The 104,595-nt window shown below is 47.0% G+C and overlaps 5 protein-coding genes and 1 non-coding gene across 7 annotated transcripts; 3 read left to right on the plus strand and 3 right to left on the minus strand.

Annotated features, from left to right (window-relative positions):
• Positions 1–9,635: 9,635 nt before the first annotated feature.
• Positions 9,636–11,053, plus strand: LOC139831848 (uncharacterized). Its single transcript, XM_071821196.1, has 2 exons — positions 9,636–9,697; positions 9,844–11,053. The coding sequence occupies exons 1-2, from the start codon at positions 9,636–9,638 to the stop codon at positions 11,051–11,053; spliced, it is 1,272 nt and encodes a 423-aa protein (XP_071677297.1).
• Positions 11,054–31,569: 20,516 nt separating this feature from the next.
• On the minus strand, positions 31,570–31,642 carry TRNAE-CUC (transfer RNA glutamic acid (anticodon CUC)). The gene has a single exon. It is a non-coding gene; the product is annotated as a tRNA-Glu (tRNA).
• A 455-nt stretch (positions 31,643–32,097) lies between these two features.
• LOC127302953 (protein STRUBBELIG-RECEPTOR FAMILY 5) lies at positions 32,098–36,362 on the plus strand. Of its 2 annotated transcripts, none has more exons than XM_051333686.2 (15): positions 32,098–32,260; positions 32,734–32,805; positions 32,898–32,963; positions 33,084–33,155; positions 33,246–33,317; positions 33,531–33,602; positions 33,701–33,766; positions 33,913–33,978; positions 34,060–34,280; positions 34,405–34,670; positions 34,991–35,256; positions 35,375–35,495; positions 35,591–35,727; positions 35,812–35,968; positions 36,063–36,362. In XM_051333686.2, the coding sequence occupies exons 1-15, from the start codon at positions 32,151–32,153 to the stop codon at positions 36,198–36,200; spliced, it is 1,902 nt and encodes a 633-aa protein (XP_051189646.2). In that variant the 5' UTR covers positions 32,098–32,150; the 3' UTR covers positions 36,201–36,362. The 2 variants fall into 2 exon arrangements, with proteins under 2 accessions (XP_051189646.2, XP_071676611.1); XM_071820510.1 differs by having other exon boundaries at positions 32,148–32,260; positions 32,729–32,805.
• A 30-nt stretch (positions 36,363–36,392) lies between these two features.
• Positions 36,393–40,890, minus strand: LOC127302952 (TORTIFOLIA1-like protein 2). Its single transcript, XM_051333685.1, has 7 exons — positions 40,246–40,890; positions 39,175–39,369; positions 38,996–39,098; positions 38,223–38,860; positions 37,131–37,829; positions 36,859–37,040; positions 36,393–36,759 (listed from the first exon to the last, which is right to left on the minus strand). Exons 1-7 carry the CDS (start codon positions 40,873–40,875, stop codon positions 36,702–36,704), a joined length of 2,505 nt encoding a protein of 834 aa, XP_051189645.1. The 5' UTR covers positions 40,876–40,890; the 3' UTR covers positions 36,393–36,701.
• Positions 40,891–70,752: 29,862 nt separating this feature from the next.
• On the plus strand, positions 70,753–82,275 carry LOC127302954 (B3 domain-containing protein LOC_Os12g40080-like). The gene is made up of 8 exons (XM_051333688.2): positions 70,753–70,881; positions 71,019–71,161; positions 72,820–73,141; positions 73,222–73,412; positions 73,546–74,032; positions 74,139–74,259; positions 81,448–81,562; positions 81,820–82,275. The coding sequence occupies exons 1-8, from the start codon at positions 70,863–70,865 to the stop codon at positions 82,087–82,089; spliced, it is 1,668 nt and encodes a 555-aa protein (XP_051189648.1). The 5' UTR covers positions 70,753–70,862; the 3' UTR covers positions 82,090–82,275.
• Positions 74,409–81,428, minus strand: LOC139831177 (uncharacterized). Its single transcript, XM_071820536.1, has 3 exons — positions 81,188–81,428; positions 78,603–81,149; positions 74,409–74,575 (listed from the first exon to the last, which is right to left on the minus strand). The coding sequence occupies exons 1-3, from the start codon at positions 81,426–81,428 to the stop codon at positions 74,550–74,552; spliced, it is 2,814 nt and encodes a 937-aa protein (XP_071676637.1). The 3' UTR covers positions 74,409–74,549.
• Positions 82,276–104,595: the final 22,320 nt, after the last annotated feature.

Raw genomic sequence — 104,595 nt, forward strand, 5'->3', positions numbered from 1 at the left:
CTACAAAGAAAAAACCAAATTACGGGAGTCGGGTAAATGATGAATTAACTCAAATAACTTTAGAGCCGCTGAAAAAATTAGCTCCAAAAAAATCATATTGGAGTCAGGGAATATTTGAAACAGACCCCAACAATTTTAGAGTCAGAAAGGAACATACCAGCTAATCCACAAAATCATATTGGAGCTCGATAAAATTAGAAAACAACTCCAAAAAGAAAGCCGAGTCGGTCCAAGAATACAATATTGGAATCTCGTAGAATATCCAATAAATTTGGAGTTTCCTTTTTCAAAAACCAACTAAAAACTTATGTTTCATTTACCATTTTCTTTTTTCAGTACCCGCAAAGCCAGGCTCAGAATTATGGACGAGGCTTGAAGCCGCAAACCTCGTCCATAATTTTGAGCCCGGCTTTGCGGGCAAGCCTCGTCCAAAATTCTGAGCCAAATCGGAAGAACATTGCATTGTTACCTTGTCCATGGTTCTTCTAGTTCATTGAAAGTAGCTTCATCTATTTTGTGTTCTATTAGAAATATATTGCTAGGGCATGAGTGCGTGGATCAGAGGTTGGAGAGTTCTCCTTTACGAAAAAGAAAAATATAAAGCTTGATGGTGACATGGGAGAAGGTACATCCTTGTGTTTTTCTTTATTGAACTGCCCTTGCGATGTTGTTGATTATCCCCACAAAAAATAGTGGAGAGGGGACGGGGCTAGCTTCGGACATGAGTTCTACAAGGACTCTGCCTCCGGACGGACCGACCTCGCAACAACATCATCACGGTCCATATTACCTTACCCTGTCTATCTACTAAACGCGAGACGAAAACAGGACCCAACCCCGCGCAACGCCACAGCCTCGCGGAAACATGGCGGAGCCGATCGTCGTAGGAACGCTGCTGCGCCGTTCCAAGCGCGCCCGCACCGCCCAACCTTGCCGGTACATACACTTAGTGTCTACTAGTAAAAGCTCATCTCGATCCATTCATCATCATTCTACTACATGGAAAACATTTCTACAATCGGCCGAGATTCATCGTGACTTTGCATGCAGGAGGGACTGGGCCAACCTGACGGCCGGGCCGGCGGGGCTGATCGCCCAGCAAGTCCTCGAGGACGATGTCGCCGGCTACCTCCGCTTCCGCGCGGTGTGCGGCGCGTGGCGGCGGTGCACGGAGCCTCCGTGTGTGCACGGTAGCCTAGATAGCCGCTTTCACCCCCGCCGCTGGATCATGCTCCCCGAGATCTTCGCCGCCAATGTGGACCGCCGCGACTTCCTCAACGTCTCGACGGGGGAGCGCATCCGCGTGGACCTCCCGGAGCTCCGGGACCGGCTCGTGATCGGTGCCACCTCCGGTGGCCTCCTCGTCCTGTTGTGTGGAAATGACACTCGCGATATGCACCTTCTCAACCCGCTCACCCGGCAGCTCACGGCCCTCCCAAATGCAGCCTCGCTGCTCAAGAGCCAAGAGAACATCACCTGGTTAAGCGAATTGGAGAAATTACAGGTGTCCAGTGCCGGCCTCGCTGACAGCTCGACGGTGGCGTTGTACTTCAACGACCATGAGATGGAGCTCGCCGTCGCCAAGCCCGGCGATGAGCGGTGGAGCTGCCGTGTGCAACTAGAGTCGGACTCCATCGTCTCAGCCTTATCGTTCGCGAACCGCTTCTACTGCGTCACTGGCACAACTAGAGTGGACAACGATGGTGAGTTGATCAGGGTGCAGCGAGCGTCGGTCGGAACCAAAACCCCGAGGTACCACGTGCACCGGGTTGACCTCGGCTTAGGCAAGAAGGTGCGCATCTATGACCTACAAGGGCGTGCCGTGTTCGTGGGTGATGATGGCCGCTTGGTATCGGTGCACGCTGGGCTGTCCTCATCCATCAAGGCCGACACAGTCTACTTGTGCAGGTGTAGCGGCGATGGGACGATGGGGATTGCGGCCTACCATGTGAAGAACGGGTGGATGGACCAGATGGGGCTTGCACGCCCACCAGGGCACCATCCTAGACTACTTGTCGCACTACGTCTATCGTTCGGAGGATACGGTGGTGTCGGCGCCGATACGTCATTGTCGTAGTGTTAAGGCAGCGGATGCTGGTGCTGGTCCACGGTAGCGGAAGGCCAACTAAAAGGTGAGTGGGAACGGAGAAATGCTACACCTACGGGATATTTTCTACGGGATGACGTGGCTGTTTTTGGTTTGTTGTAAATCAGTTAGCTCCCGTGATTTTAGGCCCATGATGGATCCACACAACTCCACCTCAACCCGTAAAAAATTTACGTAAGTGTAGCTTTATTGGTGGGAACGAGTGGATCAACTAGCTAGTAGTTGGCATCCACTCGGACTACGTCAACGGATGACTAACTCAGTCTTCTGCAGGTGCTCATAGCGGATAGTGTGTGCGTATGTGTGTTCGTAAATGCGTTATGTACGTTGTGTTAGTGTCTGTATTTGTATTGTGTTTCTAGAAAAAAAGTGGAGACATGTGACCGTGCACGTCTTTAACTTCCATATGTGTACTCGGTGGGCTGGGCTTCGATCGGATGTACAGGAGTTCTCCAAGGACTCGATTCCGGACGTAACCCGCGACACAATCGAAAATGCTACACTTACGGGCACAACTTACGGGAATAAATCTACGGGATTACGTGCATGGTTCTGGTTGGTTTAAATCTGTTTGGTCTCCTTATTTTTAGGATCGTGGGTTTGTCTCAGTTCTCCACGTCTGCGCGTAAGTGGTTTCCGTAGAAAATTTTACGTAAGTGTAGCATTGTTGCGACACAATCCATATAACTTGTGCCTAAACGCGCGGCGAAAACAGCAGTGCAACGCAACAACGAACCCAACCCGGCGCTCATTCGCTGTGGATTTGCATGCGCGCAGGAGGGACTGGGCCAACCTGACGGCCGGGCCGGCGGGCCTGATCGCCGAGATGGTCCTTGCGGACGGCGTCGCCGGCTACGTCCGCTTCCGCGCGGTGTGCGGCGCGTGGCGGCGGTGCGCTGATCCCCCACGCGCGCACGGCGGCCTGGACAGTCGCTTCCACCCCCGCCGCTGGATCATGCTCCCCGCGGTCTTCGCCGCCGATGTGGACCGCCGCGACTTCCTCAACGTCTCGACGGGGGAGCGCATCCGCGCGGACCTCCCGGAGCTCCGGGGCCAGCTGGTCATCGGGCACACCTCCGGTGGCCTCCTCGTCCTGCTGTGCCGAAATGGCACCGGCGACATGCGCCTCCTCAACCCGCTCACCCGGCAGCTCACGGCCCTCCCGAACGCGGCCCCATTGCTCAACAGCCAGGACAAACTGGAGGTGCTCAGCGCCGGCCTCGCTTACAGCTCGACGGTTGCGCTGCACTTGGACGACCGTGAGATGGAGCTCGCCGTCGCCAAGCCCGGCGACGAGCGGTGGAGCTACCGCGCGCGGCCAAAGCCGGCCTCATACTGGGAGACGGACTCAGACTCCATCTTCTCAGCCTTATCGTTCGCGCACCGCTTCTACTGCGTCACTAGGAACGGCGTCAAGGCGGTGGACGCCGCCGTCACCGCTGGCCGGCAGCCACAGCTCGTGGTCGTGGTCGAGGAGGGGAGAGGCGTGCACGAGAACTACCTAGTGGACAACGACGGTGAGCTGATCAGGGTGCGGACGATGCCGGGGCTGAAGATGCCCAGGTACGAGGCGCACCGCGTGGACGTGGACGCGGGCAGGATGGTGCTCGTCGACGACCTGCGCGGGCGCGCCGTGTTCGTCCGCAATGGTGGCCGCTCCGTTTCGGTGCGGGCCGGGCTGTCCCCGTCCGTCAAGGCCAACACGGTCTACAGGTGCACCTGTAACGATGACAACAGGCCGACGATTGGCGCCTACCATTTGAAGAAGGGATGGAAAACATTTGACATGCGCGTCCGCCGGGGCAGCACCATAGACTACTTGTCGCGCTACGTGTGTCGCTCGAAGGATGCCGTGGTGCCGGCGCCGCTAAGCCGTTGTCGAGGTGCTTGGGCAGCGGCGGAGGCAGCTGCTAGGGATCCACGGAAGCGGAAGCGGAAGGCCAACTCCATGGTGATTGGGGACGACTGGGTCAACTAACAGTGGGGCGTCCACCGGAACGGCTAGAACAAATTACAGGCGGCTCTCTTCTTATCCTGATGCATGATCGATCCAAGCTAGTAATAGGTACTACCTCAGGTCGGTTTTAATCCACGCACGCTCCCGTCTAGCTCCAGCGTTCCCGTACCAACTCTCGTGTCCATTAAAGTCGACCGAGGAAATAGTGGTCACACACAAGAGCGGGAAAAGAGACGAGGATAAATTTTCTTTCAGTATAGATAGAATACTGTACTCCTACTTATTTTCAGAACTATAACTTCGGAATACTGAACTTTTGAAGTTGTCAATATGATACACCAATCGAAGAATTTTTTGTTTGTTCATTGCAACCACACTTTCGAAGACCACCGTTCATTTGTTCGGTAGTGGCTCAGGCCAATAGGTGGAAAATCAACACTTAATTATATGCCTTTAGACGTTATTGATCACGGTTCCAAGAGGATCTCAACGAGTCTTAGACAAAGAACACGAAGCTTTGAGGAGATTCTACGGTTAGGATGGCTCAATGATAGCGGGTCCCCTCCTTCTTCAATCGTGTTCTTTGTCGCTAAATGTGAGACACAAAGTTCGGAACACGTATCTATGCCAACACCCTTGTGAAGATGCCACCATCCTTGTGAAGCACGACCATCACACCTAAGGCTAAGTCCACCGACCACATGAACACACACACACTATAACAATAGGAGACATGGCCCATGTGTGGATGAATAAGAACGAGGCACCCACACACCCACTGGCGGATCTACAGCTTGCTATGGGGCTGCACAGGATACCCCCTAGAAAAAGATTTCTTTGCAAAATTGTAGTTTTTCACCACATATGCACCCCCTAAAATAAAAGGCTGTGTGCATCACCACGATGCAGAAGCCGGGTTTTTCCCTTTTCAAAAAAAAAAACATATGCACCCCCTAAAAATATTGTTTATCTCCTGTGGCACCATTAATGCACCCTGGTTCCAAAAGCTGTAGCTCCGCCACTGCACACACCCCATCTTCACAGAAACATGACCCTCAGGTCCACCAATGGAGACCGGCTTGCAACCCAGCAGATCTGACCTGTTGTTCGCACACTTCACAACAGGTGTCGGCCACGCATGGCACCATGGGAACCCCACAATAGCCGGTAGCCCAAGGATGAACCCCACACGGAGTAGCCCACGACATTGCGGCAGTCGACGAACCAATCTAACGATAAGTGACGTGGGGATACCAAGCGGATGCCTCAAGGCGAAAAATGACCCAGGCGACAAGAAAGTCCCGTTGCATACTTACGATCGCTTGTAGATTGGGCTTGCACAAGAGGAGGACAGGTTCTAATTATGCAGCTTCGATCTAACATCACAAGTTTTAGACAAGAAGAACACCCGCGACTAGCCCTTGCATGGGAAAGAGTGGAGGAGTCTGTTAGAACCTGTCCCAATCACAGAATGGAAGAGTGGTTAATCCTTTATTTATTTTATAATGCTTTAAATCCAAATTGATGTTGACACGAGACTCTTGGATGGCAGCAAGATAACCATGCCTAATGACATGTGAAAATATTCTACACCCTCCGTCTCCGGCGCACAAGTAGTTTAAGAAATTGCTTTGGCCATAATTTTGAGCAATAAAATATGAACTATATGTAACAAAAATTATATCAAAGCTTTTTTGCATATGAATCTAATGATATAAATTTTGTAGACATAAAATTTGTATTTTGTTAACAAAATCAATGATCAAAGTTTATCTTAAACTGTGTGTGTGCCATGTTAAACCAAGACGGAGGTAGTATTCAAGGAAGCTAAACTCAATTAATGAGGTGAGGAGTGAAGGACTTACTGCAAAAGCGGGGCGAAAGCCTATTTCGAGAGGACTTACTGGAAAAGCGGGGCGAAAGCCTATTTCGAGAGGACTTACTGCAAAAGTAGATGAGCTTATTACTCTAATTAACGGCAAAGAACAAGCTCAAGTTAATTAATGACATCACTAATACGATGGTGGAGGATGTAGACTTTAGCGCTAGGCATCCTTATAGGATATTAATTATTTAGCCATATTATATGAATAATGCATATATTATTTGATAATAATAATAATAAGGAATAAAATCATAATTATTTCATATTCAAATTCCTCATATTTTTCTAATAATAAAGCATATATTATTTGTCCAATTGCGGTTTACAGATTTGAAGATATTAATTATTTGGCCATATTATATGAATAATACATATATTATTTTATAGTAATAAAGAATAAATTCATAATTATTTCATATTCAAATTTCTCACATTTTTCTAATAATAAAGCATATATTATTTGTCCAATTGCGATTTACAGATTTGAAGATATTAATTATTTGGCCATATTGTATGAATAATGCATATATTATTTGAGAATAATAATAAAAAGGAATAAAATCATAATTATTTCATATTCAAATTCTTCACATTTTTCTAATAATAAAGCATATATTATTTGTCCAATTACGATTTACGGATTGTTTTTTGGTTTCAAAAAATACAGATATGTGACACATCGGTATAAGAGTAAGTATAAGAGTAAATATGATTGATATGTTAGTATTTAGAACAAGGTACAATCACATTCGCGGAAGCACAGCAGAAAAGAACCGATGAGTTAAGCGTGTTGAGGGTGGAGTAGTATGCGGATGGGTGACCGACCGAGAAGTGATGACCAAGTCTATAATTTAACTACAAATTAAGTGTAATTAGTATTAAAAATGGTGCAAGGGAGAGAGTAACAAGTCAAACAATTAGGAAAAAAGAAAATAAAAATAGAAAATAGAAAAACATAATTATTGAAAATAATAGTTAGTCTCGGTAGGGATTACGAGTTGGGACTAAAGGTTCTTCAAACCAAACCGTCTATCGCGACCACGTGGAGGGTCATTTATCCCGGCTGGTAATAGGGCCTTTCGCCTTTAGTCCTGCATGTATAGTCCCGGTTGGTCAACCGAGACTAGACTGAAGGCACTATCACAACTAGTGGATCTAAAACATGTTTATTTGATCGGTAGGGGCTCAGACCAATAGGTGGAGAATCAACAAGTATATGCCTTGAGAGTGTATTGATCATGGTTACAAGAGGATCTCAGCCACTCTTAGACAAAGAAGTCGTTGAGACGAGTAGAGTCTACGGGTTTAGCGATCTAGAGGAGAAGGCTGGAGGATGATGGGTCTCCTTTCTTCCGTCATGTCCTTCGTCGATGATGACGAGACACAAACCGAAGAGCGTGCCTCCATGCCACAATCCTGTGAAGCACGACTTTTATGACGGTAATCCCTATTCGACGTCCTTTGCGTCCATTAGCCAGCAAACGCATATGCCTCCCACCGTTAAAAACTTTAAATGGGCCGGTGCAGCAGGAATATTGTGTCCTGGTTCGTTCCAGTTTTAGGAAAGTTCCAGAACCTTCCGGTCAGGTTTTGGGGTGGTTTTCTGTTTTGTTTGTTTGAGCCGGTTTTCTCCAGTTTTTTTTCGATTTTCCGGTTTTCTATTTACTTTTTTTTATTTTGCTCTTTTTTTCATGATATGAACATAATTTAAAATGTGAGCAGTTTTCGAATTTCAATAACATTTTAAAATATGAACATTTTAAAAACTGAACACTTTTCTAATTCAAACAGTTTTTCAAAAAAAATTAATGTTTTTTTTCAAATTTGACCATTTTTCAAAATACGAAAAATATACAAATCTGAACAATTTCTCAAAATATATACTTCTTAAATTGAACTTCTTTTAATCTGGACAAATTTTCAAAATCTGAATGTTTTTCATAGTTGAACATTTTTCGAAATACAAACAATTTACAAATCTGAACAATTTCTAAAAATATGAACTTTTTAAAATTGATTTTCGTAGTCCAAACACATTTTCAAACTGAATGTTTCTCAAACATGAACGTTTTTTAAAATTAGAATGATTTTCAAAATCTATATGTTTTTTTGAATTTCAAACATTTTTCAAAATCTAAACATTTTTTTAATTAGACATTTCGAAATCTGAATATTTCAGTTTTGCCAAATATTTCAAAATTGAACAAAAAAATGGGAAAGAGAACTACTTCATAGATGTTTTGCAAGATCAACAGAAAATGATGTACTATCGAAAAGGGGTCAACTGAAACAGGGGCACTGGACGGAGCGAGCTAGTGCTAATGGGCCAACCCATGGAGAACGAACGCCGAATAGGAGCTCCCTATCATGACCACATGAGCCATGCCCCATATCTGGAGGAACCAGAGCAATAAGAGCAACTCTAACAGAGCCCGTAAATCCCGCCGGAACCGAACTTTTCCGGCGGATTTACAGGTTCGGGCCGAATCTGGCACAGAACAGCGCCCGAAAAAGTGGGCCGGCCCGAATACGGAGTTCAGGGGCCCGAACTTTTCCCCGCACGGCCCCTATAAAAGGGATCGCAGAGGGGAGTTCGGTTCGCAAACCCTACTCCCCTCCGCCGTCTCCTCTCCCTCCGCCGCCGCCCGGTCCCCGCTCCGACGAGCGATTCCGGCCGCTCCGAGGCCGCGCCGCCGCTTCGGCCAGCTCCCCTCCGTCCGGAATGACGCGTGCTAGACGCGTGGGTAGGGGAGGTGGCCAATCCGGCGCCGGAAGGTGCACTCGGCGTCCGCCGGGTGCACGGACGTCGCCGGAGCTCGGCAGGCGTCGGCGCTCCATCGGCGCATGGAGGAGGGCCAGCCGGAAGTGGCCGGAGATGATGGTGTACCTCGCTGCGCGCGCGGAGGAGGCGGCGGAAGCAAAACCCGAGGCGCCCCCCGTTGCCGCGGCATGCAACCCTCCTCTGCCGGCGCTGCCCCCGCACGGTGACGACGACGACGACGACGCCGCCGGGACGCCTCAAGCGTGCGGGAGCACCTCCGAGGCGCCGGTCGTCGAAGTGGCGGCGGTCGTCCTCGCCTAGGAAGACCGGTGAGCAAAAACCCTCCGCCGGCGACATTAGCTCCCCGGTGACAGTATAGTCACTCCGGGGACTAATTCTAGTTGAATTTAGGTGCCTAGATCGTAATGTAGGTGCAATATGCATGTATTTTGCCTAGTATTGTACAAATTATGAAGGAATTTAGCTTCAATCGATGAAATCGTGTGCGATCGCAAATTTTGGTTTCCCACGACGTTTGATTTCTTCGAGTTCGGTTCTCCTTTTCGGTTTCTGTTCTGCGCGATCACTAAATCCGCAGCCAAAATGTTTTTCGGGAGACTGAACTCGATTTTTTCAGTTCCGATAAATAGGGGCTCTGTTAGAGTTGCTCTAACACCCACATGTCGCCTTCACAGAACCACGGCCCATATAGAGGTGTGCGGCAACGGGTATACACCGACCAGGTCGATCTGCCGACTGTGCACGTCTATAGTTTTGGATAGATGTACTCGGTCTCGGTGGCCTGGGCTTGGATCGGACAGGAGTTCTCTTCGCTTCCGGACCTGACCCCGCAGCAAGATCCATATATATTAACTCGGCCTAAACGCGCGGCGGAAACAACAGTGCAACGCAACGAAGCCAAACAATGGCACCTCACCACAGCAGCACAGCCGTCGGAACGCGTGCACGCACCGCCCGCGCTAACCGGTACGTACGCACCTAGTCGATCTGTCTACTACTCCATCTCGATCCATCGTGGAAAACATATTCGATCAGCATATTTCATCGTCATTTCTGTGTAATCGGCCCTGATCGATCGATCATACATTTGCTGTGGCTTAATTTGCATGCAGGAGGGATTGGGCAAACCTGACGGCCGGGCCGGCGGGCCTGATCGCCGAGGCGGTCCTGGCGGACGATGTCGCGGGCTACCTCCGCTTCCGCTCGGTGTGCGGCATGTGGCGGCGGTGCACGGAGCCCCCACACGCGCATGGCAGCCTGGACAGCCGCTTCCATCCCCGCCGCTGGATCATGCTCCCCGAGGTCTTCGCCGCCAATGTGGACCGCCGCGACTTCCTCAACGTCTCGACGGGGGAGCGCATCCGCGTGGACCTCCCGGAGCTCCGGGACCAGCTCGTGATCGGTGCCACCTCCGGTGGCCTTCTCGTCCTGTTGTGTGGAAATAACACTCGCGATATGCACCTTCTCAACCCGCTCACCCGGCAGCTCACGGCCCTCCCAAATGCAGCCTCGCTGCTCAGGGGCCAAGAGAACATCACCTGGTTAAGCGAATTGGAGAAATTACAGGTGTCCAGCGCCGGCCTCGCTGACAGCTCGACGGTGGCGCTGTACTTTGACGACCGTAAGATGGAACTAGCCGTCGCCAAGCCTGGCGATGAGCGGTGGAGCTGCCGCCCGCGGCCAGAGCCGGGCTTCATCATCTCAGCCTTATCATTCGCGAACCGCTTCTACTGCGCCAGCAAGAAGGGAATCAACGTGGTGGATGCCATCGCCGCTGTCAAGCAGCCGCAGCTTGCCGTGGTGGTCGAGGAGGGGGAACCCACGCATGAGAGTTACTTAGTGGACAACGACGATGAGCTGATCAGGGTGCAGCAGGCGCCGGTCGGAACCAAAACCCCAAGGTACCATGCGCACCGAGTCGACCTGGCCGTGGGGCAGATGGTGCGCATCTACGACCTACGAGGGCGCGCCGTGTTCGTGGGCGATGACGGCCGCTCAGTGTCGGTGCACGCTGGGCTGTCCTCGTCCATCAAGGCCGACACAGTCTACTGGTGCAAGTGTAGCGGCGATGGGACGCTGGGGATTGCCGCCTACCATGTCAAGAATGGGTGGACCACATGGAACTTGCACGCCTGGCCGGGCAGCATGGTAGACTACTTATCGCGCTACGTCTGTCGTTCAGAGGATACGGTGGTGCCGGCGCCGACACACCGTTGTCGCATTTTTAAGGTGGCGGCTACTGTTGCTGGTCCACGGAAGCGGAAGGGGAAGCGGAAGCGGAAGGCCAACTCGAAGGTGATTGGAAACGACTGGGTCAACTAGTTACCGGGACTACGTCGACGGACGGCTAACTTATTCTCCTTGTTCTCAATGAAACTGTTTGAGGCTAATTAGCATAATATTGCCTGCTAAGGTTCTGCTGCCTTCTTTTTTATGTTTTGTTTTCCATTTCACGGTGTGTCCCATGTCTTTTCAGTAATGTGTAATTAAGAATGTGACGCATGATTATGATTTTGTGAACAGAGAAATGAGATGCATGATGCCATGATTGATACTAGTAGGCTGCGGGAACATTTAGGATTTTTATATTGTGATTTAAATTTGTAAAAGGAAACTGCTGGGTGTCCCCCGGGAACTGATTTTCCAACACCCGGGTTGCCAGCCGTCGGATCGGCCATCTTAGACGGCTAGATCCGCTCTTACTGAATGTAGTAAAAAAAATACCTACCGGCAGCAAAAACATAACCCGCTTTTACTACATTGTAGCAAAAAACAGTTCAGTCGCGAAATCAAATAAAAAGGCCGAGCTCGCCGGAGATCTCACTGGAAAGCTCGTAGAAAAAAAAAATGCTATTGTAGCAGAAAAGTGCTAATGTAGCAAAACCCAATATCATCAGAAAAAATTGACGAAGACCTCGCCGCCTCGCCGGAGACCTCATAGCAAAATTTCTATATTAAAGTAGCAAAACAACAAAACAATTATATCAAAAAAAATAGCATCACAACATTTTTTACAAAGGTCTATATTGTATCAAAAATGTATAACGTTGGTAGCAAACTAGTAGTTTCACCCTGCAGAGCGCCAAAAGTTGCAGCAACTCCGTGTACCTAAGGAAGCAACACCCCGAACCATCGGCGAGCACCTAAGGTAGCAAATCCACCCTCCGCTGGTAGCACTGCTAGACGCCAAAGGTAGCAACGCCGGTCACCGACGGCAGCAACAATAGGCACCCAAGGTAGCACTCTCGACTGTGGTTGGTAGCATCGCCAGATGCCGCCGGAGATAGCACCCCTTTACCAGCAGCAGCTTCCTAGCGGAGCCCCGCCTTGGTGCCCCTGCGCTCCTCAACGGAAAATGTCTAGAGGAGGAGGAGAGCACGGCGGCGCGGTCATCTCCTCTACGTGCGTGCGTGAGAACGAAAGTAACAGAGAAGATTAGAGCACCCCACGGGGCATAGTATCATTTTCCTTTGTAAAAAGGCTAAATTTTCAATTTCTCAGAGATTTAAGGAAGAATGGGACATTTCGAGGGAAGAGATCAGGGAATCCAATCATGGTTTCACAAGGAAACCCCGTTTAAGGAAAAATCTTTCTAACCGTGGTTTCGTAAAACTGGTCGCTAACTCACTTAGCCCGACATCCAATCCGATGATGGGGATAGAATCTACCTAATTTTTAATTGATGAATAAGGTTTTGCCATAGGATAATTTTTTCCAGATTTCATCATCGATCATCAGCTTAACCCAATACTATGGTGCTAGATAATATCCCATGGATTTTCTCAAATGCGAGTGCTCTTGTTTTTTGCTGGTAAAATAACATCGTCGTGTTCAAACTCCTGAAAAATAACATCAGGATCAGAACCCAACCAAGTATTGATACAGCGTGCTACTCTCACGAAGTTTGCGAGGCAATGACTAACCCGATAGTACTAACACACAAAAGTGTGAAAAGAGAGTTGCGCGCCGCGGCTGACAACATCATTTAGCGGAACATTCTGTTGAATGTAGATGGACTGCAGTCCAGTAAGGCGGTCAATGTAGTCTATAATTTCTGAAATCTCAAGACTCATCATGTTGACAGCTTGGGATGGCCCTGAGGGACAAAATTTAGTCATACATTGCTAGTTGAGAGAGAGTTGGAGTGATATATAAGGGCTGATGTTCTAGTCCTTCCAAGTGAGTGAGAATAGAATGAGCCATCGCGCACTCCTCCTCCCCCGCCGCCCCGCCTCGTCGTGTCGCATTGCATTGCATCGCGTGACTCGAGTTCGAGTTCGAGACACACTCAAGGAAGCCTAAATTTTTGCTTGGTGCACCAACTGAGTTGGGTACGTGTCGACCTGCATGTGCCTTCCTGCCACGCGGTCGGGTCGGCTCTCCTCCCAGGCTATACAAGGAGACAGATCAGATCTGGAGTCAATAGCTCTCAGAACTCTCTAGTATGTCTCTCTTACGAAGTTCCTTTTGCTGCGCTACTCTCTAGTTGATATGGGGTGGCCCGATCTTCTCAGTAAGCAACGGTGGTGATGATGATCACGGGGTGATGGCAGCGGAGAAACACGACGATATAGTGGATGATAACTTGTATGACTCAACGAGATCTCTCGATTGGTCCCTGTCGCCAATGCAACAGCTCTCAACCCTGCAAGATATTCGCAACTCCACACACTTGCGCACGTAGCCGCCGACCACGAAGCGGTAAGTTGCAACCGTCTAATTCCCAATGGAACAGCAGATCACACAAGACTTTTTCAGGATCTACACAATATCAAGCAATATGGTGTAGGGATTCAATAGTTTTGCTAGAGCAAACAACTAAGAACTAGGGTTTATCTTAAACGTGGTCTAAACCAGCTAGGGGGCGTCATGGGGACTTATATAGGCGTCCAGGACGACTTCTGGTCGAAAAGATACAAGAATAACCGACCCAGAATAGATCTGGTCGAGACAGACTCGGACGGATCCGGTCTGGAATCCGGTCAACCGGGCCAGGGACCGGGCCGGCCGGTCTGGCATCCGGTCAACCGGGCGGCAACCGGAAAGTTCGCAAAACTTCGTCCGGTTTGGCTCCGGTACGATGCGTCCGGTTGGCGCCCGGTCAACCGGCCCAGGGACCGGGCTGGCCGGTCTGGAGGCCGGTCTAACCGGGTGCTGGACCGGCCTGGACGTCGACTTCTCCTCTCGCGCATGCCTCCCGCTCCTTCCTCGCGCGTCCATGAGATATCTTCATGTCCAGCTCCATGTCCAGCTTCACATCCTTCTTGACGTCCGTCTTCATGTCCAGCTGCTCCTCTACTCCTCGTGCGATGCTCGTCTCCTCTTGATACCTGATGATACATAAGTAATAGGATTTAGGCAGTATAAAATTCTCATCAATCAAAGTACCGTTTAGAAACAAGTTCACCTGTTGTTTAAGTAGCTTCGCACGAGCCCTTGTAATTGGTCCAATCCGAACTTCATTGGACTTGAGCTTCACAGCAGGTTCATCTTCATTTATCAGTGACGGAGGTAGTGGTGTATTAGGGATGTCCTCATCATCTCCCCCCCCCCCCTTCAAAAGGCGTCGAACTCGACGCTCCAAGGTCTTCTCCGTCATATGGTGTTAAATCAGCAACATTGAAAGAATTACTGACACCAAACTCATCAACTGGAAGATCTATCGAGTATGCATTATCATTGATCTTGGCAAGCACTTTGTAAGGACCAGCACCACGAGGCTTCAACTTAGACTTCCGCAGCTTCGGAAACCTATCCTTGCGAAAATGTACCCAGACCATATCACCAGGCTTGAACAACATCTCTTTGCGCTTCTTGTTCATCCTTGCAGCATTGCTCTTGCCTTTCTTCTCTATCAACTCTTTAGTCTTCACATGAATTTTTCGCACAAAATCTGCCCTCTTGGATGCCTCCATATTACCTCTCTCATGTATGGGCAAAGGCAACAAGTCAAGTGGAGTAATGGGTTTAAATCCATACACCACCTCAAAAGGACATAGCTCCGTTGTAGAATGTACCGCCCTGTTGTAGGCAAACTCTACATGCGGCAAACACTCTTCCCACTCCTTCAGGTTCTTCTTGATCATGGATCTCAACAATTGTGACAAGGTTCGATTCACCACCTCAGTTTGTCCATCAGTTTGGGGATGACAAGTAGTACTGAACAGTAGCTTTGTCCCTAGCTTTCCCCAAAGTGTCTTCCAGAAGTAGCTCATGAACTTCACATCACGAACAGAAACAATAGTCTTCGGGACTCCATGTAGTCGAACAATCTCCCTGAAAAACAGGTTAGCAATATGCGACGCATCGTCGCTTTTGTGGCAGGCAATAAAGTGTGACATTTTAGAAAATCTGTCCGCTACCACAAATATAGAATCATGGCCTCTTTTAGTACGCGGCAAACCCAACACAAAATCCATACTAATATCTTCCCAAGGTGTAGTAGGTGCCGGTAATGGAGTATACAAACCGCGAGGCTTCAGCTTGGACTTGGACTTGCTGCAAGTAATGCACCTCTTCACATACCTGTCCACATCCCGCCTCATCTTTGGCCAATAAAAATGATCAGCGAGCATGAGTAGCGTCTTCTCACGCCCAAAGTGACCCATCAAACCTCCAGCATGTGATTCCTGCAATAAGAGCAAACGCACAGACGATTCCGGAACACATAGTTTGTTAGCTCGAAACAAGAACCCATCATGTATGTGATATTTTTCCCATGCTTTACCAAGAGCACATAAGCGATATGGTTCAGCAAAATCATGATCAGTCGCATATAAATCACATAACACCTCTAATCCAAGAATTTTAACATCAAGTTGAGTTAATAACATATTCTTCCTAGATAGAGCATCAGCAACAATATTATCTTTTCCCTTCTTATGCTTAATAATTTATGGAAAAGACTCAATGAACTCAACCCACTTAGCAAGACGCCTATGCAAAGTAGATTGGGCTTTCAAATATTTTAAAGCTTCATGATCAGAATGTATGATAAATTCCTTTGGCCACAAATAATGTTGCCAAACCTCAAGAACTCTAATTAAAGCATACAATTCTTTATCATATATTGGATAGTTCAACTTAGCACCAGAAAGTTTCTCAGAAAAATATGCAATTGGGCGACCCTCTTGCATCAACACACCACCAATTCCAATACCACTAGCATGACATTCAATCTCAAATTGCTTATTGAAATCAGGAAGTGCAAGCAACGGTGCAGAAGTTAACAATCGTTTCAGTTCATCAAAAGCATGATCTTGGGCAACGCCCCACTCAAATGCAACACCCTTTTTAGTCAATTCATTCAAAGGTGCATCAATAGTAGACAAATTGGGCACAAAACGGCAATAAAACCTAGCTAGACCATGAAAACTTCTAACTTGACTCACATTCATGGGAGTAGGCCAATTTTGAATAGCTTCAATTTTAGACACATCTACTTCTACTCCATGCTTAGAGACAACATAACCCAGAAATATGACCTTATCTTTGCAAAATGTGCACTTCTCAAGATTACCATAGAGTTTACTATCACGCAACACTTGCAAAACATGTCGAATATGTATAATATGATCAGATTCATTGCGGCTGTAAATTAATATGTCATCAAAATACACAACCACAAATTTGCCAATAAAAGCACGCAAAACATGGTTCATCAGTCTCATGAAAGTGCTAGGTGCATTAGTCAAACCAAAAGGCATTACTAACCACTCATATAAACCAAATTTTGTTTTAAAGGCGGTTTTCCTCTCATCCCCTTCTTTCATCCTAATTTGATGATAACCACTACGCAAATCAATTTTAGAGAACACAGCAGCACCACTCAATTCATCTAGCATATCCTCTAAACGGGGAATAGGGTGACGATATCGAATAGTGATATTGTTTATAGCTCTACAATCTACGCACATACGCCATGTACCATCTTTCTTAGGAACTAGAATAACAGGAACATGACAAGGACTAAGGCTTATGCGGATATAACCTTTGTCGAGTAGCGCTTGTACTTGCCTCTGTATCTCCTTCGTTTCTTCGGGGTTCGTTCTATATGGTGCCCGATTGGGTAGCGAAGCTCCGGGAATCAAGTCGATTTGATGCTCAATACCTCACAATGGTGGAAGTCCTGCGAGTACCTCATCCGGAAACACGTCACCAAATTCCTGCAAAACATTAGAAACACCAGGAGGAAGAGGGGTCATGTCATTAGAAACCAAAACCGTACCCCTGTACAAGAGCACAAGAGGCATGGCTGTAGGATCCTCACTAAATTCTCTCATGTCTTCTTTGGTGGCTAATGAGACTAAGTAATTCACTCGCTCACTTTTCGTTATATCACTCACAACATTACAATTCTCTCGCCTATCTAAAGAAGCATCCTCCAAGTTAACTTCAACTTTCTGACGAGACTCATTGACAATTTGTTGTGGTGTCATAGGCTGTAAATTAATTTTCTTGCCCTTGAACTCCAAGTGATATGTATTGGCACGGCCATTGTGTTGCACAGAACGGTCATAGAGCCAAGGCCGACCCAATAGAAGGTGACACACCGTCATAGGAACGACATCAAAATCAATGCAATCCTTATACGGTCCAATAACAAACTCAACACGCACCATGTGGTTTACCTTCATCTCACCATTGTCGCTCAACCACTGAATATAGTATGGATGCGGGTGCGGTAGATACTTCAACTTCAGCTTGGTACACAACTCCTTGCTTGCTAAATTGTGGCAACTCCCGCCATCAATAATTACCTTGCAAGCCTTGTCAGGACCAACTAAAGCCTTTGTTTGGAAAAAATTGCAGCGCTGAGTAGATGCACTAGGCAACACATTAAGAGCACGCTGCGACACAACAATGGTGCGAGCATCAGACGGATATGCATCTTCACCATCAGTGTCATAGTCATCATCTTCTGGAGCATTAGGATCAACATCATCTCCAGTCTCGTATTCATTGTCCTCATTGATAATCATGACTTTGCGGTTAGGACAATCTCTCTTGAAGTGACCCTTGCCACCACATGTATGACAAACCATATCACGGTTACGCGCAGTAGACACATTAGAGCCACTCGTACTTGCAGCAGATTCGGACGTCTTTGTGTTAGACACATTGGAGACCGGCTTACTAGGCGGAGTAGAGTAAGGGGCGGAGCGCGTCGAAGGCGCCGGCGCCATAGATGGGGCCGCGCGGGGTGTGAAACGCCCAGCTCTCGTAGCTCGACCTTTGATCTTTGCTTCGTCAGCCAACTTTGATTCAGCTTCTCTTGCATGATGTAACAATTGATTCATATTGGTGTAGCTGTAATGACGAACAATGCCTTTGATATCATACTTCAAACCGTTGAGGAAACGCTGCATTGTCATCTCAAGAGACTCACAGACACGGCCACGCTTCATAAGCATCTCCATCTCCATGTAGTATTCATCCACTGTCTTCACACCTTGTCTCAATAGAGTCAGCTTATCATATATATTCCGCAAGTAATTTGTAGGCACAAAGCGAGAAGTCATCGCTTCCTTCATAGCACGCCATGTGCGTATAGGTTGCTCATGATCCTCTTCGCGGTTACGAACAAAAGCATCCCACAAACGCAAAGCATAACCATCAAATTCGGAAGAAGCAAGCTTGATCTTCCGATCTTCAGTATAATATGGATGTAAGCTCCACAACTTCTCAATCTTGAGCTTCCAAGTGAGGTATTCTTCAACATCAGCTCCTCCTTCAAACTTGGGTATAGAAAACTTGGGCTTACCCAAACCATCTTCCTCATCTTGTCCACGACCATTGCGGCCAAGTGGAGCCCAACCGCGAGGACGATTACCACGTGGCGCATCACGAGCATTGTGTGCGTCATCTTGAAGCTCAGGATCATCATCATCTTCTTGTTGTTGTTGCGCGGTCAAATTCTCAACAGCTAAGCACAAATCAGCAAGACTGCGTTGTACATCCGTCATTTGATCTTGCATGGTAGTGACGGTCACATGAGTAGCATCCAGCTTTTGGGAGATCTCGTCAATCTTCTCATTAAGCACATCGTCCTGAGCGCGGAATTCACGTCGCATCTCATTACGAAGAGCCTCATACTCCCTCCATGTGATGATATCGGCAGCACTCTTGTTTTCCTGATTAACAATTTTATGATCACTAGCAGACATCGTTAGTAGATTAGTGCACTAAATCAAAAATATATGGTGGTACTCTCACAACTCACTCAAAACTGATAAGAAAAGGAGATCTTACCGTTCCAAAGTAAATTAGTGTTGCGTACCACTTGTAGTAACAACTAGTGCACGGATGTAGCGAAGCGAATATCAAGGGTATAAGAACAAATCACACGACAAAGCAGGGTGTATGTGGGGCTGTAGGTAGGCTACCTATTTGCACCAATAACAAGCTCTAGCGCTGACCGTAGACAACCAATGATACTCACACAAGGCGATATAATGGGGCAATGCAGCTATATGTGGGAAATGTTGCAATGCACAAGAGAGACGCTAGCAAAGCTCAACGAGACAGGCACAAGATTGCTCAACTACGGGTGCAGTAAAGTAAACTTAGGCCTTCACTTGATTCAACTAGCACTTCACTTTTCTTTTTGGATTTTTCTTTTTGTATAACACACGCAGATATTCGCAACTCCACACACTTGCGCACGTAGCCGCCGACCACGAAGCGGTAAGTTGCAACCGTCTAATTCCCAATGGAACAGCAGATCACACAAGACTTTTTCAGGATCTACATAATATCAAGCAATATGGTGTAGGGATTCAATAGTTTTGCTAGAGCAAACAACTAAGAACTAGGGTTTATCTTAAACGTGGTCTAAAGCAGCTAGGGGGCGTCCTGGGGACTTATATAGGTGTCCAGGACGACTTCTGGTCGAAAAGATACAAGAATAACCGACCCAGAATAGATCTGGTCGAGACAGACTCGGACGGATCCGGTCTGGAATCCGGTCAACCGGGCCGGCCGGTCTGGCATCCGGTCAACCGGGCGGCAACAGGAAAGTTCGCAAAACTTCATCCGGTTTGGCTCCGGTACGATGCGTCCGGTTGGCGCCCGGTCAACCGGCCCAGGGACCGGGCTGGCCGGTCTGGAGGCCGGTCTAACCGGGTGCTGGACCGGCCTGGACGTCGACTTCTCCTCTCGCGCATGCCTCCTGCTCCTCCCTCGCGCGTACATGAGATATCTTCATGTCCAGCTCCATGTCCAGCTTCACGTCCATCTTGACGTCCGTCTTCATGTCCAGCTGCTCCTCTACTCCTCGTGCGATGCTCGTCTCCTCTTGATACCTGATGATACATAAGTAATAAGATTTAGGCAGTATAAAATTCTCATCAATCAAAGTACCGTTTAGAAACAAGTTCACCTGTTGTTTAAGTAGCTTCGCACGAGCCCTTGTAATTGGTCCAATCCGAACTTCATTGGACTTGAGCTTCACAGCAGGTTCATCTTCATTTATCAGTGACGGAGGTAGTGGTGTATTAGGGATGTCCTCATTACTAGTCTTCCCCATCCAGGCGACTACGTGCACAACCGTTCGGGAGAGCAGGCCTCTGAAACCCCGTCCGTTGAGATCCTGCACCGGGAGAAGGGTGATACGTCTCCGACGTATCGATAATTTCTTGTGTTCCATGCCACATTATTGATGTTATCTACATGTTTTATGCACACTTTATGTCATATTCGTGCATTTTCTGGAACTAACCTATTAACAAGATGCCGAAGTGCCAGTTGCTGTTTTCTGCTGTTTTTGGTTTCAGAAATCCTAGTAACGAAATATTCTCGGAATTGGACGAAATCAACGCCCAGGGTCCTATTTTGCCACGAAGCTTTCAGAAGACCGAAGAGGAGACGAAGTGGGGCCACGAGGCGCGCAAACCCTAGGGCGGCGCGGCCTGCCCCTTGGCCGCGCCGACCTGTGGTGTGGGGCCCTCGTGTGGCCCCCTGACCTGCCCTTCCAACTACTTAAAGCCTCCGTCGTGAAACCCCCAGTACCGAGAGCCACGATACGGAAAACCTTCCAGAGACGCCGCCGCCGCCAATCCCATCTCGGGGGATTCAGGAGATCGCCTCCGGCACCCTGCCGGAGAGGGGAATCATCTCCCGGAGGACTCTACGCCGCCATGGTCGCCTCCGGAGTGATGTGTGAGTAGTCTACCCCTGGACTATGGGTCCATAGCAGTAGCTAGATGGTTGTCTTCTCCCTATTGTGCTTAATTGTCGGATCTTGTGAGCTGCCTAACATGATCAAGATCATCTATCTGTAATTCTATATGTTGCGTTTGTTGGGATCCGATGAATAGAGAATACTTGTTATGTTGATTATCAAAGTTATGTCTATGTGTTGTTTATGATCTTGCATGCTCTCCGTTACTAGTAGATGCTCTGGCCAAGTAGATGCTTGTAACTCCAAGAGGGAGTATTTAAGCTCGATAGTGGGTTCATGTCTCCGTGAATGCAGGAAGTGACAGAAATCTCTAAGATTATGGATGTGCTGTTGCCACTAGGGATAAAACATTGGTGCTATGTTCAAGGATGTAGTTACTGATTACATTACGTGCAATACTTAATGCAATTGTCTGTTGTTAGCAACTTAATACTGGAGGGGGTTCGGATGATAACCTAAAGGTGGACTTTTTAGGCATAGATGCATGCTGGATAGCGGTCTATGTACTTTGTCGTAATGCCCAATTAAATCTCACTATACTCATCATAATATGTATGTGCATGGTCATGCCCTCTTTATTTGTCAATTGCCCAACTGTAATTTGTTCACCCAACATGCTGTTTATCTTATGGGAGAGACACCTCTAGTGAACTGTGGACCCCGGTCCAATTCTCTATACTGAAATACAATCTACTGCAATACTGTTCTACTGTTCTCTGCAAACAATCATCATCCACACTATACATCTAATCCTTTGTTACAGCAAGCCGGTGAGATTGACAACCTCGCTGTTTCGTTGGGGCAAAGTACTTTGGTTGTGTTGTGCAGGTTCCACGTTGGCGCCGGAATCTCTGGTGTTGCGCCGCACTACATCCCGCCGCCATCAACCTTCAACGTGCTTCTTGGCTCCTACTGGTTCGATAAACCTTGGTTTCATACTGAGGAAAAACTTGCCGCTGTACGCATCACACCTTCCTCTTGGGGTTCCCAACGGACGCGTGCTGTACGCGTATCAAGCTCTTTTTCTGGCGCCGTTGCCGGGGAGATCAAGACACGCTGCAAGGGGAGTCTCCACATCGCAATCTCTTTACTTTGTTTTTGTCTTGCTTAGTTTTATTTACTACTTTGTTTGCTGCACTAAATCAAAATACAAAAAAATTAGTTGCTAGTTTTACTTTATTTGCTATCTTGTTTACTATATCAAAAACACAAAAAAATTAGTTACTTGCATTTACTTTATCTAGTTTTCTTTATTTACTACTGCTAAAATGGCCACCCCTGAAAATACTAAGTTGTGTGACTTCACAACCACAAATAATAATGATTTCTTATGCACACCTATTGCTCCACCTGCTACTACAGCAGAATTCTTTGAAATTAAACCTGCTTTACTGAATCTTGTTATGCGAGAGCAATTTTCTGGTGTTAGTTCTGATGATGCTGCTGCCCATCTTAATAATTTTGTTGAACTATGTAAAATGCAAAAATATAAAGATGTAGATGGTGACATTATAAAATTAAAATTGTTCTCTTTCTCATTAAGAGGAAGAGCTAAAGATTGGTTGCTATCTCTGCCTAAGAATAGTATTGATTCATGGACTAAATGCAAGGATGCTTTTATTGGTAGATATTATCCCCCTGCTAAAATTATATCTTTGAGGAGTAACATAATGAATTTTAAACAATTAGATACTGAGCATGTTGCACAAGCATGGGAAAGAATGAAATCTCTGGTTAAAAATTGCCCAACCCATGGACTGACTACTTGGATGATCATCCAAACCTTCTATGCAGGACTAAATTTTTCTTCGCGGAATTTATTGGATTCAGCTGCTGGAGGTACCTTTATGTCCATCACTCTTGGTGAAGCAACAAAGCTTCTTGATAATATGATGATCAATTACTCTGAATGGCACACGGAAAGAGCTCCACAAGGTAAGAAGGTAAATTCTGTCGAAGAAACCTCTTCCTTGAGTGATAAGATTGATGCTATTATGTCTATGCTTGTGAATGATAGGACTAATGTTGATCCTAATAATGTTCCGTTAGCTTCATTGGTTGCCCAAGAAGAACATGTTGATGTAAACTTCATTAAAAATAATAATTTCAACAACAATGCTTATCGGAACAATTCTAGTAACAACTATAGGCCATATCCTTATAATAATGGCAACGGCTATAGTAATTCTTATGGAAATTCTTACAACAATAATAGGAACACACCCCCTGGACTTGAAGCCATGCTTAAAGAATTTATTAGTACACAAACTTCCTTTAACAAATCTGTTGAAGAAAAGCTTGGGAAAATTGATATACTTGCTTCTAAAGTTGATAGTCTTGCCTCTGATGTTGATCTTTTGAAATCGAAAGTTATGCCTAATAGGGATATTGAAAATAAAATTGTTACTACAGCAAATGCCATCCAAGTTAGAATTAATGAGAATATAAGATTGATGGCCGAACTGCGTGCTAGGTGGGATAGAGAAGAAAATGAAAAACTAGCTAAAGAGAAGAATGTAGCTAAAGTTTGGACTATTACCACGACTAATAATGCTAATGCTACACATGTTGCTGCACCTCCTACTATTAATAATAAAAGAATTGGTGTTAGCAATGTTTCCACTTCTAATGCAAAGCGCGAGAAACTGCCTGAAATTGCTAAAACTGCTGAAACTGCCTGTGATAAAACTGCTGAAATTTTTTCCAACATTGGAGATGATGATCCCATTGCTTTAGATTATAATGGTTTGAATTTTGATGATTGCCACATCTCTGAAGTTATAAAGTTCTTGCAAAAACTTGCTAAAAGTCCTAATGCTAGTGCTATAAATTTGGCTTTCACGCAACATATTACAAATGCTCTCATAAAAGCTAGAGAAGAGAAAGTAGAGCGCGAAGCCTCTATTCCTAGAAAGCTAGAGGATGGTTGGGAGCCCATCATTAAGATGAAGGTTAAAGATTTTGATTGTAATGCTTTATGTGATCTTGGTGCAAGTATTTCCGTTATGCCTAAGAAAATTTATAATATGCTTGACTTGCCACCGCTGAAAAATTGTTATTTGGATGTTAATCTTGCTGATCATTCTACAAAGAAACCTTTGGGGAAAATTGATAATGTTCGCATTACCGTTAACAATAACCTTGTCCCCGTTGATTTTGTTGTCTTGGATATTGAATGCAATGCATCTTGTCCCATTATATTGGGAAGACCTTTTCTTCGAACTGTTGGTGCTATCATTGATATGAAGGAAGGTAATATTAAATATCAATTTCCTCTCAAGAAAGGTATGGAACACTTACCTAGAAAGAGAATGAAGTTACCTTTTGATTCTATTATTAGAACAAATTATGATGTTGACACTTCGTCTCTTGATAATACTTGATACACACTTTCTGCGCCTAGCTGAAAGGCGTTAAAGAAAAGCGCTTATGGGAGCCAACCCATGATTTTTACTACAGTACTTTGTTTTTATTTTGTGTCTTGGAAGTTGTTTACTACTGTAGCAACCTCTCCTTATCTTAGTTTAGTGTTTTGTTGTGCCAAGTAAAGTCGTTGATAGTAAAGTTCATACTAGATTTGGATTACTGCACAGAAACAGATTTCTTTGCTGTCACGAATCTGGGCTGTTTTCTCTGTAGGTAACTCAGAAAATTATGCCAATTTACGTGAGTGGTCCCCAGATATGTACGCAACTTTCATTCAATTTGAGCATTTTTATTTGAGCAAGTCTGGTGCCTCGATAAAATTCGTCAATACGAACTGTTCTGTTTTGACAGATTCTGCCTTTTATTTCGCATTGCCTCTTTTGCTATGTTGGATGAATTTCTTTGATCCATTAATGTCCAGTAGCTTTATGCAATGTCCAGAAGTGTTAAGAATGATTATGTCACCTCTGAACATGTTAATTTTTATTGTCCACTAACCCTCTAATGAGTTGTTCTAAGTTTGGTGTGGAGGAAGTTTTCAAGGATCAAGAGAGGAGTATGATGCAACATGATCAAGGAGAGTGAAAGCTCTAAGCTTGGGGATGCCCCGGTGGTTCACCCCTGCATATTCTAAGAAGAATCAAGCGTCTAAGCTTGGGGATACCCAAGGCATCCCCTTCTTCATCGACAACATTATCAGGTTCCTCCCCTGAAACTATATTTTTATTCCATCACATCTTATGTGCTTTTCTTGGAGCGTCGGTTTGTTTTTGTTTTTTGTTTTGTTTGAATAAAATGGATCCTAGCATTCACTGTATGGGAGAGAGACACGCTCCGCTGTAGCATATGGACAAGTATGTCCTTAGGCTCTACTCATAATATTCATGGCGAAGTTTCTTCTTCGTTAATTTGTTATATGGTTGGAATTGGAAAATGATACATGTAGTAAATTGCTAAAATGTCTTGGGTAATGTGATACTTGGCAATTGTTGTGCTCATGTTTAAGCTCTTGCATCATATACTTTGCACCCATTAATGAAGAAATACATAGAGCATGCTAAAATTTGGTTTGCATATTTGGTCTCTCTAAGGTCTAGATAATTTCTAGTATTGAGTTTGAACAACAAGGAAGACGGTGTAGAGTCTTATAATGTTTACAATATGTCTTTTATATGAGTTTTGCTGCACCGGTTCATCCTTGTGTTTGTTTCAAATAGCCTTGCTAGCCTAAACCTTGTATCGAGAGGGATTACTTCTCATGCATCCAAAATCCTTGAGCCAACCACTATGCCATTTGTGTCCACCATACCTACCTACTACATGGTATTTCTCCGCCATTCCAAAGTAAATTGCTTGAGTGCTACCTTTAAAATTCCATCATTCACCTTTGCAATATATAGCTCATGGGACAAATAGCTTAAAAACTATTGTGGTATTGAATATGTACTTATGCACTTTATCTCTTATTAAGTTGCTTGTTGTGCGATAACCATGTTCACTGGGGACGCCATCAACTATTCTTTGTTGAATTTCATGTGAGTTGCTATGCATGTTAGTCTTGTCTGAAGTAAGAGAGATCTACCACCTTATGGTTAAGCATGCATATTGTTAGAGAAGAACATTGGGCCGCTAACTAAAGCCATGATCCATGGTGGAAGTTTCAGTTTTGGACATATATCCTCAATCTCATATGAGAAAATTATTAATTGTTGCCACATGCTTATGCATAAAAGAGGAGTCCATTATCTGTTGTCTATGTTGTCCCGGTATGGATGTCTAAGTTGAGAATAATCAATAGCGAGAAATCCAATGCGAGCTTTCTCCTTAGACCTTTGTACAGGCGGCATAGAGATACCCCTTTGTGACACTTGGTTAAAACATGTGCATTGCGATGATCCGGTAGTCCAAGCTAATTAGGACAAGGTGCGGGCACTATTAGTATACTATGCATGAGGCTTGCAACTTGTAAGATATAATTTACATGATACATATGCTTTATTACTACCGTTGAAAAAATTGTTTCATGTTTTCAAAATCAAAGCTCTAGCACAAATATAGCAATCGATGCTTTTCCTCTATGGAGGACCATTCTTTTACTTTCATTGTTGAGTCAGTTCACCTATTTCTCTCCACCTCAAGAAGCAAACACTTGTGTGAACTGCATTGATTCCTACATACTTGCATATTGCACTTATTATATTACTCTATGTTGACAATATCCATGAGATATACATGTTACAAGTTGAAAGCAACCGCTGAAACTTAATCTTCCTTTGTGTTGCTTCAATACCTTTACTTTGAATTATTGCTTTATGAGTTAACTCTTATGCAAGACTTATTGATGCTTGTCTTGATGTACTATTCATGAAAAGTCTTTGCTTTATGATTCACTTGTTTACTCATGTCATATACGTTGTTTTGATCGCTGCATTCACTACATATGCTTTACAAATAGTATGATCAAGGTTATGATGGCATGTCACTCCAGAAATTATCTTTGTTATCGTTTTACCTGCTCGGGACGAGCAGAACTAAGCTTGGGGATGCTGATACGTCTCCGACGTATCGATAATTTCTTGTGTTCCATGCCACATTATTGATGTTATCTACATGTTTTATGCATACTTTATGTCATATTCGTGCATTTTCTGGAACTAACCTATTAACAAGATGCCGAAGTGCCGATTCTTTGTTTTCTGCTGTTTTTGGTTTCAGAAATCCTAGTAACGAAATATTCTCGGAATTGGACGAAATCAACGCCCAGGGTCCTATTTTGCCACGAAGCTTCCAGAAGACCGAAGAGGAGACGAAGTGGGGCCACGAGGCGCCCAAACCCTAGGGCGGCGCGGCCTGCCCCTTGGCCGCGCCGACCTGTGGTGTGGGGCCCTCGTGTGGCCCCCTGACCTGCCCTTCCGCCTACTTAAAGCCTCCGTCGCGAAACCCCCAGTACCGAGAGCCACGATACGGAAAACCTTCCAGAGACGCCGCCGCCGCCAATCCCATCTCGGGGGATTCAGGAGATCGCCTCCGGCACCCTGCCGGAGAGGGGAATCATCTCCCGGAGGACTCTACGCCGCCATGATCGCCTCCGGAGTGATGTGTGAGTAGTCTACCCCTGGACTATGGGTCCATAGCAGTAGCTAGATGGTTGTTTTCTCCCCATTGTGCTTAATTGTCGGATCTTGTGAGCTGCCTAACATGATCAAGATCATCTATCTGTAATTCTATATGTTGCGTTTGTTGGGATCCGATGAATAGAGAATACTTGTTATGTTGATTATCAAAGTTATGTCTATGTGTTGTTTATGATCTTGCATGCTCTCCGTTACTAGTAGATGCTCTGGCCAAGTAGATGCTTGTAACTCCAAGAGGGAGTATTTATGCTCGATAGTGGGTTCATGTCTCCGTGAATCTGGGGAAGTGACAGAAATCTCTAAGATTATGGATGTGCTGTTGCCACTGGGGATAAAACATTGGTGCTATGTTCAAGGATGTAGTTACTGATTACATTACGCGCAATACTTAATGCAATTGTCTGTTGTTAGCAACTTAATACTGGAGGGGGTTCGGATGATAACCTGAAGGTGGACTTTTTAGGCATAGATGCATGCTGGATAGCGGTCTATATACTTTGTCGTAATGCCCAATTAAATCTCACTATACTCATCATAATATGTATGTGCATGGTCATACCCTCTTTATTTGTCAATTGCCCAACTGTAATTTGTTCACCCAACATGCTGTTTATCTTATGGGAGAGACACCTCTAGTGAACTGTGGACCCCGGTCCAATTCTCTATACTGAAATACAATCTCTTAATCTTTGTTCTACTGTTCTCTGCAAACAATCATCATCCACACTATACATCTAATCTTTTGTTACAGCAAGCCGGTGAGATTGACAACCTCGCTGTTTCGTTGGGGCAAAGTACTTTGGTTGTGTTGTGCAGGTTCCACGTTGGCGCCGGAATCTCTGGTGTTGCGCCGCACTACATCCCGCCGCCATCAACCTTCAACGTGCTTCTTGGCTCCTACTGGTTCGATAAACCTTGGTTTCATACTGAGGAAAAACTTGCCGCTGTACGCATCACACCTTCCTCTTGGGGTTCCCAACGGACGCGTGCTGTACGCGTATCAAAGGGCGATAAGGTTTTTGGGGAGCGTCTCGGCGCGACTGCTCACTGTTGTTCGTGCTCTTCTTCCCCGGTTCGACTGCTTCATCGACGACCCCGACTACACCATGGGCGACATCAACAATTCCCATGGTGGTACTGTTGCTGCTGGTGCGACCTTCCCAGTTGCGATGTACGTACGTTTTCTCTCCTACCTGCTACTTGTTCCATGTTCAGATCTGATGCACGTGCTTAGTCTGATGTGTGTGGTTAAGTATGCTTGTAATGTTGCTTTCGGTAATTAAACTCACACGGAAATATCCCAATAATCTAACACATTTAGGATGTACGTAAACTTCTCCATCTCAATAAGGGCATCTCCAGCGGCGCGACCGAGCGACCGTTTGTGTCCACCGTGACCGGAAATGCGTCTGGGCCCTCCTCCAGCGGGGCGACGCAAAGTGACTAAGTCGTCCGCGGCGATGCAAACCTGGCCCAAATATGTGCCAGGTTTGCGTCTCCAGACGTTGCGCGGTCGCGCCGAGTGTCCACCGAAAAAGACGTAGGACCCGTGTCAATGGCAGGCAGGCCGATATTATTCCTGCCAGTGACCATTCCCCGCGCGAAAAATCAAAGTAGACCGGCGCGAGCAGTCCAGAAGCGATGGACGTCCTCGCCGCCGCAACCACCACCATGGATGCCGAGAAAACCGTCGCACCCGCCGCCGCCCCACACTCCCCCGTAGCCACGACCATAGCCAGCATGGAGGCTGCAGCTCCGGCGGAAGCAAAGCGGGCCGCCACCAGCGGCCGGGACGCAAAGCCGAAGCCGACAAAGAAGGTGCTCTCCAAGGAGGAGAAAAGCGCCGAGGCCGCGAAGCGTCGCGGCCAGCGCAAGAACCTAAAGGAGAGGAATGCAGCAGTCGCCGGCCAGCAGGCGTGGCAGATGCAGGTGAAAGCCGTCATCACGCAAGTAGCCCTCCATCCGAGCTTAGCGGAGGGCTACATGCTCGCCAAGCGAGAGGGGATCGCCGGAGTCTCTCCTCCGGCCTCGTTGGTGACCTCGGTAAGTTCCCAGCTGCGTCCTGGAACTCCCGCTCCCTTGCAGGGCCACCCAGCGTCGAGGTTCGCCTCCGGCGTGGCGCCGCTGCAGTTGAACGGGGTGCCGGTTCCCGACCTCAACCGGACGCCTAGAAGCGGCGTCTCATGCCCGGGCGCGACACACAAGACGCGCTAGCTGCCGGAGGAGAGGATGCCGGAGCCCCGCAACCCGTTCGACGAAATGACAGCGCCTGCCCCGACGATAGACGACCTGGTACGTGAGCTCTCTCAATGTGTGCGATTGCCGTGTATCATGCCTCTGGTGTGCGTTCATTCGTAGGCCTATTGGAAGGACCGCCATGAGACAGACATCTAGGCCATGATTTTCAGCGGCGGCTTCGTTGGCGACGACCGAGCCGGGACAGGCCCGCAGCATGAGTGGGCACCGACGCAAGATGCGAAGGACATCACAAACGCACGGCTGTTCTCCTCCTAGGCCACTGAAACACAGCCAACACCCGTGTGCGTCGACGACTTTGACGACGCGCCAAAAGAGCCTGTCCTCGCCACGGACAATGCTACCAAGAAGAAGGGGAGAGCTACAGGACACAAGGATTCATCGCGATGAGGACAAGTGTTTGTGCGACGCGTGGCTGGCAACTAGCCATGACTGCATCAATGGCCCACAACAAAAGGGCAAGGTGTACTGGGCTAAGGTCATGCATGAGTACAACGAGACAAAGATGCACCCACCCTACCACATCCCAAGCCCTCGCACGGAAGAGTCCCTCAGAAAATATGGAACTACATCAAACAAGAGACAAGCAAGTTCTGCTCGGCCGTCGAACATTGCATCAACAACCCCGTTAGCGGCGCTGGCGTCATATTAGTGGTAAACAAGAGACAACCATGATCATTCTATCGTATGTGCATCATTCTATGTGCATCATTGGCGGCTTTGGCGTGATTGTAGGTATCCTGGGCCTTGGAGAGGTTTAAGGTAGTGCATAAAAAGGGCTACCATATGGTCCATTGCTGGGACAGGCTCAAGGACGCGCAAAAGTGGAGGATAAGCTTTGCGGCCTACGATGAAGCTGTGAAAAATGGGATAGCGGTCAACCTCGGCGAAGATGACGATCATGGCCATCAAGCCCTTCCACCTCGTCCCCGCGGCCATAAGGCTACCAAGGCCAATCTAGCCCGGGAGGCACGGGCCTTTGCGTTCACCCAGAGCCTGGAGAAGATGATGGCCGACAATCAAGCCGCCTTGGCTGCTAGGGACGAGAAGAGGTGTCTGGAAAAAGAGACCGCAGCTGCCATCTTCCTCAACCTCACGAAAGAGGTCATTGAGGTCCAAAGGATGGACGTCGAGGCCAAAAAGCAGACGCCGAGGCTAAATTGTGTGACGCCGAGACCAGGAGGATGGACGCCGAGGCCAAGAACCGTGCAGAAGACACAAGGATCATGCTAGCCGACTTGAGCGGCGTCGACGACGACACCAGGGCCTGGTTCATGAAGAGGCGCGCTGAAATCCCCGCGCGAGACGCTTGATCGCCGGCGCCATGTGCCCAACACCTTAGCCTTCTTTTGGACTTTTTAAATTGCCGTTCAGGCCTTGTTGTGTCCCTTTTGGACTCCACTTTGCGCCGTACCATGTGCAAAGTGGGATGAACTTATTTCAGACCTCAATTTGAGGCTATAATTTCGTCCAAATTTGAGGCTGCAACCTCTTTTTTGAATTCTGGCTCGCGCCGAAAATGCGTCACCCTGCTGGAGCGACCCCTAAACGCAAACGGACGCACGACCATTTTCGTGTCCGCCAGACGACATAAACGGAGGCTCGCGGACAATTTAGGTGTCCGAAATGGTTGTGTAGCTGGAGATGCCCAAAGAAAAAGTCTTAGCCTTCTGCATTTTGCGCATCGAATTATATAATACATCATTTTGTTTTCCTCTCTGCAATCAATTACACACAATATGTTGTCAACTCCTACCTAGCAGTATTTAATTCATAGTAGATTGAAGTAGACAAAAATTCCTAATAAATGTTTGCATCGCCACAAATGCAAAAAAAGCAAATTCCGTCGCCGGGACTTGAACCCGGGTCTCTCGGGTGAGAGCCGAGTATCCTAACCACCTAGACTACGACGGAGTTCGTTTATTGGACGTAGGCTTCTTTTTTTGAAAGAGCTGGCAAGTCTGCCATGTTGCTGAAACATGGCCGGCTACCAACGAGCCTTTAAAAGGAGGGGCATCCCGCCATTCTCGCTGCTCAGCCGGTGAGGATATATGCTGCGCCTCTCTCCCGCCTCCCAATTTTAGAAATCCAATCCTCCACCCACCATTAGCCATGAGCGACAGGAGGAGAGGTGACGTCCTCCTGCATGCTCCCTGAGACGGCACAACGACGAAGCCGCGCCTCCCTCGACCACGCGCCATGGCTCGTCGACGGCCGACGCCGCCGCCGCCGCTGGCCTGTGTGGCTCTTCTCTTTTTTGTCGCCGCAACGGCCGTGATAGCCAAGACAGACAGGGCTGATGGTGAGTGAGAGATGGGATTTTTTTTGTATTGTTTATGATCTACCTGGGTTCTGAAGATTGTGTGCATTATGTTGTTCTTCTCTTCTTTCAGTTGAGGCGCTCAATGTGCTGTTCACTAGCATGAACAAGCCGTCCAAATTGGATGGCTGGAAGGCGGACGGCGGTGACCCGTGCGACGACGACGACGAGTGGAAGGGGATCGAATGCAGCGGCTCGTCCGTCACAGAAATGTAATTGCCTGCCTGATGAAACTGCTTTACTGAAGATGGGGACATTTTTGAAATGACCTCTTTCCCTTGTGTTAAGCTTCATGCACTAGCCACTTGAACCAAAAGTCCGAACTTATGGAAAGGGCTAGGCAATCCACATATACACTTCACAACACCCCCACTCGCGTGTGACGGGAGAAGAGAAAGTCAACACGTAAAAGAAGAAGAGCACACCGAAACAGCGGTGGCTAAAGAGGGGGGCAACAACAATTTTTAGGCTTAATTGCGAAAACCACATGAAAGCTAGGATTTGAACTCAAGACCTGGGGCTCTGATACCATGTTAAGCTTCATGCACTAGCCACTTGAACCAAAAGTCCGAACTTATGGAAAGGGCTAGGCAATCCACATATACACTTCACAACACCTTGCTGTATTTTAACCACGATATATTTAACCCCTAGTTTGGTTTGATCATGTTGCATCATAGAGCAGTGACCTTTCGGGGCTCGATTTGACCGGCAGCCTGGGATACCAGCTCTCGAGCCTGAAATCAGTAACTAAATTGTGAGTTGTGTGCCACTGTGAAATTCATTTCCAGTTACCATTTGTCGTAGTTGTGCAACTTAGTTGAATTTTGCTTCTTTTGCGTAGCACAGTGACGTGAGCGACAACAAGCTCAGCGGCGAAATCCCCTACGCGCTTCCACCGAACCTGGTTAAGCTGTAAGTTTTCCTGGTTTTTCTTTCCTGTTTACTGGTAACATTCTGGTTTGCAGTTTCGAAGTTACTGTTAGCATAGGTAATGGGAAAATCCAATGTATTTTCTGATGTTTTGTGTTGCAGAAATCTTCAAGGGAATGCCTTTACCGGTGGGGTTCCTTACTCGATATCTCAGATGTCTGATCTGGAAACGCTGTAGGAATCTATTCATACCGCTCTTTGTTACCTTTTTTATGATTCTTTTTCTTGAATAGTCACCTAAACTTCCTTTTCAACGAATTGCAGAAATGTCGCTAATAATCACTTAAGCGGGCAGTTGACGGATATGTTTTCCCACCTCCCAAAACTCTCAAAAGTGTAAGTTAAGCAAATCAAATTCAGAGTTCCCTGTAGTATCTCTTAACAAGTATACAGTACTTTTACTAGTAGTTTTTTTTTCGAAAAGGGGATATGACCCTAGCCTCTGCATCGTGATGATGCACACGGCCTTTATTAAAACTTCAACATCCAGTATATTAAACCATAACAATGATTTTATTATGAGAATCTCTATACTATATGTGTCCTCAGGGATCTCTCTTCCAATCGCTTCTCTGGTAACCTGCCACAGAGTTTCCAATACCTCTCAGGCCTCAAGACACTGTAAGGAAACCGAATTGCATGGACTGTACTAGCTATATTCCTTGATTGGCTCTTTGGACCTAGAAATGACTAGCGAATCTTTTGAAAAATATATCCAGGAATTTGGAGGGAAACCAATTCAGTGGCCATATTGACATCCTGGCCAAACTCGATCTCGATGATCTGTAAGTATTCCTCAAGTAAACACCGCATCTCACGCTACTAAAAAACTACATGTTTGACATAAATAACTGGAAAAAATAGATGAATTCGCTTCACTTATGAAGATTCAGAACTAAGCCAGAATTGTTTTCCTCCCTTTGTGATCAAGGAATCTGCAGAATAACAAGTTCACTGGGTGGATTCCAAGTAAATTGAAAGACATTGACAGTCTCAAGTAAGTGGAGCTTCCACCTGATATTACTCCTTTTTTTACTGCCCCTTCATGAGTTATGACAGTTTTAGCTGCATTCTCAAGGACTGGCGGGAACCAGTGGTCATCCGGGTCAGCTCCTCCTGGCATGATGAAGGGATCTTCAGCAGGAAGCTCGTCGAGCGGAGGGAGTGACAGCGGGATCAACGGTTTTGCTATCGGAGCACTGGTGATAGCGGTGCTCCTTGTAGCTGTTATTCTCCTGTCGGTGTTAGCGCGGAAAAGATCCTCTCCTGTCTCATCACACTACTACATGGACGAGTCAGGTCTGAACCGACAATTTAATTCCCCGTTGCTGGTAAAGGAAATATATTTTTGTATCATGTTGGTGGTGTTTCAGGTACTGCTACATTTGGACTATGGATGAGGACTTCTGTTTTCCTTTGTCAGGTCGTGCGTCATCAGTCGAGATGCAGTCGCTGGAGAAATCGACATCGATGGACTGTAAAACACCACCTGCTGTGCCTCGCAAGTCGATGAATGATAATGAGTTTGAGAATAAATTGAATAATTCGAGGCGAATCCTGGATCCAATAAGCATGGTATCTTACTCATCATCAGACCTGCAAGCAGCCACTAGCAGCTGGCACAGTAGTAGGCTAATAGGCCAGGGAACGGTCGGTCGTGTTTACAAGGCAAAATATGCCGGTGGACAGGTATGCTCTCAGGACGTCCCTCCAAATAGATAGATAATGAACTATCTCATAACATCATCTAAAGAAATCAACCGTCTCTGAAAATTAGAATTTCATCTACAAGATGATGTCGAAGATGCACATAATAACATATTGCAGCAACATAAAGTTGAATTTCAGCACATTTTTGTGGTGAATGACACTTAAGAAAATCTCAGTCAACTGAGACATAGCAAATCCGTTATTTACATGAAGTAACCTGAAAGAAGAATGGTCATATACCCTAAAGGCATAAACCACAGTTCAGGTAAATTTTATCATCTGCCATGATGAATATTCAGGTGCTGGCTGTCAAGAAGTATGATCCACTGAGCTTCTCGGGGAGCAGCGACTTCATGGAAATCGTCAACGGCATCTCCATGCTGCGTCATCCGAGCATCTGCGAGATTGTCGGTTACTGCTCCGAGCCTGGGCACTACATGATGGTGTATGAATACCAGATGAACGGGTCCCTCTATGAGTTTCTGCACTTATCAGATGACTACAGCAGGCCTCTGACCTGGGACACCCGGGTTCGGATTGCTCTCGGTATAGCTCAGGCTCTGGAGTAAGTTCACAAGTAACATTCAAGCCCAGCATCCATAGTGTGTATTTGCATCAGCATGAAGATAAAGACCTGATCGTGAGTTCATAGGGTAAGATGCTACAGTTTCTTTCCTTTTCAGGTACCTGCATGAAACCTGCTCACCTCCAGTCATCCACAAGAACGTAAAGTCATCTAATGTCTTGCTCGACGCTGATCTCAACCCTCACCTTGGCGATTGCGGCCTAGCATTCTTTTACGAGGTTTGTGTAGGGAGAACTCTTACCAAAATCTTTTGAGACACTGATTTTGACTGCTCATAAAGGCCATGTTTTGACATGGAAAAAATTCTCTTTAGGATCCAAATGAGAGCTTGGGGCCAGGGTATAGCGCCCCAGAGTGTGCAAGGCCATCAGGTTACACGATGAAGAGCGACGTGTACAGCTTGGGCGTAGTCATGCTTGAGCTATTAACCGGACGAAAGTCCTATGATAGGTAAGAATGCCTTCTTCTCGATTGTTTCCTGTAAAATTCCTTCGAGTTAAAATGCTAATCCGCGAGCGGTTGTTCGATATCCAGCTCAAAGCCAAGAACAGAACAATCCTTGGTCAAGTTTGTGACGCCGAAGCTTCACGACATGGATGCCCTGGGAGAACTGGCGGACCCAGGTTTGCACGGTCTGTACCCGCCCAAATCACTGTCCCGCTACGCTGATGTCATCGCTCGCTGTGTTCAGGTTCAAACTCTAACTGAAATCCTCAGAAAATAAATAATCCTCACATGAAAAACCCTCTCTGAAAACTGGTTTGTGGTGGTGGATGCAAACGCAGGCTGACCCAGAGTTCCGGCCGTCCATGTCAGAGGTGTCACAAGAGCTCACCGGCTGCGTCCAGCGTAGTGACAGCGACAGGAGGATGGGCGGTGGCCTTTATAGCGCCTCACAACGCAGCGACATGTCCGATTGGTGATGCTGAAGGCCATCTGATACTCACTAGAACAGTATGAGGATAAACAAGATTGATTAATCTAGAGAATGTAAAAAGTGAGTGTATGATTGAAACGGTAGTGAGTATGTAACTGCAGTGAATTCTTCATTCCCCATGTTTTTACAGAACAAGTCTGATACTTCACTGAAAGTCTTTTGGCCAAGCACAACCTAGTAATATCAAAGATCAACAAATACATTGCTGGTCAAACATAAACTCCAAAGCTCGTCGATTATCTTTTGCAAAAGAGAAAACTCCACACAATGCTAAAACAACAACTAGTGCTTTCTTGGTGTTGTTCTAATACACAATAAAACACACATTTTCTTAGCTAATAAACTACTACTAAACTTGCACACAGTAGTCGTAACTAGTATACATCATCACAGCAAGAACAGAAAACAATCTCCCTAAAGCACCACTGCAGGCCCATGTTTGAAGTCTGGACATAGGCTAGGGTTATATCACAAGGGGCGAAATGTTTCACATCGCAGCAGCCATGATGGATTCAGTTCCTCTGGACACCCTAGTTGAGATTTTCCTACAATATCAGAAAATCGATGCATCAGTAAAACAGGAAACCAAAATTATGTGGCAGAAATGGTGGACCGCTTGTTAGTCAATGGACAATGTGGGCTACCTGCATGGGACAGCCTCACAAACTTTGGTCAGTTTAAATGTAAGCTGCACGATGGCAATTCTGATGGCTGGTTCTGTGGATCCACTGGATGCTGCTTCCTCCAATGCAGAAAGGAACTCCCTCTGAGCTCTCACAGACACAAAGACTTGGCTTGGCTTGTAAACTGTGCTCAAATCCAGTACCTGGAACAATACGCACAAATCAGTGAAATCACAATTTGAAGTAATTCAGACATGGAGAATATTGCAAAGAACAGCCAGATTGTTGCTTACCTGTTGAATCCAAGGCAGAGCCAATTCAAATAACTTTGTATTGAGGAATTGGCCAGCAATAACCCTTAGAAGGTCACTTGCTGTTTCACGTGATAACTTGTCAAGAACAGGTCCGGTTCTATCCATCAGGTCAATGAGATCATCATAATCACCATAGCTAAGGGCTTCTGCATATGCAGGCTCCATGCTGTCAGCACCATGAAACTCGCCAACCTGATTAGCAGCACACGGTGCATTTTGCAGATCAATCTGATCACATGAACTTGTAAATGGAACCTGAAAGTTCCCCTTAATCCCCGATGCTCGATTCCTCACTGAACATGGAATGTGTCTTTCCTCCAAGCTCCCAGCCCCAGACTTCACAATTCTGTTACGTGGGTGGCCCTTTAGAAATTCAGGTCCCTCTTTTGGGCATGCGCTTGTGCCCCTAGATGGTACATCATGAGCCCACTTCTTTTCATGTTTCAAACGAGGAATTGCTGGTGGCTTAAAGTTAGTATCAACAGATGGTCTAGGTGTCAAATTAGAAAGCCTGGGTGAAGAAGAGACGATCTGGTTGTTAAACACCTTGGAACCAGGAAGTCGGTAGCGGCTTTCACTCTGGGTAACTGTATACACAGTGTTGTCTACAGCATTCTCCAAATTGTGTACTTTTGAGTTCAGCACTGACATGTTCTCCACAGAGTTTGACATGAATTCCTACAAGAAACCGGTGAAAGAAAGTAAGTGCTTGGGAAGGCAATTCATACATTATTTGTGCAGAAGTACTTCTCTGCATATCCATATGAAGATTCTGCATTATTTTTCTATATATGATTAGATAAGGACAGTAATCATTAATGTCAGGACAAGACTATGGTTTTTATTGCTATCATAAATTTCCATTTCTTTAACTGGCAAACAGCCTGTGCAATACAGCAAGTAGTTGAAACTTGAAAGGGTATAATCTTATCAGGTAACTAAGGCATTCATGTAAGTGCTGTTAACTTCTGAACTAAATCATTGCCGTGCTTTGCAATCAGATCAAATTAGACAAATAAGGGGAGGAATTAATTCAACAAGATGATTCACAAATTAGAAAATGGGAACTACCTGCAGAAGATCAAAAAGATTTGCTTGCTTCCTTTCCATTTCTTGTAGTTGCTTCCTAATAAGGGCTAATTCTTTCGTCGCACTCAGACAGCAAGTATGTGTGCCATGTGATGTGACAGCTGTAACACTGGAATCAATGCTCTTACTCTCTCGAACCCTAGGGCACAGCTCAGTAACTTGTGCGGAATCATAGTCTTCAGTGACTTCCAGAGCAGAGGTGACATGCTTTGTCTCACAGCTCCTGCTGGCCACTTCTGATAAAGAGGAGCATTCTTGCTTATCATCCATGGGGTCATAGTCAGACTTGCCATCTTCATCTACGATTTCATAAGCACCTCCTTTTGCATATTTCAACTTGCAGTCGATACCGTATCCCTTCTTCCCAAGATCTGGCATTGTATTCTGCTTAGGGACTGATATCTCCACATGCCAGTCACTTGACTGCAAACGCTGCTGATTTGAGGCATTGTTTTGGGGCATTTTGTTGACGGACAATGGGGATCTCTTCTTCACTGAAGTGATAGAACTGCCACTGATAACAGATGCTGAAGGTGTAGGATCAACTCTTCTAAAAGAAGTCTCTCTTGATTCCCCATCATGTACACTTCTGGCATCATGACGGTCACTAAAGAAGTTTTCTGCAAGTGAAGACAGAAGATTTGAGTACACATAATAGAAACAAATCTAATTATGTTAATTGAGTTAATGCTTCATAACAAGGTATTGCATCTTCTTTCCTCCACACTACAATGAGTTATTTAAGGAATATATACCTTTTGTGGATGATCCAGCTTCTGATGGTTCTGGAGTATCAGACCCTGGAATAGCTTTCCACAACTGAATGGCATGGGTAACTGCATCACGCACCGGTTTTACCTATCATACGAAGCACAAATATAAGTGTAGGATATGAAAGATGTCACTGCATCAAATTGACAGTGTATGTACCTACCTTGTCAAATTTGCAACGCTCAAGGGAGCGCAGGCAGGAAGTTCTGAAAGAGGCAACCAAATATCCTGAGCTGACAGCGATACTAGAAAGGGCTAGAGAAGCTGCTTTCCTTGTAGTCCAGTCACTACTCTTCAGGGAATCCATAATACTTGTTAGTGCTGATGATAAAGCCTGCTCTGTAGTAGCACCTTCAGCCTACAAAATTGGGACGACAGCAAAATAAGAACAGCAACAAAAAATTAATAGTCAATCTCTTAAGTTACAGCTTGTGACATAAAACTGAAGATGAAGATAAATACTCTACTTCTGGAAAATGATTTTGACAATGTTACTGGATATCCAGCAGAGAAAGACGCAATCACAGAATCATACTGGCAGTGTCAAGCATACTAGGAATGAACAAGCAACAACAACACCTGAATTATAGTACGGCTTAGTATTTTGTGTGACAGTACGCTGAGAATCCATTAAATAACAGGCAATTATACTGCAGGTTACTACTACTATACAGCAATTAATGATGCATGGTATGACCACTTAATCATTCATCTAGCTAGAACTGTAGACCATAAAAGCAGAGTACTTATTCCACTGTATAAGGAAGGCAATCATGTCAAAAGCTAACGGCCAATATCTTACTCAAGTTACAGGTTGAAACATAAAACTGAAGATGAAGATAACACTCTGCTTCTGGGAAATTATTATGAAAATGTTGGTGAAATCATACTAGCAGTGTGAAGCATACTAGGAATGAACAAGCAACAACATGTGAATTTTAGGAAGGTTTAGTATCTTGTGAGATAATATGCTGAGTACCCATTAAATAATACTAGATACATATACTTATTAGTTATTACAAAGAAACATGATAGTACTATTTCGCAGCAATTAATGATGCATGTTATGACCACTTAACCATTCAATTCAATCATCAATAACTGCAGATCATAAAAGCAAAGTAATTATCTCACTATATAAGCAATAATCATGTCAAAATACAGTGCTACTACTAGAGAATGAAGAGTCTCTACTGAAATGCCACTAATTAATGATAAGAGAGCAGGAGAGGACCTGAACAATGCTTCTGATGAGCTCGATCACCGCAGGCTTGGCCGTGAAATGAGGGTTCCTGAGGATCTTCACGACACGGCCAAGCATCTGGGGAAGAACAGGGCCAGGGAAGTAGCTGCTCTCATCAATAACCTTGGCCAGGCACAGCGCCGCCCCAGCCTGCACATACCGGTTCTGCTCACCCAGCGACTCAAACAGCGGCCTGACCAGCGCCACCATCCCCGCCCCGCCGTCCCCGTACTCCCCGGCGCACACCGAGAGCGCGCCGCAGGCGCCCACGCACGCGTCCCTGACGGCCGAGTCGGCGTCCCTGAGCCGCCTCACGACGCTGGCCACCACCTTGGGCATGTGCGGCGCGAGCAGGCTCCCGTGGGACCGCGCGAGCGCGCCGATGGCCCTGACGCACTCCCTGCGCACGGCGCTCTTCTGGTCCGCGCCGGTGTCGGTCACGCAGGCGAGGAAGGGGCCGACGGTGTCGGGGGACAGCGCGGCGGCGGCGCTCTGCAGCTCGCCCAGCCCGACCTGGTACGTGTCCCGGTCGCCGATCTTGTCGAGGGCCTGCGCCAGCCTGTGCTTCAGCTCGAACGCCGCCTTGCCCTTGGACGGCGGCGCCGCCGCGCTGGGCTTCATCGATCTCCGGGGGTGTTGTGCCGCTGGAGCGGGCGGAGTGCAGGGGGTATCGATCAGTGGTGGGTCGAGGAGGGCGGTGAAGCCATCTTCTTCTTCGGCTGGGGGGTGGTGGCCGTGCTTGCGGTAGCTTCGCCAGCCATCACCGGACGGACACCTGCGGATCATTTTTGAATTTGAGCACAGTGAGATCCTGACAGACAGCAACGCAGCATAGCACCAGTATTCAGACAATGTACTGCGGTGGCAACGAAACAGATTTGAAACTACTAGTAACAGAACAGATCCCGGTGATCTGTGGAGGAGCAAGTAGAAGATATAGGCAATAGGATTAGAATGGACCGGAGAAATTGCATCTTCGTATCCGGCGCCACGGGTTCTCTGGCGCATTAGAACAAACAGGGCAGCGGCAGCGGCAGCGGCAGCAGCAGCAGGTAGCAGGCGAGAGAGGAGGCAGAGCACTTACAGCGGGAGCAGCCGGCGTCCCTCCCTCCGTATCCTCCTCCTCCGGCCTTCCGCGACCAGGGCCTCACTGGAGAGTGGAGAGAAGTCTCCCTCCCTCCCTCCCTTGCCTTGCCTTGCCTTGCCTTGCTGCTTGTGCGAGAGGAGAGAGACGGACTGGTCCTATACCGGAGAGTAGCAGTAGCAGAGTAGCAGTAGCGGAGTGGGGATTTGAATTCGAAACCTGGATCCATTGGCAACCTACTACCGGAGCCAGTGAAAAATGGGAGATTTTTATTCACTTTTACTACTCCGTACTGTACTACAGTACTTACTTTTTCCCTTTTTCAGCCAGCGAGCCGGACCGGAGGAGGGCGCCAACTCCGTCAGCACGCCTACCCACGACGAGCGATGAACGACGGGGCCACACGTCATTGACCTGTAGCCAGGATTTCGAATTCGGCCGCCCTGTAGCCAGTAGTACTCGGAGAGACGCTCCACTTTCAGACGCACAAGACGCCAAGCGTTTGGTAGGTGGGCTCCCCCTTTTGTTTCGTCTTGGACAAGATGTGCGCTTTGTGAGAACAACATTCTCTATTGGGGGGATGTTGTTCCCACACCCGACACCCCTAAACCGGCGGCCCCGATAAGATTTCTTAGACAAACTAAATATTTTCTTCTAGTTTCATTTTCATGTCATTCAGGTTCGAGGAATGAATAATGTTGATTCGCTCTGCTAAAACATTATTCATTCCTCGATCCCGGATGACATGTGAAATCGGCTTCGGCTCTAGGGTAATGGCCGCCCGACTCTATGGAGAGGTGGACGAACGGCCGTTGCGGCGCCTGCTCTCTTCGCTGCTCCCCTATCGTCAATCCCCCGCTGCTCTCTCCGCAACGAACGTCAAGTAGGCCTCTTTATCCGCGGCCGCCTCCTGACGCAGCAGCTGCTCCAGCTCCTCCCGTCGCGGACGGTGCTCCACCTCCTGCCTCCGTAGCCGCGGCTGCATCTCCTCCAAGCGTCGCCGCTCGTAGACTTCATCCTGACGCTGCTGCGAATCTCGCACCTCTCGCCGCCACGCAAGCTCCTCCCACCGCTGCTGCCACAACTCGACAGTCCGCTGCCACCGCACTGCCTCCCGGTGTCGCCGCTCCGCCTCCTGCATTTGCCGCTCGTCCGCGACAAATGCATCTACGGTCGCCGCTAGCGCCGCCTCCTCCCACGCCTCGTTCTCTGCGAGCTGCGGGTCCTCCTCCACGGCTTCCACGGTCGCCTCTAGCGCCGCCTCCTCCCACGCATCATACATTTTGGGTTTAGATTTTTGCACTACTGAAGTGAGAGACGGAGAAGGAGGGGGTTAATATAGACCGGCGGCGAGGCGGGAAACCTCCCGCGCTGCGTCGTGGGGAGAGAGTTTCCCGTGCGGTGCCCTGGCGTCACTGATAGCGTGGCCCCATCGCAAAACGCGAGGCGCCGGCGCGGGGTTTCCGGCGCTTATATTGTGCTCGAAATAGCGTCAGCGCTTTTTGGGGCGTGCCGGTGTGAGCCCATTTTCGATGCCGTCCTTGAAAATATTATCGAGGCCGCTATCGGGGGCGCTCTTAGGGAGCGAAGACATCAAGAAAGGAGGCACGGACCTGTAAGAGCATCTCCAGCAGTAGCGTTATATCTGTGCGTTGTAAAACGCCGAACCAGCGCGCCGTATCCGCATGCAGCGCGTGTAGCCCGCGAGTCCTTCGCCGGAAGCTCCAAAACGGCGCTGGCCAATGCAGCGCGCAAGCAGCACTTCACCAGGCGCTGCATACTAGCGTGCGCTCGACCAGCGCAAACAACAATCCAACATATGCATACATCCAACTAGATCAAACAAACACCAAAAATTGAACAAAAAATGTCTAAAAAAAATTATTACACAAAGTTTTACATCAACAATAACATAGATAGTTTTACAACACACCAATAAATAGTTTTACAATAATACAATAAAACCGTTCACCAACAAATACAACAAATAGTTTCACAATAATACAACAAGCGTAAATATGACACTAGCGGCTTCCAAACTAAAAACTGAGCCACCTATCTTGAGCTTCTTGTTTGCTCGCCAAGCCAATACCATGGCAATAGCCTCATCTTCCTCCATATCAAACTCATCATCGGAATCATCATAGGATGAGGATGAACTAATCTACATATGTACAAAAATAATTAAAACATCTTCTAAATAACAAGAAATGGGCGCGGGCGCGGTGGAGCAAACCTTTTGGGGATTTTGACGAACACCTTGTGTGCGCCAAGTTCGCTCCCGACAAGAAGACATCGGCGCCGGCGAGGGTGAGCGCTGCGCCGCGGAGGCACGCCTTCAACGAATCGACCGAGCGCGGCGCCGCGGCGGCACGACTTCAACGAATCGACCGAGCGCGGCGGGCGCGGCAGCCAAGGGGGGCGTGGGCGGGGCGGAGACGGGGTAGGTGAGCGCGGCGTCGATGGGCGCTGAGCGGGGGCGGCCGCCGGTGAAGCAGAGCGCGGCGCCGACGATTTGTTTGGTGGCGGCGGCGGAAGGAGCACGGAAGGGGAAAAGAGGTGCGGGAGAGCTGTCGGCGCGGGAGGGAAATTTTACGTCGGTTGCGCGTCTCCAGCGAAAGCGCGCGCGCGAGAAGAAGCACCAAAACTCCCGCGCCGGATTGCGCAGAATGCAGCGCTGCTGCGGTATTTGTTTCCAGCGCGCGGAACTATACAGCCTCTGCTGGAGGAGGATACAGCGCGTGCGCGGGGCAAAAAATCAGTTATTTTAGCGCTGCGCTATTTTAGCGTCACTGCTGGAGATGCTCTAAGGATGTAAAACGAAAGGAACCGAGAGGGAAAAATGAGCGAGCACGCACACACCGAGGAGGCCGACGGGAGGGCGTTACCTGGAGGCTGGAGCGCTCTGCCTGATTTGGTTCCTTCGTGCCACAGTGTCTATCTCGCAAGTGGGAGAAGACGCCGAACTCCTCTTCTGCGCCGCTAGCAGCATGGAGGGAAAGAAAGGCCACCATCTGCAACTGGAGCGGTAGAAAAATGGGAGATTCTTCTCACTTTTACTGTACGGAGTACCTTTGTCCCCTGTCTCATTTCCGGGGTAGGCTCCTAGGCGGCCGCGTGACCGGCGGTCATCGTGCGCCTACCCACGACCGCGGGGGCCACTCGTCATCGACCTGGGGCCGGTGCGGCGTGCCAGGATTTCGAATTCGGAGCTCGGCCCAGCTCTCTCCTCCGTGGCCACAAGTCAGAATGTGGGCTCCACCGCTCTGTAGTGTATGGCCAGTGGCGAATTTAGCATTTTACGGGAGGGTGAGGCAACTAGATACAAAAAAATTTCCGATACCGCAAAAATAACCTACAATAGTAGCGGACTTTTGGCTCTCGGGTGCGTGCACCCTATAGACCAAAAAAAGTTATAGTAATTTAAAAACGGATGAAGCCTGGTGATCAGGGGGTACGTGAGCACCCCTGACTACTCGACACGTGTCTAACGGCATCCAATAATCCGTTAGCTGTCTCCAAAATGATTGAAAGACAGGTCGTGCTGAGCGTGTCCACCTGGGTCCACCACGCATACGTAAAAAAAAGGAAAATGCCTGCCCAGGAATCTGCTTTTGTTTGTTGTCCTCTCTTTGTCGACCATTGTAGCTTCTGAGCTAATTATTGGTGCTAGTTATTCTGATCGAGTACATCCACGGTAGGCCGGTTGCTAGCACAAGACCTGGCCAACGCACACTTTCAGCTAACTGACTACCTGAACACTACTACTGATTCACTCGAGTGACACCTGAACTTGGTTGTCCTCAGCACATGTGCAGCAGCTTCACGCCCAAATCAAGATTAGGCCTAGCATCTAGCGCTGCCCACCGGCGACCACCAGCAAAGAAGCGGAGCTTGCACATCTCGCGCTCCAGTATTCCAGAAGACCGGAATCCAGAGCAGCGCCCGGCCATGAAGAGTAGAATCAGATCCTCCAGCGTGGGGCGGACCACCTCCTTGCACGCTCCAATCCGTTCGCCATCACGGGCGAGGACAGACGCATTGGCCCCCGTGCTGCCCCCTCGGCGGGAGACGCCTAGCATGCCGGCGAACACCTCCACCAAGGCCAGGGCCCGAGGTGACTAGGCCATGGAGATGGAGGCGGCGCTGCGCGACAGCGGGGACGCCGTGTTGCGGCAGCTTGCGGCGTCGTCCAAGGCATTGACGGCGGCCGCCATGCTCGAGGCGTCTGGGGAGGCGCGGCCGAGGGCCGAGGCACCCTGCTGCCCTACCGCACGCAGGGGAGAAGCGGCGGCGCTTGCGGGAGAGGCGGGGGTGCCAGTCGAGGAGGTGGAAGAGCACCCCGCCCGCGCACCCCCCGGCGTTGAGCAGCGGCGGCGTTGTGCGCGCCCCAGCCGTTGGGCACGAGGCTGAAGTCCGCGAAGCGGGGCTTCCCCTTGGGCACGAGGCGTAGCAGTTGGCGATGAAGAGCTCGCGGCGCGTCTGCGCCTCAGCGGCATACCAGGAGCGGCAGACGAGCGAGGCCGCGTTGCGGTCGCGCGCCGCCGTGAGGAACTCGAGCACGCTCTCCAGGACGTTCTCCAGTACCTGGTCCGGCGGCGCCCACCTCCCGCCACCGCCGCAGCCGCCGTTGCCGCCCCTCAGATCCGGCGCCCAGCTGTCGCCCCCAACCCCGGTGCCGGAGTCGTCGTCGTCCTCTGAGAAGCGAGCGAGGTGGTACTGGACTACTGGTACTGGTAGTGGGACTGAGCGAAGCAAAGCTCCACCTTTTTATTCCCCCCGCTCTCTCTCTCCACTCGCTTCATTTGGAAATGGATGCTTCCGTTTGATCTCCCTTAGCATGTACTCGCGGAGAGCGAATCTAAAAGCAAATCCAATGGTGTCTAGGGGGTGCTCACGTACCCCCCTCATCATCAAATTTAAAAAAGTCAATTTTTTTTTGAATCTTCCTGGAAATTAATGATGATCAAGTTTGTACTCGTAAAAAAATGTTTGGAAACGAAATGATTCCCATGGTCTCCGGGGCAAAAAAGACAAAATTATGATGAATATAAAGTGAATAGTACCTGGTCATGGGGTGTTACAAGTTTGTTTCTTTACCCAGGATACAATAAAAGTAATTTCCTAGGGAAATATTTTGTTTCAAGTACAATACCTGATCATGTTTGATTCCCAAAAAAGTTTGAATTTTTTTTAATTTTTTTAAATATTTTTTCAAGTATAGGGGTGCGTTGCACCCGAGAGCCAATCTATATTTCTCACAATAGTATGGGTATAAAATTTGCTATAAGAACAACCAGGGACGGAGCCAGCAATGAAAGATGGGTGGGGGGGGGGGGCAGAAAGTATAAGCACAAAAATTGGTCTCACAACACAGTAAAATTTAATAGGTCTACATAATAAAAATATGCGTTTTTCCTGAAATATAAATAAAGTTACATATCTATCAATTTGAACTCGGCTTTGCGAGCACAAAGATCAAAAGTCCCAATAATTTCTTGAACACTAAACTTTTCTGCTATTTCCCTCTCTATATAGACTATGAGACAATAGCGAAGAAAATCATCTTCCAACTTAGTGCGAAGACGTGTCTTGACTAGTTTCATAGCAGAAAAGGCTCGCTCTGCTGTTGCAGTTGACACCGGAAGAGTGATCACTAACCGTAACAATCTCTCAACCATTGGATAATCAGATGATTTGCCAGTCTTAATTATTTCTTTTGTCAATTCAGCAAGTGATTTGCAATTTTTGATCTCTGGATGGTTGCATGTATCAAGCTGGAAATGTGGAAACTCGCACTCCAACCTATCCCTCTCTTGACTAGAAAAATCGGCAGGATAGAATTTTTCTACTAGTCTGCATATCTTGAACTTGTCAAAATTATCATATCTAGGATCCAAGGATGTACAGAGATCTAGAAGCTCAGTTACTTGAGAACTAATCGATGATTCAACTCTGTCAGTTGTTGATCTATTGCAGCATTAAGCACATCTACTTTGTAGTGATGGAATACTGTGGTGTTGTCATGCTTATTTCGAGATTTCTTCACATCAACATACCTAAAGTTGTAACAAATATCAAAGAAATGTAAATCAGTTTCACTATTTAGACACTAATGAGTACGTTTATAAATGGGTAAGTGACTATTGGAAAAGATACTTTTAATTCATATCCGGTATATTAATCTCATGCTTCAAACAAAAGGCGCCCACCTCTTCTATAAGACTATCCCATCCACCTTCTCTCAATTCAGCAAGCAATAGCTTTGTGTTAGAAACAATATCCAGTGCATTTGCAATATCCAAAGTTTTATTTTGGAGTTTGACACACAAGACATCAGTGATCTTCACGTACGTAACCACTAACCACGTTTTCCTCTAATGGGCCTGTTTGTTGGGCTTCAGATTTTGGCTAATTTAACTAGTGTTGCGAGGATGGGGGGGGGGCGAACTAACCTATGTCAGCTAAAAACTAGTGATCTGGCTACCGATTTCCAACGTACGAGCCCCCCCTCGCCCCCCCTCTCCCTCCGTCCCTGAGAACAATAGAAATATATTTATAATGTCTCACAAGCATCATAGAATTAAATGGTTACATATAAATATCTGAAATATTTGTATAGTAGTATTAGATGAGTGCAATAATTTAAAAAACTTCTTCCTCTTTTCGGGATAACGTTTTTTCGTAGCCATGAGAGTCTCAATTATATCAACATCTTTTACCTTGAAAAAAATATCTCGCTCAATCAGCCAGATTGTACGACTACAATGAATCCATTTCTTTGATCATGAATCAATGTTCTAGTTTTGCGGTGCAATAAGAATAAGCTAATCAAATTTCCAACTTGAGACTTGATAATTGAGAGACGTAAAGAGCAAGACCTGATTAGAGAATCACCAATCAAATACTTGCGTAAGCGGCCGGCGACTCTGGTGATCGCTTGCTCTCCTCTGCTCTCTGCTAATTTGCCGCGCTGCATGCTCGCTCGCCGCTTCCGATTGCGTTCCCTTGCTTGATACAATCAAAACATAAACTACCTGCGATCAGAAGTTTGGAACTGCGGTATCGGGGCTAGGGCAGGTTTGGGGATCGCTAAAACGGCCGCCCCGATTATTGAGAGAAGATAGAACCATATATGAACGAGCTAAATACACCACGAGTCCCAATAGTTGTACTCAATGTGCAATTTAGTCCCAATAGTTGTAAAATGGGGTAAGGTAGTCCTAAAAGTTGTTCATTTGTGCAAAACTAGTCCCAAATGATTGTGGTGGTGACATGTGGCATTTGGTCTTTTCGCGAAAGGCCCACTACCTTTTTCCTATACCATATCTAGCCCAGCAGATGCCTAACGCAGGTGGGTCCCACCTGTCAGCTTGGAGCAAAGAAATAAAACAAAAGGCCCCTACCTTTTTCCTATACCATATCTGGCCCAGCAGATGCCTAACGCAGGTGGGTCCCACCTGTCAGCTTGGAGCAAAGAAATAAAACAAAAGGCCCCTACCTTTTTCCTATACCATATCTGGCCCAGCAGATGCCTAACGCATGTGGGTCCTACCTGTCAGCTTGGAGCAAAGAAATAAAACAAAAGGCCCCTACCTTTTTCCTATACCATACCTGGTCCAGCAGATGCCTAACGCAGGTGGGTCCCACCTGTCAGCTTGGAGCAAAAAAATAAAACAAAAGCGCGCTCCTAAAAGTTGTTCATTTGTGCAAAACTAGTCCCAAATGATTGTGGTGGTGACATGTGGCATTTGGTCTTTTCGCGAAAGGCCCACTACCTTTTTCCTATACCATATCTGGCCCAGCAGATGCCTAACGCAGGTGGGTCCCACCTGTCAGCTTGGAGCAAAGAAATAAAACAAAAGGCCCCTACCTTTTTCCTATACCATATCCGCCCAAATAGATGCCTAACGCAGTGGGTCCCACCTGTCGACTTGGAGCAAAGAAATAAAACAAAAGGCCCCTACCTTTTTCCTATACCATATCCGGCCCAACAGATGCCTAACGCAGTGGGTCCCACTGTCGACTTGGAGCAAAGAAATAAAACAAAAGGCCCCTACCTTTTTCCTATACCATATCTCGGTCCAAATAGATGCCTAACGCAGTGGGTCCCACTGTCACCTTGGAGCAAAGAAATAAAACAAAAGCGCGCTGTGGGCTGGGATTCGAACGCACTACCAACAAAGTTGTAACCCGCACCTGCATAACCGACAAACTCTCAAGATTCCTTCCGAAAATCACTGACCTTTTCCTATACCATATCCTGCCCAAATAGATGCCTAACGCAGTGGGTCCCACCCGTCACCTTGGAGCAAAGAAATAAAACAAAAGGCCCCTACCTTTTTCCTATACCATATCCGGCCCACAGATGCCTAACGCAGTGGGTCCCACTGTCAGCTTGGAGCAAAGAAATAAAACAAAAGGCCCCTACCTTTTTCCTATACCATATCTGGCCCAGCAGATGCCTAACGCAGGTGGGTCCCACCTGTCAGCTTGGAGCAAAGAAATAAAACAAAAGGCCCCTACCTTTTTCCTATACCATATCTGGTCCAGCAGATGCCTAACGCAGGTGGGTCCCACCTGTCAGCTTGGAGCAAAGAAATAAAACAAAAGCGCGCTGTGGCTGGGATTCGAACGCACTACCAACAGGTTGTAACCCGCACCAGACAACCGACAGCTCTCAGCATTCCTTCTGAAAATCTGCAGACCATTTAGTTATTTATATTCGATTTTTTCTGTTGGAGCTGGACAACCTAGGTCTTTGCATGCTCCAGCCGCCGGGACGAAGTTGGCTTGCGAGCGTAACATGGAAAACCTTCATTAACTAGCACCAATGGTTGTTTAACTACAGAATTACCACACTAAAATATAAATAAACCTACAGCTACCCAGTGAAAAATATTTCTAGCTTTAACCCATTTAATATTCGCGCGCTCCACAAAAATGTCATATGATGTTGTAAATTTCGTCGCTCGCTGCACATGGTTGGCGGCTGGGTGGTCCGGGCACCGAGCGGCACGTTCGCTCAAGCTCACGCTGTCATGGCCCGGAATCGCTAGAGCTCGAATACCTGGGGAAGGTGCTCCTGCATATGAATACCCAGTGCCAGACCTAGGATTTTGCCAAAGGGTATGCCGCACTAAATTTTTGGCGCACTAATTGATAATACTTTTTGTAGAATATAACATAATTATTAAATAAAAGGAATTTTGGAATATAATTAAAAAATTAAATTTTGGACACATCCACGACTGACGAGGCATCCTACTATTGAACTAAATTCTCACGGTTGCATCCGATCCTAAATTTCCGAAGTGTTTGGCCGGTGCTGGACAATTATTTTGGCAGCACTAGAAGATACAATACAATTAAATTGTATTATTAAAATAAACTACAAAATATACATAAATAATGTTATAGAAAGTTACAATGAAATGTAAAAAGTAATCATATACTTGACTACCCCGAACTAATTATCAACTCATGTTCCTTGCATGATCCATGGCCATTAGAGCATCTCCAACCGCGTCCCCCAAAGCGGCATCCAAAGGGATTTGGGACGCGCCGTACAAAATTTGCCAGCCACCCACCCCTCCGATGCCGCTCGATTTACCGGCCATTTCAACGGTAGATCTCTTCTGAGTCTGGCACCATCGTCGCGGCTGGCTCTTTCGCCAACCTTTTCGCGGCGAAACAAAACACGTCCCCCAAACGCGGCACGAACAAAACACGTACCCTAAACGCTCGATCTAGCGCCGTTTGGGGGACACTTTAGATGATGCGGTTGGAGATGCTCTTAGGCCATAGGTAGACTGCAGGCGAGTGAAGTAATTTGCCAGACGGTCTAAGTTTGATGCTCAAGGATACATGGTCGCCAACGCTAATGCTCCTGCTCCTGAACCATGCATGGTGGCAGGCGACCTGCATTAGCTCGCCTTAATCAAATCGGCCAGCTGAGAGCATCTCCAGTCGCGTCCCCCAAACCGTCCCCCAAACCGCGTCGGATCGAGCGTTTGGAGGACGTGTTTTGTTCGTGCCGCGTTTGGGGGACGTCGCTCCCCAGTCGCGTCCCTCAAAGGCCGTCCCCAATGAGGAATTCAGATAGTTTGCATTCAAAAGAGATCGTTCCCGCCGAAGTCATCGCGATCATAGTAGCGGCGATCAAAGTACTGGGCGCGCGATCATATTACAGGCCGACGGATGAATTAAAAGAAGGGGTTGGGGTAGGGCGATGCCAACGCCGACGCCGACGGCGCATCCTGAGTCGACGTAGGCCCGTCGATCATGATGAACTCGTCATGATCTACCCGGTGTGCATACTCCGTCGCCGACGTCGAGGCAGAGGCCGACGCAGGTGTAGTAGCGGATGCGTTTGCCGGCTCTTGCTCCGGGGTTGGGGCCGCTGCCGCTGCCGCTGCAGCTGCCTGGGCCGCCGCCTCGGACTCCGCCTCGGCCGCCGCCATTTTGGCTTCGATGTCGTCGAGGATCTGGCCTTTGAAGAAGTTGTGCGTCGCCCGCGTCCGGGGAGACATTCCTTCTGTCGACGCTCTCAGCAGGGACATGTCGTCCCTGCGTTTCTTCAGCTCCATCTTCTCCTCTTGCCTCTTGAGCAGTGTCTTTCGTCCCATTGCCCGGCGGCTTCTTGGTCCCTTTCTTGGCCATTTTTTTGGGGGCAGTCGGTGGCGCCATGGATGGGGAGAGGGTGGCGGCGGGAGGAACAACGTAGCGACGGCGGGAGGGAGAAATGAATCGGCAGGCGGGATAGGTCAAATGTGTTGGGATGGCAAAAATGCGCGACGGGAGAGGAGCGATGTGGCGGGAGAGTGCTGGCGTGCGACAGGGATTGCAACGGCGCCAGAAAGTAGCTCCTTGTGACGGTAAAGCACACGTCCGTTGGGAACCCCAAGAGGAAGGTGTGATGCGTACAGCAGCAAGTTTTCCCTCAGTAAGAAACCAAGGTTTATCGAAGCAGTAGGAGATGAAGGCCACGTGAAGGTTGTTGGTGAAGGAGTGTAGTGCGGCGCAACACCAGGGATTCCGGCGCCAACGTGGAACCTGCACAACACAATCAAGATACTTTGCCCCAACTTAACAGTGAGGTTGTCAATCTCACCGGCTTGCTGTAAACAAAGGATTAAACGTATGGTGTGGAGAATAATGTCTGCTTGCAAAGAACAACAGAGAACAATGATTGCAGTAGGTTGTATTTCAGATGTAAAAGAATGGACCGGAGTCCACAGTTCACTAGTGGTGTCTCTCCAATAAGATAAATAACATGTTGGGTGAACAAATTACAGTTGGGCAATTGACAAATAGAGAGGGCATAACAATGCACATACATATCATGATGACTACTATGAGATTTACTTAGGGCATTACGACAAATAACATAGACCGCTATCTAGCATGCATCTATGCCTAAAAAGTCCACCTTCGGGTTAGCATCCGCACCCCTTCCAGTATTAAGTTGCAAACAACAGACAATTGCATTAAGTACTGTGCGTAATGTAAACAATACAAATATCCTTAGACAAAGCATTGATGTTTTATCCCTAGTGGCAACAGCACATCCACAACCTTAGAACTTTCTGTCACTGTCCTAGATTCAATGGAGGCATGAACCCACTATCTAGCATAAATACTCCCTCTTGGAGTTACAAGTATCAACTTGGCCAGAGCCTCTACTAGCAACGGAGAGCATGCAAGATCATAAACAACACATATATGATAGATCGATAATCAACTTGACATAGTATTCCATATTCATCGGATCCCAACAAACACAACATGTAGCATTACAAATAGATGATCTTGATCATGATAGGCAGCTCACAAGATCTAAACATGATGGCATAATAGGAGAGGACAACCATCTAGCTACTGCTATGGACCCATAGTCCAAGGATGAACTACTCACGCATCAGTCCGGAGGCGGGCATGGTGATGTAGAGCCCTCCGGTGATGATTCCCCTCTCCGGCAGTGTGCCGGAGGCGATCTTCGGAATCCCCCGAGATGGGATTGACGGCGGCGGCGTCTCTGGAACTTTTCTCGTATTGTGGCTCTCGGTAATAGGGTTTTCGCGACGGGAGGATTATATAGGCGAAGGGGCAGAGTCGGGGGACGCCCGAGGGGCCCACCCCATATGGCGGCGCGGCCAGGGGTGGGGCCGCGCCCCCCTATGGTGTGGCCGCCTCGTGGTCCCTCTTCGTCTCCTCTTCGGTGTTCTGGAAGACTCCGTGGAAAATAAGACCGTGGGCTTTTGTTTCGTCCAATTCCGAGAATATTTCCTGTGTATGATTTCTGAAACAAAAAACAGCAAAACAGAATCGGCGCTTCGGGCATCTTGTTAATAGGTTAGTGCCGGAAAATGCATAAAAATGATATAAAGTGTATATAAAACATGTGAGTATTGTCATAAAACTAGCATGGAACATAAGAAATTATAGATACGTTTGAGACGTATCAAGCATCCCTGCTTAGTTCCTACTCGCCCTCGAGTAGGTAAACGATAAAAAGGATAATTTCTGAAGTGACATGCTACCATCATAATCTTGATCAATACTATTGTAAAGCATATGAGATGAATGAAGTGATTCAAAGCAATGGTCTATAGTTTGTTAACAAATAGATAATGACTAAACAACTGAATCATATAGCAAAGACTTTTCATGAATAGTACTTTCAAGACGAGCATCAACAAGTTTTGCATAAGAGTTAACTCATAAAGCAATAGATTCTTAATAGAAGGTTTTGAAGCAACACAAAGGAAGATTTAAGTTTCAGCAGTTGCTTTCAACTTTCAACATGTATATCTCATGGATAATTGTCAACACAAAGTAATATGATGAGTGCAAATAAGCAAGTATGTAAGAATCAATGCACACAGTTGACACAAGTGTTTGCTTCTAAGATAGAAAGAAGTAGGTAAACTGACTCAACATAAAGTAAAAGAAAGGCCCTTCGCAGAGGGAAGCAGGGATTACTCATGTGCTAGAGCTTTTTATTTTGAAAACATGGAAATAATTTTGTCAACGGTAGTAATAATTCATATGTGTTATGCATAAAATCTCCTATAAGTTGCAAGCCTCATGCATCGAATACTAATAGTGCCCGCTCCTTGTCCTAATTAGCTCGGATTTCCATGGATTATCATTGCATTACATATGTTTCAACCAAGTGTCACAAAGGGGTACCTCTATGCCACCTGTACAAAGGTCTAAGGAGATAGATCGCATTTGATCTCTCAATTTTGATAGATCTCAACTTGAGGACATCCATACCGGACAAAGATAGAAAACAGATAATGGACTCCTCTTTTATGCTTTAAGCATTCAACAACAGATAATATTCTCATAAGAGATTTGAAGATTAATGTCCAAGCTGAAACTTCCACCATGATACATGGCTTTGGTTGGCGGCCCAAAGTTCTTCTCTAACAATATGCATACTCAAACCATTTAACTCATGGCAAATCTCCCTTACTTCAGACAAGACGAACATGCATAGCAACTCACATGATATTCAACAAAGGTGTGACAGGTTGATGGCGTCCCCAGAAACATGGTTACCGCTCAACAAGCAACTTATAAGAACTAAGATACATAAGCGACATATTCTTTACTACAATAGTTTTTTAGGCTACTTTCCCATGAGCTATTTATTGCAAAGACAATGAATGAATTTTTAAAGGTAGCACGCAAGCAATTTACTTGAAATGGCAGAAAAATACCACATAGTAGGTAGTTATGGTGGACACAAATGGCATAGGTTTTGGCTCAAGGTTTTGGATGCACGAGAAGCATTCCCTCTCAGTACAAGGCTTTGGCTAGCAAGGTTGTTTAAAGCAAACACAAGTATGAACCGGTACAGCAAAACTTACATAAGAACATATTGCAAGCATTATAAGACTCTACACTGTCTTCCTTGTTGCTCAAACACTTTTACCAGAAAATATCTAGACTTTAGAGAGACCAATCATGCAAACCAAATTTCAACAAGCTCTACGGTAGTTCTCCACTAATAGGTTTAAACTACATGATCCAAGAGCTTAAACATGATCTACTTGAGAGCTCAAAACAATTGCCAAGTATCAAATTATTCAAGACAACATACCAATTACCACATGAAGCATTTTCTGTTTCCAACCAAATAGCAATAAATGAAGCAGCTTTCAACTTTCATCATGAACATTAAAAGTAAAACTAAGAACACCAGTGTTCAATATGAAAAAGCGGAGCGTGTCTTTCTCCCACACAAGGAATGCTAGGATCCGAATTTATTCAAACACAAACAAAAATAAAAGCACACAGACGCTCCAAGTAAAGCACATAAGATGTGACGGAATAAAAATATAGTTTCACTAGAGGTGACCTGATAAGTTGTTGATGAAGAAGGGGATGTCCAAGGCATCCCCAAGCTTAGATGCTTGAGTCTTCTTGAAATATGCAGGGATGAACCACGGGGGTATCCCCAAGCTTAGACTTTTCACTCTTCTTGATCATATTATATCATCCTTCTCTCTTGATCCTTGAAAACTTCCTTCACACCAAACTCAAAACAATCTTATTAGAGAGTTAGTGCATAATCAAAAATTCACATGTTCAGCGAGGACACAATCATTCCCAACACTTCTGGATATTACCCAAGGCTACTGAAATTTAATGGAGCAAAGAAATCCACTCAAACACAGTAAATGAGGTAATATGAAATAAAAGGCAGAATCTATCAAAACAGAACAGTCTGTAAAGACAAAAATTTTCGAGGCACTTAACATGCTCAGATGAAGAAGCTCAAATTGAATGAAAGTTGCGTACATATCTGAGGATTACTCATGATTTTTTACAGAATTTTTAGATTCTCCTACAGAGAGAACAGCTCAAATTCGTGACAGCTAAAAATCTGTTTCTGTGCAGAAATCCAAATCTAGTATCAACTCTCTATCAAAGACTTTACTTGGCACAACAATGCAATAAAGTAAAGATACAAAGGTATTGCTATAGTAGTAACAAGCACCTTGACTCAAATATAAATCAAAAATTGCGTTGTCTCCCATAAGCGCTTTTCTTTAACGCCTTTCAGCTAGGCGCAGAAAGTGTAAATCAAGTAACATCAAGAGAAGAAGCATCAACAGAAGAGTTGGGGGTTTTCTCAACAATGCATTGTATCTTATCTATGTAAGTTTCAGAAGCTCCTCTTTCATTACTTTTAGGCTTACTATCCTCCTCAAATAAATTTTCAGGAACAATCCAATCAAAATTCTTTTCTAGTGCCTCATGCATTCCTATGAGCTTATAAGGTATTGGTACTTTAGTCTTCCCCTCACAATTGGCTTCATTAGTGTACTTTAGCCTATCTTTTTCCATCTTTTCAAGGGTACTTGCAAAATTGGTATTAAAGCCAAGCATCTTATGTTGAATAAAGACTTTTCTAGCTTCTCTAGCTACATCACCAAATTCTTTAAGAAGGGTTTCTAAAACAAAATCTTTCTTCTCTCCTTCTTCCATATCACAGAGTGTAAGAAACATATGTTGCATTATAGGATTAAGATTAACAAATCTAGCTTCCAACATGTGCACTAAAGAGGCAGTAGCAATTTCATAATTAGGAGCAAGTTCCACCAAGGATCTATCTTCAAAATCTTTAACCTTACTAACATGAGTGAAAAATTCTTCTATATTATCTCTTCCAATGATTGACCCATGCCCTACTGATATATCTTTCAAAGTGAACTTAGGGAGAAGCATGATGAAATAAACTAAGGTAAACTGATAAATAAAGTAAATGCAAGTAACTAATTTTTTTGTGTTTTTGATATAAAGAAAGCAAACAAGACAGAAAATAAAATAAAGCAAGACAATAAACAAAGTAAAGAGATTGGGTGTGAGAGACTCCCCTTGCAGCGTGTCTTGATCTCCTCGGCAACGGCGCCCGAAAAGTAGCTGCTGGCGTGCGACAGGGATTGCAACGACGCCAGAAAGTAGCTCCTTGTGACGGTAAAGCACACGTCCGTTGGGAACCCCAAGAGGAAGGTGTGATGCGTACAACATCAAGTTTTCCCTCAGTAAGAAACCAAGGTTTATCGAACCAGTAGGAGATGAAGGCCACGTGAAGGTTGTTGGTGAAGGAGTGTAGTGCGGCGCAATACCAGGGATTCCGGCGCCAACGTGGAACCTGCACAACACAATCAAGATACTTTGCCCCAACTTAACAGTGAGATTGTCAATCTCACCGGCTTGCTGTAAACAAAGGATTAAACGTATGGTGTGGAGAATAATGTTTGCTTGCAAAGAACAACAGAGAACAATGATTGCAGTAGGTTGTATTTCAGATGTAAAAGAATGGACCGGGGTCCACAGTTCACTAGTGGTGTCTCTCCAATAAGATAAATAACATGTTGGGTGAACAAATTACAGTTGGGCAATTGACAAATAGAGAGGGCATAACAATGCACATACATATCATGATGACTATTATGAGATTTACTTAGGGCATTACAACAAAGAACATAGACCGCTATCCAGCATGCATCTATGCCTAAAAAGTCCACCTTCGGGTTAGCATCCGCACCCCTTCCAGTATTAAGTTGCAAATAACAGATAATTGCATTAAGTACTGTGCGTAATGTAAACAATACAAATATCCTTAGACAAAGCATTGATGTTTTATCCCTAGTGGCAACAGCACATCCACAACCTTAGAACTTTCCCACCGTCCCCAGATTCAATGGAGGCATGAACCCACTATCTAGCATAAATACTCCCTCTTGGAGTTACAAGTATCAACTTGGCCAGAGCCTCTACTAGCAACAGAGAGCATGCAAGATCATAAACAACACATATATGATAGATCGATAATCAACTTGACATAGTATTCCATATTCATCGGATCCCAACAAACACAACATGTAGCATTACAAATAGATGATCTTGATCATGATAGGTAGCTCACAAGATCTAAACATGATGGCATAATAGGAGAAGACAACCATCTAGCTACTGCTATGGACCCATAGTCCAAGGATGAACTACTCACGCATCAGTCCGGAGGCGGGCATGGTGATGTAGAGCCCTCCGGTGATGATTCCCCTCTCCGGCAGGGTGCCGGAGACGATCTTCAGAATCCCCCGAGATGGGATTGACGGCAGCGGTGTCTCAGTAACTTTTCTCGTATCGTGGCTCTCGGTACTAGGGTTTTCGCGACGGAAGGATTATATAGGCGAAGGGGCAGAGTCGGGGGACGCCCGAGGGGCCCACCCCATATGGCGGCGCGGCCAGGGGTGGGGCCGCACCCCCCTATGGTGTGGCCGTCTCGTGGCCCCTCTTCGTCTCCTCTTCGGTGTTCTGGAAGACTCCGTGGAAAATAAGACCGTGGGCTTTTGTTTCGTCCAATTCCGAGAATATTTCCTGTGTAGGATTTCTGAAACCAAAAACAGCAGAAAACAGAATCGGCGCTTCGGCATCTTGTTAATAGGTTAGTGCCGGAAAATGCATAAAAATGATATAAAGTGTATATAAAACATGTGAGTATTGTCATAAAACTAGCATGGAACATAAGAAATTATAGATACGTTTGAGACGTATCAGAGAGGTGCGATTAGGCGGGAGCGGTGGACGAATTTTCTCTGTGCCGCTGACGCGTCAGGCCCGCGTCGCTCCGTCTCGCTTTTCGTTGTGTCCGGCGTCCCCGGAGCGTCCCCTGTGTAGCGGGGACGGGCTCGGGGCGCCGGACACCGTATCGGGCCGCGCCGGACAAAATGAGGCTTTGGGGGATGCGGCTGGGAACGTTTTTTTGTCCGGCGCGCCCCAAATCCCTTTGGGAGACGCTTTGGGGGACGCGACTGAAGATGTTCTGATTACGGGGTGTTTGCCAGCTGATTCGTGCGCCACAGGAACTAGGTCTCTGCCTTTCTGGCTGGATTTGTGATTTTGTCCCATATGAGAAGCCACTACTCGGCATCAAACAGGAGCGGTAGCTGAGAAAAAAATTAAGTCTCGTTGTTTGTTTGACCTAATCCGATTGACTAGAAAATATTTGTTAACTTTTTTGACGGGGAAAAATTTGTTAAGTTTGTACTGCCAGGTATAGATAACCTTAAGCTCTCTAATTTGACACATTAAGACGTTGGAGCTTATGGTTCGCGCGTCCGTGGTGTGCTGCCTACTTCCAAGGCCGCGAGTTGGAATCCTGTATACAGCACCATTATTTTTTATTTCTTTGCTCCCACCTAACAGGTGCTCCCACCTGACAGGTGGGACCTACGTGCTGTAAGGATGTGTAAGGCCAGGTGTGGTATAGAAAATATGTACGACCTCTTTAGCGAAAAGACCAATGCCACGTGTTGGCAGTAGAATAGTTTGGGACTATTTTGCACGTTGGGACAACTTATGGGACTAACTTACACTATTTTACAACTATTGAGACTAAATTACACATTGAGTATAACTATTAGGACTAGTGGTGTATTTAGCTCTATATGAACTATCAACCATTGTACGTGGTCTTTTGCTGCTTGGGCTGCCTCTAGAGATGTTTTTTTTCCAAATATATTTTATATAGTAAAGCTATTGGGTTAAATTCTTAGGGTGGTTCTAGGCCCACCCTTCCACCCTGTTGGAGACCCCACGGACGATGGCCGTACTCGGGGAGACGCTCTTGTCTAGAGACAGACAGGTGGGACAATCGCTGCGTGGATAGAGGGCCGACGGGTAGGACGAGCAACTTGCGACAGAGACGCCCACCACTCAGCCAGCGCACGCTAGGTGAATGGAAAATCATTTAAATGATTTTTATACTTAGAAGTATCATATTATTACAAAACCTACCGGTCACAAATGATGTATTCATAATAGGCTTGATAATTTGGGGTCCTACAGAAACAAAGGTGAAAGGTGCGCGCAAGCGTAGTAAAATACCAAAATCCTATGTCTACTTATGCAGAAATAAGAGGTAAAAATGCTTCAAATATAGACTCATCACCCGGCAGCGCCGCGCATCGTCGACCCCAAACAGAACAGCCCGCCGTCGAGCCTCCCCTACTTCCTCCGTAGAGGTCGGCCAAGCACCCACAACCGCGGTGCCACCTCCACCCACTACTCTAGCGGCGGCCGACCAAAGCCCTTGGCCCACGGCCCGCGTCGCCCGGAAACACCAACGCCGCCGGCATCTTGGATGCGCCACCACCACCCCGCCGCTCGTCGCGTCGCAGCTGTAGGCCAAGCCCAAGCGCTGGCATGCCGTGGCACCCGACGGCCGCGCCACACCATGACCCAGAGGAAGCTTCTCGCGCCAGAGGGCGAAAGGGCTTTGCCACCGCTGACGCCGACCTGGCTTTGTCCGGCCGCACCCTCACGCAACAGCGAGGGAGGTGGGGAGGGGAGGCTGGTGGCTGCGGGATCTAGGGTTTCCTTGCGATCGCCGCTCAGGGGCGATGCAGGAGGAGGATTTTTTTTCCGATAACAGGCCCATCGAGGGACTGGAACCATACAACATCCCTATCTTCATCAACTGAGGTCTACGCCTATCTATCTCCCTTCCACACGGTGAGTAAATAATTGATGTCGAGGAGCTGCCAACATTTGCGCGTATGGCATGGGACTTGTTCATGGAAATCCTTCATGGCGTGAGAGAGCTCAACCCCTACTCCAGGCTGAAGCACGACACCGTTGGCACGGCTGGCTTCTCGTTGATCCAGAAACACACCGCCGCCATGAGGATTCTTGCATATGGAGCACCTGTCGATGCATAAGACGGCTACCTTCGCATGAGTGAGTCCACTGCCATTTAGTTTATGTATAAATTCTGTCGAGCCATTGATACGTCTCCGATGTATCGATAATTTCTTATGTTCCATGCCACATTATTGATGTTATCTACATGTTTTATGCACACTTTATGTCATATTCGTGCATTTTCTGGAACTAACCTATTAACAAGATGCCGAAGTGCCAGTTGCTATTTTCTGCTGTTTTTGGTTTCAGAAATCCTAGTAACGAAATATTCTCGGAATTGGACAAAATCAACGCCCAGGGGCCTATTTTGCCACGAAGCTTCCAGAAGTCCGAAGAGGAGACGAAGTGGGGCCACGAGGTGCCCAAACCATAGGGCGGCGCGGCCCCCCCTTGGCCGCGCGGCCCTGTGGTGTGGGGCCCTCGTGCCGCCTCCTGACCTGCCCTTCCGCCTACTTAAAGCCTCCGTCGCGAAACCCCCAGTACCGAGAGCCACGATACGGAAAACCTTCCAGAGACGCCGCCGCCGCCGATCCCATCTCGGGGGATCCAGGAGATCGCCTCCGGCACCCTGCCGGAGAGGGGATTCATCTCCCGGAGGACTCTACGCCGCCATGGTCGCCTCCGGAGTGATGTGTGAGTAGTCTACCCCTGGACTATGGGTCCATAGCAGTAGCTAGATGGTTGTCTTCTCCCCATTGTGCTATCATTGTCGGATCTTGTGAGCTGCCTAACATGATCAAGATCATCTATCTGTAATTCTATATGTTGCGTTTGTTGGGATCCGATGAATAGAGAATACTTGTTATGTTGATTATCAAAGTTATCTACGTGTTGTTTATGATCTTGCATGCTTTCCGTTACTAGTAGATGCTCTGGCCAAGTAGATGCTTGTAACTCCAAGAGGGAGTACTTATGCTCGATAGTGGGTTCATGCCTGCATTAACACACAGGACGATGTGATGAAAGTTCTAAGGTTGTGTTGTGCTGTTGCCACTAGGGATAAAACATTAGTGCTATGTTCAAGGATGTAGTCACTAGTTACATTACGCACCATACTTAATGCAATTGTCTGTTGTTAGCAACTTAATACTGGAGGGGGTTCGGATGATAACCTGAAGGTGGACTTTTTAGGCATAGATGCAGTTGGATGGCGGTCTATGTACTTTGTCGTAATGCCCAATTAAATCTCACTATACTCATCATGATATGTATGTGCATTGTCATGCTCTCTTTATTTGTCAATTGCCCAACTGTAATTTGTTCACCCAACATGCTGTTCGTCTTATGGGAGAGACACCTCTAGTGAACTGTGGACCCCGGTCCAATTCTCTTTACTGAAATACAATCTCTTTGCAATACTGTTCTCTTGTTTTCTGCAAACAATCATCTTCCACACAATACGGTTAATCCTTTGTTACAGCAAGCCGGTGAGATTGACAACCTCACTGTTTCGTTGGGGCAAAGTACTTTGGTTGTGTTGTGCAGGTTCCACGTTGGCGCCGGAATCCCTGGTGTTGCGCCGCACTACATCCCGCCGACATCAACCTTCAACGTGCTTCTTGGCTCCTCCTGGTTCGATAAACCTTGGTTTCTTTCTGAGGGAAAACTTGCTGCTGTGCGCATCATACCTTCCTCTTGGGGTTCCCAACGAACGTGTGAGTTACACGCCATCAAGCTCTTTTTTTCTCGGCGCCGTTGTCGGGAGATCAAGACACGCTGCAAGGGGAGTCTCCACTTCTCAATCTCTTTACTTTGTTTTCGTCTTGCTTAGTTTTATTTACTACTTTGTTTGCTGCACTAAATCAAAATACAAAAAAATTAGTTGCTAGTTTTACTTTATTTGCTATCTTGTTTGCTATATCAAAAACACAAAAAAATTAGTTACTTGCATTTACTTTATCTAGTTTGCTTTATTTTCTGTTGCTAAAATGGCCAACCCTGAAAATACTAAGTTGTGTGACTTCACAACCACAAATAATAATGATTTCTTATGCACACCTATAGATCCACCTGCTACTACAAAGAGAATTCTTTGAAATTAAACCTGCTTTATCGAATCTTGTTATGCGAGAGCAATTTTCTGGTGTTAGTTCTGATGATGCTGCTGCCCATCTTAATAATTTTGTTGAACTATGTGAAATGCAAAAATATAAAGATGTAGATGGTGACATTATAAAATTAAAATTGTTCCCTTTCTCATTAAGAGGAAGAGCTAAAGATTGGTTGCTATCTCTGCCTAAGAATAGTATTGATTCATGGACTAAATGCAAGGATGCTTTTATTGGTAGATATTATCCCCCTGCTAAAATTATATCTTTGAGGAGTAGCATAATGAATTTTAAACAATTAGATACTGAACATGTTGCTCAAGCTTGGGAAAGAATGAAATCTCTGGTTAAAAATTGCCCAACCCATGGACTGACTACTTGGATGATCATCCAAACCTTTTATGCAGGACTGAATTTTTCTTCGCGGAATTTATTGGATTCAGCTGCTGGAGGTACCTTTATGTCCATCACTCTTGGTGAAGCAACAAAGCTTCTTGATAATATGATGATCAACTACTCTGAATGGCACACGGAAAGAGCTCCACAAGGTAAGAAGGTAAATTCTGTCGAAGAAACCTCTTCCTTGAGTGATAAGATTGATGCTATTATGTCTATGCTTGTGAATGATAGGACTAATATTGATCCTAATAATGTTCCGTTAGCTTCATTGGTTGCACAAGAAGAACATGTTGATGTAAACTTCATTAAAAATAATAATTTCAACAACAATGCTTACCGGAACAATTCTAGTAACAACTATAGGCCATATCCTTATAATAATGGCAACGGCTATGGTAATTCTTATGGGAATTCTTACAACAATAATAGGAGTTCACCCCCTGGACTTGAAGCCATGCTTAAAGAATTTATTAGTACACAAACTGCTTTTAACAAATCTGTTGAAGAAAAGCTTGGGAAAATTGATATACTTGCTTCTAAAGTTGATAGTCTTGCCTCTGATGTTGATCTCTTGAAATCGAAAGTTATGCCTAATAGGGATATTGAAAATAAAATTGTTACTACAGCAAATGCCATCCAAGTTAGAATTAATGAGAATATAAGATTAATGGCTGAACTGCGTGCTATGTGGGATAGAGAAGAAAATGAAAAACTAGCTAAAGAGAAGAATGTAGCTAAAGTTTGGACTATTACCACCACTAGTAATGCTAATGCTACACATGTTGCTGCACCTCCTACTATTACTAATAAAAGAATTGGTGTTAGCAATGTTTCCACTTCTAATGCAAAGCGCGAAAAACTGCCCGAAACTGCTAAAACTGCTGAAACTGCCTGTGATAAAACTGCTGAAATTTTTTCCAACATTGGGGATGATGATCCCATTGCTTTAGATTATAATGGTTTGAATTTTGATGATTGCCACATCTCTGAAGTTATAAAGTTCTTGCAAAAACTTGCTAAAAGTCCTAATGCTAGTGCTATAAATTTGGCTTTCACGCAACATATTACAAATGCTCTCATAAAAGCTAGAGAAGAGAAACTAGAGCGCGAAGCCTCTATTCCTAAAAAGCTAGAGGATGGTTGAGAGCCCATCATTAAGATGAAGGTTAAAGATTTTGATTGTAATGCTTTATGTGATCTTGGTGCAAGTATTTCCGTTATGCCTAAGAAAATTTATAATATGCTTGACTTGCCACCGCTGAAAAATTGTTATTTGGATGTTAATCTTGCTGATCATTCTAAAAAGAAACCTTTGGGGAAAGTTGATAATGTTCGCATTACCGTTAACAATAACCTTGTCCCCGTTGATTTTGTTGTCTTGGATATTGAATGCAATGCATCTTGTCCCATTATATTGGGAAGACCTTTTCTTCGAACTGTTGGTGCTATCATTGATATGAAGGAAGGTAATATAAAATATCAATTTCCTCTCAAGAAAGGTATGGAACACTTCCCTAGAAAGAGAATGAAGTTACCTTTTGATTCTATTATGAGAATAAATTATGATGTTGATACTTCGTCTCTTGATAATACTTGATACACACTTTCTGCGCCTAGCTGAAAGGCGTTAAAGAAAAGCGCTTATGGGAGACAACCCATGTTTTTACCTACAGTACTTTGTTTTTATTTTGTGTCTTGGAAGTTGTTTACTACTGTAGCAACCTCTCCTTATCTTAGTTTAGTGTTTTGTTGTGCCAAGTAAAGTCTTTGATAGTAAAGTAAGTACTAGATTTGGATTACTGCGCAGTTCCAGATTTCTTTGCTGTCACGAATCTGGGTCTACCTCCCTGTAGGTAGCTCAGAAAATTAAGCCAATTTACGTGCATGATCCTCAGATATGTACGCAACTTTTATTCAATTTGAGCATTTTCATTTGAGCAAGTCTGGTGGCCTAATAAAATTCGTCAATACGAACTGTTATGTTTTGACAGATTCTGCCTTTTATTTCGCATTGCCTCTTTTGCTATGTTGGATGAATTTCTTTGATCCACTAATGTCCAGTAGCTTTATGCAATGTCCAGAAGTGTTAAGAATGATTGTGTCACCTCTGAATATGTTAATTTTTATTGTCACTAACCCTCTAATGAGTTGTTCTAAGTTTGGCGTGGAGGAAGTTTTCAAGGATCAAGAGAGGAGTATGATGCAACATGATCAAGGAGAGTGAAAGCTCTAAGCTTGGGGATGCCCCGGTGGTTCACCCCTGCATATATCAAGAAGACTCAAGCGTCTAAGCTTGGGGATGCCCAAGGCATCCCCTTCTTCATCGACAACATTATCGTGTTCCTCCCACTGAAACTATATTTTTATTCCATCACATCTTATGTGCTTTGCTTGGAGCGTCGGTTTGTTTTTGTTTTTTGTTTTGTTTGAATAAAATGGATCCTAGCATTCACTTTATGGGAGAGAGACACGCTCCGCTGTAGCATATGGACAAGTATGTCCTTAGTTTCTACTCATAGTATTCATGGCGAAGTTTCTCCTTCGTTAAATTGTTATATGGTTGGAATTGGAAAATGATACATGTAGTAATTGCTATAAATGTCTTGGGTAATGTGATACTTGGCAATTGTTGTGCTCATGTTTAAGCTCTTGCATCATATGCTTTGCACCCATTAATGAAGAAATACATAGAGCATGCTAAAATTTGGTTTGCATATTTGGTTTCTCTAAGGTCTAGATAATTTCTAGTATTGAGTTTGAACAACAAGGAAGACGGTGTAGAGTCTTATAATGTTTTCAATATGTCTTTTATGTGAGTTTTGCTGCACCGGTTCATCCTTGTGTTTGTTTCAAATAAGCCTTGCTAGCCTAAACCTTGTATCGAGAGGGAATACTTCTCATGCATCCAAAATACTTGAGCCAACCACTATGCCATTTGTGTCCACCATACCTACCTACTACATGGTATTTTCCGCCATTCCAAAGTAAATTGCTTGAGTGCTACCTTTAAACAATTCAAAATTTATCACCTCTGATTTGTGTCAATGTTTTATAGCTCATGAAGAAGTATGTGGTGTTTATCTTTCAATCTTGTTGGGCAACTTTCACCAATGGACTAGTGGCTTCATCCGCTTATCCAATAATTTTGCAAAAAGAGCTGGCAATGGGATTCCCAGTCCCAAATTAATTAATAAAAATAGACACTCCTCCATGGTATGTGATTGTTGGACGGCACCCGAAGGATTCGGTTAGCCATGGCTTGAGAAAGCAAAGGTGGGGAGGAGTGTCATCATAATAAAACTAAAATAAAAAGGCACTCCTTCATGGTATGAGATTGTTGGCAGGCACCCGAGGATTCGGTTAGCCATGGTTTGTGAAAGAAAGGTTGGAAGGAGTGCCAAACAAAAATAAAATAAAATGGGAGCCGCTCTTTGAAGGTTTGTCTGGCAAGGGGGTTAGAGTGCCCACTACCATTCGTTGACAACAACAAACACCTCTCAAAATTTTACTTTTATTGCTCTCTATATGTTTTCAAAATCAAAGCTCTAGCACAAATATAGCAATCGATACTTTTTCCTCTATGGAGGACCATTCTTTTACTTTCAATGTTGAGTCAGTTCACCTATTTCTCTCCACCTCAAGAAGCAAACACTTGTGTGAACTGTGCATTGATTTCTACATACTTGCTTATTGCACTTATTATATTACTCTATGTTGACAATATTCATGAGATATACATGTTACAAGTTGAAAGCAACTGCTGAAACTTAATCTTCCTTTGTGTTGCTTCAATGCTTTTACTATGAATTATTGCTTTATGAGTTAACTCTTATGCAAGACTTATTGATGCTTGTCTTGAAGTGCTATTCATGAAAAGTCTTTGCTATATGATTCACTTGTTTACTCATGTCATATACATTGTTTTGATCGCTGCATTCACTACATATGCTTTACAAATAGTATGATCAAGGTTATGATGGCATGTCACTCCAGAAATTATCTGTGTTATCGTTTTACCTGCTCGGGACGAGCAGAACTAAGCTTGGGGATGCTGATACGTCTCCGACGTATCGATAATTTCTTATGTTCCATGCCACATTATTGATGTTATCTACATGTTTTATGCACACTTTATGTCATATTCGTGCATTTTCTGGAACTAACCTATTAACAAGATGCCGAAGTGCCGATTCTTTGTTTTCTGCTGTTTTTGGTTTCAGAAATCCTAGTAACGAAATATTCTCGGAATTGGACGAAATCAACGCCCAGGGGCCTATTTTGCCACGAAGCTTCCAGAAGTCCGAAGAGGAGACGAAGTGGGGCCACGAGGTGCCCAAACCATAGGGCGGCGCGGCCCCCCCCCTTGGCTGCGTGGCCCTGTGGTGTGGGGCCCTCGTGCCGCCTCCTGACCTGCCCTTCCGCCTACTTAAAGCCTCCGTCGCGAAACCCCCAGTACCGAGAGCCACGATACGGAAAACCTTCCCGAGACGCCGCCGCCGCCGATCCCATCTCGGGGGATCCAGAGATCGCCTCCGGCACCCTGCCGGAGAGGGGATTCATCTCCCCGGAGGACTCTACGCCGCCATGGTCGCCTCCGGAGTGATGTGTGAGTAGTCTACCCCTGGACTATGGGTCCATAGCAGTAGCTAGATGGTTGTCTTCTCCCCATTGTGCTATCATTGTCGGATCTTGTGAGCTGCCTAACATGATCAAGATCATCTATCTGTAATTCTATATGTTGCGTTAGTTGGGATCCGATGAATAGAGAATACTTGTTATGTTGATTATCAAAGTTATATCTATGTGTTGTTTATGATCTTGCATGCTCTCCGTTACTAGTAGATGCTCTGGCCAAGTAGATGCTTGTAACTCCAAGAGGGAGTATTTATGCTCGATAGTGGGTTCATGCTCGCATTGACACACAGGACGAGGATGAAAGTTCTAAGGTTGTGTTGTGCTGTTGCCACTAGGGATAAAACATTGATGCTATGTCTAAGGATGTAGTTGTTGATTACATTACGCACCATACTTAATGCAATTGTCTGTTGCTTTGCAACTTAATACTGGAGGGGGTTCGGATGATAACCTGAAGGTGGACTTTTTAGGCATAGATGCAGTTGGATGGCGGTCTATGTACTTTGTCGTAATGCCCAATTAAATCTCACTATACTCATCATGATATGTATGTGCATGGTCATGCCCTCTTTATTTGTCAATTGCCCAACTGTAATTTGTTCACCCAACATGCTGTTTATCTTATGGGAGAGACACCTCTAGTGAACTGTGGACCCCGGTCCAATTCTCTATACTGAAATACAATCTACTGCAATCTTGTTCTCTTTTGTTTTCTGCAAACAATCATCTTCCACACAATACGGTTAATCCTTTGTTACAGCAAGCCGGTGAGATTGACAACCTCACTGTTTCGTTGGGGCAAAGTACTTTGGTTGTGTTGTGCAGGTTCCACGTTGGCGCCGGAATCCCTGGTGTTGCGCCGCACTACATCCCGCCGCCATCAACCTTCAACGTGCTTCTTGGCTCCTCCTGGTTCGATAAACCTTGGTTTCTTTCTGAGGGAAAACTTGCTGTTGTGCGCATCATACCTTCCTCTTGGGGTTCCCAACGAACGTGTGAGTTACACGCCATCAGCCATCGTGGAAAAGTTTAGCCCCTACTATTTGAGAGCGCCAACTGAAGCAGAGACTGCTATGATCATGTCACAAAATGCAGCGAGATGATTACCTCGGATGCTTGCAAGCATTGATTGTATGCATTGGTTATGGAAGAACTACCAGTTTGCTTGGCAAGGTTTGTACGAAGGGCATCATGGATATTGTAGTGTGATGCTTAAAGCTGTGGAAAATTATGACCTATGGATTTGGCATTATTTCTTTGACATGGCGAGATCACATAATGACATTAACATGCTGCAGCGCTCTCCGGTGTTTTTGAAACTTGTGGAAGGTCATGCTCCACCATGCAACTATGAGATCAATGACAACCAATATACCAAATGCTACTATCTAGCCGATGGTATCCATCCAACACATCCGACATTTGTCAAGACAATCTACGCGCCAATGAGTCAGAAGAACTACCACTTTGTTGAGCGCTAGGAGAGCTTCCGAAAGGATGTCGAGCGGGGATTTAGTGTGTTTCAAGATTAATTTGCTATTGTTCGGTATCCTGCTCTTTCCTGGTCCCACGACCAAATGTGAACGGTGATGCAAGTTTGTGTGATCATGCACAACATGATCATCGAGAATGACCGCAATACTCGAGCCAGGCATGCTGGTCCCTACGAGTGTCAGAGACCTCTTGCGGAGGTTAATCATTAGGTGCCTACAGAGTTTGCTGATTTTCTCGTCATGCATACATAAATCCATGATAGCATTATTCACGCTCAACTGTAATATGATATCGTAGAGCATCTATGGAGGCTCAAAGGAGAGGCATTAACTGCGCCAACCCCGCCATCTAGCCCAACTTTTATTTATTTGCTTTGTTGTTTGTTAACGTTTAATTTGAAAACAATGTTGTCAAACATATTTATTTGTATGGTATGTTTAAAATTGGTTGTGTCTTGAAATACTCATAACCTTAAATAAAATTTGGGGATGCCACACTAGAAACACACGCGCCCCGAGAACGGCAACTGGCGGCAGCGTCGGCCAAAAGCTCAATCCAGCGTTATAAGAGCATCTACACTCGTCCCTCTTATATAGGTTTCGGTGGTGACCATTTTTGGTCCATATGGGGGGCTCCGGCGCTAAACATAAAATGGGGGTCACCCGTGATCTCTATACAAATGACGTTGCCAAGGCTAGCCCGTAAAGATTTTCCAGCCATCCGCCAGCCCCGCTAGCCTCTCTTTCTACTAGCTTCGGCTTAAGGGCGCCGGATGGAAAGTCGGGCCGCGGCAGCCTGAAAATAAATTGAGGGGCCGCGATTGGGTACAGCGCCGATGCCCCCAAAAACGTATAGGAAAAACGTATAGGGTACCTTTGGGGAGGGAAAATGGAGACTCTCTAACTAAATGCTGGGGATGTTTTTTTTTTTATTGTTGTTGTTGTTGCGAGACACGTACCCTTCTTTCTATCAAGAGATTCTCAAACGCCATCTCCATGACTCCACCAGCTGAGGTCTGCGCCTATCTACCTCCCTCCCACCCACACGCTGAGTAAAATAATTGATTGTCGAGGAGCTGCCAACATTTCCTCTTCTGGCAATGGGAGCGTGGTAACTTTACCCACCACCTTGCCCAAAACCATCAAAGAAACCACGTTTGGTTCACGGGCTATCGGCGACGCAGGCGGCCGGCGGATCGGGTACCGACGCGGCGGCGATCGATGGGCGGCTCTAACCTAGGTAACCACGACCTTCTTGATTCCTGGGCAAGGGTTCACCTCGCTCCCATGGACGGCCGGGGAGATATACCGTCTCCTTTTCTTGATTTATGACCGTTGCTTTGTGCTCTGGCCTCTGGTCGCCGACACAATCATCAGGCCACGGCGGCGGCTGCGAGATGGACGACGACGACGACGGCAGTTTCGAGGTTTGCGCCATGTGGAGGGAGCTAGCTAGCTTCAAGAACGATGGCGCGAAGCGGTTCCTCATGGTGGCCTCCGATGGTTTCAGAGACAGCCTGGTGAGAGCTAGCTCCCTTTCCGCCCGCATTCATTCAGCTGCTTCCGGTGCTGCTCCTGGAAAATGCTCCAGAGACAGCGAGGGAATCTGCTTCAGACCACCCCCTTCTTGATTAAAGGGCTGCGATTTGGGGTTTTTTTCTTCCCATAATAATTTCATTCTTAACTATGTGCGAAATTTCCCCTGTTTTCAGATTGTTAATTCCCCTGTTTTCCTTTAATAACTGTACCAAAACATGAGGCTCGAGACTGAAAACTCCTAGACGATAACCTTCCCTGTCTGAAAACTAGGAGACACTTTTATCCTCTTAGAGAAAAATACACCTTTTTGGTCTGAAGAAACAAAATTTGTCCATTTCGTCCACAATGCGGGCAGCAATGAGCTACCTTATATATAGCACTACACCCAGTCACCTTATAAATAGCACTACTCCTTGTCAAAATTCGTTCTGGACTAAGGTTTTGCAACAGCAGGCATGAGAAAGACAAAAAAAAAAGATTGTATCTTGTTAGATGGCATATATATAGATGATAGAATTGTTTCAGGGTATTTTCCTTTTCAGATTATATGAAATGGTAGCAGGAAAATACTCTGTACACGCATGACATACTATTTACTAATATTGCAAGCAGCATTAGTAATGAAAAGCCGTGTGCATCGTTTGATGCAGATGCTGGGGCTTCCCCCGTTCCGAAAAAATTGCAAGCATGATTGCAAGTGAAGCTCTTGTGGAGATGATTAGTACACTGCTGGTGTGCTACCACGAGATTGCTATTTATTAATATTCATACACGATTGTCGGAGGAAAAATGTTTGTGAAGCTCTTATGGAGATAATTAGTGGACCGCTAGTTGCGCGATGCAGTGCTTATATTTGAGAAAGAAAGAGTAGTTGGCGTGTAGATAATAGTATCGTTTCAGGATATTATTCTGGGAATGAATTAGTTCAGAACATAAAAGGAGGTGATAAATTTGGTGGCATACTAGTACCATGAATGCACTATTACTTTCCACCGAAGTCATAATTTGGTATCTGTCATTTAAGGCTAAAATTGCCAGGTTAAGCACATAATTTGCGTTCTGAAGGTTTTGGCGTGATCAAAATTTCACTAGAAATAAGAGAGCAAGAGATGTTGCTTTTGATGATACGAGAGCAAGTTGTTAGCCCTTCTTATTTAAAAGGCTGTCCTTAGTTTTTTATTACAGTATCTGGTTCATTCATAGCTATGTTATGCGATACAGTACTTATATTTGCCTAGGGTAGTTGGCATATAGATAAGAGCTGTATAGATTCGTTTCATGATATTTTTCTGTGAAAGGATTGCTTCACAACATACAAATGGGTAGCAGGAAAACACTTTGTTGGAGGGAAAGTTAATGCGTATGAAACTTTGTACGGAGATAATGAGTGCACTGCTTGTGTAATGCCAAGTGTGTGCTACTAATGTTCGCCAAAAATGATAATTTGGTAACTCGTGTCATTTAAGTCCGAAATTCCCCTGTTCAGGCCATAATATCGTATGACTTTTGTTCGTTTGTTTTCCACGTCCTTTGGTACTCATGCAATCTGAATTGTGTCTGCATTTCCTGCAAATAGCACTAGAAGCGGTGAAACTCATGACTCTAACCAATGTGTATCTTCTTCCTTGACCTTCAATAGCGCATACATCAGGAGATTGGAAGCCACCTGAGGACTATGATCTCTCCTTCTAAGCCTGTCACACTAGAAGCTCCGAATGGCCATGTATACCCTGTTGAAGTTATAGAGGAGCTTGGCGATATAGTACTTAGGTCTGGATGGAACGAGTTTGTGAATGCAAACCACATAGAAGAAGATGACTATATTCTGTTTGTGTCCCTTGTGAACTCAATCTTTAAGGTTCATATTTTCGATTCATCCGGTCATGAGAAGTCTTCATGCTCTCAACCACCCTTTGGCGTATTTGGAGCTGTTCCTCCTTGTGATCATCATGTGCTGAATGGTAAAGTGAATCACAACTTGAAGTCTAATTAATGCTTTGATATGATTTTGTGATTATTGTACAATGTACTTGATTTGCAGAACAAGCGGTGCCTGATCCTGGACATGTTCAGACCTCAAGTGACATTAGCTACACTACGTTACCTGGGTGCCGTCTCACAAAAGCACAAGACAAGAAAGTACTAGAAATAGCTGATACCATGGAGTCTGAAATTCCTCTGCACGTGGCAGCCATGGACAAACAAAATATCCACTCGAAGGACTCCTTTGTTGTAAGTTACATCCTTTCTCAGATAATTTCTTGCTTATATATATATTTGTTACTCCAATACATATGGCATATTCTTGCTGGTCAATGCTCCATCTTTTTAATCTTGCCTCTTTTTCTTTATTCTGATCCTGCAGTACATACCGTTGCTACTTGTGCTGAACCATTTCAAGGATGAAATAAGTAAACCTACTATTCAACTTGAAGCACCTGACAACCACATATACAGTGTTGGAGCAAGGAAGCAGAGTGATGATCTAGTAGTCCTAGATTCTGCATGGGATAGTTTTGTAGCTTCTCAGTACATACAAGAGAAGGACCTCCTTATTTTCAGAAGCACAAAGAAAAACCACCTCGAAGTTTTCATCCTTGACCCAAGCGGTCGTGAGAAAACCCCTTCAAATATTGTCATTGGAAATTCTTCTAGTACCCAAGAAATGAGTGGAGATTCTCTTCAGATTGTTGATCCACCCCCTCATGCAATTTTTGAATTGAGCAGTTCAGATGATGATGACATCATGAGAGAAGGCACGAGAGAATCTTGCAGGGTGCAAAAGCGGGTGACACGTAGTTCTGCGAAAGCTCGGGAGATGGCTTCAACGTCCTCCCCTGCTACTAAATCAGGTCATCCTATTCTTGTTGCCTGTGTTTTTTATTTTGTTATACCATATTTTAATTAAAATTCTGATCATTTCATGCTCAGCCTAAGAGAATATGGTAGGGTTTTCAGGATACGAAGCTCGCAAGACGCATGATGGAGCACCTGTGAAGCTTGGAGTCGGTTCAGAACCTCCTTCCAACAATCTTGGGGGTACTTACATTTTAGGCATGAAAGCAAGTCTATCTTTGCAGATGGAGAAGAATGTTTTTTTAGATAACAGGCATTACATGCCCAGCCTTAAATTAATAAGACCACAACAGTCAGGATCACAGTTATTACAACACATCAGAACACACCGATCCGTACCAGATGAAAAGAGGATTACATGCAAGATCGGGAGACTAAACAGGCAGAGTTTCAACTAGAGCATAAACTAGGATGATGAAAGTAGCGCTTCACACATGAGCCGCCGCTGGATTGTAAGTTTTGAGGAAGAGGGTCTTCATGAGGGAGATCAAGCCGTCCACCAGCTCGACGTCTTTACTTCTTGCAAGAGGTCGCCATTGCTGCAGTAAGATGGTAGTTTTGAACACACAATCAGCAGGTTGTTTTGGGAAAGTTCCCTCAATCGAGAATTTGTTGCGAATGTTCCAAAGAGCCCAACTTTGGGCAGCAAACAGAAGCCAAATAAATCTCCTTGCTTTCCCCGAAAAAAGATTCAAAATGTCAAAAAACTGGGGAAAGGATGTGGGATTCCACTGAACCGCAAGCATCGAGCGAACTCCGCTCCAAAGAAATTTAGCAAGGTGGCAGCTGAAGAAGAGATGATCTGCCGACTCCGGCAAGCCGCAGAGGACACACTGTCCATTGGACGGGCCATGTCGTCTGGCCAGCTGTTCATTAGTTGGGAGCCTGTTTCTGGCAAGTTGCCAAGAAAAGATTTTGACCTTTAAGGGAATGTTTGCAGACCAGATGTCATTGGCGTAAGAACAAGCTTCTCCTTGACACAGTTTGCGGTAAAGCGAGGACGTGGAGAAACTCCCAGAAGGTTCAAGGGCCCAGGAAACTTTGTCTCTCAAAACAGAAGGTGCGGCCTGGGCCAGCTCAGCAAGCAAAACGTTCCATTGTTCAGTTTCAAGAGGGCCAAAAGTCCTACGGAACGGAATATGCCAGGTTGTCCCTCTGGACGCCGTAGCAACTGTCATAGCAGGGTAGGAGCAAATATCGAAGAGTGTATGGAACCTCTCGCACAGAGGGGATTCACCAGACCACCAATCAGTCCAAAACAAAATATTCTGGCCATTGCCAAGGATGAATTTCGCGCCAAGCTTAAAGAAGTGCTTTATCTTGTGCAGCTGATGCCAGAAAGGGGATCCTCCCGACGGTGAGGAACTAAAGATGTTGGTTGCACCAGGATACTTAGCACGCAGCAGTTTTAACCACAAACATTGTCCCTCGTCCTCGTTGTATAGGCGCCAGATCCATTTTGTCATCAAGGCAATATTGAGGAAACGAGAGTTCAGGACTCCAAGACCACCCTGGTCTTTGGGACGGCAGACGTCGGGCCACTTGACCCAGTGGAATTTGCGCTTCTCACCAGTTCCTTCCCAGAAGAATCTGGCCAGGTGACTATCAAACCCAGCATGAGTACCCTCCGAAAGCAAGAAGAGTCCCATGGAGTAGATTGGCAGGCTTGAGAGCGAAGAGTTTGTAAGGATAAGTCTTGCCGCTGAAGACATAAACCTTCCCTGCCAAGGTTCTACTCGACGGCCCACAACGTTGACAAGGTTAGCCATGTCAGCAATGGTCAACTTACGATCTGAGATCGGGAAGCCAAGGTAAGTTAAAGGGAAGGAGCCAACCCTGCAGTTAAGAGCGTTAGCCACTCTGGCCTGCTCATCCTGCTCAGCCCCCATCACGATAACCTCGCTCTTAAGGAAGTTGATCTTTAGACCCGAGAGCAGCTCAAAGCACAACAAGAGAAACTTCACATTCATAATGCTGTTTGGTTCATTCTGGAACAGAAGGATCGTATCGTCTGCGTATTGGAGATGGGTAACTCCACCCGGGACAAGGTGGGGAACCACCCCACGAATGTGCCCCGCCCTGGCAGCAGCATCCAGGATAGCGGCCAAAGCATCAGCGATGAAATCAAAGAGAAGCGGTGAGATTGGGTCGCCTTGTCTTACTCCGCGTTTGTTCCTAAAGTAAGGGCCAACCTCGCCATTAATACAGATTGCCGTCTGGCCACCAGAAACAAGCTGCATAATTCTGTGGATGAAGCCAGATTCAAAACCCTTCCGAATCAGCACCTCCCGCAAAAAAGCCCAGTTCACCCTGTCGTAGGCTTTTTCGAAGTCTAACTTAAGAATCACTGCATTCTGCCTCTTGCTCTTGATCTCATGGACTATTTCGTGAAGTGCCAAAGCCCCGTCATGAATGTACCGACCTTTGATGAACGCAGTCTGAGAGTGTGCAATAATCCGGTGCGCTACCGGAGAAAGTCTTGTTGCATATGCTTTGGAGATCAGTTTGAAGATGACATTGATAAGGGCAATGGGACAGAACAGCTTAATGGACTCAGCCCCAGGCACTTTGGGGATGAGGGAAAGGATGCCAAAATTGAGTCTAGAAACATCAAGCATGCCTAGCGCAAAGCCGTTCAGAATGATCAGCACCAAGGGTCTCAAGGTTGGCCAGAACTTCTTGTAGAAAGCAACTGGGAAGCCATCTGGCCCAGGTGCCGTGTTTGTCTTAGTGTCTCGCAGAACCTCATCAAGTTCTTCAGCAGTGAAGGATAGGGACAACGCCAAATTTTCTTCAGCATTAGCCTGTTGGTCAGCACTCCAAAGCTGCGGAGAAGTGGTTAAGGGTTTTGGATCCTCAGTACCAAGCAGCTCGCGGTAGAATTGGTAAATGTGAGCCTGGATCTCCCCCTTCTCAACAATAGTTCCTCCCTCCGTGTTCAGGTTAGTAATCAGGCATTTCCGTCTGCGGCCATTTGCTATGGAATGAAAATATGCCGTGTTTGCATCACCTTTAAGGGTCCAGTCCAGGCGCCCACGTTGGCGCCAGTATTCTTCCTCAAGCTCAAAGAGTTTTGTCAGTTGGTCTTCAAGGGAATAGCGGTAGGCCCAACCCTCAGCATCCAACGAGCCAGCATCAGCAAGCAGATCCAACTCTTGGATTTCAGCGGCTAGAGCAGCCTTGCAAGCTCTATTCTCCCTGCTCCTATTTGCCCCCCAACCCTTGAGGTATTGGCGCAACCCAGCAGCCTGTGCCACCCACACATCTAGCGGGTCACGGTGACGCAAGGGGCGCTGCAGGAGTGCGAGCCACTTCGTGGCCACCAAATCTGGGAAGCCTGGGATATCTAGCCAGGAGGTTTCGAAGAAGAAACGTGAGGATTTGCGTGCGGAGGTTTCCCCAGTATCAAGCAGAAGTGGTGTGTGATCAGAACCAATCTGGGTTTCTGCCCGCAGGGTGGTAAGAGGGAAGCACTGTTCCCAGCTCGTGGAGACAAAGGCCCGGTCCAGGACACTCCTTACCGGGTCTAGCTGTTTGTTCGTCCAAGTAAACCTGGCGCCCGATCTCGGGATCTCACAAAGCGACAATCTAGCAAGGCAGTCATTAAATAAGTTGACTCTTGGCCAATTTATATTCGTGTTGTTCTTGTCCAGAGCTCCTCGGATGAGGTTAAAATCTCCAAGGATCACCACTGGATCCCGGCAAGAAGCAATCTTGGTCTCCAGCTCTTGGAGAAAGGCCAGGGATCGACTATGATCGGCAGGGCCGTAAACACCGACGAACTCACATCTAATTCTTTTCAGACGATCAAAGAGCTGAACACTAATGAAGAATTCTCCTTTTTGAACCTCCCCAACCTCAAAGGAGCTATCTCTAACCCCAAGCAGCATCCCGCCAGAGTTGCCTACAGCAGGGACCCAAGCCCAAAAAAATTGGTCACTATCCTCCAGACCATGCAGCTCTTGCATGGAGAAGTCTTGTCGCATAGTCTCTTGTAGGAATAGAACATCAATCTTGTTCAATCTAAGGTACTCTTTAAGCTGAGTCCGTCGGCCTTTCCGACCGAAACTCCGAATATTCCAGCCCAGGGCTCTCATTGAGGACACTCCTTTAGAGCCCGTGCTTGGCGAGCTGGGGTACATCTGAGCGTACGCTTGACATTGTTGTTTGTAAGCTTGGCTTGCACGACTAACTGGTTGATGGTGAGGTGGTCCTCATCCGACGCACTGTCGGATTGACCGCCGGGCTTGGTGGAGAGCATAGCCGGTGCATTCCCCACAGGGGCTCGGGGTGGATTTGCGTTGTTAACTTCCTTAGCATTCTGTTCCTTGTCCTTCATATCTTTCACTGCCGCAGCTTTGGCCAACGCTTCTGCTAGCGCAGCTTGAGCGAGCTCCTTGGCCCGAATTAGCTCAAGAATCTCCAGGGGATTGTCCCCTGAAGAGCCTAGGAGAATATTGCAGTCCGCAGCAACAGACAGAAGGTGCGAATCGGAAGCAGCAGGCAAAACAGCAAAAACGGACGAAGGCAAGGGAGCAGCAGGGGTGGCAGGGATCTTAGACGTACCTGGGGTTTCCTTCTCCACGGCCCGACGGATGGCCTTCTGCAGGACTGGTTCCCCGGTCTGGCCCCCGGCGCGCGTGCTCCTTCTTGAACCAGACGTTGGGGTGGTCGCCGGCAGGCCGCCTGCTGAGGACGCCGTCTTGGAGTGGATAGAAGCCGACTTGGAGGCCGACACTGGTGCCAGGGGAGTGGAGGGAACAACCGCCGAGCGCGGAGCCTTGGAAGCAGGAGCGGAGGCCGAGATTTCGGCCAGGAGGTTGATGAAGCCCTTCCTCTGAGCTGGAGCCGAGCCCTGGGAAAGCTCCTTCTTCTTCTTAAGCTTCTGGCAGCGAATAGCTAAGGTCTCGTTGTCAAACTCCCAATGAATCGGGCTCTGCCAGCCTACCTCCTCTCTATCTGCAGCAGACAGCTTTGCCGCTTTAAGAGGGGAGAGGTGGAGAGCTGGAGAGCTGGCCTCCGGTGACGATATGATTACAGACGAAGGGGTATTGCCGGAGAGCGGCGCTGAGAGCTGGGGGAAGGACATGGACCCGACCGGGGAGCATTCCGGAGGCGACTGCAGAAGCACCAGGTTGGAACCATATTGGTCGAAGGAGTTGGGCATGAGGGTTTTCGCAACTGGAGAGCGCGGCGAGGGACATTCCAGAGGAGCCTGACACTCGCTAGTCCCGGCCTTGAGAGCAGGCGATGGCTTGACCCCGGATTTCTTCCTGATTTTCTTGACTGTTTGGAGAGCGGCTGTAGTCACGATCTGAAGAGAAGTCTTCTTGGTGCCTGCCGAGGTGGCGTTTGAGGAGGGGGCTCCAGATTTGTCGCCCGACTTGGCCTTCTGTCGTTTCCAGTTGTGATCCGACGCACTGAGTTCCTCCGTTTCCTCTTCTTCATCGTCGTCCTGATCATCCTTGTCATTGTGTGGTGGAGGAGGCAGGTCAGTTGCACTAACTGAACCCTTGCTCGGTTCAGGAACCACCCGAATCGGAAAGATTTCCCCATGCACAGAAAGATTGACAGTAGTTCTAAGCTTAGCCGGGACAGGAGTATGGAACTTCATGAGCACCGGTTCGTCCTTAGAGAGGGAGAGCTCGTCGACAATGAGGGGTTTTCCAAGCATTACCATGGCTGCCATCAGATTGGCTGAGGAAAGCAGCGGCGGGGGCACGTCGTGGAGCCTCACCCAGACTTCCTGCAGCCTCCCGGAAGGTTTGGGAGCAGGCCTTACTTCAGAAACTACCACAGTGATCTTGCTAACTGGCAGGGTGAGATTAGTAGCATTCTTACAGAGCCTGAGGCTATCGGCATTGGGAAAGAGGACCGCAAACTCTGAATCTGCAACCTTGCGCACCTGAAAGTCCCAGGTTTCATCAATCAGCTTCTTGAGCCCTTCATTGATCGCCTCTTCAGTAGCTTCAGCAAGAACATAGGCCATATTGTCATGTTTTGGGTTGGATTCGAGTGGAGGGCAGTCAAACGCGTAGAACGCACCCCCATCAATCGCGAACCCAAACCATTTGAGCTCGGTTGGTCTGTTGGCATTCGGACACATGCCAGTTGTGTGGCCATCTACATCACAGAGCACACAGTGAGGAGGACGGGTGCAGTTGGATTGGAAATGGCCGGGGGTGGAACAGTTGAAGCAGGTGATCTTGGTCTTGGGCGCCAGGGGATCCACCCCAATGGATTCCACCTGGGAGGAGCCAGCAGTGGACGGGGGAGGAGCAGAAGCAGCAGGTGCAGGATTCCTTGGCTTGAAGTGCCTAGCTGACTTCTGCTGGCGCGGCGGGACGAACTCGCCTTCTTCCTGGAAACGGCGGCTATCATGATTGTACGCAGGGCGCCCTGCCCCATCATACCGGAAGGACTGGCCCGCGTACCGGCGGTCTGGCGAGCGCTCTCGCTCCCAGTCCTGGCGGCGGAGCTCATGCTCACGTTCGGCACGGTGGCGCAGCTCGAGTTCGCGGCGGCGCTCTGCCGGCGGAACCTCATCTTCAAAAGGGCGTTTGTTGGATTGGCGATCGGCGCGGTTGCGGTCCATGGGAGCAGGGCGGGAGGGAGGCGGCTGGATACCAGAGCGGCGGAGATCAGTGGCAGATGCGGGGAACTGAAGAGATGCTAGGGTTTGGGAGGAGCCGACCGGGGTCCAAACCCACTTATACCTCAAGCAGTTGGGCTGGGCCAAAGAAGGTGGGCCGGTATGCGTTGGGCCGCTCAGGCCCACAAGCCCAGGAGCCAGCCCAGGGACAACAGTTGTCTCCCCGTCGGCGCGTCGCACAGGCGAGCCAGAGGAGGAGGCGGCGGCCAGGGGCACCACCGAGCCAGCGAGCGCTTCGCCGGCAGAGGGGAGCGGAACCTGCAGCGAGCCCACCAGGACGCGCGGCGGAGGAGACGGGCAGCACCCAAGTCTCGGAGGGCCCGAGGGCAGAGCCGGGAAACACTCCAGGCCAAGATCCAGAACCAGCGCAGCCGGCGATCCGCCTCGACACTCGAGCGGCGAGGGGAGCCCCGACGAGACCGCACGCTGCGGGGAAGCGGCACCAGCGGGGAGGTTGCGCACTGCACTCCGGCCAAGCTCCAAGCTTTGTCAACGAAACCATCCAGGGTGATCCGCTCTGGATCAGATCTGGGGGAAGCAGGGGAGGAGCTCGATGATGGGTTCTCCTGGTCGGAGAGGCAGCTCTCACTAGAGCTTTCCTCAGCAAGCACGGAGAACCGAGATCCAGCGAGCCCAGCCGGCAAGGGCGCCGGGCGAGAGAAACTGCGACGGCGGCGGTGGCCACGGGGCGCCTGCGCCGACGCGTCGGAGGGAGGGAGGAAGCGCGCGGTCAGACACATCATTTACTTCACCTCCGTCGATGGAGAAGAATGTTGAGGAGAAAGTTCAAGCAATTGGATCTGAACTCCCTATCTTTGTGAAAGTAATGGGTATTATCAATATTGATGGCATTGGCAGCAGCACATGCGAAATGGTGAGTCTATACACTCGCTTATCTACATCTGTAAATATGGATGCGGTTCTATGCCCGTTATTTGTAGTTTATTGCTGATTTTGTTAATGAAACCTTGCGACCCCTTGCCGGTATTATATTGTGGAATTTGCACACACACGCACACACACACACACAACACACAGCTAGAAGTATGCAAACCGTTTCCGCTGAATTAATCATCAAGCTGAATTTCAAGAACTGGTCAATCATCCTGACACATGTGCATTTGTGGATAGTCTTTCTGTGCGGAATATGCTTCGGCATATCTCCCGGACAAAAAGCATACTCTCTTCCTTCAGATGGAGGGCAAAACGACGCTGTGGGAGACTATGCTCGATATTCGAAGTACTGACAAATTGAGGCGGATTTCCAGAGGCTGGAAGCAATTCTCGAGGGAGAACGCCCTGGAGTTGGGAGACGTCTGCCTGTTCAAGCTGGAAGACACGGACACTAGTATTCTCAAGATGACTGCCTATGTAATTCGCAAGTCGCTGACGGAGCTGTAGCTGTCGAGCACTTGGTGCTCTCTCTATCTAGCACTACACATGACTATGAGAAGAGAACGCTAACTGGTGAACAATTTATGTCTGCTAAACAACTTCCTTTCCTTTTGTAGTGCTGTATAATCCGGGAGAATACTGAGCACTATTGTAGTACCTCTTGCCTGTTTAATTCTTCTCCCATGCTTGCCATTGGTTATTTGTTGTTGGGACTTGGTACAACATTTATTTGATTGCTGGTTGGGATGCCTCCAGATGATAAAGTTGTCTCCAAGGAGACATGCATGCTGTATGTGCGCGCCTGCCTCCTCGTCTAACACGGCAGCCACCGACTCCTCCTTCGTCTCCCTAGGATGATGACGTCGATGCACTGGCCTACCATAACGAGGGGGCCAAAGGCGACTCACACGACTTTGTCATTTCTCCACAATTGGTCGGCGGCCATGGCAGAGGGCCGGAAGTTTAACTTGCGGTGGACCGACCGGGGCAGGCTGCCAACTAGCTGTGGCAAATACCGGATTTCATCATGCTCGACAACAACGACGAGGAGTAGGCTCGGGTAGCAGACGGTACATACGCCTTTTAGTATTATATATTTTTTATTTTCCTTTATTCACTATGTAAAATATGTTTATGTTGAAAGAATGCAAAACTTTTTTTTTTTGCGTCGTGCCATTGGGGACACCTCTGCTGCAAACGGATGCGCGCGGTCACTTTCAGCGTCTGATTTGCGTCGTCCTATTAGAGATTCCCTAATTAACAAGTTGCCCCGGAATATCCACAGAGATGCATATCCAGTTTGTGCTTCTGCGCTTCATGGGAAAATAATCTCCACGAAACTAGGCTGGTCCTCGCATGTCTGATTCGAAAAATAATCTCCACGAAACTAGTGTCACATTACTCTAGTTAATTGATTCATTAGGATCAGACAACCAGTTACAAAAGGTTCGCATCTAAACTGAAAATAACGGCCGCTACTACGCCGGTCCTAACCGTCTGCTCCTCCCTGTCGCCGATGTCGTCCCCGTCCAAGGCCGCATGTGCAGCCCATATGGCTTCTTCCTGGCGGCGCTGCGTGACGACGGCCCGGTGTTGCTTCTCCCTGCGCTGGCCTCCCGGCGGCGCTCGTCCTGACGGCGGGCCAAGGCGGTGTTGAGCCCCGCCATCCAGTGTGCCCTCCTCTCCTCCTCTGCCACCGCCCGCTCCACCTCCTCCGCTGCTACCTGCATCGCCAGCCGCGCCGCGTCGGGCAACATCGCCGCCGTCGCGGCCGCCCTCGCCTTCCTCGCCGCGGACGATTCCTCTTCATGCTCCCGATGGTCGAGGTCTCCTGTGGCAGACCCGCTGTGGGTCGTGCGGACCTGCCGTTGGTCCTCCTCCTCCACCCAATCGACGCCGAAAAACACGGAGATGGCCGGAATATTCCGGCGGGTATCACGCGCTGGGGCGCTAGACCCAGATCCATGAGTTTATTTCCCGCGAGCGCTTAGACTTTGTGGGTCTACAAGATACGATCAAACGAGAATTCTCAAGCGCCGATCTTCGTGCCATTGATCCACATAGCAGATTTGCCTGGAATTCCATCCCGACGTTGGGACACTTGGGTGGGATCCTCGTAGGGGTCAACGAGGACGCGTTTGAGGTGCTGGAGTGGCATAGCAGCACCTACTTACTTAGAGTCGATGTCCTACAACTAAACAACAACACGAAATGGACTCTTTTTGTGGTCTATGGGCCGGCGGATCACCGTCTATCCGAGGATTTCCTTGGGGAACTCTCAGCGGCAACATCAGCCTGCCAACTTCCACTAGCGGTGGGAGGAGACTTTAACCTAATTAGGGGATCAGAGGATAGGACCAATGATAACATATACTGGCCTATGTCTTAACCTCCGTCTTAGCCTCACTTCTGGAAGAGTGAAAGTGGAGTAAAGAAACCTAGAGGTAGAACCCATTTGAGACTATGAATATTCAATCTCCGTTTGAACGAGCAAGCCCTCAAAAAGGCTAGTTTGAGAGGAGTCTAGAACTAGAAATAGAAAGAAGGCTAAAATGCACATGATCCAAATAAGGTGCGGGAAAAGTGTTGCTAAATTTCTCCCTTCGTCCATTTCATATGCGACTGCAGGGCGAATGGAAACAAAATACTTTTCCTTGCTCTTGATAATTTTTTTCCGTTGAACATAGACCCAATTTTTGCTTTTTTTTTTTTGATTCCTTAGAATCCTTTTTTTGTCTTATCTTCTACTTAAGCATATCAAGCTAACTTTATCTGTAAGCAGTTTTAGTATTTTTTTTATAAGTATTATTAAGTATAAGTCGAACTTTAAATTTTGAACTAGTTAATAGCTAAGATTAATAAATAAGATCTGAGATTTTACGGATTTCCTATACTATAACTATTTCTATTTGTTACACTATTTTTGCTATGTAAACCCACTTAGCTCAGAGGTTAGAGCATCGCATTTATAATGCGAGAGTCATCGGTTCAAATCCGATAGTCGGCTTTTTTCTTTATCGAGATTCTACGAACAAGAATCTTTTTTTTTTACGAATTAAATGGAAAATCCAGGATCTTTTATGTTTTCTATCTTACAAGGGCACACATGTTCAATCATTGTATCGCGAACATGGCACTCCGGGAGATCCGTAGGGACGGGTCTAGGTATACATGGACGAACAAACAATTCAACCGAGTGAGAAGTGTTCTCGATCAGGTGCTAATGTCCATTGAGTGGGAAGGCCTCTTACCCCTCTGCACCTTAACGGTGCAAACTATAATCGGTTCTGATCATGCTCCACTACTTCTAGACTCAGTGGAAGAGTCACGCCGTCGTAGCCCACGTTTCTTTTTTGAGAAAGGGTGGCTAGAGCGCCCAGAGTTTGCGGAGTTGGTGGCTAGCAAATGGCGTAGTTGGTGTTGTGAATGAGCAACTAGTATTCACAGGGGGTCAAAGGCCAGTACATGTACATGTATTACAATATGCAGGAAAGCCCCTCATACACTGGAAATCTACAGTAAAGGGGTCTATACAGCACTAACATCCCCCCCCCCCCTCAAACTCATGGTGGATCAACAACACTGAGTTTGGAGAGAAAGAATCCATGATGTGCTCGAGTCTGAACCTTCGTGAAAAAGTCAGCAAGCTATAGCTCGGAAGGCACATACTGAAGAGCCATAACCTGATCCTACACAACATTACGCACAAAGAAGGCATCAACGCAAATGTGTTTGGTGAGCTCGTGCTTCACAGGATCACGCGCAATGCTGATGGCACCAATACTGTCAGATAAGAGAGGAGTCGGTGCATCGGCAGAAACACCAAAGTCCTCCAATAACCAGCGTAACCAAGTCACCTCTGACATCAAGAGAGCCATCGCTCGCAACTCAGCCTCGACACTCGAACGAGAGACTGCAACCTGCTTCTTGGTCTTCCAAGCAATGAGAGAACCACCAAAAAAGACACAGTAGTGTAAGGGTATTTTACCCTTATCCATTATTTTGGTATCTATGATACCGTACTAGAGTATTTGGACTAATACATGCCTACAAGATGACTTTCAGGTATTAGCCAAAGAGGTATGATGGTGTAGCAATGGAACAAAAAGGCAACGGGAGACCCCCCCAATTCGACGAAAAATCAGCAAGCTTTTCAGAGCCTGGCCGGTCACAGATCCGGTCGGACCGGCCCTAGCACCGGACAGCCCGGTCACCAACCGGACCCAGAACCGGTGCCATCCGGGCAGGATCCAGTAAAGAAGGCAAGACCTCCGGTCGACGTCCGGTCGCCAGCCCGGTTTCGGACCGGCTGCTCCGGTCCATGGCCCGGTCTGACCGGGCACGAGGCCAGCGGCCGGTCAGCAACCGGACTTTGCGCCTGTGACATCCGGGCGACATCCAGTAAGCTCAGACGCCTGCCCGGTCAAGACCCGGTCCCAGCTCCGGTTAGAAACCGGCCGGCCCGGTCTGTGGCCCGGTCTGACCGGGCTGTGGACCGGCCTGTCCGGCGCCAAATCCGGTCGACCGGGTTTCTCGAAGAATCTGCTGATGTGGCAAGTGACCAATGGCCGTATTTCGAAGAACACTATAAATAGGTCTTCTCCTACCTCTGAACAGTTAGGCACTACACTACAAGCTGTTCTTGAGCTCTCTCTCTCATACTCCATTGCTAGAAACACCAAAAGCCTCAGATCTCCCTCCTCCTCCACCCAAACTCAAATCCCTCCGGGGAATCATTAGAGGAGGACCCGATCTACCGTTCTACCAAGCCAAATCTCATTCCCCCTTGTATTCATTGAGAAGCTTGCTTCCTAGGGTTCCTTGGAAACCCTAGGTGGGCAAGAGGAGTCCGGAAGCATCCGGGCTGTGGATTTGCTCCGGGCAAGATTGTGAAGGTTTGGAGGCTACCTCAAAGTCTACCACAAGTGAGTGAGCTATTCCTTCGTGGGATAGGCTCCGGAGAATAGGGTGAGCCTTCGTGGCGCGGGGAATCCTTCGTGGGACCTCCACTCCTCCAAACGTGACGTACCTTGTTGCAAAGCAAGGGAACACGGGAATACATCCTCGTCTCCGCGTGCTATCGGTTATCTCTAACCGAACTCCTTACTTGTGATTTAACTGCCTGTGAGAGCCTTCGTGCTCGAGTTAGTTGTATCCTCATATAGGTTGCTTCACCTAGTTTGCATTAGGCTCATCTTTATATTCCGCAAAGCCTAATATTGCAAAGAAAGAATTAAAATTTGTAGAAACCTATTCACCCCCTCTAGGTTTACCATCTCTATACTTTCAATTGGTATCAGAGCCTGGACTCTTATTAAGGGCTTCACCGCCTTAAGAGTGAGATGGATAAACTCTTCGAGGGTCTAGATGACGACTCTAACCTTTCGGTTAAAGAGATGAAATCTAGATTCTTGGCATATGATGCCGAGAAGAAGAAAAAGGAGGATGAGCTACAAAACCAAATGACAGAAATGACTGCCATGCTTAAGAACCTAACTGCGGGTGGAACTCCTAGTGGGGCTTCGGCCTCTAAGGAATCCTACCATGATGTTAACCATGACTATCCCAGAAACACTTCACCCATGCCTCATATAAACCATAGTGGGACCGTTCCCCATTACGATGGAACTCACTTTCCACATTGGAAATCTGCTATGGAATCTCATATTCGCAGCTGCAGTGTGGAGCTATGGGAGCTCATTGTTCATGGACATCGGGAGCCACAAGATCCTACTCGGTTGACCTCCACCGAGTTCTACAACCGTCAACTCAATGCATCCGCACGTGACAAGATTAGAAGTGGCATCAACCGCAAGCTTCTTGATCAAGTCGATGACATTGTCTCCGCTAAAGAGTTGTGGGATCGGATCGTAGTACTTCAAGAGGGAACCGATTTGATCCAATCAGCTCTTTATGAGACCGCAAAGCAAGAGGCCCACCAGTTCATGATTCGAGATGGAGAATCCGTATCCGATGCCTATGCTAGGCTTGGTGCTCTGAAAGTAAGGGTCAAGGGACTTGGTGCTGAGAAGTACAATGACGGCTTCGAGATGAACGAAGCCTTCATAAAATCCAAGGTCATTGCTATGATTGCCGTCAAACAAGAAGACACCAACCTTGCACTCAACTTGCAAATCATGACCAAGAGTGCCGATCTCAACTCCGATGATCTAGTCTCCTATGTGGCCGCCAATGAAAGCATGGCCAAAGCCGAAAAGAGGCTCAAGGCAATGAACCGTGTTGATGAAGCCTCACACAACCATGAAGCATCACACAACCTTGCTCTCAAAGCTAGAGCCGACCATGAAAGCAAAGAAGACTATGAAATTGAAGAAGATGAAGAGATGACTTCAACTAGTGACATTGCTACCGACTTTGCTTTCTTTGCCAAGAAGTACAAGGCAAAGTTCCCAATGCTCCTCAATGACAAGAAGAAGAAGAGAACTTGCTACAATTGTGATGAAGATAACCACTTTGCAAATGAGTGCCCTTATGAGAAAAGGGTAGACAAGCCAAAGTTCATCAAAGGGGTCAAGCCAAGATTGAAGCCGGACCCAATCAACGATCGGTACAAGAAGAACAAGGGAAGAGCTTTTGTTGGGGCCGAGTACTTGTCCGATGAAGAAGAGGAAGATGAGGAGAAGGAGGCCGGAGTGGCCAGTTTAGCTTTCTCTAAGCCCGGGTCACTCTTCACATATGACTACTCCAAAGATTACTCCACGGAGAATGATGTTGGCTTTTCCTTCATGGCAAGAACAACTCAAGATGATAACTCCGATGACTCTCCCTCCTCTCCAATCATTGGCTCTTGTCTTATGGCAAGGGAAACCAAGGTAATGGAATCTCCACCTTCCCTATCTAGTGTTCTTGATGATGAGAACGAAGATCAAGAAGAATTAATTGTGCTTAAGGAACTCTATGATGTTAGATGCACCCTTCGTGGTGAAGCTCTTGTCAACTTTGATTTCTTGATGGACTCACTCAAAGAAAAGGATGAGTCCATTGAGGAATTAGAATATCAATTGAATGAGAAGGAACGGAGATTCAATCTCCTAAGACAAGAGCTAAAAACCGAAAGGTGCATATCTCAAGGCCTTAAGCAACAAATTGAAACTTATGAACTTGATAAAGTTAAGGACCTAGAAACTATTGATAGGGCTCAATTATTGACTCAAGAGCTCAATGTCTCAAAGGAGGAACTTGAAGTTGCTCATGCTTCTCTCACTAGGGATCTTGACCACCTTGAAAGAGCTAACAAGCTTGTCAAGGATGAGCTCAAGAAACTTGGAGAGAACCATGATCTACTTCAAGAATCCTACAAAAGGGCTCTTGGATCAATGAAGGATCCCATTGATGTTGAAAAGCTTGCTTGTTCCTCCATTTCCTTTACTAGTGAGCATGCTAAACTTGTTGAGGAACATATTCGTTTACAAGAGGAACTTTCTTTGCATGTTGAGACCAATGCATATCTTGAGTCCTTGGTGACCAAATATGGTCTTGACTACCATCCTAATGAATCTTCTTGTAAGCAAGCATCTATTCTTGAGGAAAATGTTAGGCTAACAAAGGAACTTGCAAAGTTCACCACCGCCAAGAACAAGATGGGATTGGATGACCTCTTGAGTAAGCAAAGGTCAAACAATCAAAAGTATGGACTTGGATATGTCCCCAAGTCCCACAAGAAGAAGAACTACAAGAAGGAGAAACCCGCTCAAGATAAGAACAAGAAGGTCACTAACAATGGCAAAGCCTCAAAGGGCAAAGCCACTAGTGGTGACCGCACGGGGCCAAACGATCACTATGCATTATTTGTTGATTATTATGGTGATGTCTATGCTAACTATGTTGGCCCTCCTAATGGCTATGCTTATAGAGAGTACTCAATTTGGGTACCAAAAGATATTGTTGCCATTGCAAAGGAACCCATTAATCGATGGGTTCCTAAATCCTCTACTTGATTTTGTAGGGGTATTCCTCCGGTGGTCCAAAATGGGTGTTTGATAGTGGATGCACCAATCATATGACCGGAGGAAAAGGTGTGCTTGATCAATTCATTAAAGATATCAACAAGAAGTCAAGCATTACCTTTGGTGACAATTCAAAGGGAAAGGTACTTGGGTATGGCAAGGTAGCAATCTCTAAGGACTTGTGCCTTGAGACGGTTATGCTTGTTGAACACCTTGGCTATAACTTACTTTCTATATATCATCTTGCCGATGCCGGGTACAATTCATATTTCACTAAATATTATGTGCAAGTCTTTAGGAGTGACAATCTCAAATTGGTCCTTGTTGGATATGTGGAGAACAACCTTTACGTGGTTGACCTCTCGAAAGAGAGCCCCTCCTTCTCCACATGTCTAATGGCGGCCAAGCATGACGAAGGATGGTTGTGGCATCGCCGCCTTGGTCATGTTAACATGAGAAATCTTAAACAACTCCTAAAGGGTGAGCACATTGTGGGACTAACCGGCATTTCTTTTGAGAAAGACCGTGTTTGTAGTGCATGTGTAGCCGGAAAGCAACTCAAGAAGAAGCATCCCATCAAGAGTATTGTTACCACATCTAGGCCGTTGGAGCTCCTTCATTTGGACCTCTTTGGGCCATCACATTATGATACTCTTGGTGGGAGCAAGTATGGACTTGTCATTGTTGATGATTACTCAAGATACTCTTGGGTCTTTCTCCTTAAGTCTAAGGACGAGACCCATAGAGAGTTCATCACCTTCGCCAAGAAAGCTCAACGTATGTATGAATCCGAGATCAAGGCAATTAGGACCGACAATGGCACCGAGTTCAAGAACTACACTATGCAAGAGTTTGTGGATGATGAGGGCATCAAGCATGAGTTTTCGGCGCCATACACCCCTCAACAAAACGGTGTTGTTGAAAGGAAGAACCGGACTATCATTGAGATGGCAAGAACCATGTTGAGTGAATTCAACTCACCCCACAACTTTTGGGGAGAAGCCATCTCTACGGCCGTCCACTACTCCAACCGGCTCTTCCTCCGTCCCCTCCACAACAAAACCCCATACGAGCTCCTTACCGGTAACAAGCCTAATGTCATGTATATTCGTGTCTTTGGATGCAAATGCCTTGTTAAGAACAACAAAGGAAAGCTCGGTAAATTTGAAACTAGAACCATAGAGGGTATATTTGTTGGATATGCGGAGAACTCTCACGCCTATAGATACTACAACCGGTCCTCCGGGACTATTGAAGTATCTTGTGACGTGGTGTTCTTGGAGGATAATGGCTCCCAAGTGGAGCAAGTTGTTCCATGTGTTGCAGGTAATGATGATGATCCATCTAGTGCCATCAAGCATATGGGCATTGGACATATCCGACCCATGGAGGTTCATAATGATGATCAAGATGATGGAGTAGATGTCTCAAGCACGCCACAAGTGGAGCCTAGCTCAACTCAAGCCGAACCATCAAGTGCAACTCAAGAACCATCCTCTACTCAAGATGAGTCTCAATCCGAAGAACAAGAAGAAGATCCTCATTCCATGGAGCAAGATCATGATGACGATCAAGAAACATCTTCAACTCATGGTCAAGCTCAAGTGGTCCCTCATGATCAAGTACTAGCAAGAGATGAATTCATTGATCATGAAGGAACCGTTCGGAAGATCAAGGCCGCTACAAGGGCAAGTGACATGAAAGTGGATCAAGTCCTTGGTAGCATCTCAAGAGGAGTGGTAACTCGTAGACACCATGCATTACTTATCACTTATTGTCAACATCATGCTTTTGTGTCTAGTTTTGAACCACTTAAGGTACATGAAGCCTTGGTCGATCCGGATTGGGTAATTGCCATGCAAGAAGAATTGGAGTGTTTCACTCGTAATGAAGTATGGTCTCTAATTGAGAGACCCAAGGATCATCGCATCAATGTCATTGGGACCAAATGGGTATTCAAGAACAAGCAAGATGAGAATGGCATTGTTATACGAAACAAAGCAAGGTTAGTGGCGCAAGGGTTTGCTCAAATAGAAGGTATGGATTTTGAGGATACCTTTGCGCCAGAGTCTGCCTTGAAGCTATTCATCTTTTGCTTGCATTTGCATCTTTCCACAATTTCAAATTATATCAAATGGATGTGAAAAGTGCATTTTTGAATGGTCCCCTAAAAGAAACTGCATATGTGGCTCAACCCCCGGGTTTCGAGGACCCATGCCGACCCAACCACGTGTATTTACTCCATAAGGCACTCTACGGTCTCAAGCAAGCTCCACGTGCTTGGTATGAGTTCCTTAGGGATTTCTTACTACATGATGGGTTTTGCATGGGTACGGTCGATTCCACCCTTTTCACCAAGCGGGTTAAAGGGGGTGGCCTCTTTATATGTCAAATATATGTTGATGATATTATCTTTGGTGGAACTAACCCCAATCATAACAAAGCTTTTGAGCTATTGATGACTAGGAAATTTGAGATGTCCATGATGGGAGAGTTGAAGTTCTTTCTAGGCTTCCAAGTGAGGCAACTTGCAAAAGGCACCTTCATCTCTCAAGAAAAGTATGTGAAGGACATGCTCAAGAAATTCAACATGACCAATGCAAGTCCAATGAAGACACCCATGCCCGTAAAGGGGCAACTTGGTTCATGTGACGGTGAGAAGGATGTGGACATAAAGGTATACCGCTCCATGATAGGATCCTTGCTCTACCTTTGTGCCTCTAGGCCGGATATCATGCTAAGTGTAGGGATGTGTGCTCGTTTTCAATCCGCTCCCAAGGAGAGCCATTTAGTGGCGGTCAAACGGATACTAAGATACCTTGTTCTCACTCCTACTCTCGGGCTATGGTATCCAAAGGGGTCAACCTTTGAACTCATTGGCTATTCGGATTCCGATTGGGCCGGTGATAAGGTTGATCGGAAGTCTACCTCCGGGCTTGCCAATTTATTGGCCGGTCATTGGTGAGTTGGTCATCCAAGAAACAAAACTCCACCGCCCTATCCACCGCCGAAGCCGAATACATATCCGCGGCATCTTGTTGCACTCAATTGTTATGGATGAAGCAAACCTTGAAAGACTATGGTGTGTCTCTTGGTACGGTGCCTCTTCTTTGTGACAATGAAAGTGCAATAAAGATCGCCAACAACCCGGTTCAACATTGTCGCACCAAACATATTGACATTCGCCATCACTTCCTACGTGATCATGTTGCCAATAAGGATATTGATCTCACTCATGTGGGAACAACCTACCAATTGGCGGATATTTTCACTAAGCCTTTGGATGAAGCCCGCTTTGTTAACTTGAGAGGAGAACTTGGTATTCTTGATCCTAAAAACTTGGATTGATTAACTTCTTGCACTATATTCTTGCATTTATCTTGCTATCTAGCTTAGAGGCATAGCACATATGGGGATAGTCATTCTACCATATCTTGGTATGATGCATACCTATGTGTGCAACATAAATAGACCCAATGTCATTATATGGACCCAAGCATGTCTCTTCGAGGTCTCATGACATTTGCGCTTTCACATAGGGGGAGTAATCCCCCGCCCCTCATTGAGCCTTCATTACAACTTGATTTGACTATATAAGGCCAAATGATCTTATTGCAAAAACTATTTCAAAATGCTCTTATGTTTCTTGATATACTTCGAATCATGCCCATTGTAGCTATTTGTATCTTGTTTGCATTTTCACTCCAATGGGTATGCCTAGAGAACTTTGTGTTTTCCAACCCCATGTCTATGCTCATCTCATCATCATCTATCTATCTATATGTACATGTCATCATTTGAGCACTCACACACATTTACACAAAGAATAGGGGCAAAACGAGGCAAAATGACACATTTTTGGGAAAATTGACTCTGGCCGGTCACTGGCCCGGTCGGACCGGCCTATGCGCCGGATCGTCCGGTCACTGGCCCGGTCGACCGGGCGCCCGACCGGCCGTGCGGGCTGTTATGTCTTGGAGAGGATACCCCTTGGGGGTCTTCTTCCTCATTATCCCCCATCTCTCAAACCTCCATGGCCGCCGCCTCCACCATCTCCACCACGCCCTAGGCACTTCCCACCACTAGATTCTCCCCAAACTTCACACAACCATAGATCGGGATCTCTCAAGCATCTTCACCAAAGGATTTGGTCCCTCTCAAGCTAGTTTGGGAGATCGTGGGGATTTGGTCCTCAAGCCTTCTTCACGAGTTCTTCTTGCTCACTTGGGCAAAGAGGACGATGTCTTCGGGTAAATCTTTCTCCCTATCCCTCTCCCTCTTGCTTTCCCTCTCCCATTGCCCATTTTTGAGGAAAGTTGAGAAAAGTTAGGGTTAGGGTTAGGGTTAGGGTTAGTAAGTCCTCATGCCACCTAGAGTGTCACACCCTTCCTATGCACATTGTTCACTCTCCTGGTATAATCTATGTTCAAGTTTGTGAGTTTTTGCATGATTTTGTGTCGAATTTCTGGGCAAACATCACAACTCAGCATGACCCGGTCTACAGCCCGGTCGACCGGCCTCTCGACCGGCTGGTCCGGCGCACCGCCCGGTCAACCGGATGGCCAACCGGCTCGTCCGGTCTGTCGTCCGGTCGGACCGGCCCCTGCGCCGGCTCGCCCAGCTTTTTCGCATGATCTCGTCGAAACACTTGAATATAGGCTATGCTTTTGGCTTCCTCACATATGCTGATGACATGTACACTTACCTCTTTGCTATCCTCGCCCTATTTTGCTGATTCACAGGTGATGAATGGACTGATGGGGACCGTGGCACTGTTGCCAAGCGAGGGAGGCACTCAGGGGTTCCACCACGGCGCTCTACTGGTCGTGCTCCTCAGACTACGGGTGGTAGCTCAACTGGAGGCCGAACCAAGACATCTGCCAATAAGAGGAAAGATAAACATGCAAAGACAGAGGGATGGTGATGAGGTGCGCGTAGTTCCATGTTGGTGATGTACATATTGGGGCATGGAGAAGACTCAGAGAGTCCAACCCCTATCGCTTTGAGGAACCCACTTACACAGGGGGAGATCAATTTTTCTGGACCAAGACACAACAAGTCATGTGGGATGACTTCTATAACTCCCGCGAGCACATGAAGAAAGGCACCATTGTTATGCCCAAGGCCATCAAGGATGTCATTGGAATGTATGAAGCCACCAAGTTTCGCTTTGTGGTTGCGACCTTGAGGCGGATGGGGTTGTATGATCTTATGTGCTTGACACCTACTGATGGGTGCTATTGTCCAACCTTGGTGAGACAGTTTCACCGCACGCCTTTTTCCATGATGATGCAGCTCGGACTATGACTTGGATGACTGGCAAACAGAAATACACTTGCAACTATCTTGATTTCTGTGAAGCTTTGGGGTTTGGTGGAGGACGTGCTTCTGGTTTCAAGATATATTCTCAGCAGAAGTTCAACCGTGGGGACATTGCCGTTTGCTATCCGCCGAAACCCACACCTGGACCTCCCACCATCTCTGGGATGTACTACTCCTACCTCTTACTTGCCAAGCTATTCCGTGAGACTCTCATCAGCAAGTCCGGCGATACAAGTGAATGCCGTGCATATCATCTGAACTTGATGTACTACTGTCACCCTGAGCACCGGAAACTTATTGATGGCTGTGATCTCATCTACTGTGAGTTACGGCGCTGTGTTCGCGAGAGGTTGACTCCTAATCTTGCCCAGTACATTCAGCTGCTCATCAACAAGGTTGTGCCCGCACCTTTCAATACTCAAGGTGAGCGGGTCAGGATGGAAGCTTTCAAGGTACCTGCCCAAGGTGATAGCCCGGATGTTCCTGAAATGATGCCTTCTGAGCGCCGGTCCAAGGCACGCCATGACCATGCTAGCTCCAGCTCCTCTAGTCGCCCACAGCATGGTGTCTCACGGTTCTTCTCTAGCTTATGGCAGATGTGCAAAAATACAAATGATGTTGCACATCAAAGTCTTTCTTTGAACCAAGAGACCAGGAGGCGCCAAAATGAGTTCATGGCTGCTAGGACTGCACCTATCCCTCCTCCTGGCCCTGAGTTGGAGCCTGTTCACGCACCAAACTGGGAGATGCCTCTTCTTTCTGATGAGATGTTCCAGAACTTTGATCCTTCCGTGTACTTTGGTGGTCCTCCTCCTAGATCTGCTCGTGCACCTCCTGCTGATGCTGATGATGAAGAGGATGAAGGTAATGAGGATGATGATGAAGAGGATGACAATGAAGAGGATGACGATGGGGATGGTGATGGCAACTCTCCATCCGCGGGGCCCCATTTCTATTGATGGGACGCTAGCATCTCTCCTCTTTTTCTTCGCCTTTTTGGTGTTCCGATGCCAAAGGGGGAGAAGAGAGTAGAGTCTAGAATTACGGGGTTCTTTCGTTGTCACAAGCCATGGGAGTTGCTTTATTTGGATTTTATATGGCTTGTGCGTATTTGCTTTGATTTCTCAAGAACCATTTGCTACTTTGAGTAATTCATGTATGGATATGTATGGACGACTATTATGTGTGCTACTCTATGTTAGGATAATCATGCTTTATGGATAATCATGCTTTATGCTTATATATGTTGATATACTTGTCCATACCATGCTTGTTTCCTAAAGATATTGGGGGAGCTTCTCATATTCCACAAATGGTGCACTTTGCATTCAAACGCAAATTCTTCAAGTGCACACATTATGGGGGAGCTGTCGTAATATCTTATATGGAATCAAGGTTTAGAGCTTATCATAATATCTATATGTTACTCTAGCTCGGTTTGTCATCGTATACCAAAAAGGGGGAGATTGTAAGGGTATTTTACCCTTATCCATTATTTTGGTATCTATGACACCGTGCTAGAGTATTTGGACTAATACATGCCTACAAGATGACTTTCAGGTATTAGCCAAAGAGGTATGATGGTGTAGCAATGGAACAAAAAGGCAACGGGAGACCCCCCCAATTCGACGAAAAATCAGCAAGCTTTTCAGAGCCTGGCCGGTCACAGATCCGGTCGGACCGGCCCTGGCACCGGACAGCCCGGTCACCAACCGGACCCAGAACCGGTGCCATCCGGGCAGGATCCAGTAAAGAAGGCAAGACCTCCGGTCGACGTCCGGTCGCCAGCCCGGTTTCGGACCGGCTGCTCCGGTCCATGGCCCGGTCTGACCGGGCACCAGACCGAGCGGCCCGGTCAGCAACCGGACTTTGCGCCTGTGACATCCGGGCGACATCCAGTAAGCTCAGACGCCTGCCCGGTCAAGACCCGGTCCCAGCTCCGGTTAGAAACCGGCCGGCCCGGTCTGTGGCCCGGTCTGACCGGGCTGTGGACCGGCCTGTCCGGCGCCAAATCCGGTCGACCGGGTTTCTCGAAGAATCTGCTGATGTGGCAAGTGACCAACGGCCGTATTTCGAAGAACACTATAAATAGGTCTTCTCCTACCTCTGAACAGTTAGGCACTACACTACAAGCTGTTCTTGAGCTCTCTCTCTCATACTCCATTGCTAGAAACACCAAAAGCCTCAGATCTCCCTCCTCCTCCACCCAAACTCAAATCCCTCCGGGGAATCATTAGAGGAGGACCCGATCTACCGTTCTACCAAGCCAAATCTCATTCCCCCTTGTATTCATTGAGAAGCTTGCTTCCTAGGGTTCCTTGGAAACCCTAGGTGGGCAAGAGGAGTCCGGAAGCATCCGGGCTGTGGATTTGCTCCGGGCAAGATTGTGAAGGTTTGGAGGCTACCTCAAAGTCTACCACAAGTGAGTGAGCTATTCCTTCGTGGGATAGGCTCCGGAGAATAGGGTGAGCCTTCGTGGCGCGGGGAATCCTTCGTGGGACCTCCACTCCTCCAAACGTGACGTACCTTGTTGCAACGCAAGGGAACACGGGAATACATCCTCGTCTCCGCGTGCTATCGGTTATCTCTAACCGAACTCCTTACTTGTGATTTAACTGCCTGTGAGAGCCTTCGTGCTCGAGTTAGTTGTATCCTCATATAGGTTGCTTCACCTAGTTTGCATTAGGCTCATCTTTATATTCCGCAAAGCCTAATATTGCAAAGAAAGAATTAAAATTTGTAGAAACCTATTCACCCCCCCTCTAGGTTTACCATCTCTATACTTTCAAGTAGGCATAAAGAGACTTGCGATCCGATGGATCAATAGCCCAGGTAGCATCTGAGTAGGTCTGGAGCTGTAAGGAGCTGGAGCGATGAAAGAAAAGACGACGGGAGATAGTGCCACGAAGGTAGCAGATGACACGAAGGAGATGACTATAGTAGACACTAGTGAGAGCATACATGAACTGACTCAGAATGTGGACCGGGTAGGAGATGTCAGGACGGGTGACAGCAAGGTAGACAAGGCTCCCAACGAAGTGACGATAGCGAGTCAGATCCGGAAGAGGATCACCATCAGTGGCATGGAGATGGACATTGAGCTCCATTGGAGTCTCGACAGTGCGCTCATCACCAAGGGCGGCACGAGTGAGAAGGTCCTGAATATACTTCTCCTATGAGATATAGAAACCATCGGGGGTAGGAGAAATCTCAATCCCAAGAAAGTAGCGAAGAGGACCAAGATCAGTCATGAGAAATTGATCACGATGATGAGCCTTGACAAAGGCAATGTACCCAGGGTCGTCACCTATGATGATCATGTCATCGACATAAAGAAGAAGGAGAGTCCGACAACGAGTAGATGTGTGGACAAAGAGCGCAGGGTCATGTGCGCTGGGGACAAAGCCAGCAGAGGTCACCACAGAGGCAAAACGCTGAAACCAGGTGCGAGGGGCGAGGGGCTTGCTTAAGGCCATAGAGAGAGCGCCGGAGACGATAGACCATGCCATCGGGAATAGAGTACCCAGGAGGTGGCTGCATGTATACCTCCTCACGTAAGTCACCGCTAAGAAAAGCATTCTGCACATCAAGCTGAGAGACAGACCAGTGACGAACAGAAGCAACGACAAGAAGAGTACGAACAATGGTCATGTGAGCCACTGGAGCAAAGGTCTCGTCGTAGTCACGGCCATGCTCCTGCTGAAAGCCGCGAGCCACAAGACGATCCTTGTAGCGCTCAAGAGAACCATCAGAGCGAGTCTTGATCTTGTAGACCCACTTGCAGGTGATGGGACGAACAGAGGGAGGAGAAGTGACAACATCCCAGGTGCCAGTACGCTCAAGAGCAGCAATCTCCTTAGCCATCGCTAGCTGCCATTCGGGATGAGCAACATCATCTCGATAAGAGGTCGACTCAAGGACAGTAGAGAGGCCGTAGTGAGTGGGAGAATAGCAATCAGGAGGAGGACGAGGAAGAGCACGAAGATGATGAGGCGGCTCAGACGGAGAGGGCATCACACCAGAGGTGGAGGGCATGTCAGGAGGAGCATCATCATCCTCACGTGGATGACGGGAGTAGTGAAAAGGGTAAGGAGGGACCACCGTAGGAAAGGAAGGTGACATGGGAGATGAAGGTGTGGAGGGTGGGGAAGGTGGCGAGGGAGGAGAGGGGGTCTGGTGGGTGAAGGAGTAGAAGGTGGTGAGAGACTCAACGGAGCAGGACCTGAGGCACATGGGGAGGTGAATCAGGGAACATGAGAAAAGAGATATCATCCACCAAGAAGGAAGAGGAGGAGGGACGGGTAGAAGGGACGGGACTCATCAAAAGTGATGTCCCAAGATATGCGCATCCGACGACCAATAGGCTTATATCCCTTGTGCTCAGGACTGTAGCCAAGAAAGACACACTCAACAGATTGAGCAGTCAGCTTGGTGCGTTCGCGTGGAGCAAGAAGAACATAGCAAACGCAACCAAAAAGACGAAGGGTCGAATAATCAGGAGCGCGGCCAGTAAGACGCAGAGGAATACCACCCTGCAGGGCCGTGGAGGGCTGAAGGTTGATGAGATAGGTCAGCCTCAGCCCAGAAGTGAGGAGGAAGAGAGGCGGCGATCATCATCGCATGAGCCGTCTCAAGCAGGTGGCGACGGTTGCGCTCAGCCACACCATTTTTTGGCATGGGCACCAGGGTAACTTTTAATTTGTTATGAGCCCAAACGATAGATTCAATAAGTTCTTGCCAATAACCACGGCCACTGAATAAAAATATTAAACTGAAGGCCCAGAAACAGGAGAACTTGGCAAGAGTGCCCTGCTCAGCAAGAAAACCACGCAATAGCTAGGAGATATACTCGCCAGCGGAGTCAGCCCAAAACACACGAATAGGCGTGGAAAACTGAGTATGGACCATGGCAGCAAAATGCTTATATATCGAGAGAACCTCGTTGCAAGAAGTCATAAAATAGATCCAAGTGTGGCGACGATAAAAATAACATAGTAGCGTTGCCCCCCTTGGAAGAAAAGGGAGCCAGACACCATACATCAGAATGAACCAAATCAAAAGGGCGCTGAGATACAGACTCATTGGTAGGATACGGCAACTGATTCTGTTTACCAAGCCTACAACCCTGACAACCCTGAAGCGAGACATCTCCTGAGACAGGCCCCAGAAGACCTCGACGAAGTAAATACGACAAGCGAGAACCACAAAGATGACCAAGATGATGATGCCACTGCTGAAAGGAGGCGATAGTGGAAGTAGCAAGCACACGTGGTGCAGTTAGTGAAGTGGTAGAAGAAGGAACATGAAACCAGTCAAGCTCCCAAAGTCCCTGGGAGTCACGGCACCGAGGGCCAGCCCCAACCAGTGCCCGAGTGTGAGTGTCCTGAACAAAACAAGAATCAACATCAAGAATGACCCGACAACCAGAATCAGTGAGTTGAGCAGCGGAAAACAAGTTCATGGTAAGATGGGTGATGTGGGCATTACCCTTCGGGTAACTAGTATTGCGGTACCTCTTACGGTCCAACCAGGGGCCCATGAAGAACATCCATCGACCAAGGTGGGCCGTTATATCGGTTCCAAGGAAGGAGTCTTGGAGAGCAAGGCAAGAAGACGAAGGAACAAGGAAAGTTTACACGTAGAACTCTTTGTAACTTGGTCGAACCCGGATAGAACTCTTGAGACCTGGCACCCAATATAAGGGCCAGGAGAGGGTCTGCCGAAAAACACACAATCATTATAGCCATAACCACCGCAAGTCTAGAGCTAGGTCATCGTAGAACTTAGCCTCTCGACGAGATCTTAGTCGAAGCCTTCGGCTACCCCATTGTAATCGGATAATTTCAATAATCAAGATCATACTGGCAGGACGTAAGGGTTTTACCTCATCGAGCAGCCCGCGACCTCGAGATGCTTGATGGCGTGTAACTCACACGTTCGTTGGGAACCCCAAGAGGAAGGTATGATGCGCACAGCAGCAAGTTTTCCCTCAGAAAGAAACCAAGGTTTATCGAACCAGGAGGAGCCAAGAAGCACGTTGAAGGTTGATGGCGGCGGGATGTAGTGCGGCGCAACACCAGAGATTCCGGCGCCAACGTGGAACCTGCACAACACAACCAAAGTACTTTGCCCCAACGAAACAGTGAGGTTGTCAATCTCACCGGCTTGCTGTAACAAAGGATTAACCGTATTGTGTGGAAGATGATTGTTTGCAGAAAACAGTAGAACAAGTATTGCAGTAGATTGTATTTCAGTATAGAGAATTGGACCGGGGTCCACAGTTCACTAGAGGTGTCTCTCCCATAAGATAAACAACATGTTGGGTGAACAAATTACAGTTGGGCAATTGACAAATAAAGAGGGCATGACCATGCACATACATATTATGATGAGTATAGTGAGATTTAATTGGGCATTACGACAAAGTACATAGACCGCCATCCAACTGCATCTATGCCTAAAAAGTCCACCTTCAGGTTATCATCCGAACCCCCTCCAGTATTAAGTTGCAAAGCAACAGACAATTGCATTAAGTATGGTGCGTAATGTAATCAACAACTACATCCTTAGACATAGCATCAATGTTTTATCCCTAGTGGCAACAGCACAACACAACCTTAGAACTTTTACATCCTTTGTCCCGGTATCAATGTAGGCATGAACCCACTATCGAGCATAAATACTCCCTCTTGGAGTTACAAGCATCTACTTGGCCAGAGCATCTACTAGTAACGGAGAGCATGCAAGATCATAAACAACACATAGACATAACTTTGATAATCAACATAACAAGTATTCTCTATTCATCGGATCCCAACAAACGCAACATATAGAATTACAGATAGATGATCTTGATCATGTTAGGCAGCTCACAAGATCCGACAATGAAGCACAATGGGGAGAAGACAACCATCTAGCTACTGCTATGGACCCATAGTCCAGGGGTAGACTACTCGCACATCACTCCGGAGGCGACCATGGCGGCGTAGAGTCCTCCGGGAGATGAATCCCCTCTCCGGCAGGGTGCCGGAGGCGATCTCCTGGATCCCCCGAGATGGGATCGGCGGCGGCGGCGTCTCAGTAAGGTTTTCCGTATCGTGGCTCTCGGTACTGGGGGTTTCGCGACGGAGGCTTTAAATAGGCGGAAGGGCAGGTCAGGAAGGGGCACGAGGGCCCCACACCACAGGGCCGCGCGGCCAAGGGGGGGCCGCGCCGCCCTAGGGTTTGGGCACCTCGTGGCCCCACTTCGTCTCCTCTTCGGTCTTCTGGAAGCTTCGTGGCAAAATAGGACCCTGGGCGTTGATTTCGTCCAATTCCGAGAATATTTCGTTACTAGGATTTCTGAAACCAAAAACAACAGAAACGACAGAATCGGCACTTCGGCATCTTGTTAATAGGTTAGTTCCAGAAAATGCACGAATATGACATAAAGTGTGCATAAAACATGTAGATAACATCAATAATGTGGCATGGAACATAAGAAATTATCGATACGTTGGAGACGTATCAATGCTGATGAAGACTGCGGAGCTTGTTGCGGCCGATGTCGCGGTGCTGCTCGCCGATGTCTCCTCCTCCGGTACCGGTGCTCCTCCGTGCGGCGGATTGGTCGGTGGGAGGGGAACCGCCGGGGTGATGTGATAGTTTGGGGGAGGTCGTGAGTGAGAGGAAGGAGAGGGAGCGGTGACCCTAATTATGGCGCGTGTTCCCGAAGGGACGCGGTGTTTCCGCCTCCCTTCTCCACGCGTGCAGGTTTGTGGCCGCAACGGACCTGGTCCCGGAGAAACTGCCATTTCGGGCGTTCCTCCAGGGCCTATCTCGGGGGTGCTTTAAAACCCGGTTCATGCAAGAACGCAGTGGCCTACAGACATCCAAACGGACCAAAATTTGTTAGACCGATGCGAGCCAAGGTCCATCCAGCTTACCAAACGCGCCCCTAGAAGCAGACCAAGCCCTTGTTGTCAGGCAGAAAGCATCACATTTGTGCTTCTCGTCCATATCATCTCGTTCTCATATAACCGAAGCCACTCGGTGATCTCAATATTCCCTCGACAACCTTTCTAGTCACATGCTACAGACCTGGACCTTCTCCATCTGGGTATGCCCATTGAGGCCAGAATGCTTAACTCTGGAAAACCAGCATCCATTCTTTAAAAAAGCCTCCCTCCCCGCATGAAAGCATGGAGCTGCATAAGGGCATGTACAACACGTCACTCTAACTTGCTCCCCCGCAGAACACATAGGTCCAGATGCCGTGGTGGCATGCTCTGCAATGACAGGTGCTGCCTGCAGAGAAGGGCGCTTCCTCACGTCGGAAAGGAGAAAAAGCGAGGAAGAGAGAGGGAAGCTGGGAGAGAAGGAGGGAGCTGGAGATCAATGAATGGACAAGCCATACGATAGTGGCGTGAGCAAAGAGAATACATGGGTCCCCCGTACAACTACTTTAGGTTGGTTGATTTTGTAGAATAGTCGTCTCGCACTTCAAGCCTACATGGAAGGTGTGAAGAGACTACTTGTAGCTGCCTTTTTTGGTTGGTTGATTTTGTAGAATAGTCGTCTCGCACTCCAAGCCTACATGGAAGCCTACTTGTAGCTGCCTCCTTTGCTCGTGTTCTAATCAGTCACCCCGCAATATTGTAACTCTTGGTATAACTTGAGAAATTATTCACTTTTGCTTGACTGTAAAGGTGTCATAGTTAAAGTTTCTATTCCCAAATACTCTTCAGCAAAAAGCTCGTCGTTTTTCGCATACATGTCTGTCAGACTGCGCTGTCTATATTTTTTTTAGACGGAAGGCTCGAAGTGAGCCCGGCTTTGAATTAACGAAGCCATCAACCGGCTAGGAGTTACACCAAGAGTTACAACACACACACGCCAATCGCACAACCCAAACCACAACAAAAGACAACACAGAAAAGCAAGCCGAAACGCCAATAGATCCATGAAGAGGGAGCCTTGTCTTCTGTTGCACCGGAGCGATCACAGCCGAGTCCACGCCAACAAACCTCCACCGCACCAAGACTGAAACTCAAGGGGGAACTCAACGACGGGCCGGCCACCTATCAGAGCTTGAGGAACCAAAGGAGGGAGGGTCTTGCGGCGACGCCTCCAAGAAGGTGAATGGCGCAAGAATGCGTCATCGTCGTCGGCAGAGAAGGACCTGCAGAGTTTTCACCTAGACCCGAGAACCACCACCCATGGAGCTCGGGCTAGGTCCAGACCAAACACACAACATCATCCCCTGGCATTGGGATAGGCACACCGGCAAGAGCTACGACCAGACGCCGACCTAGCAAAGCCCCCCAAGGCGCTAGGAAGGAAATTAGCTACCGCAGCCAACCGTGTAAATGCAGTCAGGCCGATGTTGCGGGAGGGCTGAGACACCAGCGGGAGGTCACACAGTGCTCCACAAGACACTACTAGAGAAGCTTACACGAAGCGAAGCCTCCAAGAGGCGCAGATTGAGGCGGAGGGATGGAGTCCATCATTTCGAACAGGAGGGCCATCATCGGGACGCCTTCAACAAGGTAACGACACCCGCAGGTGACGCCGTCACCGGCACAGGTCAGAACCATGTGCTGCTTTCGCCGAGGTGCAAACCTAGATAGAAATATCGGACGCCGTCGCGAGGACGTAGAGCGAACAAGGCGGAGATCACCGCCGCGCCTCCAACCTAAGTCACACTATGAGCTAGCCCCAACTCAACTCATCCGCAGGAAACACG

This window comes from Lolium perenne, chromosome 5 (genome assembly GCF_019359855.2).
Source record: "Lolium perenne isolate Kyuss_39 chromosome 5, Kyuss_2.0, whole genome shotgun sequence".
NCBI classification, from domain to species: Eukaryota; Viridiplantae; Streptophyta; class Magnoliopsida; order Poales; family Poaceae; genus Lolium; species Lolium perenne.

Bases quoted from the DNA above. Each gene is read 5' to 3' on its own strand.
- LOC127302953 (XM_051333686.2), top strand. From the start codon at position 32,151: ATGAACAAGCCGTCCAAATTGGATGGCTGGAAGGCGGACGGCGGTGAC. The intron at 33,156-33,245 runs GTAGGAATCTAT...AACGAATTGCAG, and splicing joins ATGTCTGATCTGGAAACGCT to AAATGTCGCTAATAATCACT. The intron at 34,671-34,990 runs GTATGCTCTCAG...ATGAATATTCAG, and splicing joins CAAAATATGCCGGTGGACAG to GTGCTGGCTGTCAAGAAGTA.
- LOC139831177 (XM_071820536.1), bottom strand. From the start codon at position 81,428: ATGTGTCTGACCGCGCGCTTCCTCCCTCCCTCCGACGCGTCGGCGCAG. The intron at 81,150-81,187 runs GTTTCGTTGACA...GCCGGAGTGCAG, and splicing joins AGAGCGGATCACCCTGGATG to TGCGCAACCTCCCCGCTGGT. The intron at 74,576-78,602 runs GTACGTCTAAGA...ATCTTACTGCAG, and splicing joins CGTGGAGAAGGAAACCCCAG to CAATGGCGACCTCTTGCAAG.
- LOC139831848 (XM_071821196.1), top strand. From the start codon at position 9,636: ATGGCACCTCACCACAGCAGCACAGCCGTCGGAACGCGTGCACGCACC. The intron at 9,698-9,843 runs GTACGTACGCAC...ATTTGCATGCAG, and splicing joins CGCACCGCCCGCGCTAACCG to GAGGGATTGGGCAAACCTGA.
- LOC127302954 (XM_051333688.2), top strand. The intron at 73,142-73,221 runs GTAAAGTGAATC...CTTGATTTGCAG, and splicing joins TGATCATCATGTGCTGAATG to AACAAGCGGTGCCTGATCCT. The intron at 74,260-81,447 runs GATGGAGAAGAA...TTCACCTCCGTC, and splicing joins AAAGCAAGTCTATCTTTGCA to GATGGAGAAGAATGTTGAGG.
- LOC127302952 (XM_051333685.1), bottom strand. From the start codon at position 40,875: ATGAAGCCCAGCGCGGCGGCGCCGCCGTCCAAGGGCAAGGCGGCGTTC. The intron at 39,099-39,174 runs GTAGGTACATAC...TTCGTATGATAG, and splicing joins AGCGTTGCAAATTTGACAAG to GTAAAACCGGTGCGTGATGC. The intron at 38,861-38,995 runs GTATATATTCCT...CTTCACTTGCAG, and splicing joins AGCTGGATCATCCACAAAAG to AAAACTTCTTTAGTGACCGT.